Source organism: Budorcas taxicolor, chromosome 10 (assembly GCF_023091745.1).
Source record: "Budorcas taxicolor isolate Tak-1 chromosome 10, Takin1.1, whole genome shotgun sequence".
Lineage (NCBI taxonomy): Eukaryota > Metazoa > Chordata > Mammalia > Artiodactyla > Bovidae > Budorcas > Budorcas taxicolor.
Window position 1 is genome coordinate 70,752,424 of NC_068919.1, and position 142,226 is coordinate 70,894,649.

A 142,226-nucleotide genomic window follows, 5' to 3' on the forward strand; every position below is an offset into this window, starting at 1 on the left:
GAGAATCCCATGGACAGAGAAACCTGGCAGGCTACGATCCATGGGGTCCGCAAGAGTCAGACATGATTTAAACTAACCAACCAAGCTACTAAACCAACCAACCAAGTCAAAGTTATGGTTTTTCCAGTAGTCAGGTATGGATGTGAGAAGTGGACTATAAAGAAAGCTGAGCACTAAAGAATTGATGCTTTTGAACTGTGGTGTTGGAGAAGACTCTTGAGAGTCCCTTGGACTGCAAGGAGATCCAACCGGTTCATCCTAAAGGAAATCAGTCCTGAATATTCATTGGAAGGACTGACACTGAAGCTGAAACTCCAATACTTTGGCCACCTGATGCGAAGAACTGACTCACTGGAAAAGACCCTGATGTTGGGAAAGATTGAAGGCAGGAGGAAAAGGGGACAACAGAGGATGAGGTAGTTTGACGGCATCACCGACTTGATGGACATGAGTTTGAGCAAGCTCCAGGAGATGGTGAAGGACAGGGAAGCCTGTCTCTGCAGTCCATGGGGTTGGAAAGAGTCAGACATGATTTAGCAACGGAACTGAACTGAGTACATTTGATACCTGGAAATGATTTAATCTTAGAGCTGTATGGTTGCTATTTAAATTACAACTTGAATAAAGGTGAAATAAAATTAGAAGTTCAGTTCTTCAGTTGCATGGCTATAGTTTAAGAGCGTGTGGTGAGTAGCAACCACGCTGGACAGTGCAGATATAGAATATTTCCATTACAGCAGTGTTGGGCCATGCCTTGCGGATCTGTAAGCCTTGTAATCGCCCAGCCAAGAGAATGAAGAAAGTGCCTGGAGACAACAACAGAAACATCAATGGTTTATTGAACAGGGACTCTTACAAGTCTGAAGCAAAGTCCTGGAATGACACCGACCAAATATGGCAGACAGCAGGCAGAATATGGCATCTCGGGGAGGAGAGGGTAGTGGAGAAGGAGGTTACCATTTATATGGGAATTCATATCAGGTTGTCTCACCAGTTTCCAGGGAAACCAGCAGAGGAACTTGTTCCTCACTGCAACCTGTGATAACTGTCCTCCCTAGGGCAACTATTTGCCTTTGATAGCCTAGGATGGTAGAACCTTTCTGGTCTGAGGGTTAGAACAATCAGTAGCTGGGAAGAGGGCAAACACACAGGCAATTACTGATTAAGCTCTGTAATTAAGAGGAAAGCTCAGGGACTTCCCTGGTGGCACCTGCCAGTGCAGGGGACATGGGTTCGATCCCTGGTCGGGGGAAGATTCCACATGCTGAGGAGCAACTAAGCCCATGTGCCACAACTGTTGAGCCTGCGCTCTAGACCCCATGAAACACAGCTGCCTGAGCTCCACAAGGAAGAGTAGCCCCCACCTGCCACAGGCAGACAAAGCCTGCGTAAGGCAATGAAGACTCAGAGCAGCCATAAATAAATATTAAAAATTACTTCAAAAAAAAAAGAGGGAACATCAGTCAGGTGAGCAGGGTATGTGAGATAAGAGTCAGATAGTAAATATTTTAGGCTTAACAGTCCATACAGTCTCTGTTGCAAACATTCACCTCTGCTGTTCTAGTGCAAAAGTAGCTACAGATAATACAGCAACAAATGGGAGTGACTGGGTTCCAATAAAACTTTATTTACAAAAGCTTCACCCCTACAGGCTGTAACTTGCTGAGCCAAAGTTAATAGCATAAAGTCTAGACTCTAGGTCCTCTTGTCTTTGGCCTTTAGTATTCAGAATTAAGCTTTTAGAATTGAAACATGAAACACTATTTAAGTACCTGGCTCTTACATTTGCAAGTCAGATAAATCTGCAATAGATTTAAAAAAAAAAATTTATCTTTGCCCTCAAATACCAAGAATTTCCTTCTTTCTTTCCAGGATATTGCTCCCACCTAGGGGAGGGCATTTAGAAAGTTCCCATAGATATTTGAATGGTGAGAGAAAAGATATTGGTAAAAGACTAGAAAATAGTTAAAATCATAATAGTTCTCAGCTATGTTACAAAATGGACTAGCAGTTCTTACTTGTGATGGTGAGGATTAGTGAAAAAGGGTAGTTTGTAAAATACATCTCACACATTGTCAGGCACATTCTATAAATGCCCATCCCTTTCCATGACTAAACCTCTAGGGTCAACACTGAAGTCATAGGAGCAACCTCTAGAAGACTGGCTCTCTCCTAAAGTACCTGCACTCATCAGCTTATTGAGTTGGAAAACATTCCTTTTTCCACTCTTTAAAAAATATATATGGATTTTCCCTGAAGGAGAAATTTTGAAATTCTCCCTTTTCTTAAAGCCACATGGCAGAAAGCTGAGGGATACCTCCTCTGGGAAGCAGCTATCAGCCAGCTCGTTTCGGAATGGGAAAGAAACAAACAGTATCCCTTGCAGAAAGGTACTGCTTGTCCATTTTAGAGGAGAGCACACTGAAAATGAAGAGGAAGGCTAACATCACATTTCACACACTTCCCCTGCATGAGTCAGGGCTTTCTCGGTGGCAAGTGATAGAAACTTAACCAAACTAGATTGGGCAACACCCGAGCACTCTTCCTACCTCTCTCTCCCTGGCCTTTCTGATCCTCTGCGCTGGGCAGACCGGGTTTCTCCTTGTGGGAGGCAAAAGGGCTGCCAACAGCTCCCACTGGGAGGGCAGAGATCCCTTTCTTGCTTCTAGTTTTTAAAATCCCAGGGAAAGACTCTGATCAGCCCCGCTGGGACCTCGAATCCACCCAGCTGATGGTAGTCACCGTTGTTCCCGTTCCAGCCACACAGGGAGGTGGCAGGCCCAGGGGAGAGTCAGCAGACCCCCATCTTTATTCTAGACAGGCCCAGCACTGTAACACTTTGCTTTGCTGGTCACACAGTAACATAAAGTTGTTTGCTACCATGTTGACGCAAAGCAGGCAGATTTTTGTTCTTCTCAGGCAAAATCTGCATTTTCATATGACATCTTGGAAACTCTAACTGTGCTTAGGAAAGTGTCATCTGAACTGGGGGCCTTTCCTGACTCGTGTCCTTGGTGCGGCTCTGCGGTGGAGGTGGCCAGGGAGCGTGTGATGAGCCCACCCTTTCTGGTGACAGAATCCAGCTCCTGTCATGCTCTGTTTCCTCTCTCGGTCATTGAGTCGGCCTAACGCAGCCCCTCAGCGGCCAGCCTGGTGTTCCCCAGGGCTGCGGATCTAATGTCAGTAGGACACGATTCAATTCACATTGAAGATGGATATTAAGTCTTTTTACTCAGGGTCTTGTCAAGAAAAACAAATCCGCCTGCTATCAAAAGCAAAGAAAATGCCCCTTTCCATAACAGCGGTTGTCTGTGTTTACTGATATCGAAGAGCCTGTCTGTCCCCAGGCCTCTGAGGCGGTTTTTGTCAAGGTCAATTCGGCTGATCTTTTTCAGTGATAACCCAAAGAGGATTAACTTAACATCTGACCTTTAAAGAGTTTTATCTTTGGGGAACCAGGCTAATTAAAAAATTAAAAGGCTGTTTTTAAAAAATATTTAGTCCACAGCCTAGGGAAAACATGAACACACTGCTTCTAGTGGCAGAAATATCTGCAGAAAGTTCCAAACATCAAACTAGATCTGTTATCACCTGGATGAACTTAGGGTGGGGTTCTGGAGTCAAGCAGGAATGGGTTCCAATACTGCCTCTGCTGGTTTTGAGTTGTGTGACCTCAGGCAAGTGTCTCCTCTGCTCCAAGCTCTGTTGTCTTACTTGTAAATAGGGATGATAATAGTAAACAGTCAATAAGGTTATTGAGAGGACTAAATGAGAGAGAACACATAAAGCCCAATATCACTTAGACGTATTTACATCTTTAAAATTTTGCTTTACTTGCTTGCCCCATCATGTTGACACCTGAATAGGATCTCTTGACAAAGTGACTGGTTCTTCTACACCCAGAGAAGCCTCTAGGTTCTGGGATGGCTCCACTTTGGACTAGAGCTTACCAGCACAGATAACAGCAAGGCCAGCCCCCTAGCTGCCCCGTACTTGGCCGGATACCATTATGACAACTCTGTTACCACCAAAGGCATCTTGAGGACATAGTAACATGAAAAGAGGGATGCTCATGCTGTTTAGGAAAACCAGGGGTTTTTCTGTCCTCTAAGTTTTGTTGCTACTTTTCCATTCAAGGAGATACTGATCGCTGTTACAGATTTTCATCCAAAGCAGTGTCTTTTTTGTTGGCAGTGCTGGGCCTTCGGTGCGGCACGGGCTTTTCTCTAGTTGTGGTGCTCAGGCTTCTAACTGTTGTGGCTTCTCTTGTTGCAGAGCACGGGCTCTAGGGAGTTCGGCCTTCAGTAGTTGCAGCTCCCAGGCTCTAGAGCACAGACTCAACAGTTGTGGCGCTTTGGCTTAGTTGGTCCTCAGCATGTGGGATCTTCCGGGACCGGTGATGGAACCCATGTCTCCTGCTTTGGGAGGCGGATTCTTAAGCCGAAAGCAGTGTTCTTGATACTGGTTTTCTTTCTATCAGTTTATTTGACACTTGAAGTTATTGCTTTGGCATGTTGACAAATACCATAAAACTACAGGGACACTGAGATGGTCTAAAGATAACATTATGGACTTTTCCTGGGAACGAGTTTGGTCTAGTTTCAAAGGCCTCTAGCCTCTTGCTTCTCAAAGCCAAGCTTGGACATTACCTGAGCATTTGATAGAATTGTGGAAGCTCTGGGCTCACCCCAGACCTAGGGGCTTCCCAGGTGACAAAAGTGGCCAATGCAAGAGGCACAGAAGACTCAGGTTCCATCCCTAGGTCAGGAAGATCCCCTGGAGGAGGGCGTGGTAATTCACTCCAGTATTCTTGCCTGGGGAATCCCATGGACTACAGTCCACAGTGTTGCAGAGTCTGACATGACTAAAGTGACTTAGCATGTACCCCAGACCTACTGAGTCAGAATCTGCAGTTTAATGAAATCCCCAGGAGGTGCCAATGCACACAACAGTTGGAGAAGGAAGCACTGTTCTCATTCTCAGCTGCACATCAGAACCACCTGGGGAGTTTTAAAAAATACTGCCGCCTGGGTCCCACCCACAGCGATCTCAGCATAATTGGCACTGGGATTTTTAAAACCTCCCCAGGTGACTGTAATGTGTAACCAAGGTGGAGAACTTGCGCTCCAGAGACATTCTTTTCTCTAGCCATTCCTATAATATTTATTTCTCTGAAACAGAAAATCTCTCAGGCTACAGTGAAGACTCATTTCACGTGGTTTATGTCAATGAACAGATGACCTTTTTCTAATTAATGCTGCACAATTTGAAGATTCACTATGAATTTTAAAAATAACCTTTAGGAATTTCTTCTGAACGCCTTCCAATGTTTCCACATCCCTCTTTTATTGTGAAGTTCAGAACTAAACCTAGTCCTCTAGCACACCCCTTAAAGCGCTGAGTATCAGCATAAAGGACTTTTGTGTCCATCTGAATGAAAGGTACTGTTATAAATAAAGTCAGACCATTTGAATGAGGGGTGGAGAAGAGAGCAGCTTTAATGGCCAAGCAAAAGATTTTTCTCATGCCTACACTGCGTTTGGGAGTGAATGAGCCAGTTATACTAGGAGAAAATCCACCTTCCTCATTTTGAGCTTCCCTAATGGAGCAATACACGTGTTATTTGACCAAATAATTCATAAACCTTCTTGTTTCTGTCATTCACATTGACCAAACAGATGAACTCACTTTACCAAACTTTTAAAGACAGTTCTATTGATTTAAAAGTTTGGCTGATGTCACGAACATAAAAATCACCTGAACCTTAGACTTTAGAGACCAGTGATCTTCAAATCTAACTACTCAACTTACAGGAATCACCTTGGCTCCTTACCAAACACATGTGGATGTTTGAGCAAAGGTATCTGTGGTTTTAAAAAAAGAACAGATCTTCTCAAACTTCAGTGTGGAGGTCTTGCTAAAAATTTAGTTTCCCTTTCCATAGGTCGTGCTAGGGCCTGAGATTCTGCATTTCTATTGGTCTTGCAAGTGATGCTGTGAAGTTGCTTCCTGGGCTACACTTTGAGTGGCCATGCCCTAGAAAATTCCAACAATCTGTCAGTTGGGGAACCAGAACTTTAGGCATCTCAAATGTTGCCCGAAAGATGAAAAAGCTCATCTCCACTTCAGTGTTTATCAGGAGCTTAAGGAGTGTGGAACACAGGCTGATGTAAAGTGTCAGTGGGACAATTCAGTTTCAAATGGTGGAAGAAATCTGGATGAAACTGTTTAATTACATTCATGCTTTGCCAACACAAGAAGAGACTGGCATCTCCGTTCCTTTATTTCTCTAGTGATGTATTATTTATAGAGTTCATCAGAAGGCACAAAGGCAGGAGGAACCCTTACTTTGAATCCATATTATTTTAGCTGATGTATCTGGAGCACGGTGATAAATTAATCATGACGTCTGGGCTGATTCACAATCATATTCTAGCCCAATTTACACTTCGCATTTGCAGAACTGAAATGTGATGCATTAAAATGGTGCACACATCCCAGATTTTTCTCTTCACTGAACCCATGGACAGAGGAGCTCTCTCAGCCTTTTGATTGAAGCACCTGCCGGTAGGACCAGGCCCGCAGTGAATCTGGCCTCCTGCCGCTGAGCCGGAAGGTGGGGAGAAAGGAGGATTCGGCGCTGAAGACACAGCGGCTGCGCACGGGCAAAACCTGCTCTCGAGAGGGCGTGGGAGTCGTTAAAAAAGAACTTCCTGGCTTAAAGACCGAGGCAGGCTTATTCACCGGGAAGGGGGAGCGGCGCGGGCTTGTTACTAAACATAACAGATGGCAGCTGTCTGCAGCTATATAGGGCGCACTGACAAATCCCCCTGACGGCCTCTGGGCGCTCAGGGTGCGCGAGGGAGGCGGCGGGCGTGGGTGCAGATGCCCGCCCGGCTCGAGGACCAGGAGGCCGCCCGCCCGCCAGGCCCCGGGAGTGCGGGATTCGCCGCCGGCCCGCGCCCGCCCCCGCGCCGAGCCGGACGCCGCTCGTCCAACCCCCGGGCCGACAGGCGGGGCTCTGGGCGTCTCCGCTGGCCCGCACCGGCCGCACCCCGCCCCAGGGGGCGCTCCGGCAGGGCGCGGACCCCACCTCGCCCGCTCCGCTGGGCTTGTTAACCGCCCCGCTAGTATTTATCCCGCCCGCACGCCCGGCGCCCAGTAGGTGTGCGCGGATGAGATAAGACTTGCTCTCCCGCCGTCAATCTTCAAAAGCCCCGCGTGTGGCTAGTGAAGTGGCCGGCACGCACACACAAAGGATGACACTGACCCACGTCTGTAGGCTCATTTTGTGGAAAATGGGTCCTAGTCATGATTTCCATGTGGTACATCTATTTTCTAAACCCTAAATCAACCAGCCATACACCACATTTTGATATCTATCAAATGTCTTTTTCTATGATATGGACATTTTTTTCCGGACGGGGAAAAATCCTATAAAGCTAGAAAGGTTGTCGTTCTTAGAGATATATTTTAAAAATTACTTTAACTGAAATAATAAAATAAAAATTGGACAGCGCTAGCCCTGGGTAAGCTTCCTGAAAGACAAGGTAAGGGAGTTAGGTTTCCAAGCTGTGGCTGGGAGTGAGCCAAAAGTGAGGGCATTTGGGAGTCTGAGGACTGACTAGCCAGTTATTACTATAATTTTCAAACTGCAAAGACCATTGAAGATTGAAGGCCAGACAAACCGTATACATTAGACGTGGGTGCTAAGTCGCTTCGGTTGTGTCCGACTCTGTGCGACCCTATGGACTGTAGCCCCCCAGGCTCCTCTGTCCATGGGATTCTCCAGGCAAGAACACTGGAGTGGGTTGCCATACCCGCCTCCAGGGAATCTTCCCGATCCAGGGATCGAACCCATGTCTCCTGTGTCTCCTGCATTGCAAGTGGATTCTTTACGGCTGAGCCACCAGGGAAGCCCATTCATCAGACAGTGTGCTGCTGCTGCTGCTAAGTCGCTTCAGTCGTGTCCGACTCTGTGCGACCCCATAGACGGCAGCCCACCAGGCTCCCCCGTCCCTGGGATTCTCCAGGCAAGAACGCTGGAGTGGGTTGCCATTTCCTTCTCCATCAGACAGTGTATCTCTAAATACATGGAAACTGTCGGACCAAGAGCGAAGGCACTGTGTCTGCAGCCTGGGGCTAAAGTTATAAGTTTCTGAAAGGGGCTGCAAGAATGGCACAGGGGATGGTGGTGCATATAATGGAGTTCATTCTGGCCTGTGTGGCAGAGTCCATGGAAAAGTTTCCTGACCCCACCCCTCATGGATTTCTAGCCTCTCCATCAACAAATGTCTGGGACCCAGGCTTCCTTGTTTTCTTCTCAGTTGCCTTGTAGTGCTTTTCACTGAAGTTGGGAAAGCCTACAGTTCATACATTCATTCAACAGATGCTTATTAAGAGACTTCTATGTGCTAATAAGCCCTGAAAGTTTAGACTTTCAGCAAAGCAGGTGAGAATCCCTGACCCCTTGGCCCTTGCAAGAAGCAAGGTAAATTGATAAAATCTATGGACAGTGTCAACTTGACAATGATCTGGCACTAGTTTCCTGTAAATAGAATCCTTCCTTTTGAGTTAAGGATTCTGACACACTGAGGGTCCTCCATACATGTGAAGCTATTATTGTATTCAGTAATAAAGAAAAAGGCTTAGCTGATGAAGGAATCCATGTGTTTGAAAGACTAGAGGAAATGTCTAAGTTCTATTAACTTTTCTGCTGGAGGGGTCTCTGGTCACATGCAAACCACTCCAATGTGGGTCTGTGGACAGAATGCAAGTTTGACTATGAGGCTTAAAAGAACTTGGACTTCATGTCTCCATTCCTGGGAACTCTCAAGTCAGGCAGGAAATACAGGGCCTCTGGCACTCACCTTCATTGGCAATACAAGCTATTAACCCTGTTTAACTCTGCCTTATCCCTCTCCTGTTCTCACTTCCCTCCTTCCTCACCTTCAATTCCATGGCCAAGCATTAAAATTATTCCCTTCTCTCTGCCACAGGATCTGTTTCAAAGGTTTCCAAAAGCCTAAAAGAAATTGTATACCCACCCTAGATAAGCTGGAATAGAGTAACCCATATGTCAACTGTCTTTGCTTTTGGCTTATAGCAATAGTAATTCATTATGGTGACACTGGCTATTTCACCAATTACTTATTAAGATGTATTTGGGGGCCTCCCCTGTGGCCTGTGGTAAAGAATCTGCTTGGTATTGCACGGGACTTGAGTTCGATCCCTGATCAGGGAACGAAGATCCCGCATGCCACGGAGCAACTAAGCCAGTGAACCACAACTACTGAGCCTGTGCCACAACCATAAAGTCCATGTGCCATGTAGAAAAGATCCTGCATGACACAACGAAGTCAAGTGAACACCAGAATGCCACATCAGACCACAATGACTATGAGATATAATTGACTGCACACCCACAGACACACACACACACAAATTCACACATTCACACTCATGCTTAAGTCAACTCTATCATAAACTTACACATACCAGTTTTACAAATATGGGTTTATTTATTCTCTTTTAATCCCTCTATTTTCTATATAGAGTCTGGATTTCTAAAAATCCCTTTGTTTTTGTTATAGGTTATGGTTACACTTATTCAAGATGATTTAAGGTAATATATGGATGAACTTCCCTGGTGGCTCAAAGGGTAAAGCATCTGCTTGTGATGCAGGAGACCCAGGTTCAATCCCTGGGTCCGGAAGATCCCCGGGAGGAGGGCATGGCAACCCACTCCAGTATTCTTGCCTGGAGAATCCCATGGACAGAGGAGCCTGGTGGGCCACAGTCCACAGGATCACAAAGAGTTGGACACGACCGAGCGGTTACACTTCTTTCTTTCTTTATGGGTGAACTTCAAACAATTTTAATAGTTTTGCATATATTTTAAAGTATATTTGAAAAATACAAATCACTTATTAAAGCATCATTTCACAGAAATTACTTAGGCTGCAAACAAGGTTTTAAAAAGTGAGTTGATAAGAAGTATTAAGTTAATTATAATGCACATGGTACCCAGATATGAGAAAAACAACATAGGCAATAAGGTATGCCTAAAAATTAAGTCATAGGTGCCTAGATGATCCGGGGGACTGCAAAAGACAACCGCAGCTGGCCGTACAGAAAGGGCCCTAAAGAAGTCTGCTGCAGTCTGACTCTGCCAAACATTCCTTCCATCCTCACTAGCAGACAAATAAAATCAGGTACCCACAGCTTGAGGAAAAAAAAATCTTTTTTTCCCTGAAACTCAAGAAAATTATGCCATACAGTTTTATCAACAGAACCCTTTCTGGCTCACAGGACATCTGTGTTTAATGTGATCATGGTTTTAGATCTTTAGAGCCCGAAGGCATTAGAAACATGCCAGAAATCCTCCAGTCACAGCAAAGCTGTTTCCTTTAGAAAATCACCCAGTATTTAAATGCCTGTTTGGAAAGCTCTGTATAAATCATGAACTATTTTTCACTTCCTTTGAATGTTTTAACATTCAACTCTAAAGAAGCCAATTTAACGGAACTTCAAAACTTAAAGTGGATTTACCTACATTTTTATAAGAAGAAACAATCACATAGACTCTGAATCATTCAGGGTTCCTCAGCAGTGGTACTAATGGCCTTAGCAGGGTGTTTAGCATGGCTGGCTCATGGTGATAAATGCCAGGAGGGTGTGGGCATGCTCAGTCGCTTCAGTCATGTCCGACTCTTTGCAACCCTATGGACTGTAGCCCACCAGGCTCCTCTGTCCATGGGATTCTCCAGGCAAGAATATTTTAGTGGGTTGCCATGTCCTCCTCCAGGGAATCTTCCCAAACCAGGGAGTGAAATCAGGTCTCCTGCATTGCAGGTGGGTTCTTTACCTGGTGAGCCTCCGGGGAAGTCCCACATGCCAGAAGAAACCCTTCTAAGTCTTTGCGACAATCAGACTGCCCGCATTCCCTTCACATATTCACATTCCAACTGCCCTCTGTGGGGCAGTATTGGCCTGGCTTGAGAACACAACTGCTTAGTGAAGAAAAACCTGAGACCCAGAAAGAAGTGATTTGCCCAAGGACCTCCACCAAACTAGTATTGTGTCAGGTTTCCAGACTGAGAGGAAAGAGAGCCTCAGGGGACCTCACCTGCTGGGGGTTGATGGAAAGATTACATGGGAGGTAAAACACAGGAAGCGTACTGGGCGGCTGGCCAGGCCCGTCGGAGAAGCAGATGACGTTGCTCACAGTTGCAGACTGAGCAGGTGTGAGCTTCAGGGGACTCAGCGGCTACGCCATCTCTCCTAAGGGTCAGGGGGCACTGGGGACTCTTCTGACCACATCACCCCCTGCCTCTTTTTCTCCTGCTTTGTTTCCCATCAAACAGTTTCCTCATTGCCTCTGCCTCTTCTACCTGACTTCTGACTGCTTACATGAACACTTTCCTCGAGAAAACACTAATGGGATCATTGGACATCTCCAACATAAAGCATGCCATTAAGGCCAAGTTTTCTTGCTGGCTACTTCAAGGGTGCCCTCCAAAGTTGAATGCTTTGCTTTGGGACCAACAGCCTATTTCCCCATCAGGGGGCAGCAGAGCTTGTCAGCATCTATTGCTCAATGAGGAGTTTGAAGCCAGGCTTGCAGGGGTTGGAGTCAGCTCCATCCCATAGTTCTTATGCAACATCGTAAGGATGTTACATCAGTTTCCCACTGGTAAATTGATAAAATGACACACTGATAGTATGTATCTCAAAAAATGTATGTATATGGAGAACTGCAGCTTAAATAAGTCATTAAAAGTATTTAGCACATAGTAAGCATTTGATAAAACTAGCTGTTGTTTTGGTTGCTGCTGATGTTATTATTAATGATTATTATTTTAAAAGTAGAAAGTTAGACATATCTCCTGACCCCTTTTCCCCCTTCCACCAGTGCTTTTTCAGACTTTTCCGTTCAAGTTCTCTATCAACCAAAGGCAGTGCAGATGCAGACCCCGACTTGTCCTATTGCAAGTCTGATATTTCTTTGAAATCACTTGTTTCATCTTTGTTTTACATTTAGTTTCACCTACCACTTATACAGCCTGAATAGCTTCAATGTACTTTTTTCATATACTATTCCTTAATATAGCCACGCCTGTTCTAATGTAAAATATTTTAAATTACTTACCAGATCAGTTTAAATGTTTAGTTTTCGTGAAAAAAAAAAAAAAAATCCTTTAGAGAAATTACTGCTCCAGGGAGTTATCTCCAAGCGCACGCCCGGCAGTATGCACACCTCATTCTGTGTCACCATAATTCTCATCCCTTTACAGTTGGAGATTTTCTTCGAGAAAGCTCAAACAGAAAGATGTGTAGTCAGTCACTAAACTGTCAAATATTCACAAAAATTAATTCTTTACATGACATGTGGATGACATGTGATAAGTATTGCAGAGGATTCAACCACACACCACCTCTAATCTCCACGAGTTTATGTGTAGCCCTGCTGGTGCTGGCTTCCGGATATAACTCCCATCTCAGTCTTCCTCAGCTGGAGAGAATGGATGAAAACCCATTTGTACCCAAACTGCAGTGGCTCCAAGTCCCTTTCTCCCTACCTGGCCATAGAAAAACCCTCCTTTACATAATCCCTCTAGGAATCTCCAAGGTCTTTACAGGGATCCACAAAGTAGTCCCATTAGTCCCTGCCGCGGTTGATGGTCAAATCACAGCTCAGTCTTTCAGCTCAATTCATTTCAGTCGCTCAGTCGTGTCCGACTCTTTGCGACCCCATGAATTGCAGCACGCCAGGCCTTCCTGTCCATCACCAACTCCCAAAGTTCACTCAAACTCATGTGCATCGAATCGGTGATGCCATCCAGCCATCTCATCCTCTGCTGTCCCCTTCTCCTCCTGCCTCCAATCCCTCCCAGCATCAGGGTCTTTTCCAGTGAGTCAACTCTTCGCATGAGGTGGCCAAAGTACTGGAGTTTCAGCTTCAACATCAGTCCTTCCAATGAACACCCAGGACTGATCTTTAGAATGGACTGGTTGGATCTCCTTGCAGTCCAAGGGACTTTCAAGAGTCTTCTCCAACACCACAGTTCAAAAGCATCAATTCTTCACGCTAAGCTTTCTTCACAGTCCAACTCTCACATCCATACATGACCACAGGAAAAACCATAGCCTTGACTAGATGGACCTTTGTTGGCAAAGTAATGTCTCTGCTTTTGAATATGCTATCTAGGTTGGTCATAACTTTCCTTCCAAGGAGTAAGCATCTTTTAATTTCATGGCTGCAATCACCATCTGCAGTGATTTTGGAGCCCCCAAAATAAAGTCAGAAACTGTTTCCACTGTTTCCCCATCTATTTCCCATGAAGTGATGGGACGAGATGCCATGATCTTCGATTTCTGAATGTTGAGCTTTAAGCCAACTTTTTCACTCTCCTCTTTCACTTTCATCAAGAGGCTTTCTAGTTCCTCTTCACTTTCTGCCATAAGGGTGGTGTCGTCTACATATCTGAGGTTATTGATATTTCTCCCAACAATCTTGATTTCCAGCTTGTGCTTCTTCCAGTGCACCGTTTCTCATGACGTGCTCTGCATATAAGTTAAATAAGCAGGGTGACAGTATACAGCCTTGACGTACTCCTTTTCCTATTTGGAACCAGTCTGTTGTGCCATGTCCAGTTCTAACTGTTGCTTCCTCACCTGCATTCAGGTTTCTCAGGAGGCAGGTTAGGTGGTCTGGTATTCCCATCTCTTTCAGAATTTTCCACAGTTTATTGTGATCCACACAGTCAAAGGCTTTGGCATACTCAATAAAGCAGAAATAGATATTTTTCTGGAACTCTCTTGCTCTTTCAATGATCCAGCGGATGTTGGCAATTTGATCTCTGGTTTTTAAAGTTCTTACAGTGCCTTCCTGTGTGCAGAGCCACACATCTCACAGCATAAAATGCAAACAGAGTTGACTCCTACCACATTTCCTGCACATCCAGGGGGACTTCCCTTTAGGCTGGCATCGCCCATGGTGCCACTGCTAGCAGCCAGTGCCAGCAGGACTGAAGATGTGCTATGGCCCTATTCCATTGCTTTCGTAAAGAGAGGAGCATCTACTTTTACTTTTGCCCATGTGGGGCTGTCTGACAGCCAACTGGTCTGAGTTCCTGGACACCACGAAGCGAGGGGTACACTCTTTCTTTTGCTGCCGAGCCAGGACTGCTGCCTCCAGCTTCTAGATTTCCACAGAGGTGCTGCTGGAGGGTCACCTTATTCTCACTCCACTCACTGCTGTCAGTATTGCTTCAGATATGGGCAGAGCAGGAAACCCTCCTTGGCAGGCAGAAGGGGCCGTGGCCATCCTGAGACCAACAGAACCTTAAGGTGGGGTCTGCTCCCTAAGGCCAGAGATCCAAGTCATCACTCAAGGAAAGTGAGAAGAATGCGTCTATGTTGTGCTCAGCTTGAGGAGGGAGGGGAAGGCACTCATTCTACAGGCTGCTTGAGCCTTAAAGTGCCTTCCTGTGTGCAGAGCCACACGTCTCGTAGCACGAGATGTGAACAGAGTTGACTCCTACCACATTTCCTGCAAGCATTTCCTGTGACTTGGTTTTGATTACAGCTGTATATTTCCAAACCCAGCTGGACAAAGATACAATCTTCTTCACGTAAATCTGAATACAAATAGCTGATCTGTGGGGACTCCTAGTTCCATGGAGGTTCTGTGCTCTCTTGCACCTCAGAACCTTTCCCATGCTATTCCCTCCGGCTGTCTTGCTTTCTCTTTCCTTCCTCAGGCCATTCACTCTGAGTAATTCTTGTGTGTGTGTGTATGTGTGTGTGTGTGTGTGAGTTGTTCAGTCGTGTCCAACTCTTTGTGACCCCATGGACTGTAGCCCACCAGGCTTCTCTGTCCATGGAATTCTCCAGGCAAGAATACTGGAGTGGGTAGCCATTCTCTTCTCTCATTCTTCTTTTTATTCTGAATTGGGTGCCCTTCTTCTGCTCTCCCATAAACTCTTCAACTTTCCTTTCTTATGGTTATGCTTTATAGTATTGCTGCTTTGCTTGTCTCTCTCCCCTGGAAGATTGCATTCTGTGAAAGTAGACATTATAACTATAAAAGCCCAGTACTTGCCTGATGCTCAACAGAGAGGTCATCAGCACTTGCTGACTGAACACAGGAATGATGGGTGGCATAGCTCCAAGCTCCAGAAACTCACTGTGCCGTGAAATAAAGAGGAGAGAAACAGCTATTGGGCAGGATGTTTTCTTTTGGTCTAAGCCATGTTCAGATGAACAAAATGACTAAATTGTGGTCCAGCCAATCAGATGTTTTAGACCATTTTAGGCAATGATTTGACTCACTTCAATGCAATAATATCAAGGACAGAGAAACTGATGATGTAATCTTATTCCCCAGAATAGAAGAGCTATCAGTCATTTAGTCATGGTGATGATCCTGCTGTGATATCCAACACCTGACATAGGGGACTTGAACTTGGGAAACTCCTAGTTTGCAACTTTGAATTAAGAGTAAAGCTCCCCTTCCACCACTGGGTTTCCCTGGGGGCTCCGTTGGTAAGGAATCCGCCTGCAATGTGGGAGACCTGGGTTTGATCCCTGGATTGGGAAGGTCCCCTGGAGAAGTATTCTGGCCTGGAAAATCTCATGGACCGTATAGTCCATGGAGTCGAAAAGAGTGGGACACGACTGAGCTACTTTCACTTCACTTTCCCTTCCAATAACTTTGCCAATAGCCAAGCTGTTCGAGTAGAGGCCAGTAAAATGGGTACATTTGTAAAAAAGCAGGGAACAGGAGCAGAGAGAAGAGCAGGAGGTGGAGCCCCAGCTCCTTCATTCCACCTACCTTGAATCTCAAGTCTCTAGAAAGGTCTCTAGAGAGAGGAGCAGATAGAGTGAGCGCGCCCTGCTCTGCCAGCACTGACATCCATCACCACTCTGCAAAGTCCACTCCAGGCCAGCATTTAGCAGCATTGGTCATTGTACCTGAGCTTTCTGGGACATGGGGCTGCACAGTGGTGAACAGTTTGTATTCAGAGAAATGTGATCTGGGACCATTCTCTTGCATACATCTCAGTTTCCTCGTTTGTAAAATGGACATGATGACAATAGTATCAACTTTATCAGGTTGCTATGATTAAATGAGAGAAGTGTTTACACATGAAGTACCCAGGCACACGGCACACTCTCAATAAATGTTCCTCATTGTTGCTTAGTGACTGTACATGGTTAAACACTTACGTATTCTTGCACTGTGAGTACTTGTGTGTTTAAGTTAAAGCAACAAATAGGGCTTCTATCATTAACAGATCATTGGGAATTCTTCAGTAGGAAGTGTGATCAACTCCCATTATTTCTATTTCAAGGGAGCATTTGTGGAGGTCATATAATTACACTGCATTCTGAACTATCTCATAAGCTGTGGTGTTTGATGGTGGAAACTCAAATACCTATACATTATTTCTCTTAAAGAAAGGAAACCATGATGATTATTTATTTGTAGCATTACAATGCATTATAAAAGTAAGAAATCTTTTTGAAACTTGTTTTTAAGGAGTGTTTTCCTTTGTCAATATACCTAACATCTTATATGACGGCAAACTTCCTGGCATATTTTCTAGCATTTACTGGTAGGTTACAAATATTTCTTTGCACATTCTCTGGGTAACACCCAGGAAATGGAAATAAGCAACATCTGTACTTAGCAAAATTCTGTCTTTCAAATTTTCAAAACAAATATAGTTGAGTCAAATAGCAGATTTACTTTTAGTAGTTCACAGAAGTAGAATGCAAGAAAAACACTGGTTTTCTTATGGGAAGATTTACTCTTACAATTAATTTATAAGTGGGTTATATCATAGTGAATAATTCAATCCATTTTAGGTTTATTGACTTGTGAATTCAGTGAGTGAGACTTAATCATAATCTTGAGAATTCTTCGGAGGAAAAGTCAAGTATTTAGAAAAGGGGAGGATAGGTTTTTCATTTCTTAGTTATTATGAAAGAGAGAAATCTTCCTTCTTTGTTGTCTATATTCTTGCTCTGCTATCTGTATCTGTTAGTCACAGAAGCTGCCACCCATCTCGTCTAAACTCTAAAGGGCTCCATGTTAATTGCCAGGAAAATCACAAAGAGAACAAACTTCATAATATTTATTCCTAATTATTTCATGTTTATTTTTGGCAGAGTCACAAAGAGACTCAAAGGCCCAGAATAAGCTATATGTAATGGGAAAAGATCCTTTTCCTACTTCTTCAGTTGATAAAGCTAAGAGGCTTTTTCAGGGGTTTTCTAGTCCAGCATACTGAGGAGGCAATGGCACCCCACTCCAGTACTCTTGCCTGGAAAATCCCATGGACAGAGGAGCCTGGAAGGCTGCAGTCCGTGGGGTTGCTGAGGGTTGGACAAGACTGAGTGACTTCACTTTCACTTTTCACTTTCATGTATTGGAGAAGGAAATGGCAACCCACTCCAGTGTTCTTGCCTGGAGAATCCCAGGGACGGGGGAGCCTGGTGGGCTGCCGTCTATGGGGTCACACAGAGTCGGACACGACTGAAGTGACTTAGCAGCAGCAGCAGCAGCAGTCCAGCATAGGCACCAAAGTGGATTGGGCAAATATTACAGTTTTTAAAGATGTTGCAAAGACTATGAAGCAAGTCAATTTGCCTGTTTTTTGTTGTTGTTGTTGTTGTTAGATGAAAATTGTAATTTTTTACAGTTTAGGTTTGACAAACCTATTTGCCATATAATTTTAAAATAAAACCAAGAAAGCATTAAGTCAAAACAGCATGGCAAGTCCCAGTTTTAAGCATCCCCCAGCCCCCTGCCTACCTCCCAGGATACAGAAGCGGGTCAGGGAAATGCTAACCAGGTCTGTCACTGATAGCACTGGGTCACTCTCACAGATTCCTACCTGATGAAATTTTCTAATATTAGTATCTGCTATTCAGTTTTAGCAATAAAAGTGATTATCAACAACATTATTGGAAATTTTGACTGCTAATGAAATTGCAGTTAAAGCTGTAGAGTAGAAGTCTATGTCATTATTTATTTGTTTCCATAAAAGCAAAATATAAACATACTATTATTACAATTTCCAACAATTAATGGCATTATTATTTTTGTATTACAGCCAAAACAGTAGAATTTTCAGTGGTTTTAATCAGTTAGCCTGCTTCTACTCTCGGTCCATAGGGACATAGGGACTCCTTCTTAGAGACAAGCAGGGTCCAGTTGGCCACCTTGCCCATTACCTTCTTCCTTCCGCAGGAGGAAGCACACACTTAATTCAGATGTAGCCTTTGTCTCCAAGGCAGATCCAGCCACTCACCTTACCCTTCTCCTTCTGCCTCAACTCTGCCCTCCAGCACACTCGACTATTCAAGAGAGGCAACTTTTCCTGCCCACACCATCTCCACGTGTTGAAATCCTAGCCATCTGCACTGTTAATAGGCACACAGTAAGCACTGGTTCCCCCCGGTGCCTACTATGTGCCAGGCAGTGCCCTCAGCACACCATCCTGCATCATCTGATGAAGTCCGCACCGGACCCAGGAAGTGGGTGGGACCACTGTGCCTTTACAGATGGAAATCTAAAGCACAGAAAAGTAAAACGACTTGGCCCAGGTCACACCGCTGGTGTGTGGGATGGCACCAGGACCACGTCCAAACTGCTTGACCACCTGGCGCTTTACGCCTTTTTGGAGAGCAGCTTCAGCCACAAAGCTTTGCCTAATTTCCCAGGCATTTTGATAGCTTACTGTTTAGAGCTGGAGACTGGGGACAATTTTATGTGCATCTCTGCTCCCTTGCAGCACCTCCCACAGGGTCGCTCACTTAAGGGGAACTCACTATGTATTGATACTTGCTGGAGGAAATTTACGTGGAGAAGGATGCATCACAAAACATCAGGTCCTGATAGTAAATTCAATGGAAGTTCAGAGAAGAAATGTGGAGCAGCTGCCCTCGGCTTCCGGTAGGGGGTGGGGCTCCGGCGGGGCTTGGGAGAGAAGCGCTGGTTTAGATTCACCCGTGACGTTGTGTTCCTGCCATTCATCTATATTGTTGTGTGTTGCTTCAGTCCATTCATTTTCAGTATTGTTCAATATTCTGTGGTATGACTAGAATTGGGCTTCCCTGCTAGCTCAGTTGGTAAAGAATCCACCTGCAATGCCAGAGACCTAGGTTCAATCTCTGGGTTGGGAACATCCCCTGCAGAAGGGAAGAGCTACCCACTCCAGTATTCTGGCCTGGAGAATCCCATGGACTGTATAATCCATGGGGTCGCAAAGAGTCGACGCGACTTAGCAACTATCACTTTCATAACTAGTATCACAGTTTGTTTTTCTATGGATGAACATTTGGTTGTTTCCAGGTTTGTTTGTTTTTTTGAACCATTATGGATTTTGCCGCTATGAATTTTCTCCTACATGTTTCCTGGTGCATATATATCATTTTCTTTTGTGCATCTATCTAATGGCCAGGTGATGTAGCATGAATATCTTAATTTTTTTTAAGATAAGGCCAAATTATTTTCCCAAGTGGTTATGAAAATCTACACTCCCACCAGCAGTGTATTGAAGTTCCATTCCTCCACATATTTGCAAACACTTGCTTTGATAGTACTTTTAAATTTTTTGCCAACTTGGGGAGTATAAAATATTACCTCCAGGTTTTCTCCTTGTGGTATTTTGACTTTTCTGCCCGTCTTTGCCTTCACAGTTTGTGCAGTTAGTGAGTTGTTTAAAAAATAGTTCCTCATGCCATCTTCATCTTCTAAGAGCTTTCTACATTTGCCTTTCACCCTGAAGTCTCTAATCCACCTGGAATTTCCATTTAGGTATGTGTTTGGGAGTGTTCTCCCTCTCTCTCTTTTTTCCTATGTGCCTTTCATGTTTGGTAAACTGTTAGAAGTAAGGAGTCGTGTTCAAACTCAGAGGAATTTTTTATTCAATTTCTTATATGCTGGTAGACCCATTCAGGTTTTCCATTTTTTCTTTAGTCAGTTTTATGATTTATATTCCTTTTAAAGAATTCTTCCATTTCTCCTGTTTTCAAATGTATTTGCGACAGTTCATATAGCCGCAAAACTAAAGAACATCTCTGCAACATCAGTAGCTGCGCTTCCTTTTCAGTCCTGGTTTTGTTTCTGTGTGCCCACTATCTTTCGCTTGATCAGTCCTTACTGAAATTCATAATTTACGTCTTTTCAAATAGCTGGTTTAAGACTTTGTTGATTCTCCTTGTTTTCTCTTTCAGTAATTTATACTCTTTATTATTATTTTCTTTCTCTTCTTTCTTAATTTATCCTGTTATTCTTTTTCTAACTTCTAACTTCATCCTTCCCTCATTTCTAATGTTGAGTACTAGAAACTATGCATATTTCTATAACTATCAATTTAGCTTTATCCCACAAGTTTTTATATGTAAGATTTTGTTGTGATTCCATTCTCAATATTTTCCCATTTTCATTATAATTTTTATTTGACTTACAAATTCCTTAAATGTTTCTTTGTCTAATTCTTTGATTAATATTTAACTAATTTAAATTTAAAAGATCAGATTCTTTTGGGACACACTAGGTCTTAAGGCAGAAGGTTATGATACAGATTAAATGAGAAATTTCAGAGGAAGCCCTGTGTTGCAAAGAAGGGAAGCTTATGTGATTGGTTGTATCTCAGGTGAAGGGCAGGTATGTAAAAAGCTGGTGCATAACAAAATTTGAGCATAGAAAGATCATAAGAAAAAAGAGAACACTCCCAAACACATTACCTAAAGATCAAATTCCCCTAAAGTTTTATGCCACTTTATATAGTTATTCAAATTCCTTTTGCTTTTTCAAACTACAGTTATAACTTCAGCATATCTGATTCTCTTAAACCCTTAAACATCTAAAATGCAGACTTATACATCACAGTCAACAAGAACTTTATAAACATGTGTGTTAGACTTAGCAATTTTTTGGTTCACATTCCTTCAACTAGTTCAAATATCTGAAAAATGTAAGCCAAGCCACACAATGTTAGTGGAATACTTGCAAAAGTGCAATGAATATTTTTGAAAATCCTCCCCTAAGACTTTACGTTTTTTCATTCACTATTATTCAGTAGTACAGAGCTGTCTTCTTAAATAATCAGCTGAATTTACAGCATCTCTTTGCTACTCAAAGTAGGATCAACAGACCAGAAGCATCAACATCACCCAAGAATTGGTTAGAAATGCAGACTCTCAGGCCCACCTGGAACATCCTACATCAGAATCTTTAACAAGATCCCCAGATGACTGATGTGTATGTCTGAAGTTTAAGAAGCACTGCTGTTCAATACTTCGTACTATGTATAATACAAGTGTGGGCAAAGGTAATTAGTGATCACTCTGTATTGTGGTAAGGACTATTGATCTGAGAAACTCAAAACACCTGGATGGACCTTCTAAGACTAACCCAGGAGCTGCTAGAATGAGCTCTCTTTATGCTCAAATTTTGTTATGCACCAACCTTCTATATACCTGCCCTTCATCTGATATACAACCAATCACATAAGCCTCCTTTCCTTGCAACATTGGGCTTCTTCTGAAATTCGTCGTTTAATCTGTATCATAACCTCCTGCCTTAAGACCTAGTGTGTCCCAAAGGAATCTTGGACACATTACTCAGGCTGCAATTGTGCAGCCGTCCCTTTTCATGGTTTTAAAATATCTTAACTGACCTCCATTCCAGGGCGACTTATTGTCATAAAGGAGACTGGGACAGGCTGTAAGGAGGAAATGGTGGTGGAGCCAGGCCTAATGGAGAGCTGGGGTCTGCCAGGAGACAAAGGGAAGTTCCAGGCGGCCTCCAGTGGGGAATCCCCCCTTTCCTGTGTCCATACCTCCACAGCCTGAAAATACAGGTGAAAACGGGCAGGCAGAAAGGAAAGCGGAAGCAAGAACTAAGGCTCCTTTGTTTGAGGTCAGCATGTTTACTTGCCAGAGTCAGCCGGTGTTGACACCTGATTTTCTGTGTCAAGTGAGCACATTTAGCTGCTGCCTGATGAGAACCATTAAGTCAGTAACAGATTGTATTTCCATTCCAGTGCCCTTTTCACCAGTACACAAGAAGTCAGTCACATGGCAAGGTCATTAAATTGTTGGTCCAATTGATTGGTCTAATTATCCTCACCTAAGGAAGAAAAATCGGTCACTGGGAACGAAAAGGCACTGGCTGTGAAACAGTATTTCTGGATTATAATCTTGCACTGGACTCTGACCCCACTGTGAAGGTTGGACCAAACCTCTTGTAATTTCTCTGGACCACAGATTACTTATTCATTGAGCAGGGGGATTCTTTCCAAAATGATTAGTTTTCCAAGTCAGAATTGCAGTCAAGATTTCTTGGCTCCAAGGCCTGGTACATCCTGGAGTGCTGTGCTTCTTCTAGAATCTTCCCATATTATTTGTTAAAGACGCTGTTCTCACAACTCTGGACTAGAAAACAGGACTCTTGGTTCTTTTGGCTCAGCACTGAAGTTCTAATCCCTGTCTTACCACTACCACCCTTAGAAATCAACAGGAAGTGTTCCTGGAGAACCCACCGTTCAGTGTAGGGAGACTGACTTTTAGTGAATGAATGATACGAATGGGAGCCATAGACCTTGCTGCCTGTGTAGGAATCTCTATTAACCGCTGGCCTTGGAGAAATTAATTAGTCTCCTTATGCCTCAGCTTCTGCATCTATAAAATAAGGCTCACAATAGAAAATATCTCACAGGGTTGGTGGTGAGGATTAAATGAGACTATATGTATATAAGGAGTGCCTGGCACAAAGTAAAGACTCAATTATTATACACTATAGGTGGCGCTAGTAAAGACCTTGCCTGCCAATGCAGGAGACACGAGTCTCAGGTTGGATCCCAGCGTCAGAAAGATCCCCAGGAGGAGGGCATGGCAACCCACTCCAGGATTCTTGACTGGAGAATTCCATGGACAGAGGAGCCTTGCGGGCTACAGTCCATAGGGTCTCAGAGTCAGATGGCTGAAGGGACATGCACACGTGCATGTTTAAGGAAACACTTGAGCTGAAAATAAAATTTCATGTCAAATATTCATTTTGGTACATAGGTTATCTTAACATCTTTTCAAAGCATGTTTTCTATGCATTCAGTTGAAGAAAAAAATTACTTTTTGGAATTGTGGTATATATGTCACACAACATGAAGACTTCCAAAATCATTGATCCGGGTTTTCTTTACCTGAACTCACTGGCGTGAGAAGAAAACAGCTAGAACATGGTTGACAACTGACTCTGCCTTTTTCTTTCAACAACAGTAGGATTTTAATCCTGGCATTCAGAGTAATACCTGCCAATAACCTTTTTCCTAATTAAATTTACCTGGACTTTACTTTAAAGAAAATAATTTGTTCAGCCAAAAGTGGTTGCATATTTATGCTACAATTAGTCAAGAACTCCACAAATGAATCCCTCCCCTGAGCCTCTGTAAAGAAAGGAGAAGGCAGTTGAGACCCTACAAGATTTCAGAGCAATTAAGCCTAGAAATGCAGGTGTTTGAAACACCTGTTCCCCCTTCCGCCCACGTCGGCCGCCGGGCCACCCCTCCTCAGTAGGTTAAAATAATTAACTTACCCTATTGGGAGAAAAGCCCAGAACTGCTAAGGGCAAGAAGCCTCCTTTTCTCCCCTTTCTCAGTTTAAAAGAGAAAAACAAAAAAGTTCCTGGGTGGTCTGCAAATAGGAAGGGAAGAAAACTTTCCTCTTCTAAAAAAGAAAAGGCAAAATCAAGTGACAGGGAAGACATTGTCTCCCTGAAGCTGACTTAGTGGCTTGCTTACATTCAGAATTCTATGTTTGTTTTGTGAGAGTGACTGCAGAGCCACTCAGGAGCACGAAAAAGCCAATTTCAAGGGATATTTATGTGAAGAAATAAAGCAACTGGCAAGAATGTGATTTTGCCTGACCTGCCTTTTGTGAATACCTGCAAATTTATATTAAATTTCAACCAGAGTCCCTCACAAGGATAAATTGTGGAAATTTTACTGGGGTTTTTAAAACCAGGATAATAGTCCATAGCTAGGAAATCAAGAAATGGTAGGGGGAAAAAAAGAGTTCAATGTGGCAATTTTAATCATTTCCATTTTGGCCTTTATGCTTTGTATATATCCATTTTTTTCCCCTGAGTGCCATGAAGACTAATTTTGAATAACTATAATTCAGCATAACTAGAAGAGATCGTGAAGGTAATTTTGTTGTTATGATTACTGGTACTTTCTCTGTTCAAAGCAGAGAAACTTCTGGAACTTTTCAGGATTTTATTGGAATAGGTGTTTCTGAAAGATGGAAGGATAATACAGGTTGGGGGGGTCTTCTGAAGTTGGAAACTGGATCAGTATACCTGCAAATATATATAAAGCATTTATATATTTACATTTTTCTTGAGATGACTTAAGGTGACTACAGTTAGATTTTGGACTTTAAAAGCTTTGTGACGATGCCCACGTGAAATACAGATTGCAGGCAGTATGATGTTATTTCAACCCCTAATTCTGACCAATATATTTCTTTATATAATTCCTTACAGTTTTAAAGGCATATTCCCATTTGAGATATGTAAAGCAGGTCTCATAACACCTGCCAGAGAGGAGGAAATTAAGGGGTTGGATATAACTCACATTGAAAGGAAAGGAGAGCTGGTTATGGAGGCAACCTTAGGCAGCTGGCCGAGAAGAAACAATAAACTGTGACGCCTGCCTCAGGCTTTCTGATGGCAAATCCGATGCTGTTTCCACCACCACCCGGGCCTGGTGATTTCTTCTCCCTTATAGCAAGGTGCTTTCACCAACCAGGGCTGAGGCTGTTTTTTGTGGCGAGCTCAGGAGAGCAGCAGTATATTCAAATGACCAGCAGGTGGCGGAGTAAACCCTGTTCCCAACTATTCCAGTGATGTTTACGTTATTTGAAAATTAACGACTGAAAAAATGATCAGTATCAGTTCAAATAAATTCAGTATTCAATGTTTCATTGACAGAGCAGCAACAATTGTATTTAATATAAAGATTTGAGTCCACTGTCAAGCTAAATTCTCCTATGATGCGTGTTGGCTTTTTTTTTTTTAAAGAAAGCTGGACTCCAAACCTTTTTTATTTGGTGGCACAGTGCAGCATGAGCGATCTTAGTCCCCCGACCAGGGATAGAATCCAAGCTCCTCGCAGTGGAAGCTCGGAGTCCTAACCACAGGATGGCCTCCCCCCCCCCCCCCCCCCCACTTAGCATTGTAACACAATTAATTGCAAAGCCACTTGTGAAAATTCCAATTCCCTCTTTTTCTCTCACTGTGCTACTGAATTGCAGAGAAGTGCAGGAAATCTTTGTGAAGCTGCACAGCTCTGCCCAGGCCCACGAGTGTCTTCTTTTAGCGCTCCCTGTGGAGTCCTGGCTCCCCAGCTCCTAGCCCGGCGCTCCAGGAGGCTAGCCCAGGGCAGCCACTGACAGGGTCTACCTGACACTCCCGGCCTACCCTGAGCCGGTCCACAGGGAGGTGACTGATGAAGCCTCTCCCCTCCCAGAGCCTTTTTCTCTTTCACGGTGTCTTACTTCATAATGCTATGATTTAAAGGATTTGTAAACCTCAAGTCCCCAGACTCTTCAGACGTTCTCACACATGCTTGACACGCACCAATAATGATTAAAAGGCATTTCTACCCAACATTCTCACCCCGTTTTACTTAAACAAAATCATCTGCAAGTATTATACCCATATACATTTTCCTTTTCATACATACAGGCATCTGTCTTTGCATCTGTGTATCCATTTTTGCTAGAGAAGGAAATGGCAACCCACTCCAGTATTCTTACCTGGGAAATCCCGTGGACAGAGAAGCCTGGTGGGCTACAATCCATAGGGAGGCAAAAGAGTCAGGCAAGAAGACTTAGCAACTAAACAACAATAACAACATACATTTTTTTATACCTTTGTATAAGTATCAAATCTCATTACAGTGGATTTCACTGGATTATCTAACTCCCCATATTGTCTTAGATTTTGATACTTCAAATATGTTTTAGCTAAATGAAAGAAATGAGGTTATAAATAATAGGAACGAAGTTATACCATCTAGTTCCTATCACTTATAACTTAGAAATGTGATGATATTTTATCTGCAGTTTAATTTTTGATATGAGATTTGCCATATGTACATAGGTATTAATTAGTGAATTGATTAAAGGAAAACACTGAGGATATATGTGTTAATATCTATTTATATGTGCTTTGTCTTTTTCCCAGAAAAAGATTTCAAAAGACAAGAGAGTTTGTATAGAATCACTAGGGGTTTTAAATATTTTATTTTAAGGATGAAAAGACATGAGGCCAAGAATGGTTAAGGGCTTTGCTCAAAGGCATAAAGCTAACTAGAGACTGAATTGGGACTGAAGCAGGAGGTGTTCATCAAATGTTTGTGAATTAAATAAGATGGAGAATAATTCAGTGAAACTTTGGTGGTGGTTGTTCAGTCGCTCAGTAGTGTCTGACTCTTTGAGACCCACATAGACTACAGCACGCCAGGCTTCTCAGTCCCTCACTATCTCCTGGAGTTTGCTCAAACTCATGTCCATTGAGTCTGTAATACTATCTAACCATCTTATCCTCTGCTGCCCTCTTCTCCTTTTGCCATTAATCATGCCTAGCGTCAGGGGCTTTTCCATAGAGCAGGCTCTTTGCATCAGGTGGCCAAAGTATTGGAACTCCAGCTTCAGCACCAGTCCTTCCAATGAATATTCAAGGTTGATTTCCTTTAGGATTGACTGGTTTGATCTCTTTGCAGACCAAGGGACTCTCAAGAGTCTTCTCTAGCACCACAGTTCCAAAGCGTCAGTTATTTGGCACTCACCCTTCTTTGTGGTCCAACTCTCACATCCATACATGACTACTGGAAAAACCATAATTTTGATTATAAGGACGCTTTTTAATATGGTATCTAGGTTTGTCATAGCTTTCCTTCCAAGGTGCAAGAGACTTTTAATCTCATGGCTACAGTCACCAACTGCAGTGATTTTGGAGCCCCCCCAAAGAAAATCTGTCACTGCTTCCATTTTTTTCCCCTTCTATTTGCCACGAAGTAATGGGACCAGATGCCAAGATCTTGTTTTTTAAATGTTGAGTTTCAAGCCACTTTTTCACTCTCCTCTTTCACTTTCATCAGGAGGTTTTTTTAGTTGCTTTTCATTTTCTGCCATTACAGTGGTGTCATCTGCATAGCTGAGGTTGTTGATATTTCTTCCAGCAATCTTGATTCCAGCTTGTGATTCATCCATCCCAGCATTTTGCATGATGTACTCTGCATATAAATTAAATAAGCAGAGTGACAGTATACAGCCTTATTGTACTATTTTCTCAATTTTGAACCAGTCCGTTGTTCCATGTCCAATTCTAACTGTTGCCCCTTGACCTGCATACAGGTTTGTCAGGAGATAGGTAAGGTGGTCTGGTAGTCCCATCTCTTTAAGAATTTTCCACGATTTGTTGTGGTCCATACAATCAAAAGCTTTAGCAGAGTCAATGAAGCAGAAATAGATTTTTTTTTTTCTGGAATTTCCTTGCTTTCTCCATAATCCAATGAGTGTCAGCAATTTGATCTCTGTTTCCTCTGCTTTTTCTAAACCGAGCTTGTATATCTGGAAGTTTTCAGTTCATGTACTTTAACAAGCCTAGCTTGAAGGATTTTGAGCATAATCTTGCTAGTATGTGAAGTGAGCACAATTGTATGGTAATTTGAACATTTTTTGGCATTGCCCTTCTTTACAATTGGAATGAAAACTCACCTTTTCCTGTCCTGTGGCCACTGCTGAATTTTCCAAATTTGCTAACATATTGAGTGCAGCACTTTAACAGCTCATCTTTTAGGATTTTAAATAGCTCATTGAATAATCTATTAGATGATAAAAATTAAATGTATGATATAAATATTAAATATAAAATAATAATCATTAAATAATATGGATAATAATTCAGTGAAACTTTTAAGTTGTGTTAATGAATAGGCAGATAGCTGTTAAAGCAGTCAAGAAAGTAGAATGGTTATGGAGAATGGTGGAAATGTGTATGTTTATGGGACATGGCATTCTATGGCTGGCATGCATAGTCACTGAGGGTGGCAGTGGTTTCTGGATATTTTAAACAAAGCATTCTCCTTGGGAACTTGAGAACAGTGCCTTCTTCCCAAATCCAGGGCATTTAGAAGAGTGGAATAGGGAGGGTTCAACGAGAGCTGGGGAAAGAACCCCTGCATTTCATCTCCTTTGTGTACCAAGGAGACAATTCTAGAGGAGGACTAAAATCCAATAATTATTTCATTTCTATTACACATATTTTTAACACATTTAACTGCTAAGATTTAATAAAATATATTAGTAACTGACCCTTCTAGAATTAATACCTTTTGTGCATTGATATGTATTTCAGCTGACCAAAAAAAGAATAAATGTCCATAGTGTGTATTAGATGTCTATTTGCTCTCTAAGTCATCCTAGTCACCGAGTGAAGAATGGGACCAATTTAGCATATCCCCAATCCTGTCATAACACTGTTTCTTTTTAAATGAATTCAAGGGACTCAGGCAGTACAAAAGAATCCACCAGGAATGGAACCAGTGTGTTGATGGTGATTTCAGAAGTCATTTTACTGTACCCTGAAATTGAAAATTCCATTTCATAGCCATGTTAAACTCCTTCTGAGCCCAGTTCCCCATTGGCAAGTATATACATAAACACACATACGCGTGCACACACACACTCATTTTACAAGGGCCCTGAGCTGTCCTATCCAGGATTTTTAAAATTTTATAACAACAGTAAACCTACATACAATCTGCTTTAAGAAGTGCACTTTTTGTTTGCTTTTCCAACATGACGTGTTTCTTTATTTTATAGATTGGATGGAGAGCTTGAAGATTTTTTTCCCCCTGCCTCATCCTAAAAGCCTAAGGATCGATGCCAATTGCATACTTATATATCAAGGCAACTTTTCCAGCTGTGCTCCTACTGTTTTCTATTGTGCTCACTACCATGTCCTTGGTGTCATTTTTCTGATTTGAGTGAAACCTATGCAAGACATTAATTGTGTCTCATTACTGGTCTTTGCTCTTCTTTTCAATCCTGCTAGGTATGAATGCTCCAAGAGAAATACAACTGATAAACAAAACAGCAGTGTATTCCTCTGTACACTGTTCACAAAGCAAAGTATATGAAAAATTTGTATCTGCCAGTGTATTTCATGGCAGAAAAACACTCTTTTAAAAAGCCTATTGTGGACTCTTTTTAAAAAGTCTATTGCTCTATTTCTACCATGATACACTTCAGGCCTGAATACTGGGGTATTTTAGCCAGAAGGGTAATAATTATGATTTCTTACCATTAAATTATTGCAGGATTTTGTGCAGCACTGTCCAATACTAACAATAAAAAGTACTGCTACTGCAAAACTGGGGAAAATGTAAAACAGAAACATACAAATGTTGCTAGGATTGTTTCTGAGTAATTTACTAAACAATATTTGGGCCCATGTTACTTACAATGTGGATTCAAAATGATCAAAGGAGCAAGTAGTAGAATTTAAGTTGCATTGAAAGTATTTTCTATATCATGGCATTAAAATGCTATTTTTGAAATTTGATAAGTGTCACTTTAATATGGAGGTCATAAGAGAGAAACTACAAAATAATGTAAATATAATTTATTCAGAGAATCCTTATAATCTTCAGAGGCAAACCATGAATATGAGGACCAAACCCTTCAATCATTCATTATGTAGAAATACTTTAAAAGTTGCTTTTTTTTTGGTTCAGCCAGAGGATATCAAAGATTATTAGAAATAAGTTCATCAGCTATTAATGTCAGGTCTGACTAAATAAGAGCTAATATAATTAGAACACTTTTATCAGAGGGCTGTTTCTGGAATAAAATACATATTACATAGCAGAGCAAAGTTTTAAGAATTATAGAAAACATTAAATCAAAGAGAAAATTTTTGGATTTCAATATAATCTTTTAAAACGTACATGTTTCCATATGTCCACATGATTGCTAATCTCACGATGTTGATTATTCAAAGTGTAATACTTATTTTTGTGCACCAACATAAATTTATTTTAACGCTATATTTCTTGAGGTTTAAGTGTGTTTTCTGCAGTTTTGCTCACTGGGAAAATCAAATATTTGGAGTGGAAATGAAAATTCATCCTCAAAGATGATGTTGTTAAGGGGGGGAAAAAATCTCTTGACAATTACTAATAATTAATTCTAGTAACACATTTATAGTACAAGAAAAAGTGAATATTTTGGGATGGCCTGAAATTATACTTTCTTGTATTGAAAAAGGTTAATTAGGAATTGAGCTCAAAGTTAATTTTTTGAAGGTCAGCTGCTATGCCATTGGGTCCTGTGACCTTGTCTCAAGTAATCACAGCATTAACATACAAGTTATAGCTTTTCTTTCACTTGATGACATAATCTCTTTAATTGGTGTCGGGAAGCCTACATGTGAAAGAACCGTGGAAAACACCTAGAGACTATAATTTTACTCTTTCCATTCACAGGGCAAAGAAACAAGCCTTAAGAATGTACTGGAGACTCATTACAATCCCTAGGCTGTCAACACAAAGCCCTCACATTTCAACCAAAAGTTTTAGGAATGATCAATTCTGTTTAGTTCTAACTTCAGCTGGTGAACTATTAACCTTTTCAGAAAAACTGGTGAATGCTAAATGTCAGATAATCTTCTATGAGAAAGCTAAGAGGGAGGATAATGTGGTTTAACTGATTAGACACAAATGTGAGAAGGTAATATTTGCAGCTATTAAGCATACTCTCTGAAAGAAACTACTGGAGCAAGACTTCCTAATTCTTACATTTTCACAGACCCTGACATAATTCTGTTTCATAAATTCTCTGCGGTTCATCATGTAGACTTGATATGGCCCATTTTCATTCGAGAGTTTAAATTCACCTTTTATAGGGAACTGATGGGCATTGTTGTGATGCTATTTTTCCCAGTGGATTCTGCCTGGTAAAGAAGAAAGCTACGGTGGAGTGGCTCTTGAAATACCCTCTAAGAAACTTTAGCAAGGATATGTTTTGGATAAAGGAAGAAGGGAATGCTGAAGTTTGCTAAGCCCATCAGCATTGGTTTGGCCACTGCTCACTGCAGCAAAGGGTAAAAATTAACTCTTTCCATTCAAGAAACTTGTCCTGGTTTGGATGAGTGAGGAGATATTCAAAACTACTTATTTCTACTGGAAAAATGGAACATAGTACCATGGGAAAGCTATTTAATCTTAGAGGCCTCTCTGCTGAAATGTAATGATGGAAGGGCTGATTACAAAGTCTGAGCCAGCTCTACCACAGAATATACCAAATACCCTATCAAGGAAAAGTTACAACTTCGCTTATCAAGGAAAAGTTACAACTTCGCTTATGGAGGGGTATGGGGTTTGCTGTTAATGTGACTCTTGTCCTTACAGCACTGTTTCAATTTTGTCACCCTTCATGATCTTTCTACCTCTCGAGTTCTGACATGCTTTTTAAAAATTTGGTTAACCATCCAAGCAAGAAATGCTGTGCCTGGACTGACGTGTGCTCGGCTTTGGGTGTCATCAGCAACGTGGCAAATACGGAGATGTGACATCCAGCAGAGAGACGAAATCATTGCTTAGAATTGGTTCATCTTTGGTTTTGATATGGACACTGGACTTGCCCTCTTCTGCCTGGCTTAGATAAAACTGTATCCTGACAGTGTGGGAAGAGAAAATGGGTTGGAGGGGTGGCCGGGTAAAAAGTGCAGAGAGGTGCTCATGTCTACAGGTGTTCTGCCTTCCTACAACTAACTGTTAGACCCTTGCTATACTGTGCAGTCACATGTCTTTAATCGTGTCTCTGTGTAGATAATAAACTGGTCTGTTCGGATTTGTTTTGTGTTGTACATTATCTTCCATTTTTCAGCCCAGATGCACAGTGTGCATACGCCATCAATTCAATCCATTTACTAAGACAGTAAAAAAAATACCAGTGGGTTTTTTCTTTTAATATATTATAGGGCACAGCAACTTTCACTTTCAAGGATGGAAAGTTGGAAAAATAACCTGTTTTGTTACTCTAATCTAGTCACTGATGCAGTTGTATTAATCAATATAATAATGATGCCCAAATGTCAAGAATTTTCTGCTTTGTGTTACTCTGTGCCAACCTGTGCAGCCTCAGTAATATCAAGGACTCACAACCTCACTCTTTCCTGAAAACTGAACTATTATTTTTCTCCTTCAACCATTCAATAAAACCAACAATCCTCTTTTCCCATCAGAATTTTCAGCAAAATTTGGACTCTGTCATCTAACTTAAATAGTAACTTAAAATTCCTTCATTACCTGAGAGCTTGCCTCAGGAAGAGGAATTAAAAATCATCTGTATAAAAATAACCTATACTGGAAAAGAATATATATATATATATTCATACACACATATCCAAATCACTTTGAGGTATACCTGAAACTAATACAATATTGTAAATCAATTATACTTCAAAAAAAAGTTACCTGTGAGTGTCACTGAGAATCTAATTATCCCTGAGTAAGATCTAACAGTCTTTCCTCACTGCTCTCAAGAAAAGTCCTTAGCCTGGCACACAAGGCTGCATGTGAGCCGGTCCTTGCATACCTCTCCACTTCCAGCCTCCTCCATAGTGAACTTCTCAGTCACTCAAAGCACCATGCTCTTTCTCATTTTAGACTCTTTTCACAGGTTTCTCTCTGCCAAGAACTTCTCTTTCACTTGGACCGCACATCTAACCATACATCCCCCTACATTTCACTTCCCCTACATTTTGGGCCGTATAACACTCAAAGTGCTCCCTTACACCCTGTGCCAGACTTCATCCCATTGCCCTTCCCACCATGTTGTAATTGTGTGATAGTCCTCAGTTTCTGTTGAGTGCTAGGATTCTGTACATTTCATCTTTGGATTCCCAGCATCTAGCACAGCGCCTGGCACAGGTAGGTGTCTTATAAATGTTTGTCGAAGGCATTTCGTGGTAACAGAATTTTGTTAACGTGTGGGGAAATCATTTAATTGTTGTGAAAGTCATTTATTTTGTATCGGGTTGTCACTGTTTCCATATATTGGCCAACTCAATATAATAAAAAGTCTTTGAATCCAGACATATTAATGCTTGCTAATAATTTGAAAATAACTTCAGTATTATTTCAAAATTAATAAATTTAATGCTCAAGTTTTAAAACAATTGTGACTGTGCTGGATCAGTCTTCACAAAGATCCCAACACAGTCTTTTTATAGGAAATCACCTTAAACCCCACACAGGTCACTTTAATGGTGTCCTCTAGATTAAGGAAATGAGCTGTTCTCTCCCCTCCTTGTCTCTGAGCCAGGTTAAGATTTTAGGAGGTGTTTCAACCCACATACTTGAAATGGTGACCGAGTTTTGACCAGCAGTGTATGATCTTTTTCCAGAGGGCACAATCGAGAAATCAGAATCCTCTCTACCATTTTTGTCTAGTCACGCAAACGAATGCACATGCAAAGCCTCTGTGCCTTCAGCAAAGGGAGCGTTTGGGACAGCAACTCTGAATAGAAGTTTTCCTGTTTACCTTCTTATCACTTGTTTAAGTTCTAAGGAGAGGGACCTGGCCATTTTGTTATAGAATGGGCGTTTTCAATGCAAAGAAAAAGAAATCACAGTTTTGAGTTTTTACAATGTTTGCCCCTTTTCCCAGCGGGGATGTGTTTTGAGTGCCAGGAGACAAAAAGTGTGGCCTCAACAAGCAGAATTTTAAAAAGAACATCATTTTCATTATGTAGTCAATCTCAATTACAAGCAAATGTTTTCTCTGTGGAGACTCTTCTCCTTTCAGGGCATTATGTGAGCCTCTTTTGTGGATTGAGAGAAAGGATCAGTGGTCAATAGGGAGCAGAGTGCTGTGTACAGTGGATTTTTGTATCCCTCCGTCTCCTACATAATGCGTTTTGTCAGGAGAACAGCCTGCCATCCTGAGCAGATTTGCTGAATTAAAGAGCACAGCGGGGATAGGAAACTTGTTGCTAGGTGACTGACCGCCGCTGCTTGGCGGGTCTGGGCCGAAGGTGACTCTCTGCTTTTCTTCCACTACTTAATCTTGCCTTTTAATCTGCATCTATAATTAACTCTGTTAATGCCACACATCCATTTGTTTCTTTTTTACTGCACTTCAGGCAACCAATTTATCATTATTTAGTCTTTACACTCAAACAACAAACTATTTTTTCTCCATTAGCGTCACATGAAGGGAAACATAGTGCAAAGAAAGATATAGACTCGGTAGATATTGCCTGTGATTACTCACTTCCTCTGAGGGTTTTCAGAGATATTTTTTGCTGATCTGAATGGAAAATATATCCTTGAAGAAACACTCCTGTTTTCCATTATCTCTACAGCTTGATTGTGCCTAATTAATGGATGTTCTTGGTGACTTTAAGCTCTTCTCAGTGGTGACACATAATCAACCATCAGAACTTGCTTTCTTTCTCAAAGATTTACATGATTATTTCACCTGAAACAAATGTGTTGCCTGCAATGTCTTTGCAGGATGTGTTCTCTGTACTCATTATCAGCCAGAAAGGCTAGACTTCGATGCAAACTAGGCGTGCAAAGAAGTAGGGACTTGGCAGACTCAATTCTGGTGAGGTGACAGCTATGTCCAGTATCTTGGGGGGTGCCATAGTAGATTCTAGCAGCAGCATCCAGAACTCAGCTTTGCTGATGTCAGTAGTTCAAGAGTGATGTTCTGTCCAGAGGGAGAACAAGGAGGCTTTAAGGAACCAGGTCTGTGACATGATATTCAATGTTGTTCTAGACCAGATGGCCCCATACCTGGTTCTTTGACCCTCACAAACGTTCTGTGAGCTAAGAAACAGTCTAAGAACACTTGCCCATACAATAGACCTTGACTTGCATTTCTATACCTGTAGAAACAAATGGTATAGTAGTTAAAACATCTGACCTAGAGACAGACTGCTTCGGTTCAAATCCCAGGTCTACCATTTACATGTTATATGGCCTGAGACAATACTCAGTATGCTTTGCTTTCATCTCTAAAATAGTGATAATAATAGTACTTCCTGATTAGAGTTCTTATAGGATTAAACCAGTTAACTCAGGTAAAGTAATTAGTGCTTATTGGCTATTTTTATTATTATACTGATAATATACTGAAAAACTATCTAATTTTTTCCATGTCTTTATAAGATAAAAATGCATGGCTATGGTGAATAAAAAATTAAGACATGAAATTAATAATATCTTTTACTTAGTGTTTTCATAGCAGTTTAATCACATTTTCTCATTAATTTTCAAACTCCTCTAGTTTCACAAATTCTGATCTGTATACAGAGATAGGTTACCATACTAAAGACAGTTTAAATGCACATTTTCCATAAAAATATATATGTGTGTACTATAAGGTTATACTATAGTTCAGATTTTTAAAAGCGTTCAATCTAACCCATGAAAATTAAAGAAATGCAGGTTATGCAGGCTTTTATGCCAGACATATTTGGAGAGCATTAGGCTGTAATTAGACTAACTGGGGCTAGTTGAAGGTCGTGATGGCTCTACTTCAGTGGTGCATAAAAGCATCGTGCGCACAGAGAATTAGGAAGCCAGAATGAGGACCATTAGGCTGTCATTTACTACATTTTCATTTGATCAATTTATGCTCTTTAATGTGATGGCCTGGTTTACATCCTTTATGCAGGTGTTAATTCTCTGCCTTTGACTCTTTCTAAAACCTGTCTATGAAACACGGCTGCCTGCATGTGTGATAATAGATATGTGATTCTATGGTTGGGGAAAGTGGGCTCAGATCAGTGCTCCCTATCACCACCAAACACAATGGGGCAGCGAGAAAACTTATTTCTGATATTCCATTGTTAAGTTGCTCAGTCATGTCTGACTCTTTGCAGCTGCATGGACTTCTGGGACTTTGCAGCCCCAGAAGCATGCCAGGCTTCTGACAAAGGCCTGTATAGTCAAAGCTATGGTTTTTTAGTAGTCAAGTACAGATGTGACACCTGGACCAGAAAGAAGGCTGAGCACCAAAGAATTGATGCTTTTAAACTGTCGCGTGCTGGAGAAGACTCTTGAGAGCCCCTTGGACAGCAAGGAGATCAAACCAGTCAATCCTAATAGAAATCAACCATGAATATTCATTGGAAGGACTGATGCTGAAGTTGAAGCTCCAATACTTTGGCCACCTGATGCAAAGAGCCAACTCTATGGAAAAGACCCTGATGCTGGGAAAGACTGAGGGCAGGAGGAAGAAGGGGGTAACAGAGGATGAAATGGTTAGATAGCATCATCAACTCAATGGATGTGAGTTTGAGTGAGAGTGAGCTAAAAGTCTCAGTCTCTTATGAAGAACACCTGAACCTACATAACACATTGAACTTGACTTTATTTCAGGATATTTTTTTCATATCTTTCCTATTGACCATCAGTGATAATGTATGATAATAGTGTGAAGTAAGTGGCTGCTCTGAGCACTCCTATTATGATCTCACATATCTTAAAATTCTTCATAGATAATCCAATTTTATAAGTGAGAAAATGTAAGCCTAGTTGTTGACTTAGCTGTTCAAGATGATTCAGTGAGTCTATAGCAGTAATGAAATGAAGCACAGATATATTTTCCTGTAGGCCATGCTCCATGCTACCTGTCTGCTGGTTATTACTGATTTAAGTTTGGTGCAGATAGAACAATAAGTTGGTTCTCTTTCTATTTTTCAGAAAGGCTAAGTGATGATCTTAATTGAACTTATTTCACATTTTGACACTGTTTTAAGATTATTCCTCTAAACACAAATAATAAAATGCTCTTTAAAATTGCTATCAATTTGTGAGGCTCCACTGAGAAGCCAACTCACTAGAAAAGACCCTGATGCTGGAAAAGACTGAGGGAAAGAGGAGAAGGGGACAACAGAGGATGAGATGGTTGGATGGCATCACCAAATCAATGGACAGGAGCTTGAGCAAACTCCAGGAGATAGTAAAGGACAGGGAAGTCTGGCATGCTGCAGTCCATGGGATCACAGAATCGGAAATGACTTACCAACTAAACCAAAAATTGCATTTCTTAGTTTGCCAGATTAAGCATCCTTGGAGGCTGAAGCTCCATGAGGGCAGGGGTCATATCTTCTTGGTTCACTATATTCCCAGCATTTAGCATGATGCTCAGTACACAGTATGTCTTCATATTGAATGTGTTGAACAATAGGTTGGTGAGCAAATGAATTAATAAATTAATATACTTAAAAGGAGAAGCTGATGTCTACCATTAGTTCCCTAGAAGTCATTCTTTCCTAGTAGTTTTCTTAAAGTGATTAAAATCTAACTCTTTAAAGTGAATTTGAAGGATTAACTTTAAACTTGCCTTTTAATTTTCCCATTTTCATTCATTTCCTTCTCCTTTTAATAAATCCTCAGCTTTTCAGTGAACTGCGTAAAGATTTGATTGGTCCTTTGGTTATAATCATGGAGTAAAGTGAATCCAGCAATGATAACCTGTCCATTTTTCTGTATCCATAATGAGATGGAACAAAATAAAAATATTTTTAGAATCTTCATATCCACTGCTTTTTCCTTAACAGAACTAGCTAAAAGCTTGAAATGTTTAAAACAGAAAAATTTAGTCTTGGACTTTCCTGGTGGTCCAGTAGTTAAGAATCCGCCTGCCAATGCAGTGGACTCGAGTTTGATTCCTGGTTGGGGAAGATCCCACGTGCTGCAGAGCAACTAAACCTGTGGAACACAACTACTGATCTAGTGCTCTGGAGCCCACAAGTCACAACTACTGAGCCTTCTTGCCACAACTATGGAAGCCCGGGCACCCTAGAACCTGTGCTCTGCAACAAGAGGAGCCACCTCAAAAAAGAAGTTGGTGCAGCACAATGAAGAGTAGCCCCTACTCACTGCAACTAGAGAAAGCCTGTGCAAATGATGAAAACCAAGCACGGCCAATTATAAATAAATAAATCTTAAAAAAATATTCAGTCTTACTCTTTAATATTTAGGTGGCTGTGACAATTAAAAATAGATAAAAAGCTCAAATTTAAAATTTTTAAATGCAACAAGCATTAGTATTTATGTATGGGGAGCCATTATTAAATTAGTTTTTTGTGCTTATATAATAAGAGAAAATTACCAACAAATGAAGTTCATTAATAAACTCTGATATTTGGTGGCTGATTATCTGATTTTGCAGCAGAGCCTGCTTTTCATTTGGTTCCAAAAATTTGCCTTCCAGTTAATAAGTTCTGCTAATTGACATAAGTATGCATAATAAAAGCAGGCACTAAAATAGGTTCATATTAATATTCCCTTTGCATCTGTTAAAACCTAACACTAAATATTAATCATTTTTATACAATAATCCGCTGAAGTTTTTCCCCCAGAAATTTGTAGATTTTTTAAAATAAAATATCTCTATTTTGATATTTTCTCCATATTTTCTGTCTGTTTTGTGTTAACTTTATTACATTCAGTATGAATCCATGTCTAACAGGTAAAGATTATTTAGATACAAAAACTGGAAACAACAGGGAAGATGTTTTATAATTGTTTTCACTTTAGAAAGGGATACATCTTACAATTTGATTCATCTCATCTTATAGTATGAACTTCAGTTATTAGGATCTTGGTAAAAATCAATATAATTCTAAAATTACTTGGAAATTATGTTTATCACTGAACAAATTGGATTAAGCAAGTGGTACACCAACTCAAAAGAATATCTGCGGCATTAGGAGGCCTCATGCAGCTTTATCACAAACAGAATGATATACCTATTCGTTCTACAGCCTTTGCTGCTGCCAAGTCACTTCAGTCGTGTCCGATTCTGTGCGACCCCATAGACGGAAGCCCATATAATTAAATTAAAAGTTCAATTGCTCTTGCTAAATATGTCTCCTTGGGAAAGCATTTTTTGTCTTGTTTTCTTTGGGGTGGTAGGGGGCCCCACACCATGTGGCATGAGGAATCTTAGTTTCCCAACCAGGGTTTGAACCTGTGCCCACTGCAGTGGAAACATGGAGTCATAACCACTGGACCACCAGGGAAGTCAGGAAAAGTTATTTTTAAGAGAGATAATTCTACTTGCTTTCCTTATGTTTGTGTGATGCTGTATGATAGCTAAGAGACTGTACTAACTTTTAAAAAATTACTTCTAAGTCTTAGAAAACCCTGCATGTTGATCATCAGATTCAAATAAATAAAGTCGTACCTTTTAAATTTAACTTTCTATTTTTTAATTATTCCTCAGAGTGCTGTGTTAAATGTTTTAGACAAAGTATAGTTATAATGAGACATCTATCATAATTTAGAGCAGATTGTGGTCCTGTGTAGACTCTGTACAATTCATTCATCCCTTCCCTGCTTCTCTCACAAATATTTATTGAGACTCTTCTGTGTGCTAGGCATACTAAATGCTGAGATCTGCAATATCACTATATATAGAAAAAGGGCCTCTTTAGTCATATTTTCCCCTGAGCATCTTATTTATCTTTTTTTATAACATATCTTCCCAAACATTTAAAACACTTAAAAAGTGATAATTCCATTTTTGAACATAATACATTGAATAATGAAATTTCTTGGGAGAGTGTCAAGTTTCAGGGTTTTTTTAAAGTAAGAAAATGAATATTTATTTAAAATGAGAAAATAAGTAACAGTAACAATAAGGTAATAAGGAGTTCATGATCTGAGCCACAGTCCGCTCCTGTTCTTGTTTTTGTTGGCTGTATAGAGCTTCTCCATCTTTGGCTGCAAAGAATATAATCAATCTGATTTCCGTGTTGACCATCTGGTGATGTCCATGTGTAAAGTCTTCTCTTGTGTTGTTGGAAGAGGGTGTTTGCTATGACCAGTGCATTTTCTTGGCAAAACTCTATTAGTCTTTGCCCTGCTTCATTCCGCATTCCAAGGCCAAATTTGCCTGTTACTCTAGGTGTTTCTTGACTTCCTACTTTTGCATGCCAGTCCCCTATAGTGAAAAGGACATCTTTTTTGGGTGTTAGTTCTAAAAGGTCTTGTAGGTCTTCATAGGACCAACATCCACTGGATCATGGAAAAAGCAAGAGAGTTCCAGAAAAACATCTAATTCTGCTTTATTGACTATGCCAAAACCTTTGACTGTGTGGATTGCAATAAACTGTGGAAAATCCTGAAAGAGATGGGAACACCAGACCACCTGATCTGCCTCTTGACAAACCTATATGCAGGTCAAGAAGCAACAGTTAGAGCTGGACATGGAACAACAGACCGGTTCCAAATAGGAAAAGGAGTACGTCAAGGCTGTATATTGTCACCCTGCTTATTTAACTTATATGCAGAGTACATCATGAGAAATGCTGGACTGGAAGAAACACAAGCTGGAATCAAGATTGCCGAGAGAAATATCAGTCACCTCAGATATGCAGATGACACCACCCTTATGGCAGAAAGTGAAGAGGAACTAAAAAGCCTCTTGATGAAAGTAAAAGTGGAGAGCGAAAAAGTTGGCTTAAAGCTCAACATTCAGAACACAAAGATCATGGCATCTGGTCCCATCACTTCATGGGAAATAGATGGGGAAACAGTGTCAGACTTTATTTTTGGGGGCTCCAAAATCACTGCAGATGGTGATTGCAGCCATGAAATTAAAAGACACTTACTCCCAACCAGTCCATTCTACAGGAGATCAGCCCTGGGATTTCTTTGGAAGGAACGATACTAAAGCTGAAACTCCAGTACTTTGGCCACCTCATGCGAAGAGTTGACTCATTGGAAAAGACTCTGATGCTGGGAGGGATTGGGGGCAGGAGGAGAAGGGGACGACAGAGGATGAGATGGCTGGATGGCATCACTGACTCGATGGACGTGAGTCTGAGTGAACTCCGGGAGTTGGTGATGGACAGGGAGGTCTGGCGTGCTGCGATTCATGGGGTTGCAAAGAGTCGGACATGACTGAGCAACTGAACTGAACTGAACAATAAGGTACAGACATATACTACAAACATCACTAAGTCTAGAAAATGTAAATTTTTGATTAATTGTCTGAAATATCTCTGGAATACATTTCCCTGTATTTTTATAGGAAAATTGTAAGAAACTCCCATCAAATTTCTCCAATATCAGCTATAAAAGATGTTTTTGCTGTTTGTAAGTTTCTTATAGGTTGATGGTTACAAATAGAAATCTGATTAATTCTAGTTCAAGTGGTTATTCTTAATAAATGTTCCTTTCCACTTGTGCCTCTACACTAAGCATCTCACCACACGGCAGCTGCCTTTGTGCAAGAGGAAATGTGTGCAAGCAAGAATATGAGAGAGAAAGCAGCTAGAGACAATGCACTCACAAGAGGAAGCCACAGTCTCTTTTGCAACTTAATCACAGAAGTGACATCCCATCACTGTTCAGTTGGAAGGAGTCCCTAGGCTCTGCCTACACTCAGGGGAAAGCAATTACACAGGACATGAATACCAGGAGGCAGCATCCTTGCAAGCTGCCAGTCACAGTGCCCAGGATGCCTTCCTTTGGTGCTGTAGACTCTGGACTTACACTTGTGTGTCACATTGCTGGCTGAGCAGGCACAGTGGGCCGTGGGAGCATATTGAAAGCCTTTCCGACACCATTCAGACATCTAGCAATGCCTTGCTGCTACTTCTGCTGAGTCGCTTCAGTCATGTCTGACTCTGTGCGACCCCATAGACGGCAGCCCACCAGGCTCCCCCGTCCCTGGGATTCTCCAGGCAAGAGCACTGGAGTGGGTTGCCATTGCCTTCTCCGAACAATGCCTTAGATAGACAGATAAGTAACTGCAAGCTACCTAAATATATGCCATTAAACTCAAACAAAATGTGCCCCCAACTCACTTTTCCCTTTTCTGGGTCTAAAATGTGCTACCAGCTACTCCAAAGTACCTCACAAAAGTGGCCTTAGCTGATTACATTTAAAATGCCTCAGTTTTACAAATTTTAGAAAAGCATAACTGTGATCACTATGTGAATACCAGAGGTACAGTGTTTAACAGGCATTCTTTACTGAGCATGGAATGTCCTGAGTGTCTAGCAGAGGACTAACCTTGCATAGTTAGTATAAATACTTTTAAATGAGTGAACTACATGAGTCAGTAAGAAACAAATTTTAACCTTCAAATATTTCACCATGTCAGTCATTAAGAACTTGGAAACCTAAATATTTCTTTAGATGTATCTCAAAGAAGTTAGAACTTTGCCTTCTAAATTTCAAAATTTACCTATCTAGTTCAAATGTGAGCCTTGAAAATTATATAGTGGCCTGTGGTCATCATCAAAAGTATGCACTACAAAGGCTGTACTATTGAACCCTTGCATTTTGTCTTACAGCAAGCAGACTAACTTTTTCAAAACATAAATCAGTTCACGTCACTCTGATAGTCGCCATTCCAGTCCCTCAATTCAAAACTCTAATGACATAGTATTGTATTCTCAGAAAAATCCAAACACCTTCCCTAGGGTCTATATGATATATATGATATATGATATAGGGTCTATTTGATATAGTCTTTGCTTACTTTACTGACTTCATTGCCTACCTTTTCTTTCTCACTCATCCTTCTTGCTGTTCCTTGAACGCACCAAACACTTGTCTGATTCAGACCTTTGCCTTCTCTAGCTTCTTTCTCTAATTCCTCAGTTTTCTTCATACAACTCCTTACTTCCTGACATATTTTTACTGACTGTTTCTTGCCCACTGAATGTAAGATCTATAGGAGAGGGACACTGCTTTGTTATCTCCAATATTTCATGTCTAGAACTCAGGCATAGGGAATGCTCAAAAAGTTTTCTTGAAACAATAGAATATGACACTTTCTGATGTCCATACTAAATGAGTGAAATATAAGTAGCTTGTGGCTTTTTAACTTTATCCCTTACAGCACTAATGGACATTCAACGATCTGTTTGTTTATTTTGTTGTGCTGTGTTGTACCTCGTCACTCAGTCATTTCCGACTCTTCAAGCTCATGGACTGTAGCTCGCCAGGCTTCTCTGTACATGGGGTTCTCCAGGGAAGAATACTGGAGTGGATTGCCAGGCCCACCTCCAGGGATCGTCCCAACCCAGGGATCAAACTCAGGTGTCCTGCACTGCAGGCGGATTCTTTTTTTTTTTTTTTCCCTTGGAGACTAATTACTTTACAGTATTGTAGTGGGTTTTGCCATACATTCACATGAATCAGCCATGGGTGTACATGAGTTCCCCACCCTGAACCCCCCTCCCACTTCTCTCCCCATACCATCCCCCAGGATCATCCCAGTGCACCAGCCCTGAGCACCCTGTCTCATGCATCAAACCTGGACTGGCGATCTATTTCACATATGGTAATATAAATGTTTCAATGCTACTCTCTCAAATCATCCCACCCTTGCCTTCTCCCACAGAGTTCAAAAGGCTGTTCTTTACATCTGTGTCTCTTTTGCTGTCTTATATATAGGGTCATCATTACCATCTTTCTAAATTCCATATATATGTGTTAATATACTGTATTGGTGCTTTTCTTTCTGACTTACTTCACTCTGTATAACAGGCTCCAGTTTCATCCACCTCATTAGAACTGATTCAAATGCATTCTTTTTAATAGCTGAGTAATAGTCTATTGTGTATATGTACCAACAGCTTTCTTATCCATTCATTTGCCAATGGGCATCTAGGTTGCTTCCATGTCCAAGCTATTATAAACAGTGCTGCAGTTAACATTGGGGTACACGTGTCTCTTTCAATTCTAGTTTCCTCAGTGTGTATGCCCAGTAGTGGGATTGCTGGGTCATATGGCAGTTCTATTGCCAGTTTTTTAAGGAATCTCCACACTGTTCTCCATAGTGGCTGTACTAGTTTGCATCCCCACCAACAGTGTAAGAGGGTTCCCTTTTCTCCGCACCCTTTCCAACATTTATTGTTTGTATACTCTTTGATAGTAGCCATTCTGACTGGCATGATATGGTACCTCACTGTGGTTTTGATTTGCATTTCTCTGATAATGAGTGATGTTGAGCATCTTTTCATGTGTTTGTTAGCCATCTATATGTCTTCTTTGGAGAAATGTCTGTTTAGTTCTTTGGCCCATTTTTCGATTGGATCATTTATTTTTCTGGAATTGAGCTGCATGAGCTGCTTGTATATTTTTGAGATTAATTCTTTGTCAGTTGCTTCATCTGCTATTATTTTCTCCCATTCTGAAGGCTGTCTTTGCACCTTCATTGTGCAAAAGATTTTAAGTTTAATTAGGTCCCATTTGTTTATTTTTGCTTTTATTTCCATTACTCTGGGAGGTGGGTCATAGAGGATCCTGCAGGCAGATTCTTTACCATCTGAGTCACCAGGGAAGCCCAAGAATACTGGAGTGGGTAGCCTATCCCTTCTCCAGGGGATCTTCCCAACACAAGAATTGAACCAGGATCTCCTACATCACAGGCGCATTCTTTACCAGCTGAGTTACCAGGGAAGTCCTTATTTTGTTGGGGGGGGGGTCTTATTTTTGTCACTAGTCAAAAGTCAGTCAACACATAGAGAATGGACACGTGGACTCAGCAGGGGAAGGAGAGGGTAGGATGAACTGTGCGAGTAGCATTGGCATACACACATTATCATGTGCAAAATAGGTAGCTAATGGGCAAGCAGCTGCAGAACACAGGGCGCCCTGTCTGGCACTCTGTGACAACCTAGAGGGGTGGGATGGTAGGAGCAGAGGCTCTAAAGGGAGGGGAGATAGATATATATAATTATGACTGATTCACATTGTTGTATGGCAGAAACCAACACAACATTGGAAAGCAATTATCCTCCAATTAAAAAATAGTCAACAAATATTTATTGAAAACCTACTGAGTCATCCACTATTCCAGTAACCACGCTTGAGAAAAAACTATGGCTTAGGAAAAAAAAATCAGCAATTAACCTTAGAATCTGCATGCAATGCAGGAGACCTGGGTTCAGTCCCTGGGTTGGGAAGATCCCCTGGAGAAGGGAATGGCTACCCACTCCAGGATTCTTGCCTGGAGAATTCCATGGACAGAGGAGCCTGATGGGCTACAGTTCATGGGGTCACAAAGAGTCGGACATGACTGTGTGACTAACACTTTCATTTTTAACCTTTAGTCAGTTCAGTTCAGTTCAGTCGCTCAGTCGTGTCCGACTCTTTGCGACCCCATGAATTGTAGCACGCCAGGCCTCCCTGTCCTTAGGATATGTGTTATTATATTGGACTAGGTTTTAGGTATAACTCTACTCTGAGAGTTTAAAAAATATACAAAAGATGACAGACAGGAGAGAATGATTAGTTTTCCATTCTTTTTTCATAATTCTTCAAAGTATAATAGGAATCTAACTAGCAAATAATGAACCGGAAACAATATTTAAGTGGTTATTGGTCCTGAAGTGAAAGTGAAAAGAAAGTGAAGAGTCGCTCAGTCATGTCCGACTCTTTGTGACCCCATGGTATGTAGCCTGCCAGGGATAAAATACCATCCATGGGGTTTTCTAGGCAAGAATACTGGAGTGAGTTGCCATTTTCTTCTCCAGGAGTTCTTTCCAACCCAGGGATCGAACCAGGGTAAGGAAACATTAATTAGTTATTATATTATGAAGAAATGTAAAAAATACCTATTTCTCCAATTCTTTTATGTTGTTGGTCCTTCTGGATTAAAAATCATTTTGTAGGCTTCCCTGGTGGCTCAATGATGAAGAATCTGTCCACCAATGCAAAAGACATGAGTTCAGTCTCTCTTCTGGGAAGATCCCACATGCCAGGGAACAACTACACCATGTACCACAAGTATTGAGCTTGTATTCTAGAGACCAGGAACTCCAACGACTGAGCCCATGTGTGCTCTAAAGCCCATGCTCCAAAACAAGAGAAGTCAAGCAATGAGAAACACATGTACCAAAACTAGACAGTAGCCCCTGCTCTCTTCAGCTAGAGAAAAGCCTGCACAGCAATGAGGATCCAGCACAGTCAAAAATAAATAAATAAAATTATTTTTATAAAAAGAAAAAAGATTGGGGTACAACAGTACGTGAACCATGAACTTCCAGATGTTCAAGCTGGATTTAGAAAAAGAAGAGGAACCAGAGATCAAATTGCCAACATCTGTTGGATCATAGAAAAAGCAAGAGCGTTCCAGAAAAACAGCTACTTCTGCTTTATTGACTATGCCAAGGCCTTTGACTGTGTGGATCACCACAAACTGGAAAATTCTTCAAGAGATGGGAATGCCAGACCACCTTACCTGCCTCTTGAGAAATCTGTATGCAGGTCAAGAAGCAACAGTTAGAACTGGACATGGAACAACAGACTGGTTCTAAATCAGGAAAGGGGTATGTCAAGGCTATATATGGTCACCCTGCTTATCTAACTTAATAAGCATGATGTACTGCAGAGTACATCATGCAAAATGCTGGGCTGGATGAAGCACAGCTGGAATCAAGATTGCTGAGAGAAATATCAATAACTTCAGATGTGCAGATGACACCACCCTTATGGCAGAAAGTGAAGAGGAACTAAAGAGCCTCTTGAGGAAATTAAAAGAGGAGAGTGAAAAAGCTGGCTTAAAGCTCAACATTCAGAAAATGAAGATCATGGCATCTTGTGCCATCACTCCATGGCAAATAGATGGGGAAACAATGAAAACAGTGACAGACTTTATTTTGGGGGGCTCCAAAATCACTGCAGATGGTGACTGCAGCCATGAAATTAAAAGACGCTTGCTCCTTGGAAGAAAAGCTATGACCAACCTAGATAGCATATTAAAAAGCAGAAACATTACTTTACTAACAAAGGTCTGTCTAGTCAAAGCTATGGTTTTTCCAGTAGTCATGTATGGTTGTGAGAGTTGGACTATAAAGAAAGCTGAGTGTCAAAGAATTGATGCTTTTGAACTATGGTGTTGGAGAAGATTCTTGAGAGTCCCTTGGATTGCAAGGAGGTCAAACCAATTAATACTGACTCATTTGAAAAGACCCTGATGCTGGGAAAGATAGAAGGCAGGAGGAGAAGGAGATGACAGAGAATTAGATGCTTGGATGGCATCACTGACTCAATGGACATGAGTCTGGGCAAGCTCCGGGAGGCGTTGATGGATAGGGAAGCCTGGCATGCTGTGGTCCATGGGGTTGCAAAGAGTCAGATATGACTAAGCAACTGAACTGAACTGATATAGTGAAAGGGGTTTCCCTGGTGGCTCAGACAGTAAAGAATTGCCTGCAATGTGGGAGACTGGGGTTTGATCCCTGGGTTGGGAAGATTCCCTGGAGAAGTGAATAGCAACCCACTCCAGTATTCTTGCCTGGAGAATCCCCATAGACAGAGGAGCCAGGCGACCTACAGTCCATAGTGTCATGACTGAGTGACTAAGTGAAAGGCACCGACCCTCAAGTTAATTTTATAAACTAATAAATGTATACATCCATGTAACCACCACCTTAATCTAGATAAAGAACATTTTTATTACTCCACAGAGTTCCCTTATGTTCCTTTCCCAGTTAATTCCCACCCACCATATAAACACTCAACTTTTATCCTCACAGATTGAATTTCTTTGTTCTTAAGCATTATATAAACAGAATTATACAGTATGTACTCTTTTGTGTAAGGCTTCTTTCACTGAAGCTAACGTTTTTGAGATTTGTCATGTTGTTGAGGTCATTCTTTTGCATTGCTGAGTAGTAGTCAACTATATGGCTACATTATAATTTGTTTATCCATTCACATTTGAGTTCCTTCTAGTTTGGGGCTTTTATGAATAAAACTGCTATGAACATTAATGTTCAAATCTTTCTTTAGAGATGTTTTTGTCTCCCTTGGACAAATAGCTATGAGTGGAACTGAGTGGAACTGTTGAGTCATAAGAGTAGACATATGCTTAATTAACATTATGGGAAGCTGCTAAACTGTTTTCCAAAGTGACTCATCATTTTGCACTCCTACCATCAATATATGAGAGCTCTTGTTTCTCTACATTCTCACCAACATTTGGTGTTGTCAACCCAATAAATCTTTGTCTCTCATAAGCTCTCAAAGATGTTCTCATATGGTTCTTCTAGAAGTTTATTGCTTAAATTTTTATATTTAGGTCAGTGATATATCTCAAATTAATTTTGTGAAGTGGGGGTTGAGGTTCATTTTTTTTCATGTATTTACCCCCTTGCTGTAGTACCATTTGTTGAAAAGACTTTTCCCTGTTGCATAGCCTTGCCCTCATTGAAAAACCAAGAGACTTACACGTGAGGTCTATTTCTGGACCTTCTGTTCTGGTCTATTGAAATCCCATGGACAGAGGACCCTGGAAGTCTACAGTCCATAGCATCGCAAAGTGTCGGACATGACTGAAGCAACTAGCATGCTCACATTATATATCTCTCTCTACTTATTTTGGTCTTTTAAAATTTCCCTGTGAAACATTCCTTAGTTTTCACTGTTTAGGTCTTATAGTAAGTACTATAGTAATTTTTATTGAATTAAAGTCTCATCTTTCATTTACTACCAAAATGTGTTCTAAACTCTGAGCATTCCTCAGCACCTAGCCATAATCTTGTCATTCCACCTCCATTACCCTGTTGAAGCCACATATCTACAGCCATCAGTGGTCTCCTTACTATTTCTAAGTCCTTATTTTCTCTCAGTAGATGTTGAAGCCATCTGCAACCACCCCTTTGAAACTCCCTATGCACTTGACTTTTATTCTTCTTTAACGTCTCTTACTGCCTAGTCTGACTCTTTGCTTGTTTACTCCCTAACCATGAGAATGCTGGAAGAGTCAGCACTCAACTCTGACCTCTGCTCGCAGCTACTACCTCATAGAACCAGTGATTTATAATCTAAATATAAATTGAACCATCTTCCAAGTATAGGATTTATATATATATATATATATATATATATATATATATATATATATATATATATATATGTATCTCCTATTCATGAGTGAGAAATCTTAAAATATTCTCAGCCCTATCCTTTTTTCTAAGCATAAGTCATATATCTCCAAATGCCTTCTCCACTCATGAGTCATCGATCACCATCTCAAGGTTAATATATGAAAATCTAAACTTACTATCTTTTCTCCTCTCTGTTATCTTCAGCTCCTCCCCCTAAACTGATCATTCTTTTTGGTAAAACTGGTTTGAAATCTAGAAATTATAATTGAGGCCTTTCAGCTCTATTAGAGTCAATTAGTGAGGTTTCTCCCAGTGCTTTCCTTCTAATAGTCTTCATCTGTCCTTTTTTCCCATCCCCAGTCGTCCCATTGGACTTCGCATAGAAACACATCAAAAATTACCCCAGACATCTTTTCTGACCAAGACAGCATGAAACTAGGAATCAACCAGAGAAAAAGAAATGAGAAAAAAAAAACTATTACATGAAGACTAAACAACATGCTACTAAAAAAAATTTAAAAACCAGTGGGTCAATGAGAAAATCAAAAAGGAAACTTCAAATACCTTGAGACAAATGATAATGAAAACACAGTCAGACGTAATCTATGGGGTTAGTAAAAGTAGTCCTTAGAGGGAAGTTCACAGTGATACAGACCTTCCTCAAAAAAATAAGAAAATTTCAAAATAAATAAACTACAACCTAAAATAATTTTAAAAAGAAGAACAAACAAAACTTAAAGTCAACAGAGAGAAGGGAATAATAAAGATCAGAGAGGAAATAAATAAAATAGAGATTAAAAAGCAATAGAGAAAAATCATTAAAAACAAGTGCTGGTTCTTTGAAAGGGTAAATAAAATTGACAAACCTCTGGCCAGATTTACCAAGAAGAAAAGGGAGAAACCAAATAAATAAGAAACGTACAAGGAGAAATACCAACCAATAATGCAGGAAAAAAAGAAAATACTGTGAACAATTATATGCCAACAAATCCAACAACCTAGAAGAAATGGATAAATTTCTGGAAATAATATAGCCCACCAAAATTGAATCAAGAAGAAATAGACAATTTGAACAGACCAGTCGTTAGAAGTCAAGTAGAATCTGTTAAAAAAAAAAATTCCCAACAAGCAAATGTCCATGGTCTTCACAGGAGAGGCCTTCACAGGGGAGGGCTTCACAGGGGAGGGCTTCACAGGAGAATTCTACCAAACAGAAAAAGAAGAACTTTTGCTGATCCTTCTCAAATTCTTCCAAAAGACTGAAGAGGAAGAGACACTCACAATGACATTCTATGAAGCTACCATCATGCTGATACCAAAACCAAACAAAAACATCATCAAAAAAGAAAATTACAGGCCAATATCTTTGATAAATATAGATACAAATATTCTCAACAAAATAGCAAACCAAATCTGCAACACGTAAAAAAGATCATGCACCATGACCAAGTTAGATTCATCCCAGAGGGTGGTTCAACATATGCAAATCAGTGTGATATAGCACATCAACAGAAGAAAAGACAAAAAACACATGATCAGCTCAATAGATGCAGAAAAAGCATTTGACAAAATGCAACATCCATTCATGATAGAAACTCTTACCAAAATGGGAGAGAACATATGTGAACATATAAAGGCTATTATGACAAATCCACCAAAGGCATCCCTCCCTGCTCTAGATGGGGGTGGAGACAGACTTTCCACAAAGCTATCCCTCCCTGGCAAGAGAGTTCCAGAAAAACCTATTTCTGCTTTATTGACTATGCCAAAGCCTTTGACTGTGTGGATCACAATAAACTGGAAAATTCTGAAAGAGATGGGAACACCAGACCACCTGACCTGCCTCTTGAGAAATCTGTATGCAGGTCAGGAAGCAACAGTTAGAACTGGACATGGAACAACAGACTGGTTCCAAATAGGAAAAGGAGTACGTCAAGGCTGTATATTGTCACCCTGCTTATTTAACTTTTATGCAGAGTACATCATGAGAAACGCTGGGCTGGAAGAAGCACAAGCTGGAACCAAGATTGCTGGGAGAAATATCAATCACCTCAGATATGCAGATGATACCACCCTTATGGCAGAAAGTGAAGAGGAGCTAAAAAGCCTCTTGATGAAAGTGAAAGAGGAGAGTGAAAAAGTTGGCCTAAAGCTCAACATTCAGAAAACAAAGATCATGGCATCTGGTCCCATCACTTCATGGGAAATAGATGGTGAACTAGTGGAAACAGTGTCAGACTTTATTTTTTTGGGATCCAGAATCACTGCAGATGGTGACTGCAGCCATGAAATTAAAAGACGCTTACTCCTTGGAAGAAAAGTTATGACCAACCTAGACAGCATATTCAAAAGCAGAGACATTACTTTGCCGACTAAGGTCCGTCTAGTCAAGGCTATGGTTTTTCCAGTGGTCATGTATGGATGTGAGAGTTGGACTGTGAAGAAGGCTGAGCACCGAAGAATTGATGCTTTTGAACTGTGGTGTTGGCGAAGACTCTTGAGAGTCTCTTGGACTGCAAGGAGATCAAACCAGTCACTCCTAAAGTAAATCAGTCCTGAATATTCATTGGAGGGACTGATGCTGAAGCTGAAGCTCCAATACTTTGGCCACCTGATGCAAAGAACCAACTCATTGGAAAAGATGCTGATGCTGGGAAAGATTGAAGACAGGAGGAAAAGGGGACGACAGAGGATGAGGTGGTTGGATGGCATCACTGACTCGATGGACATGAGTTTGAACAAGCTCTAGGAGTTGGTGATGGACAAGGAAGCCTGGCATGCTGCAGTCCATGGGGTTGCAAGGAGTCAAACACAACTTAGCAATTGAACAACAATAGATCATTTATTAGTCGGACACGACTGAGTGACTGAACTGAATGACAAACCCACAGCAATACAATACTCAATGGTGAAAAGCTGAAAGCCTTTCTGCTAAAACATGGAACAAGACAAGAATGCCCATTTCCACCCGGAGAAGGCAATGGCACCCCACTCCAGTACTCTTGCCTGGAAAATCCCATGGACGGAGGAGTCTGGTGGGCTGCAGTCCATGGGGTCACTAAGAGTCGGACACGACTGAGCGACTTCACTCTCACTTTTCACTTTCCTGCATTGGAAAAGGAAATGGCAATCCACTCCAGTGTTCTTGCCTAGAGAATCCCAGAGACGAGGGAGCCTGGTGGGCTGCCGTCTATGGGGTTGCACAGAGTCGGACACGACTGAAGCAACTGAGCAGCAGCAGCAGCAGCCCATTTCCACCACTTCTATTCAACATAGTATTGGGAGTACTGGCCACAGAAACCAGAAAAGAAAAAGAAATAAAATATATCCAGTTGGAAGGGAAGAGGTAAAATTTAATTATATGCGGATGACATGATACTCTACACAGAAAACATTAAAGACTCCACACAAAAACTACTAGAACTGATAAATGAATTCATCAAGGTAATAGGATACAAGATTAACATAAAGAAATTGGTTGCATTTCTTTATACTAACAATTAAATATCAGAAAGAAAATATTTTAAAAAACTGTTAAAATCACACCAAAAAAAATACTTAGGAATAAACTTGACCAAAGAGATGAAAGACATATATTGAGAACTATAAAACAGGAAAGAGATGGAAATACCAGACCACCTTACTTGTCTCCTGAGAAACCTGTATGCAAGTCAAGAAGTATCAGAACTATACATGGAACAACAGACTGGTTCAAAACTGGAAAAGTTCATCAGGCTGTATATTGTCACCCTGCTTATTTAATGTTTAAGTAGAGTACATCATGTGAGATACCAGGCTGGATGAGTCACAAGCTGGAATCAAGACTGCCAGGAGAAATATCAACCTCAGCTATGCAGATGACATCACTCTAATGGCAGAAAGTGAAAAGGAACTAAATAGTCTCTTGATGAGGGTGAAAGAGGAGAGTAAAAAAGCTCGCTTGAAACTCAACATTCAAAAAACTAAGATCATGGCATCCAGTCCCATCACTTCATGGCAAATAGATGGGGGAAAAGTGGAAACAGTGACAGATTTTCTTTTTTCGGGCTTCAAAATCACTGCAGACGATGACTGCAACCATGAAATTAAAAGATGCTTGTTCCTTGGAAGAAAGGCTATGACAAACCTAAACAAGATATTAAAAAGCAGAGACATTACTTTGCCAACAAAAGTCCATAGAGTCAAAGCTATGGTTTTTCCAGTAGTCATGTATGGGTGTGAGAGTTGGACAATAAAGAAGGCAGTGGGCCAAAGAATTGATGCTTTTGAATTGTGGTGCTGAAGAAAACTCTTAAGAGTCCCCTAGACAGCAAAGAGATCAAACCAGTCAATCCTCAAAGAAATCAACCCTGAAATTTATTGGAAGGACTGATGGCTGAAGCTGAAGCTCTAATACTTTGGCCATCTGATGCAAAGAGCTGACTCTATGGAGAAGACCATGATGCTGGGAAAGATTGAGGGCAGGAGGAGAAGGAGGGGACAGAAGATGAGCTGGCTGGATGGCATCATCAACTCAGTGGATATGAATTTGAGCAAACTCTGGGAGACGGTGAAGGACAGAGAAGCCTAATGTGCTGCAGTCCATAAGGTCACAAAGAATCAGACATGAATCAGTGACAATAAAACAGGAAATTAAAGATGATTCAAAGAAATGAAAGGATATCCCATGCTCTTGGATTAGAAGAATTGATTGTTAAAATGGCCATACTACCCAAAGCAATTTACAGATTTAATGCTATCCTTATCAAATTACCCATGACATTTTTCACAGAACTGGACAAATAATTCTAAAATTTATATGGAACCATAAAAGACCCAGAATTGCCAAGGTAATCCTGAAGAAAAAGAATGAAGCAGGAGGCATAACATTTCCAGACTTCAAACAACACTCAAAGCTACAGTAATCACAACAGTGTAGTTTTGGCACAAAAATAGATCAATGGAACAGAATAGAGAGCCCAGAAAAATACCCACACACCTACGGTCAATTAATTTTTGACAAAGGAAGCAAGAATATACAATAGGAAAAAAGACAGTCTTTTTAGCAAGTGGTGCTGGGAAAGATAGACAACTGCATGTAAATCAACAAGGTTAGACTACACCCTCACACCACACACAAAAATAAACCCAAAATGGCTTAAAGATAAGACATGACAACATAAAACTCCCAGAAGAGATTGTAGGCAAAATATTCTCTAACATAAGTCATACCAATCTTTTTTTAGGTCAGTTTCCCAAAGCAATAGAAGTAAAAGCAAAAATAAACAAATTGGAGCTAATCAAACTTACAAGCTTTTGCACAGCAAAGAAAACCATAAACAAAATAAAAAGACAGTCTACAGGCTGGGAGAAAATATCTGCAAATATGTGACAAAGAAGGGTTTAATTTCCAAAACATACAAACAGTTCATACAACTCAAAAACAAAACCACCCCAAACAAAAATTGTACAGAAGACATAAATAGACATTTCCCTAGAGAAGAAATACAAATGGCCAAAAGAAACATGAAAAGATGTTCAACATCACGAATTATTAGAGAAATGCAAATCAAAACTACAATGAGGCATCACCTCATACCAGCCAGAATGGCCATCATTAAAATGTATATAAATAATAAATGCTGGAGAGGGTGTGGAGAAAAGGGAACCCTCCTACAATGTTGGTGGGAATGTTAAGTTGGTGTAGAAAACAGTATGGAGGTTCCTCAAAACATTAAAAATAGAATTGCCATATGATCCAACAATCCCACTCCTGGGCATATATCTGGACAAAACTTTAATTCAAATAGATACATGCATCCCTATGTTCACAGCAGCACTATTCACAATAGCCAAGACATGGAAACAACCTAAATGTCCATTGGCAGACGAATGGATAGAGAAGATGTGAAGTTATGGAACACTGCTGCTGCTGCTGCTAAGTCGCTTCAGTCGTGTCCGACTCTGTGCGACCCCAGAGACGGCAGCCCACCAGGCTCCCCCGTCCCTGGGATTCTACAGGCAAGAACACTGGAGTGGGTTGCCATTTCCTTCTCCAATGCATGAAAGTGGAAAGTGAAAGTGAAGTCGCTTAGCCGTGTCTGACACTTCACAACCCCATGGACTGTAGCCTACCAGGCTCCTCCGTCCATTGGGTTTTCTAGGCAAGGGTACTGGAGTGGGGTGCCATTGCCTTCTCCAACAATGCGATACTATTCAGTCATAAAAAAGAATGAAATAATGACATTTGCAGCCACATGAATGCTACTAGAGATTATCATACTAAGTGAATTAAGACAGAAAGAGAAAAAACAAATCCCTTATATCATTTACATGTGGAATCTAAAATATGAAACAAATGAACCTATCTATGAAATAGAAATGGAATCAGTGACATGGAGAATAAACTGGTTGTTGCTAAGAGGAAGAGGAGTGAGAGAAGCTTGAATTGGGAATTTGGGATTAGCATATGAAAACTGGTATATACAGAGTAGATGAACAAGGTCCTACTATACAGCACATGGAACTATGTTCAATATCCTGTGATAAACCAGAATGGAAAACAATATGAACAAGAATACACACACACACACACACACACATATATATATACATGTACATATAGCCTATATACATATATATATATAGGCTTCCCAGGTGGAGCTAGTGGTAAAGAACCTGCATGCCAATGCAGGAGACATAAGAGACACGGGTTCAATATCTGGAATGGGAAGATTCCCTGGAAAAGGGCATGGCAACCCACTCTAGTATCCTTGCCTGCAGAATCTCATGGACAGAGGAGCCTGGTGGGCTACAGTTCAAAGTGCTGCAAAGAGTTGGACATGAGTGAAGCAACTTAGCACACATGCATGCATATATATATATATATATACAAATGATCAGGCAGTTCTCAAGTTGCTAGGTTAGTATTTACCAAATTTAAAATTTATTAAATATATACTGTGTTAATATGAAAAAAGCATTATAAAAAATTTTATCTCTAATTTCTTGGTAATAGCTGATCCACTATTTTATAAAATAACCTACTCTACAGCAGCTCTCATAGTTGACTCATAATAGAAAAAGTTAACACATTTAAACGAAACTACTTGCTTATAAGAGTAAGTCTAAACACATTTTGCATTATTTTTCTTACGTACTTATAGTATAGAATGTCTTATTAGTTTTTTATGAATCCATATTTATTAACATTATTATAAAAATACATGCATTTGCATCCAGTTTCATATCTTAACTTACAAAGATGTGGTAAGCATTGACCATCAGATGTCATCTCTCATATATTGATAGCCTAGAGAAAAGGTAACTCTATTTGAAATCCTGGAAAAAATTGCTAAGCCTTCAGCATTCTCTTGTCAAAGTAATCATCATGACTAACAAGAAGCAATAAATGACAAACTAGGAATACAAATAGTGGTTTTACATTATGTCAGTACTTACAATTGATCTAGCCGCTCTGCTTATTCTTTGATCTTAATTCTAAAGTATTTATCATGAAACAATATCATTTCATTTAAGAACTACAGCAAAATATATATAAAGTCCTATGAAATTCCAAACAGTTGGATTGGTCCTAGTTTTACAATCAGGAAGAAACTGATCATGAAACATGTTCAGTTATGTAAATTAAAGAATTGTATCTCTTGTACAGCTTTTTTTTTTTTGTATTCCTCCTTATTCTTTAAACCAAAGAATACTCAGCTATGTTTATGGACAGGTGAAAATTCTTAAGAGGTAAAATAGCACTAGTGTATATCAAGAGAGCTAGCGCATTGGGGTAAAATTTTGTAACCCTTGTTGTTTCAGGCCACCTGTGCCTTCCAGAAATATCTTTTCTCCTAATATAAAGAAAACACTTGCTGCATGATCACGGTTTTTTGTTTTTATTTAGGGCAGAAGAGGCTGCTTCATTAATCAATAAAAAATATAATGACAATGTCTGCGGTTTACTTCCCCAGGTTTTATGGACCAATAAATTTTGGTTGTGTTCAAAAAAATTTTTAATTATTTAATCAAAACAAAAACTTATGGAGTATTATGTAAAAAATCCTGTCCTGGAGACAGCGGGTAACAAGACAGACTTCATCCATTACCTTTTGGAACCTATAGTCTAGTGGCACATATTGACCAAATATTAAACATTATATAATTATATAAAGTATATAATTCTTTATATAATTAAAATTGTGATGTTATATGAAGGATGTATGCAAGATGTTATGAGAGGTATCCTAATAGTTTACAGGAAGGAGAGAAAGCATCTTCAAGGAGGAGACATGAATCAATGAGAATGCTAGTAAGAAAGTTTGCTGTTCTAATCAAATCTGAAGCCAAATCTATGGTGTATTTTGTGTTTAAGTTAGTGTGACTTGGGTGTCTGTTGCTTACATCTAGAATTCCAAGATGCTGTTTAAATACCAAATAAGATGTAAAATCAGTTTTGTTCAAGATACTTAGAGAAGAGGCCACAGCTATTAGAGTTTAGGTTGCTATTCTAAGTTAATTTCAGATTGCAATTCATTTCTCTCAGGTAATTTGTTTCAAGTTCATGCCCTAAAGAAAATGTAATAATTCAATGGTGATATATGTCAGAGCCACACATTTTTTTTGCTTAAAAAACAAAACAGAAAAAGTGAAAAAGTATGCTTAAGATATAGCTAATTATCCATTGATATAAATACTTCAATTTTGAGTATTTATAAATAGCTTTAAAGAACACCTAAGAATACTTTTCAAATTATCTTCATGTACAGTTACCAAATGTATATACTACATGCTACAAAGCAATTTAGTAAACATTTATAGATCATAATCAATCCTAAAGGAAATCAACCCTGAAAATTCACTGGAAGGACTGATGCCGAAGCTCCAATACTTTGGCCACCTGATGTGAAGAGTCAACTCATTGTAAAAGACTCTGATGCTGGGAAAGACTGAGGGCAGGAGGAGAAGGAGGCGACAGAGGATGAGATGGTTGGGTGGCATCACCAACTCAGTGGATGTGTGTGTGTGTTAAGTTGCTTCAGGCATGTCTGACTCTTTGCAATCCTATAGACTGTAGCTTGCCAGGCTTCTCTGTCCATGGGGTCCTCCAGGCAAGAATACAGAAGTGGATTGCCAGGCCCTCCTCTTGAGGATCTTCTCAACCCAAGGATCGAACCTGTGACTCTTATGTCTCCTGCATTGGCTGGTAGAGGAGTTTAAGCAAACTCCAGAAGATAGTGAAGGACAGGGAAGCCTAGCATGCTGCAGTCCATGGGGTTGCAAAGAGTCAAACACAACTTAGCAACTGAACAACAATAGATCATTTATTAAGAACCAGGCCTTAAGGCTATAAAGATTAAAGACCAAGTCCTGCTCTCAAGGAGCTCATATCTAGGATTATGAGAAAAGTTCTCAGGAAAAATTAAATTCTATAAAACAGTAGTGCTAGACACTGGTGATTAACTAGCATACTGGCAGAGTTAGCTTATGTCGTTCACCTTTCTTCAGTGAATATTTATTGAGCACCTACAAGGGATACAAAGCATGCTGGATTATATCTGAGGTAGCAGTGGCAAACAAATTAGATATAGTCAAGTGAGGGAAATAGGAAGCACTCAAGAATTACAAAAATAATTAAAGCACTACTGTGTTTGGGGATCCTTAGATACCTAGAGCTTAATCCTTGTCCTTGTGTAACTCAAGTCCTAAATTTACAAATAGATAAATGATAAGTGAATATTTTAATAGTTATTTTAACAGTATGGGCAAAGTATTTTTGGAGCATACAAGCTGAGATATGCTTACTGAAATTAGAGAATGTTTTGCAGAGATGCCTTTGAGCTAAGTTGTAGAAAATAAGTAGGAGTAAATAGCATGCGTTCGTGCTAAGTTGCTTCAGTCGTGCCTGACTCTTTGCGACCCTTATGGACTGTAGCCTGCCAGGCTCCTCTGTCCATGGGATTCTCCACGCAACAATACTGGAGTGGGTTCCCATGCCCTCTTCCAGGGGATCTTCCTGACCCTGGGATTGAACCCACGTCTCCTGCGGCTCCTGCATTGCAGGTGGATGCTTTACAGTTAAGTCAACGTGGAAGTCCAAGTAGCATATGGGTGCTATTTTAATCAATGGAAACAAATAAGAAAATTTCCCCCATAAATTTCTGATCACAGAGAAGAAGATGTACACTATTGTATTGATTTTGTTTTTGTAGGCATGGAATATTAATTACATTTCTGTTTTAAGCTATCTCTTAGTAAATGACTTATGTAATGTTGAAATAAAAAAAATTTGTATTACAGTCTTAACTATGCTTTTAATATCAGGTTGGTTTTGTGTACTCAGATTCTTAAAGAGGTGCTACTATAGCTGTGGAGGAGTATTTTCTGTTTCACTTGGATAAAATACACTACTCTTTTCCCTCTCTTCTCTTCCTCTCATTCACCAAGCTCTGGCCAGACTGAGTTCCACCTTCTAGAAATGCCAAGTCTCTACCTCAGGACCTATGCCCTATAAGCCATTACCTAGAACATTTAAAGTATTTATCCAAGTTTTGTGTACTGGCTATCACTCCCACTCAGTAGACCATAACAAACATTTTTTGAATTAATTATTATTATGTTTGCACATTTTCACTATTGAAATGTTTTTCTTTTCTACCCAGCAAGTACAGAGTTTAAGCAAGAGACAAATTCAGAGACAAATTCAAAAGATGTAGGCTATAATTAATTATAAAAAAGTCAATATATAATTCAAATATTCTAAAATTAGAATTATTTATGAAGGGAAAAAGAATAAAATGAGATTAGGGAGTAAATATTTTAATGTCACCCTTTTACTACATGTTAGAGTACAGAATTATCACTTCCTTGGCAGGAAAAACATGTATGACTTTTGCAAGTTGTTATTTTTCACATCCACTTGGACCATGTTATAACTGAACTAATATGAATACTTGCCTTACTATTAAACAGACTCTAAAATTTAATTTAAAATATCTTTTGTCTCTATCATTTTATGTGTTTAGCATTTCTTAATGCATGTGTTTAAAACCTGAACATCAAATTTTCTTATCACATTGTGCATGAAAATCTCTTATCTTCTACATCTAAACAAATTAGACCACTATTCTTCAAGCACTTACCATGAGCTAAGCACCAACCCAAACACTTTAATATTCCCAACTCTATTTGAGTAGGATCAGCAGCCCCATTTTAAAAATAAGGAAACTGAAGCAAACATGACAAATGGTTGCTCAGAGTCACACTTTGGCATGAATCTTTCAGTGTTTAAATCCAGAGAGGAACTCCAGAGTCCACACTCTCAGCTATAATGCAATACTCCATCCATAATTCCTCTGCTATACTCTCTATGATTTATCAATCTGGAGCTACAAATATACTGTGAGAAAACACTTTGTAAAACATACCAAAAAAAAAAAATCTTAAAACATGAACTGATACTTTGGCAAAATAACCTTCTAAAAAGTAGAGTAGTTTGAAGTTCTAAAAAGAGTATCATATTCATATTAAATCAAAAAGGTACACTATTAAATAATGTTTTAAGAGACAAATTCTCAGAAGGATATTAACATCAGAATACAAAGTAATGTATCTGGAAGAACTGCTGAGCTGCAAACAACCTGGGTGTGAGTCAGAGAATATTAGGACAGGCCTGTCCACCAGGGATATAGATTTGATTGCATGTGACTTGTGTCAGCTTTGGAGAAATCAAGAGTAAAATATAAAAGCAAGGCAATGGGAATGTTTCTAAATGAGCCATTCAGCCTCTAAGGCAAGTTATATGGTAGCAGTTGAAATTCAAAGGGAAAGCATCAACATGCAAGCCAGGTTTATACATTGCTTGTTCATTCATTCCTTGAAATATCAGAAAAAAATTTTTAAATAGTAATAATACCACTTCAAAATTATTAACAATCTCTTCTCAGCTAGCAGTTATTAAAGCTCTAGTCAGTGACCTATTTAGATTCCTGAAATTATAGTACCTATTCATTCACAATGAATAAAAAAATAATATTTAAATTTTCCATTACCCCCAAAGGATTATATAATCCTACAGTCAGTAAGATAATAGAAAGCTTAAAGCTGTGTCTGTGTGCACATGCACATGTATATGTTGTTTAAATTTTCTCTCTATTGATTTTTTAAGACATTTTTAGAGCACTTTTAGGTTCATGGCAAAACTGAGCAGAAGGCAGAAAGATTTCCATATACTCCCTACCGCAACACATGCATGACCTCCCATTATCAACATTCACCACTAGAGTGGTATATTTATTTTAATCAATGAACCTACACTGATACATCTTTATCACCCAAAGTCCATAACTTAGATTAGGGTTGCTTTTTGTGTTGTACATTCTACTTGTTTGAGCAAAGTAGTAAATTTTACCAAACAGTAAAAGAATAGTTATCACCTGTCCTTCTCATGCAATTTAAAAAAACTGAAGAGGAAGGAACTTATTCTACAAGGCCAGCATCAAACTGACACCAAAATCAGACAGAGACACCACAAAAAGAGAAAACTGCAGGCAAACATTACTTATGAACATGGATACAAAATTCCTCACAGAATATTAGCAAATTAAATTAAATAATACATTAAAAGATTTTACACCATGATGAAGCAGGGTTTATCCCCAAAATCATATAATCATCTCAGTAGATATAGAAAAAAATTTTAATCAGAATTCAACATCCATTTACAATTTAAAAAAAACTCTCAACAAAATGGGTATACAGGGAATCATATCTTAACATTAAAGCCATACATGACAAGCTTACAGCCAACATCATCAGTTCAGTTCAATCAGTTCAGTCGCTCAGTCGTGTCCAACTCTTTGTGACTCCATGAAATGCAGCACACCAGGCCTCCCTGTCCATCACCAACTCCCGGAGTTCACCCAAACTCATGTCCATCGAGTCGGTGATTCCATCCAGCCATTTCATCCTCGGTCGTCCCCTTCTCCTCCTGCCCCCAATCCCTCCCAGCATCAGGGTCTTTTCCAATGAGTCAACTCTTCTCATGAGGTGGCCAAAGTACTGGAGCTTCAGTTTTAGCATCAGTCCTTTCAAAGAACATCCAGGACTGATCTTCAGAATGGACTGGTTGGATCTCCTTGCAGTCCAAGGGACTCTCAAGAGTCTTCTCCAACACCACAGTTCAAAAGCATCAATTCTTCGGTGCTCAGCTTTCTTCACAAGTCCAAATTTTACATCCATACGTGACCACTGGAAAAACCATAGCCTTGACCAGATGGACCTTTGTTGGCAAAGTAATGTCTCCGCTTTTGAATATGCTGTCTAGGTTGGTCATAACTTTCCTTCCAAGGAGTAAGCATCTTTTAATTTCATGGCTGCAATCACCATCTGCAGTGATTTTGGAGCCAAAAAAATAAAGTCTGACACTGTTCCCATTGTTTCCCCATCTATTTCCCATAAAGTGATGGGACCAGCTGCCATGATCTTAGTTTTCTGAATGTTGAGCTTTAAGCCAACTTTTTCACTCTCCTCTTTCACTTTCATCAAGAGGCTTTTGAGTTCCTCTTCACTTTTGCCGTAAGGGTGGTGTGATCTGCATATCTGAGGTGACTGATATTTCTCCTGGCAATCTTGATTCCAGCTTGTGCTTCTTCCAGCCCAGCATTTCTCATGATGTACTCTGCATAGAAGTTAAACAAGTAAGGTGACAATATACAGCCTTGATGTACTCCTTTTCCTATTTGGAACCAGTCTGTTGTTCCATGTCCAGTTCTAACTGTTGCTTCCTGACCTGCATATAGGTTTCTCAAGAGGCAGGTCAGGTGGTCTGGTATTCCCATCTCTTTCAAAATTTTCCACAGTTTATTGTGATCCACACAGTCAAAGGCTTTGGCATAGTCAATAAAGCAGAAATAGATGTTTTTCTGGAACTCTCTTGCTTTTTCCATGATCCAGCAGATGTTGGCCAATATCATGCTCAATGGTAAAAAGCTGAAAGCATTTCCTTTAAGATCAGAAACAAAACAAAGATGTTCCCTTTCACCACTTTTATTCAACATAGCATTGGAAGTTCTAGCCACAGAATTAGACAAGAAAAATAGGGATGAAAATTGGAAAAGAAGTAAAGCTGTTATTATGTGCGATGACATGATACCGAACATAGAATATCCTAAATACACCACCAAAAAACTAAAAGAACTCATCAATGAAGTCAGCAAAGCTGAAGGATACAAAATTAATATATAGAAATCTGTTGCTCAATATCACCAAAATCATTTCTATACACTAACAACAAACTATCAGAAAGAGAAATTAAGAAAATAATTCTATTTGCAATTTCAAGGGAAAGAACAAAAAGTCTAGGAACGGGTCTAACCAAAGTGATAAAAGACCTGTATTCAAAAATTATAAGATATCAATGAAGAAAACTAAAGATACAGATAGAAAGATACACTGTGCTCATGAATTGGAAGAAACAGTACTGTAATGACCATACTTTCCAAGGCAATCCACAAATTCAGTGCAATATATAAAATTCCACTGGCATTTTTCACAGAACTAGAATAAATAATTTCAAATTTTGCATGGAAACACACAAAAAAACCAAATAGCCAAAGTAATCTTGAGAAAGAACAAAGCTATAGGTATCATGTTCCCTGTTTCAAACTATACTACACAGTTGCAGTAATAAAGACAATTCAATACTGGCACAAAAACAGTCACATAAATCCATGGAACTTAATAGAGAGGCCAGGAATAAACCCATACTGGTCAAATTAATCTACAACAAAGGAGGCAAGAAGATACAATAGGAGAAAATATAGCCTCTTCAATAAATGGTATTGGGAAGACAGGACAGCTACATGTAAAAGAATCAGCTTAGATATTACATCATACACAAAAATAAACTCATAATGAATTAAAGACATAAAAATGAGACCTGAAACCATAAAACTTCCAGAAAAAAAAAAAAAGGCAGTACTCTCTTTGATACTGGACTTAGCAATACTTAGGATCTCTCAGGCAAGAGAAACAAAAGCAATAATAAACAAATGGAACTACTAAAAAACTTTGCACAATGAAGAAAACCATCAACAAAGCAAAAAAGGCAACCTACAAAATTGATATTTGCAATGATACATCAGGAAGCTTCCACAAGCTTCTTATCCTTATCCATCAGAGGACAGACAGAATGAAAATCACAATCACAGAAAACTAACCAAGATCACATCGATCACAGCCTTGTCTAACTCAATGAAACCATGAGCCATGCCATGTAGAGCCACTGAAGATGGATGGGTCATGGTGGAGAGTTCTGACAAAATGTGGTCCACTGGAGAAGGGAAAGGCAAACCACTTCAGTATTCTTGCCTTGAGAACCCCATAAACACTATAAAAGGGCAAAAAGATATGACACTGAAAGCGAACTCCCCAGGTTGGTAGGTGCCCAATATGCTACTGGAGAAGAATGGGGATATAGCTCCAGAAAGAAGAGGCTAAGCCAAACCAAAAACAATGCCCAGGCGTGGATGTGACTGGTGATGGATGTAAAGTTCAAAGCTGTAAAGAACAACATTACAAAGGAACCTGGAATGTTAGGTCCATGAATCAAGGTAAATTGGGAATAGTTAAACAGGTGATGGCAAGAGTGAACATCAACATTTTAGGAATCAGTGAATTAAAATGGACTGGAATGGGTAAATTTAATTCAGATGACCATTACATCCACTACTGTGGGCAAGAATTCATTAGAAGAAATGGAGTAGCCCTCAGTGTCAACAAAAGAGTCCAAAGCGCTGTACTTGGGTACAGTCTCAAAAATGACAGAATGATTTCTGTTCATTTCCAAGGCAAACCATTCAGTATCACAGTAATCCAAGTCTATGCCCCAACCACTAATGCTGAAGAACTGAAGTTGAACAGTTCTATGATGACTTATAAGAACTTCTAGAACTAACACCTAAAAAAGATGTCCTTTTCATCATACAGGACTGAAATGCAAATGTAGGAAGTCAAGAGATACCTGCAGTAACAGTCAAGTTTGGCCTTGGAGTACAAAATGAAGCAGAGCAAAGGCTAACAGTTTTGCCAAGAGAACACACTGGTCATAGCAAACACCCTCTTCGAACAACATAAGAGACAACTCCAAACATGAATATCACCAGATGGTCAATATCAAAATCAGATTGATTATATTCTTTGTGGCTGAAGATGGAGAAGCTCTATACAGTCAGAAAAAACAAGACTGGGAGCTGACTTTGGCTCAGATCATGAAATTCTTATTGCCAATTCAGACTTAAATTGAAGAAAGTAGGGAAAATCACTAGACCATTTAGGTATGACCTAAATTGAATCCCTTACGATTATACAGTGGACATGACAAATAGATTCAAGGGATTAGATCTGATAGATAGAGTGCCTGAAAAACTATGGACAGAGGTTCATAATATTGTATAGGAGGCCATGATCAAAATCATCTGAAAGAAAAAGAAATGCAAAAAGGCAAAATAGTTGTCCGAGGAGGCTTTACAAATAGCTGAGAAAAGAAGAGAAGTGAAAGGCAAATGAGAAAGGAAAAGATATATCCATCTGAATGCAGAGTTCCCAACAATAGCAAGGATAGAAAAGAAAGTTTTCCTAACTGGTCAATGCAAAGAAATAGAGGAAAACGATAGAATGGGAAAGACCAGAGATCTCTTCAAGAAAATTATGATACCAAGGGAACATTTCATACAAAGATGGGCACAATAAAGGACAGAAATGGTATGGACCTAACAGAAGCAGAAAATATTAAGAAGAGGTGGCAAGAATACACAGAAGAACTATACAAAAAAGATCTTCATGACCCAGATAACCACAATGGTGTGATCACTCACCTAGAGCCAGACATCCTGGAGTCTGAAGTCAAATAGGCCTTAGGAAGCATCACTACAAACGAAGCTAGTGCAGGTGATGGAATTCCAGCTGAGTTATTCCAAGTCCTAAAAGATGATGCTGTGAATGGGCTGCACTTAATATGTCAGCAAATTTGGAAAACCCGGCAGTGACCACAAGACGGGACAAGATATTTTCATTCCAATCCCAAAGTAAGGCAATGCCAAAGAATGTTCAAACTACCCCACAATTGCACCATTTGGATGCTAACAAAGTAATGCTTGAAATTCTCCAAGCTAGGCTTCAACAGTATATGAACCGAGAACTTCCAGATGTTCAAGTTAGATTTAGAAAAGACAGAGGAGCCAGAGATCAAATCGCCAGCATTCATTGGAAAATGGAAAAAACAAGAGAATTCTGGAAAAACATCTATTTCTGCTTCACTGACTATGTTAAAGCCTTTGTGTGGTTCACAACAAACTGGAAAATTCTTCAAGAAATGGGAATACCAAACCTCCTTACCTGCCTCTTGACAAATTTGTATGCAGGTCAAGAAGCAACATTTAAAACTGGCCATGGAACAACGACTGGTTCCAAATTGGGAAAGGAAAACATCAAGGCTGTATACTGTCACTCTGCTTATTTAACTTTTAAGCAGATTACATCATGCGAAATGCCAGGCTGGATGAAGCACAAGCTGCAATCAAGATTGCCAGGAGAATATAAATAACCTCAGATATGCAGATGACACCACCCTTATGGCAGAAAACAAAGAGGAACTACAGAACTTCTTGATGAAAGTGAAAGAGGAGAGTGAAAAAGTTGGCTTAAAATGCAACATTCATAAAACTAAGACCATAGCATCTGGTCCCATCACTTCATGGCAAATAGATGGGGAAACAATGGAAACAGTAACAGATTTTATTTTCTTGGGCTCCAAAATCACTGCAGGTGGTGATTGCAGCCATGAAATTAAAAGACACTTGCTCTTTTTAAGAAAAGCTATGACCAACATGAGTTGAGTTAGTCGCACAGTCATGTCCAACTACTTGCAATCCCATGGATTATAGCTTGTCTGTCCATGGGATTCTCCAGGCAAGAATACTGGAGTGGGTTGCCGTTTCCTTTTCCAGGAGATTTTCCTGTTCCAGGAATTGAATCTGGGCCTCCAGATTACGGGCAGATTCTTTACCTGAGCTACCAAGGAAGCCCAACCTAGACAGCATATTAAAAGGTGGAGACACTACTCTGTGGACAAAGGTCCATCTAGTCAAAGCTATGGCTTTTCCAGTAGTCATGTATGGATGTGAGAGTTGGACCATAAAGAAAGCTGAGTGCCGAAGAATTAATGCTTTTGAACTGTGGTGTTGGAGAAGACTCTTGAGAGTCCCTTGGACTGCAAGGAGATTAAACCAGTTAGTCCTAAAGGAAATCAACACTGAATGTTTATTGGAAGGACTGATGCTGAAGCTCCAATACTTTGGCCACCTGATGCAATGAACTGACTCATTGGAAAAGACCCTGATGCTGGGAAAGATTGAAGGCTGGAGGAGAACGGGATGACAGAGCATGAGATGGTTGGATGGCATCACTAAATTGATGGACAAGAGTTTGAGCAAGTTCCAGCAGCTGGTGATGGACAGGGAAGCCTGACGTGCCACAGTCCATGAGGTCACAAAGAGTCAGACACAACTGAGCAATTGAACTGAACTGAACAGAATGATACATCTGACCTGGGGTTAGTATCAAATATATATAAAGAACTCATACATCTCAGTATAAAAAAATCCAATTTAAAAATGGACAGAGGATCTTTTTTCCCCAAGGAAGATATAAAGATCATCAAGAGACACATAAAAATATGCTCAATATCATTAAAGCCATCACAGAAAAGCAAATCAAAACCACAATGAGACATTACGTTACACACTTTGCAATGGGTATTATCAGAAAGACAAGAAATAACAAGTGTTGGCAAGGATGTGGAGAGAAAGGAACTCTTGTGTATTGTTGGTGAAACTGCACATTCGTATAGCCTGCATGGAAAACAATAAGGAGGTTACTGAAAAGATTAAACTAGAACTACCATATAATCCAGCAATGCTACCTTTAGGTATACATTCAAAGATAATGAAAACACCCCAATATTCTTTGCAGCACCATTTGTAATATGGAAGCAACCTAAGGTACCATTGATAAGAAAGATGTGGAACACACAATGTTCCCGTGTGTGTGTGTGTGTGTGTGTGTGTGTGTGTGTATACACAATGGAGCATAACTCCAGAGAATTAAATCTTGCCCTTTGCAACAACATGAGTGAACCTAGGGGGCAATATGTTAAGTGAAAGATGTCAGACATAGAATGACAATACTGTATGATTTCACTTGTATGTGGAATCTAAAAAACAAAATAATATAGAAACAGATATAGATAAAGAAAACAAACTGGTGATTGCCAGAAAGGAGAATGAGTGGGCAAAATGGGTGAAAGGGATCAAAGGGTACAAATTTACAGTTATAAAATAAGTCACAGAGATGAGATTTAACATACAACATAGGAATATAATTAATAATACTGTAATAACTTTGAATGATGACTAGTGGTTACTAGACTTATCATGGTGATCAATTCATAATGTACATAGACATCAAAACTATGTTGTATACCTGAAATGCATATAATATTGTAGGTCAATTATACTTCAATATTTTAAAAAAAGAAATTTGAGTTTTAAAAATAAAAGAGAAAAATAAAGATGTTCCCAGACATAAAAGGCCTCAGAAGGTTTACTTTTCAAGAATCATCTTGGGAAACACTCTTGGAAGACATACTTGAGCATAAAAATAAATGTACCCAGGAATATACTATGAAATATGGTGAGTAAATGAGAATACATGTCATTAAGTCCTAAAATTTGCTATTATATAAATAAAGAAGCAAAACAAAAACCATATAATATGGGACTAATTACTTCTCAATATCTAGTTTCCTCTTTCTTAGTAATAAAACCCCAGGTAATGTGCTCACCTAAAAGCACACATTTCTCAACTTCATTCTGACCAAAGAGACAAAAGTCACAATATCATATGAGACTATTAGAGGGAGTATGTGCAGAGATTGAATTTGTTACATTGCTTCTGTTTTATGTTTTGGATTTTTATGGCCATGCATGTGAGATCTTTGTTCCCGACCAGGGATTGAACTCTCACCCCTTGCACTGGAAGACGAAGTCTTAACAACTGGACTGCCAGGGCAGACCCAGTCATAGTTTTCATTAGCCTTTTCTTAGCAATTAAGAGCAAATATAAAGATGATCTAAACAACACCAAAACACCTTGACTTAACTAATAAGACTACTACATTACACCCAACAACTGCCAAATACACACTTTTTTCAAATACACACTTTTTTCAAATACACATAATTTGTTAACAAAGAAACTATATGATGGCTCAGACGGTAAAGAATCCACCTGCAATGCAGGAGACCTGAGTTTGATCCCTGAGTTGGGGAGATCCCCTGGAGGAGGGCATGGCAACTCACTCCATTATTCTTGCCTGGAGAATCCCCATGGATAGAGGAGCCTGGTGGGCTACAGTCCATTGGGTTGCAAAAAGTCAGACAGTCTGAGCGACCAAGCACATATACATGGGGCTACAGAAGACTCAAATTTAAAAGAATAGAAATCATATGTTAAATAATCCCAATGCAGTCATATTAAGGTACCAGTAAAAATAAAATATTTACATAACTTTAAATATTTTGAAATTAAATACACTTCTAAATAATTCATAGGTCAAAGAAGTTGAAAGATATATTTAACAAATAGTTTGGGAAAATGATTATGCTACCCACAGCAATCTACAGATTCGATGCAATCCCTATCAAATTACCAATGGCATTTTTCACATAAACCAAAAAAAATTTTTACACTTTGTATATGCTTACTCTTTAATTTCCTCCACACAATTTATGATTGCAGTTTTCTTTTTTTTAGAAATTTTTTATTTTTTAAGGGTTTGAACATTTTTATTTATTTTTTGTTTTTTTATGCATCTGGATTTTAAAAAGTGATTACAGGTTTTTCTATTAAGTGGTAGTTTTATCTTTTGTTTGTTTTTAATTTTTTTATTTTAATTGGAAGCTAATTACTTTACAATATTGTATTGGTTTTGCATACATCAACATGAATCCCCCATGGGTGTACATGTGTTCCCCATCTTGAACCCCCCTCCCACCTCCCTCCCCATACCATCCCTCTGGATATAAAGTCCTCACTGCCTCCTTTACAAATTCAGATCAATCCTATAAACCCAACAAGCATTTAATGAAATCATACTAAATACTAGCCAGTAAAATTATGCAATAAAAAATGTGAAACTAGAAATAGGCAACCTTCTATGAAAGAATTTTATAATCTACATACCTTTAAAATCCTAATTCACATCCTACCTCTTCAATGAATTCTTCCCAGGCTTTCCAGTCCATGATGACAGAATTAGAAAAGAAAGGTTTCTTGGGCCCTCAATCTCTTCCCTTGCAGAGACCAAGTTATAAGCTATAGAATGTGATTATTAACTATTTTATTTTAATATGCTATATTGACTTCTACACTTGTCTCCTCCACTAAATTTTAAGTTCCTTAAGTATAAAGACTTAGGAACTTTCCTGGTGGTCCAGTGGTTAAGAATCTGCTTTCCAATGCAGGGGACACAGTCCGATCCCTGGTCAGGGAACTATGATCCCACATACGGCCGGGAGATAGCCTGTGCACTCTGGAGCCCGAGAAGCACTAGAGTGAAGTACAAGAGCTGTAACAAAGATCCCACATGCTCAACTAAGCCAAATAAATAAATATTTTAAAAAATTTAAATACTATATCTTTAGCAATTTTATGCGTCCTCAAAATGTCACACACAGTGTAGATACTTTAAAAACATGTATTTTACCTTTACATGGTAAATCTAACCATACTTGTTTGCTAGACATTTCTCTATTTAAGAGCAAAAACAAACCATGCCATCAGTGTGTTGCTCAAAGCTAAAACTAGTTTTGAACCTCTTACTAAGTAACAAGCCAGTTACAACATTTTTACCCTTTCTCATATATAGTTAGGGTCTTTATTATGTCAAAACCACCAATTAATTAAATCATACACAATAAAATTAATAGTTGATATAAAAAGAAAAATTCCAGCTTTTTAACTGAAATTTTCATCATTCAACCAGCTGTTAAAGATTTTTAAAACAGTCCAAAGTTTCCTTAAATTCTTTCTACCCTTAGTAATACCATCCTTTTGACGTCTAAAAAGTTTGGGAAGGTTTAGTTACTACAATTGTGATATATATAGACATCCTGAAGAAGCAAGACTGATTTTCACCCAAAATTTGGTTTGGATATTGAGACTGGTGACACCACACACTCCAAATAGGTATGACAAAGCTTATTACTTACAGAATAACATTTTCTGGGGAGAACAGACCCGATCTGAAAACCTAGCCTGAAAATGGCAGAGAAAGGAGATACTAGCTTTGGGTTTTTACGGCAGTTAGGGATAGGCCATGACAAAAGTTCCTATACATGGTTTTGAATATTCCATTGATGCCAAAGGAGGAAACTCCTCGGCTTTCTTACCAGCTTGACCAGATGTGGGGCAGGAGGGGAAGAAAACAGGTGAGGTTCAAAATCTTTCAACAGTCACAAATCAAATTATGAAGTCAGACTCTTTATTACTTCATAACTCAATATAATTAATTTTTAAAAGCACAGGTACAAAGATATTGAGTAGTTATATTTATACAATTTCATCAAAATTTAATTATTCTTCATTTAAGCTATATAAATGAATGACAAGCAAATACTATTAATACATAAAAAACATAAAGGTGAATTTTTTGTTGAAGACAGGAATCAAAGTTTTAAATGTTCTTCAAAAAGGTTTAAGCAAAAATAAATATTAACAGTATCACCATTAATGCAACCACTCAACTTTCATAAATTACTCTAGCCATTCACATTTAATTTTCTTCTATTAAAGATACCATCTTAAAATAATGAGTAATATTTAAATTTTGTTGTATTATAAAAAATAACATTTTATTCAATATCAATAGTATAAATTCTTCAAGATCATTATAAAGTATCACTCTCTTTACTGTAGCAGTGAAGCATAGGTTTTCAAAGAATATAGCTTGCAAAATCAAAACCAAAATAAATAATGATAGCTATTGCTGTGAATAAAAATAAATGTAGATGACCCAGGCTTAATTTCCTTCAATATTAAATCAATATAATCAAATAATGTTACTATGGTAACCCATTATTTCTTTAATCAACAAAAGAAAGTGGTCTTCATAGTTTAAGTAACAACATAAATTTATGCCCTAGATAATTGCAGAGCAGTAAAATAATTCAATAAATCAGTAACTAGTTCAAAAAAAAGTAAATTGTGTGGTATTTTGTGAGGTAGATGAAAACCCTTTTACAGAAGAAAGTGCTGAATTTTGATCCTGTTCAAATGAAAACGGAAAACTAAAATCATCTCTTCCAGCTCCAAATGTATGAGTTGAAGAGTCTGATGGAAAAGAAAAAGTAAAGGCATCTTCTCTTTCTGGTTTCCCAAATAAGTTTCCTGAGGAAGAGAAATATTACAATGTCATGCAATTTATGTTACATAACTTGTACAACCTACCAAATTACAGTACATAGCATACAATAAATAGGGTAACATTAAATCAGATATTTAATTGTCTTCCTCTTATGTGCAAAGCTTTGTCTTTTGTACTATGGAAGGTTAAACAGCTTCAAACTTAAACCCTACTTTGATGTAATTTTAATTCAAGTATATAAAGAGTGTTGTGTTAAGTCACTCAGTTGTATCTGACTCTTTGCGACCCCATGGACTGTAGCCCGCTAGGTTCCTCTGTCCCTGGGATTCTCCAGGCAAGAATACTAGAGTGGGTTGCCATTTCCTTCTCTAGGGGAATCTTCCCAATCCAAGGATTGAACTTGGGTCTCCTGAATTGAATTCTTTCCCATCTGAGCCACCATGAAAGCTAGTGTATAAGGTAGAAAAAGGAATAAAAAATCTCAGATGGAGAGAATAGCACAGAGGAACAGAAATAGATGTTCATAAGAAATATAAGGGAAACAGAAATCAATTCAATTTATCAGAAGCATTGAGAAATAACAGAATTATGAGCTTGAAAATGAATGAATATCCAACTACAGAATCTGTACTTTACTTGGTAGATAAGATGAAACCATTAAAAGTTTTCAAGCAAAGATATGATAAGATTTGAACTGCTTTATAAGAATTTCTCAAAAGATAATAAGAAAGACTGGAATAGGAAAATGTTTAGAAATGGGGCTAAACAGGAAAGAGATGATAAATGCTTGGCATTACCTAAAATGATAGAAAAAGAATGGAGAAAGATCTGGTGATCTGAAACATACTATATAAGTCAGGTTTATTCAACTATTATTTATTGAGTAACTACAATATACTTTTCATGGCATTGTTTAAGGAAATTGACAGAACAATGAAAGGAGTTTTATAGATTTAAAAGGAACTTTTGAAATCAACCTCATAAAGAATTATTTGGTTAATGATTCCAAGAACTGCCATTAAAGAAAAATATTGTTTTTCATTCATTCTATTAAGACTACAATTGTAAAATAAATTTTCAATATCTTAATTATAATTTTAATTACTATTTAACAAGTTAAAATGTATAGCAATCCAAAGACTTATTTGAAGTAAGTCTTTTAAAGCATCTATATTTTTTCCACAGAGAACCAATTCAATTAATACATTAAGCAAAACAATTCACTTTGTGCCATTTTGAAATTTCATATATTTTCAAATATCTTGGTTACTTTACCAACCAGCAACAGGTTGGGTGGGTGGATGGATGAACAGAGGGATGGACAGATGGCTAGACTGATCTTGAATTCTTCCTCTTTCCCTTTCTCACTTCATTTTTCCACTGACTTTAGTATACATATGTAAGACTTAAACAAAAGAAAATAGCTATAACATAGCTAAAGATCCAGGAAGAACTAAAAATCTTAAACCTCCCTTTGAAAAAAATGAGTCTGACATTATTTTAATTTCAGAAGAAAAGAAGTTCATATGAAATATTCATAAAACTATGATCACTATAAATAAAATAATAGATTACTATTCAAGATTACTGTGTAGTCCAGGTGCTGGGGAGAATTCAAAGGTGAATAAAACAGAGTCCTGCCCTCAAAGAACCTATGATTAGAAAAGATTTTGTATATATTCATAAATAATTACAGCATAATAATAGTACAGGTATGAAAATGTATTTAAAAAAGAGAATCAGAAAAGTAGAGAGCTTTTTCAAAATAGAAAATAACTTTTATTTCTATATAACAACTAAAAATTCATTAAAATGTCTTAAAAATTTATAATTTGTAATAGGATGCACAGCAGTCTCATATCTAGAAATAATCTAATTAAATATGGCTACTTTGCTTTTCTCTGGAGAAAGAAATGGCAACCCACTCCAGTATTCCTGCCTGAGAAATCTCATGGGCAGAGGCACCTGGCGGGCAACAGTCCATGGGTTGCAAAAAAGTTGGACCCGATTTAGCAACTAAACAACAAAACTCTGCTTTTACCATGTTTTAAAAATGACTAATGGAAAGTCAATTCCAACTGCTGCCCATCTTGTCGATCTGGGAAGTTTTCTTAAACTAAGTTACTCAGTCTTCAGATAATATCTTTTTTACTTACTGTTAGACAACCAGGGCCCCAAGTTTTATAGTTTAGAGAATATTCTTTATCTAGTTCCTTTTAGGGAGATACTTTTTTTGGAATGGAATGTCAAAGGGGAAAATAAAAGGTTTTATGGAAGAGTCTTGGTCTTGAAAAGATGGTTAGAAAGAGATGGAAGTTGAGGATTTCAGCAAGAAAAAGTAGATAAGAAAGTGTGGGCAGATTAGGGATGCAGTGAGTTCTTCAGTATAGCCAAAGCATAAATTATTTTAATAGGAAAAAAGGCTTAGGAGCTAGGTTAGAAAACTGGGAGCATAATTTGCTACTCTAGGGGATACATTAAAAGTATTTAACCAGGGCAATGAGATGGTCAGTACTGTGCATAAGGAAGAATAACTGGGGTATGATCTATAAGTAAGTTAAAAGGATAAAAAGACCAATTACAATGTTACTGAAATAGCACAAGTAAATGATAATAAGAGTCTTAAATTTAATTATTTCCATATAATGAAAATAGAAAAGAAAAGTATTTCAAAGAGAGAACTGACACAACTTGATGACTTGTTGAATATAGTCATAGGCACAGAAAAAATTTACAATTATGACTGATGTTCTCAGTCTTAGCAACTAGAAAATGGAGATACCATCAGGTACATCAGAAAGAGAACCAGTCTGATTTCAGATATGCTGAGTTTTAAATGTCAACAGACGTTTTAGATATAAAGAGATATCGATCATATAATTACAAATAAAGTCCTATCAGATAACTTTACTTGTGAACTTTACCAAATACTTAAAGAAGAATTAATATCAATTTTTTTCAAGCTCTTAAAAAAAATCAAAGAAGATGGAACATTTCAACACACTTTACAAGGCTAGCTTACCTTCATACTGAAGCCAGAAAAGGATACTACCATAAAAAATAAACTACAGACTAAAACCTCTGATGAATACAGATGCAAAAATTCTCACCAAAATACTTGCAAACCAAATTAAGCATCATGTTAAAAGGATCACTCATCATGCTCAAGTAAGATTTATACCTTGGATACAAGGATGGTTTGATGTATGCAAATCAATCATTGTGATATATCACATTAATAGAATGAAAGAAAAAACCAAATGATCATCTCAGTAGTTGCAGAGGTAACATTTGACAAACATCAGGCATAGGAGAAATGCACCTTAACATAACAAACATAATAAAGGCCATTATACAATAAATCTACCGCTAACATCATACACAATAATAAAAGACTGAAAGCTTTTCCTCTACAATCAGGAACAAGACAAGGGTGTTTACTCTCAACACTCCCATTCAACATAGTATTGAGTCCTTGTCAGAGCATTCAGGCAAGAAAAAGAAACAAAGGCCTCGAAACTGGAAATGAAGAGGCAAAACTGTCTCAGTAGAACAGAACTGAGAGCCCAGAAATAAACCCAAACATATAAAGCTAATATTTGATAAAGAAGCCAAGAATACTCAGTGGAGAAAAGATAGCCTCTTCAATAAACAGTGCTGGGAAAATAGAATATTCATATGGAAAAGAATTAAAGTAGATGACTTATACTACTCACAAATATTAACTCAAAACAGTGTAAAGACTTAAAATTTAAAACTGGGTACTATGAAACTCCTAGAAGAAAATATAAGAAAAAAGATCCCTGATTTGAGTCTCGACAATAATATTTGGATATAACACCTAAAAGCACAAGCAAAAGAAAAAACTTCTGCACAACAAAACAATCGACAGTGTGAAGAGACAACTTACAAAATTGTAAAATATATTTGTAAACTATATAGCCAATACAGGGTTAACATCCAAAATATATAAAGAACTCATACAACTCAACAGCAAACAAACAAGTAATTCAATTAAAAATGGACAAATAGTCTGAATGGGTATTTTTCCTAAGAAGATATATAAATGGCCAGCAAGAACACGAAAAGATGTTCAATGTCACTAGTCACTACGGAAATGCAAGTTAAAAATGCAATGAAATATCTTCTCACACCTGATAGAATGGCCAAGAAATAAATGTTGGTGAGGATGTACCGAAATGGGAACCCTTGTGCACTGTTGTTGGGTTTATATACTGCTAAAGCTACTATGGAAAACAGTATGGAAGTTCCTAAAAAATAAAAATAAAAATAGAACTACTATATGATCCAGCAATTCTACTTCTGGGAATATATCCAAAAGAAACAAAGCACTAACTTGGAAAAATTTCTGCACCCCCATGTTCATAGCAGCATTATTTACAATAGCCAGGACATGGAAATAACCTAAGTGTACACTGATGAATGAATGGATAAAGAAGTCATCAGATATCTAAAAATGCATACAGACATATGAATATTATTCAGCCATAAAAAAGGAAAAAATCCTGATATTTACAACAACATGGATGGACCTTGAGGGCATTATGCCAAGTGAAATAAGTCAGATGCTATATAATTTCATTTATAAGTGGAATCTAAAAAATCGGAAAAGAAAGAAAACCAGACTCACAGAAAAAGAGATCAGATTAATGGTTACCAGTGATGAAGATGTCAAAAAGTACAAACTTTCAGATATAAGGTAAATAAGTACTAGGGATAGAATGACATGATGCCATAGTTAACATTGTCGTGCTATATATATGAAAATTCTTAAGGGATTAAACCCTAAAAGTTCTCATGGTGAAGAAAACAATTTTATTTTTATTGTATCTAATTTGATGATGGATGCTAACTAAACTTACTGTGGGATACCATTTCACAATATATGTACATCAAATCATTATGTCACACATCTTAAATTTTTATTTAAGTGGTGTATGACAATTTTATCTCAATAAAACTTAGGGGGAGGCTAAAAAAGTAACGTATGGGAGTTTAAGAGAATTGGGAGAAGTCAGGAGGGAAGATATGAATTTGGTCATCACCTGTATTAAAATATTTGAAAATGCTAAAATGAATGAGTGTCAAGTGAATGAAAAAGTCAAAGGGGAGAATGTAAATAGATTTAATATTTTAGATAGTAGGCATTTAAAGCATGTCTACAATTGGTAAATTCATTCTGGTATTGTGATATTTAATAACCATTTATGACAATTCCAAAACATATGTCTCACCCCACTGAATTTCAGATTCAAATATAAAATTTCCCATTTACTTTCACTTAATATCTACTATAGACTTTTCAATGATAAAACTTCTAAAATTAACTCCTGTCAATCTCAAGGGCTTCCCTAGTGGCTCAGACAGCAGAGTCTGCCTGCAATGCGGGAGACCCAGGTTTGATCCCTAGGTTGGGAAGATCCCCTGGAGAAGAAACGGCAACCCACTCCAGTATTCTTACCTGGAGAATTCCATGAATGGAGGAGCCTGGCGGGCTACAGTCCATGGGGTCGCAAAGAGTTGGACATGACTGAGCAGCTAACACTGTATAAGACAGTGGCAATCTCAAATTAACTTTTATAGCCTTCCATATTTCAATAGATGTTAATTCTATTCTTACAATTATTCATATCAAAATCTTGGCATCATCCATCTTCCTCTTAATCTTTACATCCAGTCCATAAGTAAATCCTTAACAACTCTTCAGAAAACTATATAACTAAAATCTCTATAACTATATAACTAAACTAAAACTAAACTAAAAACTAAATAACTATAAAATTTTAATAACTAAAATCTGTCCTCTTCTTACCACTTCTACTGACTTCAACATCACCATTATCAGTTTTCACCTGTATTATTTCAATAGCTTCCTAATAAATCCCCCTGATTTCCCCCACGCTTCCATAAGGTCTGTTTCTCCATGAAGCAGCCAAGCAATTATTTAAGACCTAATTAAACTTAAAAGCTTTTGCACAATGAAAGAAACTATAAGCAAGGTGAAAAGACAGCTTTCAGAATGAGAGAAAATAATAGCAAACGAAGCAACTGACAAAGAATTAATCTCAAAAATATTCAAGCAACTCCTGCAGCTCAATTCCAGAAAAATAAGCAACCCAATCAAAAAATGGGCCAAAGAACTACACAGACATTTCTCCAAAGACGACATACAAATGGCTAACAAACACATGAAAAGATGCTCAACATCACTCATTATCAGAGAAATGCAAATCAAAACCACAATGAGGTGCCATCTTACGCCAGTCAGAATGGTTGCTATCAAAATGTCTACAAACAATAAATGCTGGAGAGAGTACGGAGAAAAAGGAAACCTCTTACACTGTTGGTGGGAATGCAAACTAGTACAGCCACTATGGAGAACAGTGTGGAGATTCCTTAAAAAACTGGAAATAGAACTGCTATACGGCCCAGCAATCCCACTGCTGGGCATATACACTGAAAGAGACACATGTACCCCAATGTTCACTGTAGCACTGTTTACAATAGCCAGGACATGGAAGCAACCTAGATGTCCAGTGGCAGACAAATGGATAAGAAAGCTGTGGTACATACACACAATGGAGTATCACTCAGCTCTTAAAAAGAATGCATTTGAATCAGTTCTAAAGAGGTGGATGAAACTGGAGCCTATCATACAGAGCAAAGTAAGTCAGAAAGAAAAACACCAATACAGTATATTAACGTATATATATGGAATTTAGAAAGGTGGTAACGATGACCCTATATGCGAGACAGCAAAAGAAACAAAGATGTAAAGAACGGACTTTTGGACTCTGTGGGAGAAGGCGAGGGTGGGATGATTTAAGAGAATAGTACTGAAACATGCATATTATCATATGTGAAATGAAACCTGCCAGTCCAGGTTTGATGCACGAGACAGGGTGCTCAGGGCTGGTGCACTGGGATGACCCTGGGGGATGGGATGGGGAGGGAGGTGGAAGGGAGGGTCAGGATGGGGAACACATGTACAACCATGGCTGATTCATGTGAATGTATGGCAAAAACCCCCACAATATTGTAAAGTAATTAGCCTCCAATTAAAAGAAAAAAAACCTGTCAGATCATTTCAGTCCTTGCTGAACTCTTTAATAGCTTCCCATCTCAAACAGAAACCCCGTCCCCCAAAGTCCTTAAATGGTCTAAGGGCCTAGTATGGTGTGTTCTCCCTCCAACCTCTCTGATTCAATTTCCTACTGGTTTTTCCTTCTTTATTTTATCCAAATCATATAAATTTAGCTGCTGTTCAATGAACATGCTGAGCACAGTCCTATCTCAAGATCTCTGCACTCTGTGCCTAGAACCTGCACCTCCTTCAGGTCTCTGCTCAAATGCTGCATTTTAGTGATGCCTTCTCTGATTCTTTCATAACACAGCAACTATCTTCCCAATCCAAATTCTCCCTATTTCCCTTACTCTGCTTAACTTTTCTTCATAATACTTATCCCTACAAGTGATCAGAGTTAACATCAAGCCCATGCTGATCCAGGCCCCCCTGGAAGAATGAATTTGGGAGTCTGACTCCTCATAGCACTGTTTTGTTAGAAAATACAGAATTATGGTAAATGTAGAATGATGTGTCTGCCTATTCTACTGGATGGGATGACACCTGAATTAGAGGAGCTGTGAGTTGATACAAAGTCTTTGGGCCTCATGACTGCTGCTGCTGCTGCTAAGTTGCTTCAGTCGTGTTCGACTCTGTGCAAACCCAGAGACTGCAGCCCACCAGGCTCCCCCGTCCCTGGGATTCTCCAGGCCAGAACACTGGAGTGGGTTGCCATTTCCTTCTCCAATGCATGAAAATGAAAAGTGAAAGTGAAGTCTCTCAGTCGTGCCCGACTCTCAGTGACCTCATGGACTGCAGCCCACCAGGCTCCTCCATCCATGGGATTTTCCAGGCAAGAGTACTGGAGTGGATTGCCATTGCCTTCTCTGGGCCTTATGACTAGAATAGTATTAAAAGACTGGTGGGAAATTGCCTGCTGCTTTTGTGTGTCGACATGACTTACCTGTGCCATTCCTCTTATTCATAGTGGCTTTACATGTCCCTTGTGGATGAGGTAGCAAAAGAAAGTTTATTTTTATTTTGGTTGCTAGTTTATTATTTTGGTAGCTCAATGAGACAAAGGTGCTGTACATGCTGTTATCATCTATCCCTTATCTTTCTATAAAGCTAATTAAACCTAAGACTAAAATTTGTGACACATGAGTCTGGCTGCCAATTCAAACCCATACCAACTGTTTTTAGTGTATTACCTGACATATAAAGGTTGTCTATTTTCAGCTTCTCCCAATAGAACATAAATAAACCCTATGAGAACTTTGCATTTTTGTCCACTATTCTATCGCTGCAACCAGAAGCAGTATCTGATATCAAGTATGCTGCTGTGCTGTGCTATGCTTAGTCATTCAGTCATGTCCAACTCCTTGCAACCCCATGGACTGTAGCCCTCCAGGCTCCTTTGTCCATGGGAACTCTCCAGGCAAGAATACTGGAGTGGGTTGCCATGCCCTCTTCCAGGGATATCAACTATACTATATATGTAATATATATATATATATATATATGTATATGTTGAATAAATGAATTAATAAAGAGATAAAAGAAGAAAGAAAATGCAATAAGAAGTAAGCCCCAGCAAGATAAGAAGAAATCCATGGACTTCCCCGGCAATCCAGTGGTTAAGACTCTGTCTTCCAATGCAGGGAGCTTGGGTTTGATCTCTGCTGGGGAAACTAAGGTCCCACATGCTTCAGGCTATAGCCAAAAATGTTTTTAAAAAGAAGAAATACAGAAACTCCAAAAGGAAGACAAAAATATTCAACCATATCAAATGCTGTGAAGAGACTGAATATGATTATAAATATAAAATACTCATAATATTTGGTTATTGGTAGGTCATTAATACCAATTAATGTGAGAGTTGGACCATAAAGAAAGCTGAGCACCAAAGAATTGATGCTTTTGTACGTGGTGTTGGAGAAGATGCTTGAGAGGCCCCTGGACTGCAAGGAGATCAACTCAGTCACTCCTAAAGGAAATCAGTCCTGAATATCATTGGAAGAACTGATGCTAAAGCTGAAGCTCCAATACTTCGGTCACCTGATATGAAGAACTGACTCACTGGAAAAGACCCTGATGCTGGGAAAGATTGAAAGCAGGAGAAGAATGAAATGACAGAGGATGAGACGGTTGGATGGCATCACCAACTCGATGGACATGAGTTTGAGCAAGCTCTGGGAGTTGGTGATGGACAGGGAAGCCTGGCATGCTGCAGTCCATGGGGTCACAAAGAGTTAGACACAACTGAGCGACTGAGCTGACTGAACTGAAGTCATCAATAATATTGGAAAAAGCAAGTTTTAGTAGAGTGAGAGAAGTGAGAGAAGAAGCTAAATTGCTAAAAATAATAATTAGTGAGTGGTGCAGAAGGACCAGTAATTTTTAAAGAATATTAACTAAGTGCCTAAGAAACTCAGACAAGCTAAACACAAATGGTGAAAGTTTTATATATAGCAAACTTCAAATCACTTACCAATTTCTTGTTGTGATGAGAGAGGATTTAAATTTCCTGAAGAATAATGTTCACTAAACTGAAAAATAATTTCCATTAAATATTATTCATGAAATCAGTAGAACAGTACGCATAGCATTTATATTAGACTCCAAAGCCTAGTTCTTCTTGAGCATAATTAGAGCAGAAAAAATGGCAGCATTCTATATAGAATATGATTGCAATTAAAAAGAGGTCTATCTTTAAAACTATCATTGATGTATTAAAATAAGGCTTATTGATTTGACTCTGGCAATATATAAAATATTAATAGGCAATACATATTGTACCAAGGATAGTTCCTACTTTGGAATGTTAATATAACCTAAAATTCTAATTAACTTTGTTTTATTCTAAAGGCCTTTTACAAATCAGGTTGTATTATATAATAAAATAATACAGTTTGATAGCATCATGCCAGTTCAAATAAACTTTTGCTGCCAAAAGAATCTGTTTCCTTTATAAAACGGGCTTTTCAAAAACTATGATAATTAAATATAGTTTTCTGTTCTCTTTTTTCCCCTCTTAGCATTACATTATGAGCATTTTTCCATGTAACTATTCTTCTAAAACTTTAATCCTTCTATATCATTTTAATATTCCTCTATATGGACATAACATATAGCTTCAATCATTCTTCTGTTTAAACATTTAGATTGTTCCTATTTCTTTTTCTAATATAAATCACACTTGAATAAATATTATTATGCACAGATTTATATACTTTGACAATTAATAAGGAAAGCTGTTTTTCCCAGAGATTTTTTTAAGTCACTTGAATTTCTTTGTCAGTGAATTAACTAGTCACCAAATGGACTTTGTCCATATCTCTATTGAGGCAGTAATTTTCTTGCTGGTACATATAAGGTGAAAGGTGAAGTCGCTCAGTCGTGTCCAACTCTTTGCGACCCCGTGGACTGTAGCCTACCAGGCTCCTCCGTCCATGGGATTCTCCAGGCAAGAATACTGGAGTGGGTTGCCATTTCCTTCTCCAGGGAATCTTCCCAACCCAGGGATTGAACCCAGGTCTCCCGCATTGGAGGCAGACGCTTTAACCTCTGAGCCACCAGGGAAGCCCTAAGCTCTTTACATAATAAAGATCTTAATTCTTTGTCATATTATTGCAAATATTTTATATCACATTATTGTTTTGCCTTTAAAACTTTTTGACATACAAAAAATTTTGTATGTAACCAAACCAAAACCATTTTTATTTTCTTTTGCCTCTTCTTCCACTGTTTCATGCTTAGAGAATCCTTCTTCTTCCTAAGCTCTAGTAAATATTCACCTATATTTCTTCTGAAATATTTTATAGTTAACATTTTAAAATTTAATGTATCTATAGCATCTTGGAGAAGGAAATGGCAACCCACTCCAGTATTCTTGCCTGGAGAATGCCATGGACAGAGGAGCCTTGGGGGGTACAGTCCATGGGGTCGCCAAGAGTCGGACACAACTGAGTGACTAAGCACATAGAATCTACTTGTGCACGTGTACAACAAACGCTTAATTTATCCCTCCTAATTTGTGGCCCTATTCCCACCACAGTCTAAATTCTTCTGTTTCAAGACACTGTCCATGCCATGGATCAATCAATCCTTGTACCATTATCACACTATTTTGATTGCTCAAAGGTTTATAGGATATTTCAATATGTAGAAACTGAAGTTTCCTCTTACCAGTCTTCTATTTCAGAATACTGTCTTATCATTAAAATAAGTAGGAGCTATAATAATATCCTCTCTTTTGTTCCTAATATAGGTAAATTGTCTAATCTTTTCCTTTATCAATCTAGTAAGTTTATAAATTGTGTTAGTTTTTTTCAAAGAACCAACTTTAGCTTTGCTAATATTTTCTATTGTTTGTTTTCTAATTCAGTGACTTCTTATCTTTCTTATTTTTAATTGTACTTACTTTGGGTTTACCGTCTTTTTTTCGCTTTTCAAGGTAGAACTTTAGGTCATTGATGACAGACCTTTCTTTTCTATTAATTATTTAAAGTTATTTTGTTCTGGTTTGGGCAGGAACCCACAGATTTTTATATGCTGAATGTTCATAATTCATTTTAAAATCTTTTCTAATTTATTCTTCGATCCATGGCATAAATATTCAGGAATTTCCTAATATGTTATTGATTTCTAATTTAATTTCACTGAGATCAGAGAAAATATTCTACATGATTTCTATCCTTTTCAATTTATTAAGACCCATTTAATAGCCCAGAATATGATCTATCTATCATGGTGAATGTACCATCACCACTTGAAAAGAATAAATATGTTGCAGTTGTTGGATGTGGAGTTCTACAAATGTCAATTAGGTCAAGGGGGTTGATAGGGTTGTTCGGATTTTATGTAAGATATTTCTTGATTGTGTTGTCTAATTCTATCAATTGCTGAGAAAGGGGTGTTAAAAATCTCTAACTAAACTTGTTTTCATCTATTTCTTTAATTCTGTCAGTTTTTGTTTCTACTTACACATGGAGAGGAAAAGACCAACTAATTACCTGAAAATTTTTTCACATTGACAATACGTGAAGCTTGTTTAGAACTATAAAGCCAAACTAATTTTTAAACTGCCTTTAACTGCACTTCAAATTCTGAGATTCTGTTTTTACAAATAGAATCAATGTGAGACACTTGAAGTTAAAAGCAGAAAGACAATGGGGGAACTATTTTAAACTATCAATACTCAGAATCTTTTAAAAACCACCTCTGCAAGTGGTGGTGGAAAAGTTAGACAGCTGCATAAATCAACAAACTTAGACCACATCTTCACACCATACACAAAAATAAACTCAAAATGACTTAAAGACTTAAATATAAAACAAAACATCATAAAACTCCCAGAAGAGAACACAGGCAGAACAGTCTCTGACATAAATTGCACCTATGTTTTCTTGTCTCCCAAGGCAAAGGAAATAAAAACAAAAATAAACAAATGGGAGCTAATCAAACTTACAAGCTTTTGCACAGCAAAGAAAACCATAAACAAAATGAAAAGACAACCTACATACTGGGAGAAAATATGTGCAAATGATACAACCAACAAGGCTTAATTTCTAAAACATACAGCTCATATAGCTCAACAACAACAAAAAAGCAACCCAACCAAAAAAATGGGCAGAAGACCTAAACAGACATTTCTCCTAAGAAGACACACAGTTGGCCAACAGGCACATGCAAAAAGATGCTTAATATCATTAATTATTAGGGAAATGCAAATCAAAACTATAATGAGCAATTATCTCACACCAGTCAGAAGGGTCATCATTAAAAAGTCTACAAATAACAAATGCTAGAGAGGCTGTGGAGAAAAGGGAACCTCTTACACTACTGGTGGGACTGAGGTAGCCACAATGGAAAACACTACAAAGGTTTCACAAAAAACTAAATATAAAGTTGCCATACAATCTAGCAGTCTCACTCCTGGGCATACACCCAGACAAAACTGTAATTCAAAAAGATATATATACCCCTGTAAGTTGTTCATGGTAGCACAACTTACAGTAGTCGAGACATGAAAATAGCTTAAATTTCCATTCACAGATGAATGGATAAAGGTGTGTTATATATTATATATACAATAGAATATTACTCAGCCATTAAAAAGAATGAAACGATGCCATTTGCAGCAACATGGATGGACCTAGAGATTATCATACTAAGCTAAGTAAGTCAGAAAGAGAAATATAAATACCATATGATATCACTTATATGTGGTATCTAAAAATACAATATAAATCAATGTATCTACAAAATAAAAACAGACACAGATATAGACAGACTTGCAGTTGCCAAGGGTAGACTGGAAGGGGAGGGAAGGATTGGGAGTTTTGGATTAGCAGAAGCAAACTTTTATATATAGTATGGATAAACAAGGTCCGACTGTATAGCATAGGGAACTACATTCAATATCCTGGGACAAAACATAATGGAAAATAATATGAAAAAGAATATATATGTATAACTGAATCACTTTGTATAGCAAAAATTAACAGCAGAAATTAATATAACATTGTAAATCAGTTATACTTCAATAAAATTTTTTTAAAAAGAAATTGTCTCTGTTTTGTACTCTGCTTAAAGAAAGTTTGATATTAAAGAATTAAACTTATTGAGGTCCTAGTGAACAAATTTTTAGGAATAAAACGAGCTTCTCATATTACCTGATGTGATGAGATTTCTGAATCAAATACAGAAGAATCAAATAAATTCAATCCAGGGGATCGAGAAGTATAACTCATTAAAAAAGAAAATCCAGGGGAGTCCTTTTGTGTTTGATTCTCAGTAGCTGTATTTCTATTTCTGATACAGAGAAATAAGAAAATCATCAAATTGTAAAGTACATATTATCAAATATTGCAGACTGGTAAGCACCATAGGTACTATGTTATAAAGGTAAGAATTAGCACAGCAGGAAAAAGGAGGAAGTAGTTATTGAAGTGTCAAACCTATGGAGAAGAAAACCCATGGTTTGGGTGGAGACTAATATTAAATAAAGTATAATAATCAATTATGAAATTATAATAAAGAATTCTTTCTAAGCATATACTGTCAGGCTCTATTCTATGTATTTCCATTATCATTAATTTACTTATTCCTTAAACAACCCTCTGAGATAGCTACCATTACTATCACCTCCATTTCATAGAAGAGGATTTTGTGGCATAGAACGATTAAATGATTTGCTTGAAAGAATATAAGTGCCAGAGTTGGGATCTGAATGTAGCAACACAGACTCAAAGTCCAAGTTCTTAAACTTGATGTTAAACTGTTCCCAAGATCTTGAAAGCAGTCACAAAATTTTAGTCTTAATGAAAAGCCAGCCATGACAGATTGTTTCATAAGGGAGTTAAGTTATAAAATGATTTGGGAAAAACAGTTAGACAAGCCAGTATATAACACAGTGGTTAAAACCATGAATTCTGGAGGCAGAACTGCCTGGGTTTAAATCTCAACTCTATCACTGATGAGTTGCAGCATCTGTGATTCTGTTTCTTCATCTATAAAATAAGGATAATAATGTGCTTACATCTCACAAAGCTGTTGTGAATATGAAAGGAGCAATACTTATAAAATGCTTACACTCAAATTCACTTAATAGTGCTATTAAGTGTTAAATAATAGAAGTCTGAAGATACCTCCATAACTATCTCCATGACTGTTAATGAGTCACTTTACAGATTGGTTTTCTCATCCATAAGGAGAGGTTTTAGTATATGATTGCAACACCCTTTAACAGTTCCCAGATTTGAAGATGAATTCCATTTGGAACATCCTGTGTTTGAGTCAACAGCATGACATTTATACATAAAAATCTTACTAGCAATTTAAAATACAAAGTAGAACACAGGAGAGAGATTCCTGATGAAGTGAAATCTATTTGACACATATTTTAGAAGAATCCCAGGATTCAACATTAAAGAAAAGACTGAACTAAACAAAAAGCTTAAATATAGCATTAGTTTTTTGGCTGTAAACTACAAATCTGTGGTTTCCAAAGTTAAATAACGATGTTAGAGATATTTATGTCAACCAAAGTTACTTAAATAATGGCAGTTTTTGTTTAAGACACTACAACATTAAGGCAAAATGACTGCTGGAATATTATTCAATGATGTCTACAATCTACCAAATGTGATAGTAACTTTTTAGCTTGACAATTTAATATTTTCCATACATCTTTTATTCTTCTGAAAATCTTAAATCTTGTAATATTAAATTTGATAGGTACTCAGGATCCATGTTACCTTCAGCTAAACATTTCAGGGTAAAATGGGGAAAAGGGTCTATAAAATGAGATGGCAGAATGGTAGGTATATGAGAGTTCATTATACTAATCTCTCTCCTTTGTATATTTGAAATATTCCATAATAGAAAACTTTTTAAAGTTAGAGGTATTAAGCATTTTACTATTCCTATCAATTATTTACATAATTCAAAATATATAGATTCTTTCAATATAATAATTAATTAAAACCTTACATTTCAAATGAGGGAGTTTTAGGTAATTTCTCCACAGAGTCAGGTGTTTTCACATCTTCAGGAGTTTGTAAAAATAAAGGAATTTCAGAAGTTCGTGGAAAAATCCCAGCCCTTTCTTCTACTTCATCACTATTACTTTCTATTTGCTTCCCAAAATGTTCTGCATATGTAATCTGCAAATTCAAAGTAACAGAAAGCTATAAAAGGAATATTATTGCATTAATAAACTCACATATGTAAAAATATGTGAGGTTAAAAACATCAATATTAACATATGATGTTTTCAATTCATAAACAAAATAAGTGAAATAAGAATAACTAGTGAAAGTGATACCAAAATATATCTGTCAGCAAACAGGAGAATAATTATTTTCAATTTTCTCATTTTTTTCTTCCCAGCTCTATCTCACCTATCCCTACCTGCAAAATTAACTCACAACCAGGATATACTCAGATTGATGAAGAAAAATGGTTAGAAATAATTTTCTTTTCAAAATTTCTACATTGTGCTCTGGGTCAAGATTTATATACTCCTTGGAAGGAAATGGCAATCCACTTCAGTACTATTGCCTGGAAAATCCCACGGACAGAGGAGTCTGGTAGGCTACAGTCCATGGGGTCGCAAAGAGTTGGACACAACTGAGCAATTTCACTTTCACTTTCACTTTGAAAGAAAAGGGCAATCTTTTTCTCAGTGATTATGTTCTTTACATTTTTTGCCCTTATAAATTCATTATACTAGTTTCCCTACAAAATTGAGGACTTGAATACTAACTCCCCTTTATATCATTTGGTAAGCTAGGAATACGATTTCTCAAATGTTTGTTACCAAATTCCATTTGGAAACAATTTATTTGGGTCACTCCAGCAAAAAATAATTTAAGTGTGCTTTTTACCTGTATTTCTTTATAGTAGAATACTACTGTTGTTTCTCTTGTTTTATCCCTTAGTAGCTACAGTACATTGCCTACACCTATAATCACTAAAGCTATTACTATTAAAAAATACTTTGAAGATATTTCTGTGGCAGCCTTGGCTAATAATTCAATCTTACCAAACAAAATTTCTTTCTTCAGTTATAATTTAGTTGTTGTGGTATCAATATATATAGTCAATTATTAATGACAATTTTTTAAATATTTCATGTAAACTTTTTGTGGTTTCACTTTTAAATCTATAACTCCTCCAAGGAATAGAATCTGTAACATTACAGCAACTTGCTTACTAAGCTAATAATATCCAGACCTCACATAAATAAGCTTCATTATCCCAAATCTGAAATTAAAATGAAAACAATATTTAAATTAGAATATTCTGCTTAGGAATTAAAAACAAAACATTTGACTTACTTGTGAAGCACAATTTGATTCTGGCAATTGTCTTATTGTCCTTTTATCTCCACACTCAGCATCTGTTTGTTATATGAGAACAAACTACTTTTTCTTTTTGAAATTCAATTGTAAATAAAACAAATTAAACCATATGAAACGGCCAATATTTAACTGTTCTTGGTCAATAAAAATGGAAATTTTAGATACTTCAATCTGATATGTAAAAATAATAGAATAAAACCTACATGAACAGTTTAACAAACAAAATTATAAAGAGAACACCCCATGTAACTGCTGCCTTGATAAAGAAATAGAACATTATGAGTTCTCCAAAAGGCCCCATATTCCCCATAGCCTCCTTCTCAGTGGTAAACACTATTCTGACTTCTGTGATAATCATTACCCTGATTTGCTTTATCAGTTTATCACTTAAGCAATATACTTTTTCCTGTTTTAAATGTTATATGATGAAATAATAATGTATGTGCTCTTTGTCATGCTTTTTCGGTTTAGTACACTCATGAGATTCATCTATATTGTTGCATATAGACATAGTTTGCTTACTTTTATAGGTGTAAAGCATTCCATTATATAAACACAGCACAATGTAACACAATACTATCCATTCAACTACAGATGGATATTTGGGGTGTTTCTGTTTTGAGGCTATTACAATGATTTTAACACTCTTCTATATATATATATTTGTATGTACGCACTTGTATTTCTCTAGGTACATACCTAGGAGTGGAATTACAAAATATAGGGTATGTGTATCTTCCATTTTACCAGATATTAAACTATTCTCCAATTTTAGTTTTGAAACTATTCACCAATTTTTGTTGTGGCAACTGGCCATCCTGAGCTACCCTAGGGAATTATTCAATTTCACAGGACAAAATTATGAGCTCCAATTATAACTTAGTTATATGTCAGTAAGTTATTTATAAATGACATATTAAAAGTTTCTACCAATAATTATGTGAGTTTTAATTGTCCTACATTCTCATCAACACTGAACTTTGTCAGACCTTCCAAATTTTGCTAATCTGATGGGGGTATAATGATATCTCATTGTGGGTTTATTTTTCAGTTTCCTGATTTGCTGAACATTTTTTTTTAATTTGTTTATCTGCCACAAAGGTTTTTCTATTTGAAGTGCCTGTTTGTAATTATTTTGCACATTTCTAATTGGGTTGTCTGTAGTTTTCTTCTTGGTTTGTAGAAGGTTTTTACACATTTTTGGAAACTACTCCTTTGACAGTTTTATTAAAAATATATTCTCTTGCCTCCCATTCTTTTTATAGTGTTTTTTGATGAACAGAAATTCTTAATTTTAATATAACCAAATTTATCAATACTTCTTTTATGATTGGGTTTTTTCATTTTTTTAAAGAAATTCTTCCCTATCTTGAACAGAAGTTTCCCAATTTGGTCATCTGAAAGCTTTATAGGTTTGCATCTTGCATTAATCATACTACTACTTTCACATATATTAACTTCTTCAAAAGATAGGCTTGGAGATTGTTGAAGAGAATCTTTCTTCTTCTAAGATAATTATATATCTTCTTGAGTATAGAGCCTCACCACATAGGCTCAATGGCAGCTAGGACTATGCCAGATACATACATTTCCCCATATATCTGTATTAGGGGGTATATTGTTTCTAGAGATTATCCATTCCTCCCTGTCTAACACTCTGTCAGCTTAGCATATACAGAGGATTATAAACAGGTGAAATATATCACCTGGATAGATAAGTCATAATCCTTTTTTCCAGAAGAAAGTAGGAGGAGTATCCATCTAAGCATATTATCTTGGTTGAATCCTATATTGAGAGTGAGAGGAACAGGCTTATAGTATATTATATGACCATTCAGAATATGCATATATTTACCACCAGAATGAGTCATTTTTTAAAATTTCAAAGTAAGTCAAGAAGAGAGAAAGACTTTTATATAGCCTAATTGCTACTTATTACTGGGCAACTATCAGTCAGTCAGTTCAGTCGCTAAGTTGTGTCTGACTCTTTATGACTCCATGGACTGCAGCATGCCAGGCTTCACTGTCCATCACCAACTCCCGGAGTGTGCTCAGACTCATGTCCATCAAGTTGGTGATGCCATCCAACGATCTTATCCTCTGTCGTCTCTTTCTTCTCCTGCCTTCAATCTTTCCCAGCATCAGGGTCTTTTCCAATGAGTCAGTTCTTCGCATCAGGCGCAACTATATATATATATTTGTATGTGTGTGTCTCTATGATATATTATATATTTTATATATATATGTATGCATACAGTATATATATAAATATATATATAGAGAGAGAGAGATACACACACATAGAGAATGAGTCTGTGTCAAGGGTGCATCAAAGTTCTAAGAGCTACTTGACTCTAGGATAATAAATTTATACATATATATCCTGTGACTGTTCTATGATTTATTCGAAGAAAATAATCTAAGATAGCAAAATATTTATATAGAAGAAAATAGTAGCATCATTTATAACAGAAAAAAATCCGGAAATAACAAAATATTCAGTGAGAGACTGCTAAATAAATTAAAGCATACCCATGCAAAGACATATTATGGACTTCCCTGGTGGCTCAGACGGTAAAGCGTCTACCTACAATGTGGGAGACCGGGGTTCAGTCCCTGAGTCGGGAAGATCTCCTGGAGAAGGAAATGGTAACCCACTCCAGTATTCTTGCCTGGAAAATCCCATGGATGAGGAAGCCTGGTAGGCTACAGTCCATGGGGTCATAAGTCATCACAAATAAAATCTATTTAATGGCATGGAAAAATATCCTCAAGGGCAAATCAAATGGAAAGAAAAAGACCCAAAGTAATATACATAGTATGTTTCAAATTTGAAGGAACAAACAAAAAGAAAAAAAAAACCACATATGCATAGAGAAAAAAAAAATATAATAGTATATATAGTATCAGTTATATCTGGGTGGTTGGTATTTTTGCTTCTTTTATATTTTTCTCCATTTTCCAAATTTTCTACAATAAGTGTATTTCTTTTATATTTAAGGAAAACATATTTTAAAACCAGGCATGCAGGGTGAGTTAGCCAGAGATGCAAACCATCCAAATAATTTATTTGACTAGTATAAAAATCTGATATAACTTGCTACTCCAATTTCTTAGGAATAATATAAATGGCAAATACCTGTATCTCTCTTTTCCAACCATTGATTGCAATTTGATTGTTTCTGTGGAGTTACCAATCTAAAATACAATAAACAACATTTTTATATTATTTACTGAGTTGAGCATTTCAGAAAATAAGTCAATTTCTTATTTTTAAAGGTTACCTGAACTGCATAATATTTTGTGAATTTTTAAAAGCTGTAACATGTGTACATTTTGGATGGTTATTCACAGCAGAGTCATTCAATACCTGAACAAAAGAAATTAAGCATTAGAATTGACTATACAAAACAATAAAATGTTTTGCTTGCCATGGCTACTCAAGGCTCTCAAAGAACATTGTCATCCACCTCATCATCACTATTATTATCAACACTGACAAGTACAAACATTAAATGAAACCACTGCATACAAAACATTAAGTCAAACACTGGGAAACAGAAAGGTTTAAGAGTCTCAAGGAATTTGATATTTTTGAAAAGTATAATTAATATGCCTGATAGTATACACACATTTAAGGTAAACTTAAAATTTTGTCTTCCTTAATTACTCAAGTGAATCTTAATTCTTAATCTAATTAATTTATGCTCAGTTCACTCGCTTAGTCATGTCTTGAGTCCTTGCAACCCCATGGACTGCAGCACACCAGGCCTCAATGTCCATAATCAACTCCCGGAGTTTACTCAAACTCATGTCCATTGAGTCAGTGATGTCATTCAACCATCTCATACTCTGTCATCCCCTTCTTCTCCTGCCTTCAATCTTTCCCAGAGTCAGGGTCTTTTCCAATGAGTCAGTTCTTCGCATCAGGTGGCCAAAGTATTGGAGTTTCAGCTTCAGCATCAGTCCTTCCAATGAATATTCAGGACTGATCTCCTTTAAAATAGACGGGTTGGATCTCCTTGCAGTCCAAGGGACTCTCAAGAGTCTTCTCCAACACCACAGTTCAAAAGCATCAATTCTTCTGCACTCAGCTTTCTTCACAGTCCAACTTTCACATCCATACATGACTACTGGAAAAAACAGAGCTTTGACTAGATGGACCTTTGTTGGCAAAGGAATGTCTGTGCTTTTTAACATGCTGGCTAGATTGGTCATAAATTTTCTTCCAAGGAGCAAGCATCCTTTAATTTCATGGCTGTAGTCACCATCTGCAGTGATTTTGGAGCCCCAAAAAATAAAGTCTGTCACTGTTTCCACTGTTTCCCCATCTGTTTGCCATGAAGTGATGGGACCAGATGGCATGATCTTAGTTTTCTGAATGTTGAGTTTTAAGCCAACTTTTTCCCTCTCCTCTTTCACTTTCATCATGAGGCTCTTTAGTTCTTCTTCACTTTCTGTCATATGGTGTCTTCTGCATATCTGAGGTTATTGATATTTCTCCCAGTAATCTTGATTCCAGCTTGTGCTTCATCCAGCCCAGCGTTTCTCGTGATGTACTCTGCATATACGTTAAATAAGCAGGGTGACAATATACAGCCTTGATGTACTCCTTTCCCTATTTGGAACCAGTCTGTTGTTCCATGTCCAGCTCTAACTGTTGCTTCCTGACCTGCATACAGATGTCTCAAGAGGCAGGTCAGGTGGTCTAGTATTCCCATCTCTTGAAGAATTTCCCACAGTTTGTGGTGATCCACACAGTCAAAGGTTTTGGCATAGTCCATAAAGCAGAAATAGATGTTTTCCTGGAACTCTCTTGCTTTTTCAATAATCCAACGGATGTTGGAATTTGATCTCTGGTTCCTCTGCCTTTTCTAAATCCAGCTTGAACATCTGGAAGTTCACGGTTCATGTACTGTTGAAGCCTGGCTTGGAGAATTTTGAGTATTACTTTATTAGCGTGTGAGATGAGTGCAATTGTGTGGTAGTTTGAGCATTCTTTGGCATTGCCTTTCTTTGGGATTGGAATGAACACTGACCTTTTCCAGTCCTGTGGCCACTGCTGAGTTTTCCAAATTTGCTGACATATTGCAGCACTTTCACAGCATCATCTTTCAGGATTTGAAATAGCTCCACTGAAATTCCATCACCTCCACTAGCTTTGTTTGTAGTGATGCTTCCTAAGGCCCATTTGACTTCGCATTCCAGGATGTCTAGCTCTAGGTGAGTGATCATACCATCAAAATTATCTGGATCGTGAAGATCTTTTTTGAATAGTTCTGTGTATTCTTGCCAAGTCTTCTTAATATCTTCTGCTTCTGTTAGGTCTGTACCATTTCTGCCCTTTATTTTGCCCATCTTTGCATGAAATGTTCCCTTGGTATCTCTAATTTTCTCAAAGAGATCTCTAGTCTTTCCCATTCTATTGTTTTCCTCTATATCTTTGCACTGATCACTGAGGAAGGCTTTCTTATCTCTCCTTGCTATTGTTTGGATCTCTGCATTCAAATAGGTATAGTTTTAGAAGGTCTTGTAGGTCTTCATAGAACTGTTCAACTTCAGTTTCTTCAGCGTTACTTGTTGGGGCATAGGCTTGGATTTCTGTGATATTGAATGGTTTGCCTTGTAAATGAACAGAGATCATTCTGTCATTATTTAGACTGCATCTAAGTACTGTTGCAGTACTTGGATGCATTCTTTGGATGTAATTAATTGATGCTTTTGAACTCTGGTGTTAGAGAAGACTCATGAGAGTCCCTTGGACTGCAAGGAGATCCAACCAGTCCATTCTAAAGGAGATCAGTCCTGGGTGTTCTTTGGAAGGACTGATGCTGAGGCTGAAACTCCAATACTTTGGCCACCTCATGCGAAGAGTTGACTCACTGGAAAAGACCCTGATGCTGGGAAAGATTGAGGGCAGGAGGAGAAGGGGATGACAGAGGATGAGATGGCTGGATGGCATCACCGATTTGATGGGCATGAGTTTGGGTGAACTCCGGGAGTTGGTGATGGACAGCGAGGCCTGGCGTGCTGCAATTCATGGGGTCGCAAAGAGTCGGACACGACTGAGCAACTGAACTGAACTGAACTGAACTGTACTTATGTCTGTGTCTCTAAATCCCCTATATGCTCTAAAATTGAATACAGGAAAGGAAAACAAGGTAAGAGTAAATCCTGAAACCTTCTTTTTAAAACATGTATGACACATATGGCAGAACTAATATATTATTTTTAACTTTAAATTTTATGTAATGCTTAAATCACTGCTTTACTAATGTTTATACTGTCTGTTTCAAGTCTTTCATTTTCCCCAAGTCACTCATTTTGAAGAGTTATTGATTTTTCTTATTTTACCTGTAATTAAAATATCTTTAATAGGAAAGTGTATCCATTTATTTTTGTTATAATGGCCATTTTTAAATTTTGCTTTTGTCGTTGTTGTTCAGTTGCTCAGTCGTGTCCAACTCTCTGTGACTCCATGAACTGCAGCAGGCCAGGCTTCTCTGTCCTTCACCATTTCCTAGAGCTTGCTCAGACTCATGCCCATTGAGTCAGTGATGCCATCCAACCATCTCATCTTCTGCCATCCCCTTCTCCTCCTGCCTTCAGTCTTTTCCAGGATGAGAGTCTGATTTAAAATGAGTTGGCTCTTCACATCAGGTGGTCAAAGTATTGGAGCTTCAGCTTCAGCATCAGCCCTTCTGATGAATATTCAGAGTTGACACGCTGTAGGACTGACTGGTTTGATCTCCTTACTGTCCAAGGGACTCTCAAGAGTCTTCTCCAACACCACACTTCAAAGGCACCAATTCTTTGGTGTTCAGCCTTCTTTATGGTCCAACTCTCACATCCATAATGACTACTGGAAAAACCATAGCTTTGACTACACGGACCTCTGTAGGCAAAGTAATGTCTCTGCTTTTTAATACACTGTCTATGTTTGTCATAGCTTTTATTCTAAGAAGCAAGTGTCTTTTAATTTTGTGGATGCAGTCACCACCTGCAGTGATTTTGGAGCCCAAGAAAAAGTCTGTCACTGTTTCCACTGTTTCCCCATCTATTTGCCATGAATTGATGGGACCAGATGCCATGATCTTTATTTGCCTCTCAGAAGACATTTGACAATATCTGGAGATACTTTTGATTGTCATAAATTGCAGATGAGGTGCTACTGGACTCTAGTGGATCACTAGAGTAATTTATTTTTTCTGTGGACAACCCCACAATAAAGAATTAATTATCTGATCCAAAATGTCAACAGTGTCACTATTGAGAAACTGTGATCTAAGGTTTGACAGAATTCACCTGAAAAACTGAGTCTGAAGTGTTCTGAAGGGCATGTGTGGTAGAGGGAAAAGGGAGGGAAATAAGAGAGAAAAGAGGGAAATAGGCATTTATTTATATTTCAGTTACATTTACATTTCTGTTTCTTCTAAGTTATTGATCTATTCATGTTTTTCTTTTTCAGTCTAGCAATTTATATTGTCCAAAAAATTTTCCATCTCACCTAAATTTTCAAGTTTGTTGGTATATAATTTTACATACTATCATCTTAGGACTTCGAAAATATTTCTTTCAAAAGTGTAGTGATACACACTGTTTCCCCACTTTATACTTTTCTTTTTCGATGGGGGACTTCTCTTTTTTTCTGTACACTTGCTGAAACTTACTAGTGCTTGGCTATATTAATTAACTCAATTTTTAAATTTCATAAATTTCTGCTTTTCTCTGTTAATTCCTACCTTTTTGCATTTATTATTTTATTTTTGTATTTTAAGTTAAGCTTTTCATATTTTAAGTTCAACATTTCAGATTAATACTTAATGTTTGGCTGATTTTAATCTTCCTTATTTTCTAATATGTTTGTTTTCAAACATAAACTTCTCTCTGAAGACCAGTTTGGCTACATTTCACAGGTTATAGTATGCTTTTAAATAGTTTTTAAATTCTATTTTGATTTCTTCTATAGCCCAAAAGTAATTTGAAAGCATGTGAATTACGGCAGAAAGTGAAGAACTAAAGAGTCTCTTGATGAAAGTGAAAGAAGAGAGTGAAAAAGTTGGCTTAAAGCTCAACATTCAGAAAACTAAGATCATGGCATCCGGTCCCATCACTTCATGGGAAATAGATGGGGAAACAGTGGAAACAGTGGCTGACTTTATATTTTGGGGCTCCAAAATCACTGCAGATGGTGATTGCAGCCATGAAATTAAAAGATGCTTACTCCTTGGAAGGAAAGTTATGACCAACCTAGACAGCATATTCAAAAGCAGAGACATTACTTTGTCAACAAAGCTCTGTCTAGTCAAGGCTCTGGTTTTTCTAGTAGTCATGTATGGATGCGAGAGTTGGACTATAAAGAAAGCTGAGCACAGAATTGATGCTTTTGAACTGTGGTGTCGGAGAAGACTCTTGACAGTCCCTTAGACTGCAAGGAGATCCAACCAGTCCATCCTAAAGGAGATCAGTCCTGGGTGTTCATTGGAAGGACTGATGTTGAAGCTGAAACTCCAATACTTTGGCCACCTGATGCAAAGAGCTGACTTATTGGAAAAGACCCTGATGCTGGGAAAGATTGAGGGCAGGAGGAGAAGGGGATGACAGAGGATGAGATGGTTAGATGGCATCACTGACTCAATGGACATGGGTTTGGGTGGACTCCGGGAGTTGGTGATAAACAGGGAGGCTTGGCATGCTGTGGTTCATGGGGTCACAAAGAGTCGGACATGACTGAGTGACTGAACTGAACTGAATTTCTTTTTACTCAACCAAATAGTTATTTGAGGAGAAGGTTAGCTTTTTGTTTAACTTGTTTAACTTTTTTGATGTTGTGGTTAGTGAAGATAGCAGCTTTTTAGAATGGAGGAGATATCCTTTTTGTTCTAATAAATAGTCAATTTTGGTGAATACTGCAAACAAAATTTAACTGAATTATGTGTATGTTGGGCACAAAGCTTACTATTTGTGTTAGGTCCTCTACATCCTTACTTATTTTTCATCTACTTGATTCATTCTTGTTGGCAGAAACTGCTAGTTTTTCTATCTTCTTCAAAATTGACATTTCCTTTATGTTCTGATTTAAAAAGTAAACAAACAAAAACCCCATCATGTTTGTCAACCTCTCTGCAGACAGAGGTAACCATGTTTTAAAGTTCTTGTCAATGAAACATTAACAAATTGTTTAAGGAGCTTCCATGAAAGATCCCTAAAAATGAGGCTGACTCAACAAGAGTTTTTTTCCCCTTCTTCTTTCCTCCCTAGAAGGAAGATATGATAGCAAGTTACAAGGTTATTCTGATCATGAAATAACCTTGAGGTAAAAGGTTAGCATAAGGATAGCAGGAAAAGAAAACACCAATGGAAGTCAAGAAATGATGACATTATGGAGATGGTGCCACAATTTCCCTCTTCAATCTAATTCCTTCAGAAATGTCTCTTACATTTTGGTCTATTGGGTACAGGGACTGATATTTTCAAATATCTTTTATTTTTAGAAGTAAAGGAGAAGGCTACAGTATATGCTCAGGCTACCATACAAAACTCTTAAGTTTTTCATATCCTGAGATTGTACTAATGGCTAGTTTAATATATTTATAACACACACACACATACACACACACACCCTAAATGCAGTACATTCATTATATCATTTAATGCAAGCATTTCATTTGTACTATTAAAAAAGAAATACCTACATGTGCATCATTTTCTTTTTGCTTGAAGTCAATATTGGCAAGCTTTGACTGACTCACAGAACTTTCTTCTTTTTTATCTAGATTATTAAATTGTACAACTTCAAATCAATGCCAGAAATAGAATCAAATGTCATGTCCAACATTTAACCTAACCTTGTAATTTAAAAAATCAAGTTACAAAGTATTTAAAGTAAAGAATTATGAAATTATTACATAATCTTAATTCTTCAATATATAGTAGCTACTATAATAACCATGTATGTAAAATGAAAAACAGCTGATTAAAAATAAATAAGTAAATTTTTAAAATTAAATTTTAGAAAGTAGCTGACAAAACTACATCTTTATAATAGGGAACCAAAGAACAAAGAGTGTTGATGTAAATGACTGGGGAATAAAACAGCTAGTGTAGTTAACCTAGCACAATGTAGTTAATCTATCCATCGAATAAAACATGATTTAAATGTCTCAGTGACTAAGTCACAATATCATTACCACAAGTCTCACCACCATGGGGTCGCAAAGAGTCGGACACAACTGAGTGACTTTAATCATACATATTGAGAATACAACCTCTCAAATGAAAAATATATAATTATTCATCCTCTTATGATAGCTGGAAACCAGACTAAAACTCTTTTTTAAAAAAAATCATGAGTGATTTCTCTCTCAAAGAGAAAAATGTTATGTATAGAAGGCACATATTGCTTGCTCTCAGAAAGAACCAAAGTGACACTTTATGAGTCTATAAGTCTCCAGTATTATTAGCTCTTGCTTACACCAAGTGATAACTAAAATTGCTCCTTTCTATTCCTTCTTTTATATGTTCTCAAACAAAACTAAGTTTTTGAATAATAAACAGATACTGTACCTATAACTCTTGGTTCTGAAGAATGCATCTTTATTGGTTTTACTAATTTCTGAGATTCATATGGAAGAAATAATTGACTGTTTTGAGCGGTTTTGTTCAACATAAGTACAGGTTGTGGATCTTTTTCAAAAATTCTAAAGAGAAGAGTGAATAATATTAAATATTAGCTAAGTAAAAATTAGCATATTTTAAAGTTAGAAGAGATATTTAGATATTATATAGCTAAAACTCCTCAAGTTGTATAGAATATGTAATAAATTTTAAATGTAGAATATCTGTTCACATAAACAAAGTGCTATTTTAAAGTTTACCTATACCTTTCTCTTGAGGCTTCCCTGGTGGCTAAAATGGTAAAGAATCTGCCTGCAATGCAGGAAACCCTGCTTGGGAAGATGCCCTGGAGAAAGGAATGGCTACTCTCTCTGGTATTCTTGCCTAGAGAATCCCATAGACAAAAGAGCCTGGCGGGCTCCAGTCCATGGTGTCTCAAAGAGCCCAACATAACTTAGTGGCTAAACCCCCACCATACCTTTCTTTCAATTCCTTTCTCTTTTCTACTTTTTTACTTTTTTCTTCCAGAGTTTCTGTAAGATTCTTCATTTCATAATGTCTTGCAATCTGCTAAAAAGAAAAATGACAAAGCAAAACAAAATAAATACCTGCAAAGCATTAAGAAACATTTGGTTATCTTACCTAATGAATATGATTTTTTTTCTACATAATCACAAGATTTATATTTTTGGTAGTACTAACAATCTTTTAGTGAAAGTTAATAAAACAGTCAAAATTAACAATAAATTATACTCCTTTTATTCTTCCTTACAACTCCATTAGGAAACCTAGATTTCAATCAACTTTCATTCTTTTTAAAAAGGACAGTCAGAAGCAATGTAGATGTTGATTCTCTACATAGAGATGTCCAATAGTTACTATATATTTTAAAGAAAGTGACACTCATTTTCTTCTTACTAAAATGATATTACTGTTATGTGGAACCTCATGCTTACAGATGATAAATATACCATCTTTAACACAATTTTAATAAAATTTAAAAAATTAGCCATTCAACTTTTTCTCAAAATTTGGAAGTGACTTTGGTGGCTCTCATACTCATCAATTAAAGCCACATTTCAATAGATGACACTAAAAATATATTCAAGAAAATATCATATATCATCAATCTTAAAGGCTAAAAACTAGTTCTGGCCTAGCTTTATAAAGACTTCAGTCATAAATTTTCTAGATTAAGGTTTTTAAATCATTTAATAACTTGTTTTGCTTTTTGACAGCACTGCTGTAAGCTCTGTCAATGCCTTTAATTATCTATTATTAAGCTCCAACTTGTTCTTTCTTTATCTTCTTTCCTTAGCACTCAAAGAAAGTTAAACTATTTCCAAAACTCAGAGTTGAATATACTCAATACCTAAAAACATTTTGGTTCCAAAGGTAATCTGAGGCAAATAAATTATTGAGTTGCTTTAGAAACAGCTCTTCTTAGACCATCATCTAACATACCATAACACTTATATATTAACATACATATTAGAAACATATAACAAAATTAATACCTGGTTTAAATAATTAATTTCTATTTCCATGTCATCTACTTCTTTCTTCAAGTCACATGATCTTTTGGAAAACTGGTTAGCATGTTTAAGAATATCTTGTGTTTTATATCTCAAATTAACCCTTTTATGTTAAGGAACTATGTCATATAAATAACTTTCACATTTATAATATAAGTACTATATAAAAATAATTAGTATTATATAAAATTAATTATATATATCATATATGCAATATGAATAACAGTATCTGAAAACAGCAGAAAGACTAATACAAACATCTGGCAAACTGTCAATTTACTGTTTGTCTACATTATATACTTAGCTTAAAAATAATATCTCATCAAATGCATGTTAGGATTTTTTCTTTCAGTTAAATTTTTTCACAGGGCAGTTTTTTACTTTTATTTTTAACCCAAGTTTATCATGTCATTTGGCATGATAAACATAATCAAGTCCAAACTAAACTGCTTTAGTTTCTATAATTTATTTGTTCTAAGATCAACATTATAAATCCACTCAATCTTCCTTTTCTTGCTCTTTATGGTCCATCTGTGCACCAGGAGAACTCAAAAGAGAGCTATATCTTCTCTTTGAACTTTCTGCTTGAACTAGATTTACACTCAATTTGAAGTAGAGAATCTCTCAGCTGCTAACAAAACTTCTGCATGATTACTAGTTTTTACAATTTCCTAAGTTACTCTGCAATCCATTAGGAAAATTTTTTAAATATATATAACAGTGCTAATGAGCAAGAACTCCAGAGAAAATCTTTGCCAGACCTTTCCTATTTCACTAAAATTTAGGATTTATATGCTAGAGTATAAAATTTCAAATGAACTTTGTAACACTATGCTATAATCATAGTATCAATTTAAATTTTTTAGATATAGACAGTTAACTCCTAATCTTCAACTCTCCCCACCTTCATCACCTCTTCATGTCAAACAATGTCTCATCCGTTTCTACAATCCAAGTCCCTAAACCCCTGCTGTGCCTTCTGCATCTACCACCAACCTCTGCCTCTTCCCACTGAAAGTTAAAACACTCACAGTTTAATAGAAGAAATGGACATGCAAACAAGTAATTCTAATGCAGTGGCAAAGTATTAGATGAGCAGCAAATGAACAACAAAGTACAGAATAAGCTAAACCCAAACATGAAGAGAGCAAACAGCCAAGGAGTTAAAAGGATGATTTAGGATGAAGCAGCATGAAGCAACGTAGAATACAGGGATAAAGAAGACTTAGTACAAACAGTGGAGTTATAATCTGATAGGAAAGCATATGAAGGATTGTGGAGGTTGGAAGAGGATTAAAGTTCCAAGTTCATCATGGGAGAAGATCTCCTTGACAAAGAGATGAGACTTAGACCAATTAAAAATTACTTAAGCATCTAAAACAATGCCACTGCATTAGAATTACTTGTTTATATGTTTGTTTCCTCTACCAAACTGTGAGCTCCTTATGAGAAAGCTCTGTATCTTCTTGAGTACTTCCTGGCACAAAGTAGATACCCAATGAATTGTGACTCACGTCCTTACCACCTTCCATCCTAATAGAAATAATCAACTGACTTAATTGAAATTCTTTGGTAAGACAAAGCAAAATAACTTTTTTATTGGTTTGGTTGCTAAGTTATGCCACTTAAAGACAAGTACATATACCACTTTATTTGCATTAAAATTTCTTGCTTCTGATGACATGCACATATATGAAAACTAATTCCAGATGACTTTTAAAGTAATCTCTTAATTTTTTAATTAAACAAAAAAACCAAATCAATGTAACAGTCACAGGAAAACACAGTAACAGCTAGAATACAGAAACAATACTTATCAAATAAAAATTCTAAGTAGAAATACTACTGTGGATACATATGTAGTGTCCAAGTGGTAAGTGATGGAAAGGGGGCAGGCACTGAAAAACAAAACCATATTGATTTATTATATTCTTTTCACTAAAGGGTAATGTTATTAAAACAGTATGTATCAAAAATATGTATGTATCAAACAGTATGTATAAAAAATTACCTAAAAATTCCATAAAAATAGTTTCATTCATTTTCAGTTGTTCAGTACTTGTCAACACTCTGTTTTTAATTTCTTCATATTCTCTTTTCTTCTCATAATATTCATGTGAGAGGGGTGTTTCTGAGTATTTTAGTTGATATTGCTTTAAAACATCTTCATACTGACATATATAACCATGGTACATTTTTCTGTTAAAATTAAAAGAAATGATATCAATGTAACAAAAGTGTATCTAAAAACTTTCTAAAATCACTTGTTAAAAACTACTAAATTAAGCATTAAAGACAAGTTAAAAATCTACTTATTTTTGCTTCACTCAATACTGTCTGCCCTTTAAACTTTTCTTAACTCTATAAAACTTTTCAATTCTCTACACTTTTTCTTCACTACCTGAGTTCCTCACTCCTTAATCCTCTTCAATTAAAATTCTACTTCCACCATTCTAATGAATCCACCCTTCCCAAGGTTACCAATGATCTAATTTGTCCAACTTAGTGATCTCTTTTCACTTCTCATCCTACATGACAATGCAGAACGTGGTTCTTTTGATTACTTCTTGAATCTCTATCCTCTAAATCTCTATTCTTCCCAGTTCAGCTACCTTTATAACTATGCCTTTAAATCTCCTTAAGTTTTCTGCGCTAAAATTATCACATTCTATGTGACAGAACTGTGGGTTCACAATCATTCTTGCATACTCCACAACTGTTTTATAAGAAAATTTCAGCACTGTTTGGAGGAACTTCTCCAGTACCGCTCAGGTAGAGGTGAATGGTCATCCCTTCAAGAACCAGTCTTGAGTGAGATGGTCAATTCTTGCAAAAAAAGATATTAACTCTCCCTTCTTACCTGAACTTTGCATGATCTACAAGACGAGTCAGTTACTATGATCTATGGGCCAAATCTAACCTGCTACCTGTTTTTGTACAGTCTACAAGCTAAGAACCATTTTTACATTTTTAAATTATTTTTTAAAATCAAAATAATAATAATAATTCTTCATGACACATCAAAATTAATGAAAATCAAGCTGCAAATGTCCATAAAGAATGTTTTATTAGAACACAATACTTACATATTGCCTAAAGTTGCTCTTATACCAAAATACCAGACTGGAGTGGCTATGACAAACACTTTAACATTTAAAAAGCCTAGAACATTTACTATCGGGACCTTTAGCAAAAAAAGTTTGCCATTCCTCACCTACAACATTGAACATGTTCAATCCAGTTCACTGCAAAACCATATTCTTGAGAGAAGAAAAAGATGGCAGAGTAGAGGGAGAGGGAGCTCATCTCTTCCCACAAACACAACAAAACTACATTTACAGGTAGAATGATTCTTATAGAATACCTACTTAAAGCTTGCAGAAGATCTCAATTAAAGGTACAAGGAAGATTACCATGTAACCACTGCTCCTGAGGGAGGACTGAAATCTGAGCCAATTATCTGCACTCCCACTTTGGCATGGGGGTGAGGCTTGGGCAGGTTCTCATGCAGGTGGATTTGTGAGCACACTTACATTCCTTATCCCCTCATAGATCATAGCCTGTTGTGGCAAAGGGCTGGCATAACTCAATGGAGCTATCAGTCATGCTGTTTAGGGCCACCCAAGATAGACGCATCATAGTGAAGAGTTCTGACAAAATATGGTCCACAGGAAATGGCAAACCACTCTAGTATTCCTCCTGAGAGAACCCCATGAACAGTATGAAGAGACAAAAAGATATGACATTGGAAGCTGAGTCCCCCAGGTTGGGAAATGTCCAATATGCACCTGGGGAAGAGCAATGAACAATTACTAATAGCTCCAGAAATAATGAAGTGGTTGGACCAAAGCAGAATTAGCACTCAGTGGTGGATGTGACTGGTGATAAAAGTAAATCTCGACACTGTAAAGAACAATATGGCACAGGAACCTGGAATGTTAGCTCCACAAATTAAGGTAAAAAGGCTGTGGTCAAACAGGAGATGGCAGGAGTGAACATCAACATTTTAGGAGTCAGAAAACTAAAATGGACAGGAATGGGTGAATTTAATTCAGCTGAAATGATCTCCTTTAGGATGGACTGGTTGAATCTCCTTGCAGTCCAAGGGACTCTCAAGGGTCTTCTCCAACACCACAGTTCAAAAGCATCAATTCTTCTGCACTCAGCTTTCTTCACAGTCCAACTTTCACATCCATACATGACTACTGGAAAAAACAGAGCTTTGACTAGATGGACCTTTGTTGGCAAAGGAATGTCTGTGCTTTTTAACATGCTGGCTAGATTGGTCATAAATTTTCTTCCAAGGAGCAAGCATCCTTTAATTTCATGGCTGTAGTCACCATCTGCAGTGATTTTGGAGCCCCAAAAAATAAAGTCTGTCACTTTTTCCACTGTTTCCCCATCTGTTTGCCATGAAGTGATGGGACCAGATGGCATGATCTTAGTTTTCTGAATGTTGAGTTTTAAGCCAACTTTTTCCCTCTCCTCTTTCACTTTCATCATGAGGCTCTTTAGTTCTTCTTCACTTTCTGTCATATGGTGTCTTCTGCATATCTGAGGTTATTGATATTTCTCCCAGTAATCTTGATTCCAGCTTGTGCTTCATCCAGCCCAGCGTTTCTCGTGATGTACTCTGCATATACGTTAAATAAGCAGGGTGACAATATACAGCCTTGATGTACTCCTTTCCCTATTTGGAACCAGTCTGTTGTTCCATGTCCAGCTCTAACTGTTGCTTCCTGACCTGCATACAGATGTCTCAAGAGGCAGGTCAGGTGGTCTAGTATTCCCATCTCTTGAAGAATTTCCCACAGTTTGTGGTGATCCACACAGTCAAAGGTTTTGGCATAGTCCATAAAGCAGAAATAGATGTTTTCCTGGAACTCTCTTGCTTTTTCAATAATCCAACGGATGTTGGAATTTGATCTCTGGTTCCTCTGCCTTTTCTAAATCCAGCTTGAACATCTGGAAGTTCACGGTTCATGTACTGTTGAAGCCTGGCTTGGAGAATTTTGAGTATTACTTTATTAGCATGTGAGATGAGTGCAATTGTGTGGTAGTTTGAGCATTCTTTGGCACTGCCTTTCTTTGGGATTGGAATGAACACTGACCTTTTCCAGTCCTGTGGCCACTGCTGAGTTTTCCAAATTTGCTGGCATATTGAGTGCAGCACTTTCACAGCATCATCTTTCAGGATTTGAAATAGCTCCACTGGAATTCCATCACCTCCACTAGCTTTGTTTGTAGTGATGCTTTCTAAGGCCCATTTGACTTCGCATTCCAGGATGTCTGGCTCTAGGTGAGTGATCATACCATCACAAATATCTGGATCATGAAGATCTTTTTTTAATAGTTCTTCTGTGTATTCTTGCCAAGTCTTCTTAACATCTTCTGCTTCTGTTAGGTCTACACCATTTCTGCCCTTTATTGTGCCCATCTTTGCATGAAATGTTCCCTTGGTATCTCTAATTTTCTTGAAGAGATCTCTAGTCTTTCCCATTCTGTTTTTTCCTCTGTATCTTTGCACTGATCACTGAGAAAGGCTTTCTTATCTTTCCTTGCTATTATTTGGAACTCTGCATTCAAATGGGTATATCTTTCCTTTTCTGTTTTGCTTTTCACTTCTCTTCTTTTCACAGCTATTTGTAAGGCCTCGTCAGACAGCCATTTTGCTTTTTGCGTTTCTTTTTCTTGGAAATGGTATTGATCCCTGTCTCCTGTACAATGTTATGGACTTCCATCCATAGTTATTCAGGCACTCTGTCACATCTAACCCCGTGAATCTATTTCTCACTTCTACTGTAAAATTGTAAGGGATTTGATTTAGGTCATACCTAAATGGTCTAGTGATTTTCCCTACTTTCTTCAATTTAAGTCTGAATTTGGCAATAAGGAGTTCATGATCTGAGCCACAGTCAGCTCCCAGTCTTGTTTTTGCTGACTGTATAGAGCTTCTCCATCTTTGGCTTCAAAGGATATAATGAATCTGATTTCAGTATTGACTATCTAGTGATGTCCATGTGTAGAATCTCTTCTTGTGTTGTTGGGAGAGGGTGTTTGCTATGACAAGTGCATTCTCTTGGCAAAACTGGAAGGTGCTGTATGTCTTCACAGAACCAGTCAACTTCAACTTCTTCAGCATTAGTGGTTGGGGCAATACTTGGGCCAGTACTTGGGTAAAGAAATGCAGTACTTGGGTGCAGTCTCAAAAACAACAGAATGATCTCCATTCATTTCCATGGCAAACCATTCAACATCACAGTAATCCAAGTCTATCCCCCAACCACTAAGGCTGAAGAAGCTGAAGTTGACCAGTTCTGTATAGACATACAACACCTTCTAGAACTAACACCAAAAATAGATGTTCTTTTCATCATAGAGGATTGGAATGCAAAAGTAAGAAGTCAACAGGTACCTGTAGTAACAGGCAAGTTTGACCCTGGAATACAAAATGAAGTAGGGCAAAGGCTAACAGAGTTTTGTCAAGAGAACATACTAGTCATAGCAAACACTCTCCTTCAACAACACAACAGACAATTCTACACATGGATATCACCAAATGATCAATGCCAAAATTGATTATATTCTTTGCAGCCAAAGATGGAGAAGCTCTATACAGTCAGCAAAAACAAGACCTGGAGTTGACTGTGGCTCAGATCATGAGCTCCTTACTGAAAAAATCAGACTTAAATTGAAGAAAATAAGGAAAAGCACTAGGTCATACATCAATTATACCTCAATAAAGCTGGGGGGAAAATAGTAAGAAAAAAATAAAAATTAAAAATAAACTTGATACTGTTCTTATCCAATTATGTTAAAAATAAAAACATTTCAATTTTTTTAAATTAAGTGAAATTATTATATATTGTGTTCCAAGTTCCTCACTTTGTTTCATTATATTCACTAACTACATTTAATCCCCCAAACCAAGTGATTTAACACATAATAAACCCACACAAATATTAATATTTTTCCATCAGAATATAATATCCCGCTAAAAAACTGAAAAACACAAATTTTATATAAAAATACCCTTTTAAAGCCAATATTCCAATTTTCTCATAAGCTAATTTTATAACTGGCTACTCCCTAAGGTGTTTGACCATAGCAACTCAGTCATAAAAAACATTAACGGAAGCACTCTGCTTTATATTGCTACTGATAGTTACTATGTTAAGGATATGTTTAAATATATCTAAGGTTGGAAAGAGCTTTATAACAAATAGGTAGGCCAACAATGACAACCAAAGAGTCCAAAACACTGGATTTACTTTTTAAAAATTTTGTGTACATTTTTCAATTAATATTTTTATAAATAATGTCTTATTAAAACTAACTTATAGAATTGATAAGCTTAAATTAATATTTATACTATACTTGTCTTTTTCAATAGTTTCTTGATAAATAATAAATTGCTCCTGCATGTAGTCTTCATGTTTATGAAATACATCACATGTTGGCTTCCAGCTATGGATAAAAAAAACTGTAATTAGCATCTCAGAATAATAAATTGAAGAAATAATAGAAATGAATTTAACCACTTAAACAATCTTTCCTTTCTTGGAGAAAGTAAGCTTACATTAAGAAAAACATTCCCATTTCCCATCATCATCACTATGACCATAACTGTATACATGTTCAAATATCAACATCCACTAATTTTTCACATAAAAGTTTGTTTGGGAACCATGACTAGGGAAGGAACAAATTTGACATGCCTGGATTGTATATTGCTATGACATCTCTGGAATATACTCTGCAACACTCTGTGTTGAGTTGAGTGTTGGCATCAGGCTATCTTTCTCATCATACTTATAAGATCTTCCATACTTTTAAGATATGTAAGATATATAAGATCTCATCATACTTATAAGGGCTTCCCTGGTGGCTCAGAGGTTAAAGTGTCTGCCTGCAATGCGGGAGACCTGGGTTCGATCCCTGGGTTGGGAAGATCCTCTGGAGAATGAAATGGCAACCCACTCCAGTATTCTTGCCGGGAGAACCCCATGGACAGAGGAGCCTGGTGGGCTACAGTCCACGGGGTCGCAAAGAGTCGGACACGACTGAGCGACTTCACTCACTCATCTCACTCATAAGATCTTAGTTAAGAAATTCTATTGGAATAAATATTTATAGAGTTGTTGCTGTTCAGTCACTAAATCATAACCAACTCTTTGCGACCCCATGAACTGCAGCATTCCAGGCTCCCCTTATTTTACTATCTCCCAGAGTTTGCTCAAATTCATGCCCACTGAGTCAGTGATGCTAATTAACCATCTCATCCTATGCCACTCCCTTCTCCTTTTGCCTTCAATCTTTCCCAGCATCAAAGTCTTTTTCAATGAGTTGGCTCTTCGAACCAGGTGGTCAAAGTATTGGATCTTCAGCTTCAGCATCAGTCCCTCCAATGAATATTCAGGGTTGATTTCCTTTGGGATTGATGGATTTGATCTCCTTGCAATCCATGCAACTTTCAAGAGTCTTCTCCAGCACAATTTGAAACCATCAATTCTTTGGTGCTCAGTCTTCTTCACGGACCAACTCTCACATCCATACATGACTACTGAAAAATGGACTCTACAGATCTTTGTAGACAAAGTGATGTCTCTGTTTTTTACTATACTGTTTCTGTTTGTCATAGCTTTCCTTTCAACGAGCAAGTGTCTTTTAATTTCATGGCAGCACCTGTCACTGTCTGCAGTGACTTTGGAGCCCAGGAAAAGAAAATTTGTCACTGCTTCCACTTTTTCCCCTTGTATTTGCCATGAAGAGATGGGACCAGGTGCCCTGATCTTAGCTTTTTGAATGTTGAGTTTTAAGCCAGCTTTTTCACTCTCCTCTTTCACCCTCTTCAGGAGATTCTATTAGTTCAGTTCAGTTCAGTCACTCAGTCATGTCCAACTCTTTGTGACCCCATGAATCGCAGCACGCCAAACCTCCCTGTCCATCACCAACTCTCGGAGTTCACTCAAACTCATGTCCGTCGAGTCGGTGATGCCATCCAGCCATCTCATCCTCTGTCGTCCCCTTCTCCTCCTGCCCCCAATCCCTCCCAGCATCAGGGTCTTTTCAAATGAGTCAACTCTTCGTATGAGGTGGCCAAAGTATTGGAGTTTCAGCTTTAGCATCAACCCTCCCAATGAACACCCAGGGCTGAACTCCTTTAGAATGGACTGGTTGGATCTCTTTGCAGTCCAAGTGACTCTCAAGAGTCTTCTCCAACACCACAGTTCAAAAGCATCAATTCTTCGGCACTCAGCTTTCTTCACAGTCCAACTCTCACATCCATACATGACCACTGGAAAAACCATAGCCTTCACTAGATGGACCTTTGTTGGCAAAGTAATGTCTCTGCTTTTCAATGTTATCTAGGTTGGTCATAACTTTCCTTCCAGGGAGTAAGCGTCCTTTAATTTCATGGCTGTAATCACCATCTGCAGTGATTTTGGAGCTCAAAAAAATAAAAGTCTGACACTGTTTCCACTGTTTCCCCATATATTTCCCATGAAGTGATGGGACCAGATGCCATGATTTTAAAAGAGATTCTTTGCTGCTGCTGCTGCTGCTAAGTCGCTTCAGTCGTGTTCAACTCTGTGCGACCTCATAGACGGCAGCCCACCAGGCTTTCCCATCCCTGGGAGTTCCTGCTAAATCCCCATGGACGGAGGAGCCTGACTCTTCACTTTCTGCCATTAGAGTGGTATCATCTGCATATCTGAGGTTGTTTATTTCTCCTGGAAATCTTGATTCCAGCATGTGATTCATCTAACCCAGCATTTTGCATGCATGATGTACTCTGAACATAAGTTAAATAAGCAGGGCTAGCATAAGGGATAAAGGGATTTTTTCTCCTTTCAAATTTAGAAATTTATACCCTCCTGAATTTGAAAGAAACTAGACCAAAATGAATTATAAAATCAGGCAGTAAGTATAAAATGAATATTCTGCTTACACATTTGTTTTTATTACATGACTGGAAAGATGTCGCCAATGCGAAAAATCTAAAATTAAGCATATGCCACTGCAGCTTACATTCTAAGTATTGTTCAAATATTTCCTCCAGATCTTTTCTAATATTTTTTTATTTTTCAGATTCAAAAAGTACTCATACCCACCTTTGAAGCACAAATGTATACATAAGAAAATAATTATCATCCATATTCTCAACACTGAATAACCACTAATATTTCAATTTCATGGCTGCAATCACCATCTGCAGTGATTTTGGAGCCCCCCAAAATAAAGTCTGACCCTGTTTCCACTGTTTCCCCATCTATTTCCAATGAAGTGATGGGACCAGATGCCATGATCTTAGTTTTCTGAATGTTGAGTTTTAAGCCAACTTTTTCACTCTCCTCTTACTCCCAGAGTTCACTCAAACTCATGTCCATGGAGTCGGTGATGCCATCCAGCCATCTCGTCCTCAGTCGTCCCCTTCTCCTCCTGCCCCCAATCCTTCCCAGCATCAGAGTCTTTTCCAATGAGTCAACTCTTCGCATGACTTGTCCAAAGTACTGGAGTTTCAGCTTTAGCATCATTCCTTCCAAAGAACACCCAGGACTGATCTCCTTTAGAATGGACTGGTTGGATCTCCTTGCAGTCCATGGGACTCTGAAGAGTCTTCTCCAACACCACAGTTCAAAAGCATCAATTCTTTGGTGCTCAGCTGCAATTCATGGGATCGCATAGAGTTGGACATGACTGACTGACTGAACTGAACTGAATATTTCAATAATTTACTTCCATATTTTACTATAAACAGAGTTTCCCAGGTGGTGCTAGTGGTAAAGGACCAACCTGCCTATGCAGGAGACATAAGAGATGTGGGTTTGATCCCTGGGTTGGAAAGATACCATGGAGGAGGGCATAGTAACCCCCTCTAGTATTCTTGCCTAGAGAATCCCCATGGACAGAGAAGCCTGACGAACTACAGTCCATAGGGTCACCTAGAGTCAGACATGAGTGAAGAGATTTAGCATTCACAAGCAGACACATATAGTTTAACATATTTGAGATCATATTCACATATACAACATATTCACCTTTCAGCTCAGTTCAGTCGCTCAGTCATGTCTGACTCTTTGCGACCCCATGAACCGCAGCACACCAGGCCTCCCTGTCCATTACCACCTCCCAGAGTCCACCCAAACCCATGTCCATTGAGTCGATGATGCCATCCAACCATCTCATCCTCTGTAGTCCCCTTCTCCTCCTGCCCCCAATCCCTCCCAGCATCAGGGTCTTTTCCAATGAGTCAGCTCTTCACATCAGGTGGCCAAAGTATTCACCTTTATCACTTAGTTTTAAACTATATACATTTTCTTTGTTACTAAAAATTCACTGTAAAAGTTATAATAAATACAATATATTACTCATTCCAATATTGTTAGCCATTTTAGTTACTGTAAGTTTCTCTTAAGAACTTGCACTTAAATGTTTGCCTGAGTTTTCAATCATTTCCTTCAACAATATTTCCCTAAATGGAATTATAAGATCAAAGGTTATATATACATACATTCTGAATATTTTTAAAATTCTGTAAGAACTATATTTTCATTGAAAAGATACTCTTTATAAGCATTTTGATGTACATATGTCTGCTAAGCCACGTCAGTCATGTCTGACTGTGCGACCCCATAGACGGTAGCCCACTAGGCTTCCACTTCCCTGGGATTCTCCAGGCAAGAACACTGGAGTGGGTTGCCATTTCCTTCTCCAATGCATGCAAGTGAAAAGTGAAAGTGAAGTTGCTCAGTCATGTCCAACTCTTAGCAACCCCATGGACTGAAGCCCACCAGGCTCCTCCATCCATGGGATTTTCCAGGCAAGAGTACTGGAGTGGGGTGCCATTGCCTTCTCCATACATATGTCTAGACTTGTTCTAATTATACATATATAAATACACAATTACTACATTGAGTTTATTCTATGAATGCTGTTTCAATGTTTTGTTCAATTTGTAATATACTGTTAACACATTTCATGTCAATAAATATTGACATATAGCATAAATTAATAGACTGTTTACTGTTCATTCATATGGATGAACCAAAATTCATTTAAACTATCACCTAATACTGAACACTGAGCTGCTTCCAATGTTCTCCTATCATAAAAGGTTGATATAAATACGTTGTTGTACATTATATCTTTTAGAAAATACCTATTTCCTTACAAAAAGTTATCAGAAATGATACCATTTCATCAAAAGTCATGCTTATTTTTAAAGTCTTTAAAGTATGCAGATATGTCATCCAAAAGGTATAAACCAGTGTATATTCCTACATTACCCTACCATAGTTTGGCCAAACTACAGGGAGGGAACATAGCCCCATCCATCAGCAGAAAATTGGATTAAAAATCTACTGAGCATGGCCTTGCCCATCAGAGCAAGACCTGTTTGCCCCAGAGCCAGTAACTCAGGGAGCTTCTACAAGCCTTTTATCCTTATCCACCAGAGTGAAGTGAAGTGAGGTTGCTCAGTCATATCTGACTCTTCACGACCCCGTGGACTGCAGCCTACCAGGCTCCTCCACCCATGGGATTTTCCGGCAAGAGTACTGGAGTGGGTTGCCGTTTCCTTCTCCAGGGGATCTTCCCCACCCAGGGATTGAACCCAGGTCTCCTGCTTTACCTTCTGAGCTGCCAGGGAAGTCTACCACCAGAGGGGAGACAGAATGAAAACCACAATCACAGAAAACTAATCAAACCGATCACATGGGTCACATCCTTGTCTAATTCAATGAAACTATGAGCCATGCCATGTAGGGCCACCCAAGACAGACTAGTCATGGTGGAGAGTTCAGTCCACTGGAGAAGGAAATGGCAAACCACTTCAGGATTCTTACCTTGAGAACCCTATGAACAGTATGAAAAGGCAAAAAGATATGACACTGAAAGATGAACTTCCCAGGTCAATAGGTGCCCAATATGCTACTGGAGAAGAGTGAAGAAATAGCTCCAAAAGGAATAAAGAGATTCAGCCAAAGTGGAAACAATGCCCAGTTATGGATATGTCTGGTGGTGAAAATAAAGTCTGAAGCTATAAAGAATAATACTGCATAGGAACCTGGAATGTTAGGACCATGAATCAAGTTAAATTGGAAGTGGTCAAGCAAGAGATGGCAAGAATGAACATCAACATTCTAGGAATCAGTGAACTAAAATGAACTGGAATGGGTAAATTTAATTCAGATGACCATTACATCAACTACTGTGGGCAAGACTCCCTTAGGAGAAATGGAGTAGCCCTCACAGTTAACAAGAGAGTCCGAAATGCAGTTCTTGGGTGCAGTATCAAAAATGACAGAATGATCTCTGTTCATTTCCAAGGCAAACCATTCAATATCACAGTAATCCAAGTCTATGCCCCAACCAGTAATGCTGAAGAAGCTGAAGTTGAACAGTTCAATGATGGCCTACAAGAACTTCTAGAACTAACACCAAAAAGAGATGTCCTTTTCATCATAGGGGATTAGAATACAAAAGTAGGAAGTCAAGAAGTAACAGGCAAGTTTGGCCTTGGAGTACAAAATGAAGCAGAGCAAAAGCTAACAGAGTTTTGCCAAGAGAATGCACTGGTCATAGCAAACACACTCTTCTAACAACATAAGAGATGACTACACCTGGACATCACCAGATGATCGATACTGAAATCAGATTGGTTATATTCTTTGCAGGTAAAGATGGAGAAGCTCTATACAGTCAGCAAAAAAAAGACCGGGAGTTGACTATGGCTCAGATCATGAACTCCTTATTGCCGAATTCAGACTTAAATTGAAGATAGTGGGAAAAACCACTAGGCACAATTCAGGTATGGCCTAAATCAAATCCCTTACAATTATACAGTGGAAGTGAAAAATAGATTCAAGGGATTACATTTGATAGACAGAATGCCTGAAGAACTATGGATGGAGGTTCATAACATTGTACAGGAGGTGATGATCAAGACCATGTCAAGAAAAAGAAATGCAAAAAGGCAAAATGGTTATCTGAGGAGGCCCTACAAATAGCTGAGAAAAGAAGAAAAGTGAAAGGCAAAGGAGAAAGGAAAAGATATATCCAAGCAAGGAGAGATAAGAAAGCTTTCCTAAGTGATCAATGCAAAGAAAGAATAAAACAATAGAATGGGAAAGACTAAGAGATCTCTTCAAGAAAATTAGAGATACCAAGGAAATACTTCATGCAAAGATGGGCACAATAAAGGACAGCGATGGTATGGACCTAACAGAAGCAGAAGATATTAAGACCTGGCAAAAATACACAGAACTATTCAAAAAATACCTTAATGACCCAGATAACCATGATGGTGTGATCACTCACCTAGAGCTAGACATCCTAGAATGTGAAGTCAAGTGGGACTTAGGAAGCATCACTACAAACAAAGCTAGTGGAGGTATTGGAAATTCCAGTTGAATTCCTCAAAGATGATCCTTAAAGATGATGCTGTAAATGTTGCACTCAATATGCCAGCAAATTTGGAAAACTCAGCAATGGCCACAGGACTGGAAAAGGTCAGTGTTCATTCCAATCCCAAAGAAAGGCAATGACAAAAATGTTCAAACTACTGCATAATTGCACTCATCTCACACACTAGCAAAGTAATGCTCAAAATTCTCCAAGCGAGGCTTCAATAGTACATGAACTGGGAACTTCCTGATGTCCAAACTGGATTTAGAAAAGGCAAAGGAACCAGAGATCAAACTGCCAACATCTGTTGGATTATCTAAAGAGCAAGAGTTCCAGAAAAGCATCTACTTCTGCTTCACTGACTATACTAAAATTCTTTGTTGTGTAGATCACAACAAACTGTGGAAAATTCTTAAAGAGATGAGAATACCAGATTACCTTACCTACCTCCTGCAAAACCTGTATGCAAGTCAAGAAGAAACAGTTAGAACTGGACATGGAACAATGGACTGGTTTAAAATTGGGAATGCAGTACATCAAGGCTGTATATTATCACCATGTTTATTTAACTTATATGCAGATTACCTCACTGGGAATGCTGAGCTGGAAGAAACACAAGTTGGAATTGAGATTGCAAGGAGAAATATCAATAACCTCAGATATGTAGATGACACCACCCTTATGACAGAAAGCGAAGAACTAAAGAGCATCTTGATGAAAGTGAAAGAGGAGAGTGAAAAAGCTGGCTTAAAACTCAACATCCAAAAAATGAAGATCATGGCATCTGATCCTATTACTTCATGGCAAATAGATAGGGAAACAATGAAAACAATGACAGACTTTATTTTCTTGGGCTCCAAAATCACTGCAGATGGTGACTGCAGCCCTGAAATTAAAAGACACTTGCTTCTTGGAAGAAAAACTATGACCAACCTAGACAGCATATTAAAAAGCAGAGACATTACTTTGCCAACAAAGGTCTGTCTAGTCAAGGCTATGGTTTTTGCAGTAGTCATGTATGGATGTGAGAGCTGGACCACTAAGAAGGCTGAGCGTTGAAGAATTGATGCCTCAACTGTGGTGTTGGAGAAGACTCTTCAAAGTCCCTTGGACAGAAAGGAGATCAACCAGTCAATCCTAAAACAAATCAATCCAGAATATTCACTGGAAGAACTGCGGCTGAAGCTCCAATACTTTGGCCACCTGATGTGAAGAGCTGACTCTTGGGATGCTGGGAAAGACTGAAGGCAGGAGGAGAAGGGGATAACAAAGGACAAGATGGTTGATGGCATCACTAATTCAATGGACATAAGTTTGAGCAAGCTCCAGGAGACGGTGAAGGACTGGGAAGCCTGGAGTGCTGCAGTCCATGGGGTTGCAAAGAGTCAGACACGACTGAGTGACTGAACAACAACAATAACATATTCCTACATTGTGTGAGGAAGGTGATTTTCTTATTTGTTGGCCAATACTGGGTATGAACCTTCTTTAAATTTCTGTAAAACTTAAAGACAACATAATGTACAATAATGTATAATATTATTGCTTTAATTTGGATGTCTTTGATTATTAGTAAGATTGAGCATTTGTTCACATGTTCATTAGACACACATTTCTTCATTTTGGTATTTACTTATTTACCATCTTTGCCCATTTTTTTCTAATGGGGCTTTGGCTCTTTATTACTAATTTCTACAAGCACTTTATATTTTTTAAATTGACCCTTCTTTGATGTTTTTCTACTTTATCTTTTTGCTTTTTGTATCAATTTGAGGTGTTTTTCTTTTTAATTTCTATGTATACTTACCATTGTTTCCAATGTGATTTCTACCTTTGATGACATAGATCTTCTTCTCTCAAAGATTATAGTCACCTATATTTTTTTCTCATACTTTCATGAATTCATATATCATATTTAAATCGCTTAGCCACAAGCTGAAATCATGAACTAGAGGTATTTGCGCATTAAAATCAACAGATCCTAACTGTCCTCAGCACCCAGCAGAGAATAATCTTGTATAAAGTACATTTTGAACGCAGTAGGTTCTAAGGAGAAACTACCAGTAATTTTCCAGAACCCATTGCAGCTAATTGAGGGAAACCACTGGTGAAACCTACTGCAGTATACCTCAAAGAAAAAGTTGAACAGTACATAGTGTTTCATTAATGCTACTGCCAAAAAAAATTTAAACATTGATAATTTCAGTGTTAGCAAGGTTGCAAGGAATAGAAACTCTCAAATATTGTTGGTGAAAGTATAAGTTATATAATTTTTTTGGAGAGAAGTTTAGAATTACTTATCAAATATTTAAACATGCATACTCTCTGATCTAGCAATGCCATTTCCAGGAGTTCATTCTATAGCAGCAGTTCTAGAAATATGGAAGGAGACCTATATATATTGCTTATAATAGGAAATAACTGTAAATAACCAAAATGTATATTAATAGGAGAATGATTAAGTAACTTAGGATGCATCAGTACTATAAAATACTATGGAGCTGTTAAAAAAAGAATGAAATCTATACACAATCATCACATGTATAGTACCATTTACATTACCTATTGTTAAATTTTAAAAACAAGTTGAAAAATCAGTATGGTATGATTGCATTTTTGAGACAAGGAAAGTCAGAAATACAGGTAGACATATGAATAAGCATACGTAGTAATGGTGTTGAATGTATATTTTAAAAGGTCTGAAAGGGTACTCACTGTTAAGAGTGATTACCTATAAGAAAGAGGACAGGGTGGGGGTGGGGACTGCAGACAGGGAGAGACTTTTTACTCCATATATTTGTATACGCTTTGAATTTTTTTACTAGGCATGTGTCACTTTTATTTAAAACAACTATAAAAAAAAAAGTAATAAGGGAAACCAAAAGCTTATGAAATTTTTAAATAACAAAACATTTTAAAACAGGTATGATTCTTAAGTATAGTACTTAATACAAAGACAGTGGCCCACATAAAATTAAATACAGAAAGCTAACACACTTTCTTTTTGTAAGTACTTGATCATACAGTTAGGTTCCATTAACAAGTCTTTGTAAAAAAAAAAAGTCTTTGCTTCAAAATGTTTGTCTTAAATAATATTAATAGATATAACTATTAGAATAGGATGTGAGACTATACTGAAAGAATTAAGATACTAAATAGTTTTATTTTGAAAAGCTACTAATTTTAGGCTAGTTCCCTTAGACAAAAAGATCTTGAAAATTCAAAGGTGAACATTATTTTAGATCTATTTATCTAATAGGAATTTTCTGAGTCTACTCAAAATATTATATTAATACTAACTGGATTTGAACTAGAGAGATCTTAGGGCTTCCCTGATAGCTCAGTTGGTAAAGAATTCACCTGCATTGCAGCAGACCCCGGTTCAATTCCTGGGTAAGAAAGATCCCCTGGAAAAGGGATAGGCTACCCACTAGCGTACTCTTGGGCTTCCTTTGTGGCTCAGCTGGTAAAGAATCTGCCTGCAATGCAGGAGTCCTGAGTTCAATCTCTGGGCTGGGAAGATCCCCTGGAGAAAGGAATGGCTACCCACTCCAGTATTCTGGTCTGGAGAATTTCACGGACTGTATAGTCCATGAAGTCACAAACAGTCAGACATGACTGAGTGACTTTCACCTCACTTAGAACACTTACTTCGTTCTTTTGAACCTTCTGTTATCCCTTTTACAGTGTCTTGTAACAAGGAAATTGAAGACCTGATTCATCATTTTCCTTATATAAAATACTATTTTCAAGCAACAGTGTCTTCAACTATAAACTCAATATCCCTGAATAAGAGAATCTAATAACAATTATTGAAAGTTTCTTTAAAATACTCACTTACTACAGTTGTCTTTGATCTCTTTACTATGTTTACAGTAATGACCAATTTCCTCATCTGTCGTATTTATAGTTTCATGTATCTTACAAACAGTAGCTTTGTATTCTTTAATATCTTCAAGGCATTCTAGAAAACAGAAATATTTATTTTCTTAAGGAGAAATCATAAATTCAAAATAAATACAGTAGGAAAAAAAGGTATGGCAACTGACCTAAAAAAGGAGAACCAAAGAATGGACAGGAAGTGAAGCTTGAGATGGGAACGGCCCTAAAGAGCACAGGACAGTCAGGCTTGGTCCTACACCCAGAAGCTAAGAAGTCGTATTTGAGATTGAAGAGAAATGTCCCCTGTTCCATCTCTAATGTAAGAGGGCTAGATTAAGAAATGTCTAAGATCAATGGTACCTTATGATGTTACGAGTTCATGTAAACATTTATTCACATGATACTAAGGTAAGAGTTTTGTTTTTGACAAATGTGAAATTTCTATTAATCAATTCCAAGTCATTATTTAATATATCTTCAATTCACTTATTTCTTTGTCACTAGTGAGTAAACACAAGATAAAAATCAAAGGTAATTTCTTTAAAAAATTAAAACAAATTCTTAATACCCTATTCTCTTTTGTTGCAGAAAAGATAAACAAATTTATTAAACTTTTCAGAACTATCAGAAATAATGATTGTAGCTTCTTTGGATAGTTTTTATGTAGGATCTTAAAACACTACATTTATATAATTTGCTTTGTCATTCTACTCATAATATTAATTTTGATAATTAGCATTCCTGAAAATGTGGCATCCATTAATTCTGGCCACTGACTTTTGATGATTTCTAAAAATACTTAAAATTTTTTACTCAAATGTTTGAAATAACCTGTGTTGAGGAAAAAATATTTTCAATTTTATGTAATATGAGTGATTTCTACTTAAAATTCCTAAACACAAAATAATTAAATGCTGAATACAGAATACTGACATGTACTACTGAAAAACTCGCTAGGGTAAACAGCTTATTATTAGTCACTAGATAGAAGGGGGAGCTCTAATGCCAACTATAAATTACCCTAAACAAAGCAACTGCATAACATCTTATATTCTATGAAAAATTAAAACATCTTCGTCATGCAAAACTACTTACTATTAATTCGCTGAACTATATCTTCTTTAGTACTTATATCTTGTTCATACTGGAAAACTAAAATAAAATAACTCTTTTGTAACTTCATTTCATTGTTAAAATGTCAAATGATAATACAAATAGTTACCTATTTTTTTTATTTTCACTTTATACCTACCAAATTCTAGCAAAAGTCTGTCCAGACTGACAAATAGGCTGTCATTCATCTTGGACACTTGCTAAAAAAAAAATAATAAGGAAGGATTTTCTAAAAACCTTTTGACACACAGTATTATTACATAAAAATGTGGATGGAAAGAAAGACCCCTTCATCCCGGTACTGGGCAGGTATTTTAAAAATTAATGTCGTTATATATATTAAAATAAATATATACAATTATACATAGTAAATTGAATGTCGTTGCATTACTAAAACTTCACCATTGTTTATACATGGTAGTGCCATAAATCACTGAATAATCTGGAGTCCACAGACACCCAGATTTCTCAAAAGGGCATGCTCTTTACAATAAACAGTATCTCTGAATGTCCTTTCTCGGCGTATTACGTGTAGCAAAATTGTGAAATTCCTTCACCGACAGCTAGGTAAAACCTACAGGAACCGTGCAATTTGACACTGGCGAATTTACCACCAAGAATCTAAAAGTGGAGGTATTTGCTGGACTACCAAGTCGCGTTAAAAAAAAGAAAAAGAAAAAGAAAAACGCCTGAGGCGGAGTTTGGACCACTCTTCACCACAGAGTCGAAGAGCTACTCTTGCCGCGCGTCCTGAAGCGGGGAGTTTGCTCGCCGACTCCCTTCAGAGACTACTCGCTTCTTTTCACCCGAGACCGTCCCCGACACTCCAGCCTCGCGACGACCCCCGAAGCCTCGGGCTGCAGTGCGGCCGAAAGCGAGGCCACCGGCCAGGAAAGCCCCCAGAACGCAACCTCCAGTCATACTCCGGGGACAGGGCCCTCCAGCCCCGCAAACCCTTCATGGCCGCCTGCCCTCGGAATAACCGCCATACACAGTTCTTCCCCATCCACCTCACAGTGACCCCCTCTGGGACCCGAACGCCCACCCTTCTTTCCCGGATCCCACACTCTACTCGGGGTGGCGAGAGCCGAGGACGCGACAGCAGATCCCCACACAGACCCGTCCGAGCCCCGCCTCTACCTCGCTCGGCCCCACCCAGCCCCGCGAAGCCCACCGCAGGAGCTCCAAGATCGCGCTGAAAAGCGAGGTCTGACTCCACGCGAGACCCGCGCGGCGGCGCTCACGCCTCCCTCCCCCGCGAAGCGAGAATCAAGCGTCCCGCCGCGCGAGAAGACCTGCTGGGATCAGAAGCCCAAGACCCAGGCTAGGGAACCCGTCGGGAGCTATTGTTTTCTTTCCCTAAGGCTAGCCAGTCCTCTCATAAAATAACAGTTTAAAATGCATTTCGGAGAACAGCAATAAAATTGACATTTAGCTTAACATGACAACAAAAACCGCTCGAATCAATCGTCAAAATTCAATTTCGCATTCAGCATTCAAAACTCGCTGAAAAGCAAGTCTAAGAATTCAAATACATTTTCATTTAACAAACATTTTGAGAGTGGTATTTATTAAGTTTCAAATAAAATGTACATTAATATTTTCTTTCCAAGATGCTGTCTTTGTAATTTATACTCTTAGACCTTGCATATCTAAGGTGAAATAAAGAATTCACTTAATAACTTTTAATTTATGGTTTATAACTTGTTCACAATGATTTAGACAAATAGTCCCCCCAAACTGCCTTCATTATTTGTATTGTTGTTTAGCCACTAAGTTCTCCTTTGCGATCCCATAGACTGTAGCCTGCCAGGCTCCTTTGCCCATGGGATTAATTCCCGGTGAAAATGATGTAAATAATTGCCTCAATTCCCTACACCTAAATTGTTTCACAGATTATTAATATGAAAAAGATACTTTCGGCGAGTTTTCTTAAGTACTTCAGATCATATATGCAATAACCAGTTTTATTATAATGTGATATAATGCTGCTTATTAGTATCAATATAGTGAGTCATCAAAGCTAATTGAATGTAAATTGATGACATAAGAGATTTAGAAGGTTTGTTCTTATACTTGTTTATATTTATTAGTTATCCTTTTTTAGGAAGGTATGAGACAATAGACATGAAGGCTAAATTATCATTAGTCTTGCTGGCGCCGCATTGCTATGACTGCTAAGAAAACTTGACAGATCAAAAAAACTGATCCAGTTCAACTTAATAGTAGATTTTCTTATGTAAAATTGTGGAGACCTAGAAAAACCACCTTATTGAGATCTGGAAATCAATTTACTTACATCTATGTATATCTTTATAAAATATACTCTCATAAAAATACACTTGAGTTCTACCAACTTCACTACCCCTATTCCATTCCAGAAATTCCTTCTGGAAAAGCATTAAAGATGAAGATGTTCCATCTACTGGAGAGGTTTAAATAATAAATTTTATTCTCCCCTCTAAATCTCAATGAAATATAATGTTCTGTTTGGAAAACTATAGAATGTTGACTCACGTAATCATTTTCCCTGACAAATCATTAAAATTCTCCCTACCTATTATTAGCACCTTCCCCTCTTACTCCACATATGCAAATCAGAATCTAAAGAAATTCTTAATTTAAAACTGCTGCCTATTAAAATTACACTGTACTACTCTTACTTTGACTGCTAAATTTATCAATTAAAAACATGTCTCTTGCCTACAATTCCTTTCCACTCCTTTCCTCATTGATTTTTCAACCCAACCACTATACCCTAACACATTTAACTGCTTTTTCAGATAATAAAAAAATTTTAGTCCAAATATAACGGTATGTTCTCAGTCTTACCCTTCCCTTCTTCTTTCCTCTTTCTTGTACTTGGTCCCATTAAAATTTTCTGTAACCCTAACCCTGACTTCTAAGACACTACTTTCTTAAAAGAACTACTTTCGCATTTCTCTTAGCTGCCCCTCTGATTTTGGCTTCTACTTCTTTCCCTCTCACTATCACTTCCCAACCACAGACTCTTATCTTAGCTTTTTCTTCAACTCTACCCCCCTTCTATATGTTTGTTGGATTATTCATTCAAAATGTGCTTAAAACACCCAAATCTGTATTTCCAGCTGTATCCTATTATCTGTGCGTGTGTGCATGCCTGCGAAGTCAATTCAGTCATGTCTGACTCTCTGCGACCCCATGGACTGTAGCCCACCAGGCTCCTCTGTCCTTGAAATTCTCCAGGCAAGAATCCTAGAGTGGGTTGCCATGTCCTTCTCGAAGGGGATCTTCCCAACCCAGGGATCCAACCTGCATCTCTTACATCTCCTGCATTGGCAGAAGGGTTCTTTATCACTAGCCCACTTCTTGTATACATCCAATCAACTCTGTAAATAGTCTTTGTAGTTAGACAGATAGAGATTCAACTTCTGGTTCTGTCATTTGTGAAGTCAAACCTTTGGGCAAGTTTCTAACCAAAGCTTCAGCTTCCTCAAATGTAAAGTGAGAATTAATAATTCTACATCTTGGCTTCTAGAATACAGTATTTACTTGCTTTTTTCTCCTATGTCTAATAATTTTTCTATCTCCTCTTTCCGATTCATTCTCTTCTACTCAGTCACTAAATCTTATAAATTCTTGAGGCTCAATCCTAGCCCTTTCCTCTCATCCTGTTCTCTTATGTTTAAGTACTCTCATCTCTGTCTATAGTTTGTTGTTTAGTCACTAAGTCATGTTCAACTTTTCTGCAACCCCATGTACTATATAGCCCACTAGGCCCCTCTGTCCATGGGACTTCCCAGGCAAGAATATTGGATTGGGTTGCCATTTCCTTCTCCAGAGGATCTTCCTGACCCAGGAATCGAACCCACACCTCCTGAATTGCAGGCAGATTCTTTACCATCAGAGCCACCAGGGAAGCCGTCTATAGCTTACCACTATATATATGACTCACAAACATGTATCTCCAGCATAGACTTCTAGTATTAATTCAAGTATTTAGTGGCAAAAAAAAAAAAACAGAAGTTGATTCTGGCTGATTTAAGTAAAAATCAAATTTGTTAAAAAGGATATTGTATAACACAAAATCTCCATAATAGCTAAAGAACCAAGCTCTAGTAAGAAACAATGCCCAAATTCACACTTCAGAATGAGTGGTCCAGAAATCACAACCACAATCAAACATCAAGGGCTGCAACTGACATCATTACTACCAGCACAAGATGGTTTAGTACCACAGCCATCCTATAAATTTGATCTTATTTCAACTGCCACCATTTCCAGGAGGGGATTCTTCCTAGGGCATGATTCTTTGTGTCACTTTTTCCCAATCCAGAATTTTGGATGAGTACATTTGATGAGAGAAACCTAGGTTCATGGTTCACTTTTTGTCCTTTCAGACTGTGAAGGTGAGAACTTCTCCAAGCATAAGAAATGGATTCAAATGCTGGGAAATCAAAAATAATAGAAGCTTTCCTCAATACTTAACCTCTGAGTTCCAGATCCATCCATCTAACTGCCTACATAAGTCAAAACACAACTCATGTTTCCCCTAACTAATCCTGAACCTTTAAAATTCTCTCTCTTTTCATGAACGGGGCCAGTATCCAGCAGTACATAACAGAAACCTAGACATTATCCTAGACAGTCTTCCTCTCCTATCATTTCCCATATCAGTTCAGTTCAGTTCAGTCACTCAGTCATGTCCAACTCTTTGCAACCCCATGAATCACAGCACGCTAGGCCTCCCTGTGCATTACAAGCTCCTGGAGTTCACCCAAACTCATGTCCATCGAGTCGGTGATGCCATCCAGCCATCTCATCCCCTGTCGTCCCCAATCCCTCCCAGCATCAGGGTCTTTTCCAGTGAGTCAACTCATCACATGAGGTGGCCAAAGTATTGGAGTTTCAGCCTTAGCATCAGTCCTTCCAATGAACACCCAGGACTGGTCTCCTTTAGGATGGACTGATTGGATCTCCTTGCAGTCCAAGGGACTCTCAAGAGTCTTCTCCAACAACACAGTTCAAAAGCATCAATTATTCGGTGCTCAGCTTTCTTCACAGTCCAACTCTCACATCCATACATGACTACTGGAAAAACCATAGCCTTGACTATACGGACCTTTGTTGGCAAAGTAATGTCATGATTGAATATGCTATCTAGGTTGGTCATAACTTTCCTTCGAAGGAATAAGCATCTTTTAATTTCATGGCTGCAGTCACCATCTGCAGTGATAATCCACCACAAATCCTTTTAAATATCTTTCAAATCCATCCATTTCTCTCCATCTCAACTGCTACCATCTTAGGCTAAGTCACCATCATTCTCTCATTTAGATTTTTGTAATAACTTCCAAACTGGTTTTGCTGCATATCTACTCTAGCTTTCTTGTCCATTAATCATACATCCTTCAACACAGTAATTCTTGATTGCAAATTTTATACTCTCTCTGACTCTGTCTCTGTCTCTCATACACACACCTTAAAACACATCAGTGGCATTCTAGTCTTCTAATAATAAACGGCAAGATTCTTCTTATGGCTTACAAGGCCCTTTATGATCCTGTCCCTATCTATCTCTGCTTCTTCATATAATTCCAACTTTATCTTCCTCCTGAAATCCAGACTTCACACCCTTTTTTCAATTCTTAACATGTTCTTTTCCATCACAAGGACAATGCACTAGCTGGCTTCTAACCTCCTACTCATTTTTCAAATTTCAGCTAAAAAGCATCACAGCCTCAGCAACACCAATTATCGACTGTCAAAGTTCATATATTTATCCTTAATAGCCTTTAACACGCTTATACTTCTAAATTATTTGTGCAATTATTGTGTAAATATCTATCTCACCCACCATACTGTAGACACCATGAAAATAGGGCCCCCCCTTTTCCCCTCCCCTCAACACAAACACCTTGGCAGCCACAAAGAATAGGTTACAGCAGTGTTTTGTTATATGGCTATAATCCCAATTCAATTCACAAGCAATTCCAAGGAAATAAAGCCACTTCATTCTAAGAACAGTTCTTATAGGGAAAATAGTCATAAAAAAGGGAGTGAAACAATGTGAATCTGCTAACACAAATTCATTTACATGAATGGCAGGTCAGTGGAGAACACAACAGGATTAAAGTGTGCCAGGATTTTCAAATATGTATGATTAAATTTATATTTTAATATTAAAACATCTCCGTTGTAACATAAAAATGTCTCTGATATATAAAAATATCTCCTTTGTTTTCTCAGTTGACTCCCTGTGTTGAAACTAGTTGACTTTTGTGACCAAATTAGATCTATACTTTCATCAACTCCTTGATTTATCAAGTCAATAAAATATAGGTATTTGTTTGACAACTCTGCTGACCTTTATTGATAGTTATTCTAATGCCAGTGTGTTTCCAAATATGTGCAAACCATATTAGGCAAATGAAAAAAAAATCAGCCTTTTAGGTTCTTGTAGATGCCATTTAATGTTAATCTGACTAGGGACTTCCCTGGTGGTCCAGTGGTTAAGAATCTGCCTTCTAATGCAGGGGGACACAGGTACAATTCCTGATCTGGAAACTAAATCCCACATTCTGCAGGGCAACTAAGTCCATGTGCCACAACTACGTACCAGGTGCCGCAACTACTGAAACCTGCATTCCCTAGAGCCTGTGTTTCACAAGAAGTCACTACAATGAGAAACCTGTGCACCCAACTAGAGAGTAGCCCCCACTTGCTGCAACTAAAGAAAGCCCTTGTGCCACAACAAAGACCCAGTGCAGCCAAAAATAAATAAATATTACTCTGACTCATTCATTGTTTTACTGTTCATGTACCTTTGATTTTATCTTTGGTGCAAGCCTATTTCCCCCAAATATGTCTACTTACTTCTAAAATCTTATTAAGTGGGGTTTTAAATTTTAATGTACTCTTTAATATTCTATCCTTTATGTCACATAATTCTTTAACTGTATTTCTTTTTTGCTCACTATTTTATCCCCAGCACTTGGCATAGTGCGTGATACCTGATGGAAATTCAACAGATACTTAAATGAATAAATGAATGAATGTTAAATGTTCAAAAAATGGTTACATCATTTCACATCTGGATTACTATAACAGGCTGGGGACCACCTTTCCACTTTGATTTACTGCATACTCTTCCTATTCCATCCTATAACAATACTGATTTTCTTACGTCTATTTCATCATGATTCTCATGTAATTTAAAAGAAAAGAGTGACTATATTTTCCTCCGCTTCAAATTGGAATGCCTTTGCACTATTTGAAAATCTTCTATAATTTGACCTCAACTTTATTTCTCAACAAAATCGCTATTTTAAGTAGTTCCCTCACTGATTCATGAAGAAGTGAAGTGAAGTGAAGTGAAATGAAAGCCGCTCAGTTGTGTCAGACTATTTGCGACCCCATGGACTATACAGGCCTCGGAGTTCTCCAGGCCAGAATACTGGAGTGGGCAGCCCTTTGCCTTCTCCAGGGTTTCTTCCCAACCCAGGGATTGAACCCAGGTCTCCTGCATTGCAGGCAGATTCTTTACCGGCTGAGCTATGAGGGAAGCCCACATAAAGACACTATGTTTACGTCTCCATGTGTTTGTAGTCAATATTCCTCCCCCAACTGGAAAGTTTCTTCTCTATGATCCAATTAAGATCTACCCATTCTTCAGAGTTCAAGTCCCAAGAAAGCCTTCCCTGACTATTCTAGATATTCCTTTTCTCTGAAGTCTATGGCATATTCTCTGAACTATATGGCACTTTGTGTACTACTTAATTGCACAGTATGCTAAACACTGGCTTTATAAAGATGAAGAAAATCCTGGCTCTCAGAAACCTCACCACTTGACAATGGAAACAGATAATGATAGCTATGACTACTATCAGAGATACACATATGTGATTGGATAATAGTTTAAGGATATTAAATCACTGGTTTCAATGAACTAATTCAAAGTCAGTCAGCAACCCTGTACCAGTCAGAATACAGTTAGAACAAAATCACCCCAGATGATTCGTGTGATAAGACTTTAGTGAAGAGACTACTTATAGATGTATGGGCAGAGGGCAAAGTGTATGATCTTTCACTTACAAAGGTAAACGTCTAGAAGCCCAGATTCTAGCAACAGGTGGATGCACAACATTCCAAACAGTCGGGGGCCAATCCATACTGTAAAACCATCCATCCCAAAGCAGAGACTAAAAAGGATCCAAAGGAAACCACATGTATCTGAAGCCCCATTTACCCCAAAATGAAGTCATATTTACTCCATTACCCATATATTAAAATGTCATTTTAGAGAGGAAGACAGAGGAACTCTAAAAGATTTATCTCTGAAACAGACAGAATTATCTAAGAGAAACTTTTAAACTGGCAGTAACTAAGATATTTATCAGAAGTTTAAAGTTGTCCCCTGACTGCTCCTGGTATCCAGTAGGGCAGAATCTTGCAAGAAAGATTTGCTTCTCAGGATATCCAAGACTCTGTCCTCAGACAACAGAACTCCTCTTTTATAGCAGGAATCAGTAACATTATGTATCTCGCTTCCACAGGACTCTGATCTCAGGAATGGACATGTGACAAGGTCACGAATTGCCTGGCCCATCACAGCACTCCATCTCTGAGGCCAGTCATTCCTTAACTGGTATGTGTAGAATAACAGAACGAAATTGTCTCTCTCAGCTGGTGAATTCCAGAAACCTTGTAAGGGTGAGCAGCTGATAACTTTCTTTCTTGCCATATGGAAAAACCTGCCCTAAATGAAGGCAACACAGGTGAACACAGAAACAAGATAGAGAAGAGGGAGCTAATCAGTTCGTAAGTCAAGAAATTCTCTTTTAATTCAAGACAGCCGAAGTTGGGTTTATACCACTTGCACCTATATAGTTTTTTAAAGGAAGCAGAGAAGTGAAGACAATGGAATTTTGTGTCACTATACATCCTATTTGAAAATTTACTTGCATCAAATTTCCAAGCATCAAAATCAATTAAATATTTTGTTTAGTCTTCAACAATTGATTATAATCATACCATATTTAGTTTGTTTCACATTTGAGCCATGATTTCTTATATAGATTTTGTTTTCCCCAGTTTCTAAGTACACAGAAGAATCATATGTCTTCTTTACCATATCACTAAATCCCTCAGGCTCCTTACTAATTTTTTTAATGTACTAGCGTAATTTCTAAGACCTGAGTAAGCATAAATTTTCCAGTTTGAAAGATCTATACCTTCCCAGGCTAATTACTCAATTTCATTGAAGACTTTTTCTTAGACTTTAGTCTGGGTGCATTCACAGGAGTAGGGGGAAGACAGGAAAGGCCAATTATCATGACCCTGTCCTAGACAATTCCTCAGGCTCTAACTTCATTTTCTGCTCCTCTTCCCCTTCCAATTATCTATATCTACCAATTCAGGGGGACTCAACGGAAAAACTTTTTCATTCATTTTAAACAATAGTAAATGTTAATTATTGTACTATGCTGTAGTACAATGATGCCTTTAAAATCTATATAGAGTTGTATAGGACTTAAGACGTTTATAATAATAACTTCAAGCCACGATGCTCTTTCAATTCTCATGTCTGTTTTTCCTACATGAGGAACGTTTAAAATTTTATTGAAGGACATAAGAGAACAATTGAATAAATGAGAGCCAGTCTATGTACTTGAATGGGAACACTGAACACTGTAAAGATGCAATTTATCCCAAATTAATCTATTTATGTAAGGCAACTTGTTGGAGAAGGTCATCAAGAGGACATGACCGCCAGTTGACCCATGAGCTAGACCCAGGCAAATGAAGCTCCTCACTCCTCCTATGTCCTTGGAATGGACGCTGCTTCCCAGTCCCAGAGTGGGAGTCATTTTGAAGGATGTAGGCTTAAGGGAGTTAGGTGTTGTTGAGCTCATCTGGACTATATAGGTAACTAAACCCAGTTAGTGAAGTGAAGTCGCTCAGTCATGTCCGACTCTTTGCGACCCCATGGACTATAGCCTATCAGGCTCCTCCTCCCATGGGATTTTCCAGGCAAGAGTGCTGGAGTCTCCAATGGACTGCATGGAGTCCATTCCAAAGGAGATCAGCCCTGGATATTCTTTGGAAGAAATGATGCTAAATTGCCATTTCCTTCTCCCCAGTTAAGGCCTCTATTATAAACTTTTAAGATCTGGTCAGTTGGTTCAGAGACCTACTCAACTTGCAGTCACCCCAGACAAGACTTATAACCAAGTTCCCTTGCTTATTAAACCTACCAGCTCCCAATCTGGAGTAGTCTACCTGTTTCTTTGTTCTCTCTTTGCTCTCTGTGTTCAGAGAACCAGTTTGCAAACCAACAACTGGTGAGCCAGCCAGGAGATGGAATAAATGGGCCTTGAGAAAGAATCATCTGGGAGAGAAAGCCTGAGTTGGCCATGACCTCCATGTGAGAAGAGGTGGCCCATATGTCAGATGCATGTGGACCACCCCATGAGTATGAGAACACCCCCAAAACATGGCTGCCTTAATGAGCTTGTTTGAGAAAGTACACATAAAGAACTTAAGAGAAACAAATGGTTGCCATAGCAGGCTTGCCTCTATGGTGGGCAGTTTAGCTGACCACCAATACCCAACTAGAGATTTAACTTGAGCCGGAAAGTTGGATGAAGAGCTGAAGTTAGAATAACTGTCTACTACTCTGCTAGTTTCAGGGGTGGCAGACAATTTTGGAAGAGCAGAATAGTAAGTTGGAGACCTTAGAATGCTATTTTGGAAAGCTAGGAGATCACAAACTGCCATGGATGAAGGTCCATGTACTTGTCATAAAGCCTAATTAGGACACTATGAGGTAGAATCTCTGGGAAAGTGAGGAGAGTAAAGAGGAGGATGTTGTACTAATTGACAACGAAATGGGCAGAATAGACCCATGGCATCCAAACTTTAATACAATGGAATATTGTTAAGAGTAATTACCCTAGACTTTAAAAATAGAAAAATATACCCCAAAACTCCTAGGGGAAAATGTGCATTCATTTTCTGTCCCTTGAAGTTGTAAATTTTATCTAAAATGTAAACACCTCGGGAGATAACTATAATATTAATAAAACACTGCCCATAATTGCCTGAGACCAAAATCACTGCAGATGGTGATTACAGCCATGAAATTAAAAGACGCTTACTCCTTGGAAGGAAAGTTATGACCAACCTAGATAGTACATTAAAAAGCAGAGACATTACTTTGCCAACAAAGGTCCGTCTAGTCAAGGCTATGGTATTTCCAGTAGTCATGTATGGATGTGAGAGTTGGACTGTGAAGAAAGCTGAGCGCCGAAGAATTGATGCTTTTGAACTGTGTTGTTTGTTGAAGAAGACTCTTGAGAGTCCCTTGGACTGCATGGAGATCCAAAGTCCAATTGGAGTCTCCAATGGACTGCATGGAGTCCATTCCAAAGGAGATCAGCCCTGGGTATTCTTTGGAAGAAATGATGCTAAAGCTGAAACTCCAGTACTTTGGCCACCTCATGTGAAGAGTTGACTCATTGGAAAAGACTCAGATGTTGGGAGGGATTGGGGGCAGGAGGAGAAGGGGACGACAGAGGATGAGATGGCTGGATGGCATCACTGACTTGATGGACATGAGTTTGAGTGAACTCCAGGAGTTGGTGATGGACAGGGAGGCCTGGCATGCTGCGATTCATGGGGTTGCAAAGAGTCAGACACGACTGAGCGACTGAACTGAACTGAACTGAAAAGGATAAAGTTGTTTTGGGCTATTGGTCTGTTCTTAGTGGGACTATGAAAAGATTTTTTTACCTTTTAAATAATCTGCCTAGAAAAAGAGATTCTGTGTTTTATCAGAACAATTTCCTGTGCTTCATATTGTTTTTATCAGGATTTAATTACTTAGGAAAACTTAGTCTCCTCTATTAAAAGAGCTATTTTTTTTTTACAGCTATGTAACTTTATGTATTTGCCTTTGAGGTCTTTAATTATCATTTGGTTTACCAGATAAGTAAGTATTGTTTCATGGTGACCTATGGTCCTACTCAATCAAGTGTTTTAAAACTTTTGATACTCTGGACAAACTTACCCAAATCAAATTCTAAACAATGTCCTGCTGACCTTGAACTAACTGGCATTTTCTAGAGGGCCCTGGAACAACTCAAAGATATGTTATCTCATCTTAAAGAGAATTAAATTAATTAGGCTTATTGGATATATCAAATTACATGGGAAACACTGCCAAATAAGAAGTGATGCTAAACTTTTTGTATTTTTTATATATTTTTAATAAATATATGTTATTGGTCCCTGCAAAAGTGCTTCATCTTCAAAGAGTTTAAGGAAAAGACTGACAAGTACAGGTTTCTGATAATTAAGATCAATTTGTGTTCAGAAGGAAGGGATAAAAATAGACCTTCCAAATGCTTCCTTAAGGCTACCTACTCAGCCCCACAATATGTTACAGGATGCCAGCCCAAGATATGTCTCTGTTCTCCTTTCCACTACAGTAAGAAGGGCCCATTACATTGGTGATATTATGTTAATGTGTAAAGAGTTGCTACTGCTGCAGGAGACTTTGTAGACTTTGCTAGAACATCTGTGAGGTAGAGGATGGGTGGTGAACCCATAGAAAATTCAAGCCTAGGCACTGCCATAACATTTGGGGGAGTCATTTGTTTGGGTAAGATGTGCATTATCCTAGTAGCTGTGATTGATAAAGTCAAAACCTATCCAACCCCTAAGAACATGAAAGGTGCAAGCCTTTATAGAAATGTGGAGGTCTGGGTTTTATTCCTTACCTGGCAAAGTGCCTCCATCCTTTGTACTGTCTGGAAAGAAAGGGCATGTATGGGATTGGGAATGAGAGCAACAATCTACCTTTGAAAAGACAAAAATACTAGTGAAGCAGATTAAAGCTCTGGGCATCTCCGATGCAGAGTTGCCATTTGAGTTAGATGTATCTGCGACCCCGGAAGCTTTGGGTTGGGTGCTGCAGCAGACACAACAGAATGAGAAAGTATCCCTAGGATTTTGGCCACAGCTCTGAAAGTGGGCAGAAACCCAATATACCCACCCCATCCCCAACACTCACTCACTCACTCACCCCCAACACACATATAGCGCAACAGCTCCTGATAGTGTATACAGTTATCCTCAGGGTAGAATCTTCCATGAAAGAACAGCATATTGTGATAAGAACTTCCCTCCCTATCAAAGGGTAGAAGGACAGTATGTTCCATCAACCATCTTCTGTTATGGCTCAGACTCCCACTTTGACTAAGCGGCATGGCTATATGTAACAGAAGAGCACCCTGTCTGCCAGCCCACTATTTCTAGAAATACAGGTGCTACTAAATCCTGTAGAATATGAAGATGCTCTGAATGCCTCCAGTCCTATTCCTGTGGCAGCACCTGCAGTCTGTAGAGAGGGAGTGGAGGAAATTCCTGATGATATCTGAAATACAGATGGCTGGAAACAGAAACAAACCATAGCAGCCAGTGAGACAAACTCAGAGCAGTTTGGCTGGTGATCACTCATCAACTCTGATCACTAATCCTTTGCACCGACAGTTGGGCTGTTATAAAAGCATTAATCCCTATGACTTGGACAATGGAAAGCTAAGGAGTGGATGATCGTGTAAAAGTCCTTGTAGGGTCAGGATACATGGAAAGACTCTTGGGTTAAGCTGGAAAAGCTCCAGGCAATAATTTCTGTCTTCCACATGCTGGTTCATAAGACACTGACACATCCAGGCAACCAGGAAGATGATTCCCTAGCTCAGGCACAAGCCCTAGCAACTGAGCCTTCAATATATATGGCAGATTGGTTGCACAGAAAGAGTGACCACCTTCCATAGCATATGGGTGGCATGGCATACCATCAAGTGTGCTGGATAGCTCTTGAAATACAGTGACTTGGTTAATGCAGTAACATGTCTTTTGTGTTCTAAACACCACCCAAGGCAATTACCAAAGGACTCTAGGGCCATGTACTGAAGTTCCCAACCAGTGAGAAATTGGCAATTGATTATATTTGCCCCCTCCCTCCAAGTGAGGGTTCTAAATATGACTTGGTTTGTGTGAACACTGCATCTGGCCTAACTGAAGGTTTCCCCTGCTATGGCTCAAACCAGGCTGCTACCATTAGGGGATCAGAGAAGCAGAGTGCCATGTACAGATACCTTCACTAAATATACAGTAGTTGGAGGTCACATTTCAAAGGTTATGATACACAAGACTGGGCCAAAGAACATGATATCGAATGGAAGTTTAATCCCCCCTATAACCAGCAAACAGCTGGGTTCATAGAATGGAAAGATAGGATATCAAAGAAGCAAATTAAAACAGTATCAGGTAAAACCACCTTGAATTTAATACTTTTGAATGATCAGCCTGGGTCTGTTGTCCCAGGTACTCCTGCAGAGATACTCAATAGTATAAAGATATGGAAGTTGCAGGAAACAGACATTGCCTGACTTTCACCATGGATCAATCTACTGTCCTGCTGAAAACACCAAAGCCCCTCTCTTGCCTGGGAAAGACATCATCTACTATAATTTGCAATGGTATGTCTCACCTGGATGGCCAGATAGTTACCAAACAAGCCACCTCCATGCTAGTGAACCCCCTTGCTGGCCACTCAGGGAAATCTTTCTTTGGAAAAGAGTGGCTGTGTAAGATCATAAAGCCAGTCACAAGGGGTGGAGTGTTGGAGGAGGTCATTGAGAGGACATGACTATCAGCTGACCCAGGAGCTAGACCCAGGAGCTAAACCCAGGCAATCAGAGGCTCCTCACCTCCTTTCTGTCTTTGGAATGAATGCTCTGCCCACCATTTCCACAGTGGGAGCTGTTTTCATGGATGTAGCCTTAAGAGAGTAAGGTGTTGTTGAGACCATCTGGACTGAATATGTGACTGAACCCAGTTAAGACCTCTATATAAACTTGAAGATTTGGCAGGCAGATGCATAGATCTACCCATCCTGTGGTCAACCAAGACAAGTCTTACATAAGTAAGTTCCCTGCTTATTAAACCTGCCACCTACCAGTCTGCAGTGCTCTACCTCTTTCTTCAGTCTCTCCCTGCCTCCAAATATGGGGCCAGTTAGCAAAACAACACAATTCCATGAAAACTCCACTGGAAGCTGAGGTTGTGATAAAGACTTGAAAAAACTGACCTTACATTCACAAATGGCCTAAGAGTTTTTCTTTAAAAATACTGAAGAATAACTTGCCTTATCAAATATTAAAATGTATCTGAACTATAATAGTGGAACCACAAGAATAAATAGACATATCAGTGAAAGAGAACAGAAAGCCCAAAAGAATACTTCTGTATATATAGAAATTTAATACATGATGAAAGTGGCATTTCAAATCTGTGGGAAAAGAATTATCAATCGATAAATAACAGCAGGATTCAGAGGTGGTAAAACTAAACTCTGGGAAATATGCAACAGAGGCACTTTTCAGTCCAAGAACTCTCTTAGAGCACTGGTTTAATCTCTAGAAAGTCTCCAGATTACTGCATTATCTCCAACTCAAATCTCTACTCATTCTTTAAGGCCCAAGTCAAGAGCCTTCCTTTCCTGTATGATGATATATTGATTCCTAACTTCTTCCAGTCTTGCAAATCTTCTTGGTGACTTAGGCAACCCCACCTGTAATATTCTGAAAACAAGCATAGTCTAGATACACCCAGGCCAAGCTAGACTGCCAGAGAAAGAAGAGAACCCTGGCTATCAAAAGACAAACTCAGGTCTGGAATGGAAGGAGGTTACCAGGACATTCTGAGGCCTGAGGTGAATTAGCTGAGAAGCAAGAGAAAGAGGAAGAAAAGTCACAGAGAAAAATTTATACTCTTACTGAAGAAAGAAAATGCTAGAAAGATAATGTGGCCAGGTATAAAAGAGGTTGCATTTCTACTTTTTTTGGTCTAGGGAAGGAAGAAAGGGAGAATGGATGGATGAAAAAAGGGAGGAAAGGAGGGAAGAAGGGAGGGAAGGAGGGAGGAAGAAGGAAGAATTAAAAAATGATTTGAAAGGGGGAGGGAAAATCCTGTTAGAGTCCAAACTGACATGAGATCACAAAACAAATCCAGATGGATTAAATTTTTTTAATTTTTTAATCTAGAAAGAGTAGAGAAGAAAATACAGGTTATCTCTATAACTTGGGAGGGAGACTGTACTAAGTATAACACCTGGGACAGAGCCAGATTTAATAGATCTGACTATGTGAAAATTATAAAAACTATAGGGCAAACAACACCATAAAGTTAAAAAATAAGTGAAAAAGCAGGAAGAAATACTTATATATACGACAGGAAAAAATGTATCCTTAATGTTGGAAGAACTATACAAATGAGTAAAAAGAACAAACATCCCAAATCAAGGATATAATTGGGAAATTCTCAAAAGAAGAAATATAAACGACCAATAAATATGTAAAACTGCATGATCTTATTAATAATAAAAGAAACAGCTATTTTGAAAAAGTGAGAAACCATTTTTCACCTATCAATCTGCAAAAGATTTAAAAGATTAATGGCCAGAGTGTAAGGGAAAATGGCACTCACACCATATGGATAGAAGAAAAAAAATGATAAAAATCCTTTTGGATGACAATTTGGAAACAACAATTTTTAAATATGTAAAACCTTCAATTCATTCATCTTACTTCCAAGAATTTGAAGGAAAAAATGGACAATACATAAAGATGGTCATTGCTTCACTGTTTATAATGGTGAAAAACTGGAATCAATTTAAACAAATAACATTAGGGACTGGTTAAATAAGTTACAGTATGCATGCTGTGGAATGCAATATAGCCATTCAAAATGATAACATATTTATTATCAGGAAAAATATTCATAAAATGTTATCATGAAAAAAGAAGGCTATAAAACAAATGAATAATATGACAGCATTTCTATCAAAAGAAAAATATCTGTATCTCTGCACATAGGAAAAAAAAGTCTATAAGGATATGCACTGAGCACTAATAGAGATTTATCTATGGAATAAAGACATTACAAAAATCTTTCACTTTTGACTGTAGAAGTATATGGATATTTATTGCAATGAGCATATACCAATTTATAAAGAGAAAAAAAACACAAAAGGTACTTCTAGTAGGGGAAAAAATTAGCACTCCAGATGAGGAAAATACATGAGAAAAACATCTAAATATCAACAAATGAACCATAACAGAGGGATAGAATGAAGAGGAATACATGTGTCTGTATGTGTGTGTAATAATTGCTAAATGAGTATTCTTAAAATACAAGGGACACACTACAAGGAAAACTCTTAAGTACTATACCATTTCAAAAAAACTTTCAGGTTGGGGTAACAGAGAAAAAAGAAAGTGAGGAAGTTAAAATAGTCTCAAAATCTAATCCTATCTGGATGGCGAGAATAATGGGGAAAGTAATGCCATGGTAGGAAGAACAGTGCATCTTGATGCAGAAGATATTAAGTGTCCTGTTTATAGGCAATAATAGAGTCATATGTAACAATTAAGAGAGCAAGAAAAAGGAAAGATAACAATTGATGAGCCAGGAAATACTGTAGAACTTCTAAATTATTATTTCAACTCACTGAAATGAAGAAAAATAAACTGCAATTTTTCTTATATCTATGAATAATACTTCAGTGTAGTACCATAACATGTTTTAACGCTATACTAAACACATGCAGAGAGGGTTAGAATCTTCTCTTTTATCTTATCCCATGAGATAAATCTACTATTTTTGTTGTTCAATTAATGGCTTAAGGGAAAGTTTAAAAGCAAAGTTCAATATGAAAATGAAATTAATAAAAATTCTTTGCTTAGGATTTTGTCAATCTTGACATTGTATAATGTTGAGGTGAACATCTATAATTTTTTTTTTAAGGCAAAAAGGTTTATTTTCCTACTTGCAGATTGACTACTTAAAACTTGTTCCCTTCTCTTAATTTAGTTTCAAGAAACATTTGAGACTAGCATATTTGTCATATAAGGGGATGTGGTGGGCTGAAAAAAAAAAAGTCTCTCAAAGATATATTTACCTCCTAATGCCTAGAATATGTGAATATCACCTTTTATGGCAAAATATGTGATTAAGTTGAGAATCTTCAGAGGAGTTTATAATCCTGGATTATAAGGTAGGCCCTAAATGCAGCCACATGCACATATAAAATATAAGCAGAGGGAATTTTTACAGAGAGAACAAGGGCAAAAGGAGAGGTAAGGGAAGGGATGGGAAGAGAAGAGGATGTGCAGAAGGCAGAGATCAAAGAGATGCCCCCACAAACCGAGGAGTGCCAGAAGCCACCAGCAGCTGAAAGAGGCAAGACATGGATTCTTCCCTAGAGTCTCTGAAATAAGCACTGTACTTGATTTAGACTTGTGGCCTCCAGAACTGTGAGAGAATAAATTTTTGTTGTTTTAAGCCACTCAGTTTGTGGTAACTTGTTATGGCATCCACAGGAAACTGTTAAGGTTAATATCAGGGCAATTTCATGTAAGCTATCTATTGACTTCATTAGACTAATTTACTGCAAGAAACAGTGAATGGTCTACAGAACAGGAAGGTATATTTCAAAGGAATCTATTGTTTGGAAAGTTTTAAGAGACCTAAGCAGAACACTAAAGGATAACCGAAGCAGAGACCAAAGACAAGATGGCAAGTGAGACATCACCAATATAGAGGGTCAAACTAATAGATTAAATGGATGGTTTTCCACAAGTGGGAAACATGTGGAAATTTACTATGAGCCAAGCACTATGCAAGGAATGCCTATTCATACTCTCATTTAATCCTTACAACTATTCCCTATGATAAGTATTATACAGTTTATCCAATAAGGAAACTGGGGCTTAAAACCATGTGGTTAGTTCAATGATTTAAATTTTCAAGAGTCCTTGTTGTTTCTACTATTTTATCTTTCATAAAGTTTAGCTTAAGAAGCATCACTTCCCTAAAACATCATTATAGTAACACTATGCCCCCTTTCTCTTAGAAAACCACTCCTATCCCCTATCAACTTTTAGAAATGAACACTTTGTCTTTGTCAACCTCACAATTTAACAAGGCTTAGTTTAGTGAAAAGGTATTTGGCAATGGAGACTTGGGGAACAGAAGGAAGGAGTTGTGGAGTCAGAACAAACAGAAAAAGAGAAAATAAACATGAATTATTAAATACAGAGAATGATAATCATTGGGAAATATGAACCTTCTGAGTCCATAAAAGGACAGACAAGGATAAAAAGATGGTCAAGCAGAAAGGAGATGAGAGGGGTAGAAAGAAAATTTAACTAAATGAAGATTAAAATTAAATATTAAAATTCAAAAAAATCAGTTCAACCTCAAATTTTAATTGCTGTAAAGACAGATTCTCTTACATTAATTTCACCAAAACCTAGGAATAATAGGGAAAGTAAAAACAGATAAAATACAAAACAAAAAAAGAGAAGACTAAAATTCCATAGTTTGAAGGAACTAAATCTACTCTTAAAGGACATATGCACACATTTCTCTGTCTCTTAATTTTTTCCAAATCTACTCTCACTATCTGCCCATATAATTCCCTGCCAGAGCTTTGCAGCTGGTCCCCACTGGGGCTTAAGCAGACTCCTCTCTGTGTTTCCATTTAAAAATCTTTATTTCAATAGGTGGGCCTAGAGCATCTGCACTTCCAAAATTACCACACAACTGATCCAAAATGATTGAAACAAAATTGGTTTCAAAAATTGCCTTAAGCTGAAAAGAAGATGAAGGCTAACATTTCAGACCTAAAGAAACATTTATCACAATTCTGTGGTCTGTAATAGACTTCTGTGGTCGTAATAGAAATGTTGACAGCTTGTTAATTATAGAAATGCTAGTGCGCATCACTGTTATTCTTTTGAAAGACCTGACAAAAGAGTTTGGAGGTCTTTTTTTTTTTTACTTAAACCAAGCCTTATAGCACCTCAAGTCCAATCTCTACTCCCCAAGAGGCAGGATTCAGTTCCATTTTCCTGCTGGTATACAGTGTGATGACTCAGAAAAAGGTCTTCAATAAACCCAGACTCCAACATTGCTGTCCCACAAGGAAGATAATTGAAATCCCAGAATCACATTTGAGATTCAAGGCCTTTTTAGGGTTTGCAAGGGTACACTATTTGACAAGACCCAGAATTGTTTCAATCTCTGAGATCCATGAACTACAGTGCATCAAACTTTGAGAGTCACAGCACGAGGAAATAGCATAGAACCGGACACATGGCAGCCACCAGTAAATATTCACGTGATTCAGGTCCTCATCCTCAAACTCAACAGGAATTAGACCACCTTCCTTGGGTAGGGAGAGCAAAGTATGTGATAAATAGAGGATTAAATCTGTGTTTTAAACATACTTCTGTCACTGTCTAGCTGTATAATGAAAGTAATCATTTAAACTCTTTGGTCTTCGTATTTTATTCACTTGTAAAATGCAGAGGGACTGAGCAAAAGCTTCAATCATTGCTGTCTGTCCCACCAATTACTAAAAGAACACAGATTCCAACATGATAGAAACAAAATCCCACTTTCTCCAGAAATATTTCTAAATTTATAAGTATTCAGTCAACATAAGTATCATTTATTATAAATGTTTAAAAGAAACAAAGTTACAGTAAGTCGTTAGGAATAGATTTTATTGGTGTGGCTTAGACTTAAGGTGAAATAAAAAGGGCACTAACACCTTTAAAAGTGCTTCAACTCCAGAATAAACAGAATTTTAGCAGGTTTTGTTTGTCAGTGCCTTGATTATTTTGAGTTCCTTTGAAGCAGGGTTTCTTAACAGTGACACTATTTTTTTGTTGGTGGGAGAGGGCCATGCTATTCATTGTAAGATGTTTAGCAATATCTCTGGCCTCCACACATTAGATTCCACTTGTGACAACTAAAAATGTCTTCAGACATTGCCAAATGTCCCCTGGAAGGAGGGAGTATAATTGCCCTCCTGAGATTTGCTACATTGAAGGGTAGCAAAATATGCAAGTTATATACCATAAAAATTATATTTTTAATGTAATTCTTTCAAAGTATTTTCTGCTAATGAACTGGATTAACTCAGAGAATTCAAAGTATTTATTGGAGGCTAATGCTCCTATTTGATTTTACACTGCTTGAAAGGGAAATTATTATTTATTGCACATATAATGCATGTAATTAATACATATACATGACATATAATACACACAATTTAATGTGAATAATGTTTGACTCATGCCAGAAGACATAAACTGATTTACACTCTTTCACTTCATTGAATTGTAAAGTATCTATGCATATTTTAAAAAGGTATTTTGATCTT

The 142,226-nt window shown here is 38.1% G+C and overlaps 1 protein-coding gene across 1 annotated transcript; it reads right to left on the bottom strand.

Annotated features, from left to right (window-relative positions):
- Positions 1-72,257: 72,257 nt before the first annotated feature.
- On the bottom strand, positions 72,258-121,131 carry C10H14orf39 (chromosome 10 C14orf39 homolog). The gene is made up of 18 exons (XM_052647285.1): positions 121,083-121,131; positions 120,926-120,982; positions 119,786-119,912; positions 108,917-109,006; positions 103,551-103,738; positions 103,395-103,437; positions 101,522-101,642; positions 100,483-100,574; positions 99,954-100,087; positions 99,083-99,159; positions 92,672-92,757; positions 92,527-92,585; positions 89,364-89,425; positions 88,015-88,187; positions 86,624-86,629; positions 86,196-86,334; positions 82,010-82,067; positions 72,258-72,457 (listed from the first exon to the last, which is right to left on the bottom strand). The coding sequence occupies exons 1-18, from the start codon at positions 121,129-121,131 to the stop codon at positions 72,258-72,260; spliced, it is 1,761 nt and encodes a 586-aa protein (XP_052503245.1).
- Positions 121,132-142,226: the final 21,095 nt, after the last annotated feature.

Bases quoted from the DNA above. Each gene is read 5' to 3' on its own strand.
- C10H14orf39 (XM_052647285.1), bottom strand. From the start codon at position 121,131: ATGAATGACAGCCTATTTGTCAGTCTGGACAGACTTTTGCTAGAATTT. The intron at 103,438-103,550 runs GTAATTTTTTAT...TTTGTTTTTCAG, and splicing joins TATTTTTATGGAATTTTTAG to TGCCTGCCCCCTTTCCATCA. The intron at 101,643-103,394 runs GTATCCACAGTA...TTAACATAAAAG, and splicing joins ACCACTTGGACACTACATAT to GGTTAATTTGAGATATAAAA.